Source organism: Giraffa tippelskirchi, chromosome X (assembly GCF_054371585.1).
Source record: "Giraffa tippelskirchi isolate mGirTip1 chromosome X, T2T-mGirTip1v1.2.pri, whole genome shotgun sequence".
NCBI lineage: Eukaryota > Metazoa > Chordata > Mammalia > Artiodactyla > Giraffidae > Giraffa > Giraffa tippelskirchi.
The window spans coordinates 98,654,607-98,796,173 of NC_137289.1; the positions used below are offsets into that span (position 1 = coordinate 98,654,607).

Genomic DNA, 141,567 nt, shown 5'->3' on the forward strand with positions numbered 1-141,567 from the left:
GAACCAGACTCTCTCCTGCATTGGCAGGCAGGTTCTTCACCTCTAGGGCCACCTGGGAAGTCCCAAGGAAGTTAATTCCTTTGTCTCATATTATGAGGCTGTTGCTACCAGATAACATACAGCCTTGTCATACTCTTTCCCAATTTTAAAGCAGTCACCTCTTCCAACTTTGGTTCTAACTTGCTTCTAGACCTGCATACAGGTTTCTCAGGAGACAGGTCAGGTAGTCTGGTGTTCCGCTCTGGTTAAGAATTTTCTACAGTTTGTTGTGATCCACACAGTCAGAGGTCTTAGTGTAGTCAATGACACAGAAGCAGATATTTTGTGGTATTTCCCTTGCTTTCCCCATGATTTACCAAATGTTGGCAATTTGATCTTTGGTTCCTCTGCCTCCTCAAAACCTACATTGTTTATCTGGAAGTTCTGGGTTCTTGTACTGTTGAAGCCTAGCTTGAAGGAGTTTACTAACCAGGAGGCTTCAGAAATTGGGGACAATCTAAGTGAAGAAGCTTAGGAAATTGGATGGTGTGAAGGAAGCCTGATAAGAGAGAAAAGAAAAGGAAGCTCTCCTTTCGATGTTGCTAGCAAAGTGGGCAGAGGCTAGACCATGCCTTCAAGTCCTTGTATAGGGGAGTAGCCTTTATCTAGAAAGTCATAGACAGTTTTGCAACTGTAAGAGAGGGAGGGAGAAGGCGGGAAGAGAGAGACAGACACCCTGAGTGGATGTGAGAGACCCGTTAGAAGGGGGTTGACAATTAAGTGGAGGGAGGCTTTGGACTATAGCAGATGTGTATGTGGGTAAAAGGAGACACATTAGATGTTTACGAAGTTAAATGCGCACAACTCAGCAAGAATTTGGACTTGAGGAGAAGGAGAGGGACTTGTAAACATGGTTAAGAATACGTTTGTGTGTCCTGTCATAAGAGTATGAAACTGCGATGGGGAATCCGAGAAGTTGGCCAGTCCTGGGAAGAATTCCGAAAGAAGATTTTTATGTTTTTGAGCTCATGGTCTAGATGGATACAATAACCAATATTTAAATACTTAAATGTTCTTTTTCCTTTTAAAAAAAAGTATTGAGGTATAATTTGTATACAATAAAAGCCAACACTTTAAAGCATTATAGTTTGTATAGTTTTGACAAATATATACCATGGTGTAAATGCTACCACAATAAAAATGTAGAAAATGGCCCATCATTCAAAAACACTCCCTTAGGGTGTTTGCCATCAGACTCCTTCCTCCACTCCTATACCCTGGCAAACACAGATACATTTCTGTGTCAATAGTTGTGCCTTTTCCAGAAATCCATTGACATGAAATCATATAATATGTAGGCTTCTGTGTCTGGTTTCTCTCATTTGCACAGTTGAGACACATCCTTGCTCTTACATGCATTAGTAGTTCCTTTTTTTTTTTAATTACTGTGTAGTATTCCTTTGAACAGGTATACTCTTTCATTTTTCTTTCATCTGTATACCAGTTGTTGAATAACTGGGTTGTTTCTATGTTTGGCTATTAGGAATACATGTGTGGGACATTTGAGTGCAGGCCACTGTGTCAGCATGTTTTCATTTCTCTTGGGTAAAATTGTCTAGCAATAGAATTGCTGGGTCATATAAGGCTTCCCAGGTGGCACTAGTGGTAAAGAACCCATCTGCCAATGCAGGAGACTCAGGTAGGATCCCTGGGTCTCAATTATTCCCTGCAGTTGGAAATGGCAACCTGCTCCAGTATTCTCATCTGGAATATTCCAAGGACAGGGGTCCTGACAGGTACAGTCCATGGGGCCCCAAAGAGTTGGATATGACTGAGAGATTCAACAGACACACACACATACACACACACACACACACACACACACACACACGGTAATTTATGTATCTTAAAGTCTAAACTGTGTCCTCTGTAGAGAACATACAGTTGGATCTTGTTTTTATTTGTAAACTGGTCTTTCAATGTCTGCCTTTTGTTTATATTGTTTTATCTATTCACATTTAATGTTGATACAGACTTACATCTGCCAATATAGTTTTCTCTTCCATGCCGTTGTATTCTATGGTCCTCACGTTACTGCTTTCTTTTGCATTAAATGGGTATTTTCTAGTGTAGCATTTTAAATTCTTTACTGATTTTTCCACTATTTTTATTTCCTTAGCTATAGGCTACCATAAACAACTCCAGTTCAGTTCAGTCACTAAGACGTGTCCCACTCTTTGTGAGCCCAGGGAATGCAGCACGCCAGGGCTCCCTGCCCATCACCAACTCCCAGGGCTCACTCAAACTCATGTCTATCAGTCAATGAAAAAGCTACTCCACTAGCTTTGTTCATAGTGATGCTTCCTAAAGGCCCACTTGACTTCACATTCCAGGATGTCTGACTCTAGGTGAGTGATCACACCATAGTGTGTATCTGGGTCATTAAGATCTTTTTATGTATAGTTCTTCTGTGTATTCTAGCCACCTCTTCTTAATATCTTCTGCTTCTGTTAGGTCCATACCATTTCTGTCCCTTATTGTGCCCATCTTTGCATGAAATGTTCCCTTGGAATCTCCAATTTTCTTGAAGAGACCTTTCTAGTCTTTCCCATTCTATTGTTTTCCTCTATTTCTCTGCAGTGATCACTGAGGAAGGCTTTCTTATCTCTCCTTGATATTCTTTGGAACTCTGCATTCAGATGGGTACATCTGTGCTTTTCTAACATAAGAGGTTTATTACTAATGCCACTAGTAAACATCTTACTGTATCACAACCAGCTTGAAATTTATACTAATCATAATGAGATATAGAAACATTACTCCTGTATTCCTCTATTCCAATTTCCCTCTTTCCCTCATATTGTCACAAATAGTAGATCTCTAAAGGGTACATACCATTAATTCATGCATATCATTATTATATTACTATAATGTTATGTCTATGAAAAGCTGATATAAGGCAGGATATCAGGTATGTATTTACAACCTCTGTTCTATTAACCTTCTTTGTCATGATTTATGATGCTTTGCATATGTTCCTGTGGATCTGATACCATCCTGACTTGTTTCCTTACCTAATACAGCTTTGCTCCCAACAACCTCCTTTGTGCTGTTACAGTGAATATATTACATTCCATATGTTATTAGCCCAACAATAATTGGGCTTCTGTGGTGGCTCAGACAGTAAAGAATCTGCCTGCAATGCAAGAGACCCGAGTTCAATCCCTCGGTCAGGAAGATCCTCTGGAGCAGGGAATGGCTAACCTCTCCAGTATTCTCACCTGGAGAATCCCACGGACAGAGGACCCTACAGAGGTGGGCTACAGTAAAGGGCTTGCCAAGAGTGAGACACGACTGAGCAACTACCACATTCACAACATTAATTTATGTCAAACTGTTTTAGACAGTTGCTTTTTAAATACAGCAAGAAAGGAATGAAATGTGAACTGATAAAGTATTTTTGTTCACATAATTACCTTTACCTGTGCTCTTTGCTTTTTCACATGCATTCTGAGGAACATCTGAACACACTTATTGCAGTCTGAAGAACTTCGTTTAGATTGTCTTGTCAGCCAGTTCTACCAACAAATTCCCTGAGGTTTTTTTTTTTTTTTTAATTTGGGAATGCCTTTATTTTTCTTTCATTTCTGTTTTTTTAAACCACTTTATTGTGGTATGTTTGACGTGTAAACAGCTGTGTACACACTGGTGAAATCATCACCAGCTTTAATATACAAAACTCAACTGTATTTCTATACTAGTAGTGAAAACACTTATTAAATAAGAAAATTCCAGTTATAATAGAACAAAAAGAACAAGATACTTAGGAATTAATTTAACCAAGGAGGTATAAGATTTGTACACTGAAAATGACAAACCCAGTTGAAAGAAATCAATGACAATTTAAACAAATGGTCACTGACTATCAATGGGCACTAGAGTTTCCCCTAGAAATTGGCTGTCATTGTACACACATCTCTGAGCATGTGGGAATATTTCCTTAAGGCACATTCATAGCAGTGAGACTGCTGGATCAAAGACTTCCTTGGCCAAACACACATCTCTGGAGTACCTACTATGTGCATGTGCCTGACACTGTTCTAAACGCCAAGGAGGCACCACAGAATAGGGCTGACACATGTCCTTCTTTCATGAAGGCAAATGCTGCTGAGGGTGAGGGCAGGATGGAATGTAAATTCTAATGGGTGCTGCCACAGAGCCCTGCAAAGGTGTTTCACCGGTTTACACTGGCCTCAGTGGGGCAGGGGAGTGAATGTGCCTTTACTGGCATATTGGCACCATTTGTAAGGTGGGATGTCTAGGCATGAGGCTGGACTCCTTATGTCCAGTTCCCTAGAAGAGCTTCAAGTCCACAACTAGGAATGATCCACGTAGGGATTTCAGGGGACGTGAATACCCTAGGTGTCCATACCCTTGATTGTAACATCACAGAGTGTATTTAACAAAGCCTGGGAGGTATCTGACCCTTTGGTGGCTCTGCACCCTGAGTGTGCCATCTCTGACCTGGAGATAAGTCTGTGAGCCAGGGATTGAGGGTGCTGAAACCTTGACAGGTTTACTATGTCGTGGGCTGTGAACTTTGGGGTTTCTAGGAGGCGGGATACCATGGTCTGAGGTCTCTTTGTGGTGGCTGCATGAAGCATTGTGAAAGAGCTGTATGCGTTCACCATACCAGTGCTCTGTGCAGTTGGTGTGATTGTGTCCTATGGTGTGAGCTGTGTGATTGTAACTTCTGTGTCCAGGGTGTGAACTCTCTGAGCTGTTGGGTTTCTCCCTGGCAGCTTATGAAGTTGCTAAAATGCATGTCGGCCTGTATTCGAATTTCATCTCAGCTGATTTCGTGTGTCTTGCCTCATTTACTGACTCTCTACAAGTTTCAGTTTGGTGGATTGTTTGGTGTTGGGTATCCAGTGCAGTGAGGCCTGCTAGCTGCTGTTTCCTTGGTCCGTATCTGCTCGAGTGTATCACTGAAATTTGGTTTTTTTTACCCGTAGTGCCTGGGGTATTTATGAGTCTGGACCCAGGCTCTGATGCTGCACAGCTGGGGGGAGACCAGGTCCCAGAGGGAGGTTGCTCTGTCTTTGGTCCTGTGCTGCAGGGATTGAAAAGTCTGAGCCAATTGGGCATTTATTTCTTGTTTGAGACACTTTGTCACTTGCCAGGCTTTAGACATGAGGTGTTTGTGACCTCCTGATGTCTCCATCTGATAGCTGTATTGTATTGAATTGAATTGAAAATAGCTGTAGCCAGAAAACAACTGAAGGCCAGCTCAACAGCTGAGAAGATTGACTCAAACATCAGCAGTGTTTCTGATGTGACATGAGCAGTGGCAGAAAGAGAAACAAAAAGACACATTACATACACAGGAACAAAATTAAGAAAGGCAGAAAAATTCTCACCGGAATTTATGCCACCCAGAATTGTCTAATTTGTAGAAATGCTTTTTTCTTTATTTTTTTCTGGAGTTCTTTTTTTTTAATTTTAAAAAATTAAAATTTTTTAATTTTTAAAATTTTTAGTATTTTAATTTTTCCTGTGACGGGCATGAAATGGTACCTCATTGTGGTTTTGATTTGCATATCTCTGATAATGAGTGATGTTGAGCATCTTTTCGTGTGTTTGTTAGCCATCTGTATGTCTTCTTTGGAGAAGTGTCTGTTTAGTTCTTTGGCCCACTTTTTGATTGGGTCGTTTATTTTTCTGGAATTCAGCTGCAGGAGTTGCTTGTATATTTTTGAGATTAATTGTTTGTCTGTTGCTTAGTTTATTTACATATTTTTTTAACTTGACAATATTGTATTTGTTTTGCCATACACTGACATGAATCCACCATGGGTGTACATGTTTTCCCCTTCCAGAACCCCCCCACACCTCCCTCCCCATCCTATCTCTCTGGGTCATCCCGGTGCACAGGCCCCGAGCACCCTGTATCATGCATTGAACCTGTACTGGCAATTCATTTCACGTATGATAATTTACATGCTTCCATGCCAAACTCCCGTATCATCCTGACCTCGCCGTCTAGCATAGAGTCAGTAATACTCTTCTATATATCTGTGTCTCTTTTGGTGTCTCGCATACAGGGTTATCTTTACCGATTAACTAAATACCATATATATGTGTTAGTATACTGTATGGGTGTTTTTCTTTCTGGCTTACTTCACTCTGTATAATAGGCTCCAGTTTCATCCACCTCATTAGAACTGATTTGAATGAATTCTTTTTAATGGCTGAGTAATATTCCATTGTATATATGTACCACTGCTTCCTTATCCATTCGTCTGCTGATGGGCATCTAGGCTGCTTCCATGTCCTGGCTATTATCAACAGTGCCGCGATAAACATTGGGGTACACGTGTCTCTTTCCATTCTGGTTTCCTCAGTGTGTATGCCCAGCAGTGGGTTTGCTGGGTCATATGGCAGTTCTATGTCCAGTTTTTTGAGGAATCGCCACATTGTTCTCCATAGTGGCTGTACTAGTTTGCATTCCCACCAACAGTGTAAGAGGGTTCCCTTTTCTCCACACCCTCTCCAGCATTTGTTGCTTGTAGACTTTTGGATAGCGGCCATTCTGACGGGTGTGAAATGGTACCTCATGGTGGTTTTGCTTTGCGTTTCTCTGATAATGAGTGATGTTGAGCATCTTTTCATGTGTTTGTTAGCCATCTGTATGTCTTCTTTGGAGAAATGTCTCCTTACTTCTTTGGCTCACTTTTTGATTGGATCGTTTATTTTTCTGGAATTCAGCTGCAGGAGTTGCTTGTATATTTTTGAGATTAATTGTTTGTCCGTTGCTTCGTTTGCTATTATTTTCTCCCATTCTGAAGGCTGTCTTTTAACCTTGCTTATAGTTTCCTTTGTTGTGCAAAAGCTTTTGATTTTAATTAGGTCCCATTTGTTTATTTTTGCTTTTATTTCCAATATTCTGGGAGGTGGGTCCTAGAGGATCCTGCTGTGGTTTATGTCGGAGAGTGTTTTGCCTATGTTTTCCTCTAGGAGTTTTATAGTTTCTGGTCTTACGTTTAGATCTTTAATCTATTTGGAGTTTATTTTTGTGTATGGTGTTAGAAAGTGTTCTAGTTTCATTCTTTTACATTCTTTTACAAGTGGTTGACCAGTTTTCCCAGCACCACTTGTTAAAGAGGTTGTCTTTTCTCCATTGTATATTCTTGCCTCCTTTGTCAAAGATAAGGTGTCCATAGGTGGGCGGATTTATCTCTGGGCTTTCTACTTTGTTCCACTGATCTATATTTCTGTCCTCGTGCCAGTACCATACTGTCTGGATGACTGTGGCTTTGTAGTAGAGCCTGAAGTCACGCAGCTTGATTCCTCCAGTTCCATTCTTCTCTCTCAAGATTGCTTTGGCTATTCGAAGTTTTTTGTATTTCCATACAAATTGTGAAATTATTTGTTCTAGTTCTGTGAAAAATACCGTTGGTAGCTTGATAGGGGTTGCATTGAATCTATCGATTGCTTTGGGTAGTATACTCATTTTCACTATATTGATTCTTCCGATCCATGAATACGGTATATTTCTGCATCTATTTGTGTCCTCTTTGATTTCTTTCACCAGTGTTTTATAGTTTTCTATATATAGGTCTTTTGTTTCTTTAGGTAGATATATTCCTAAATATTTTATTCTTTTCATTGCGATGGTGAATGGAACTGTTTCCTTAATTTCTCTTTCTGTTTTCTTGTTGTTAGTGTATAGGAAAAATATGGAACGCTTCATGAATTTGCGTGTCTTCCTTGCGCAGAGGCCATGCTAATCTTCTCTGTATCGTTCCAATTTTAGTATATGTGATGCCCAAGCGAGCACCCTCTTCATTCCTTCTCACACCTCCCTTGTCTGAGCTCTCTCACCTCTGCCTGCCACTGCCTCTCTGGGCCACTCCCTCGCTGTGACTGGGACACTCTTTTCTTTGGCTTGTCTTTCATGTGACCCAAGACTTCCCATACAATATCCAGGTCAAAGGGGGCATAGTGTAGAATGTGTACCTTGTCGAGTACATGTAGGAGATGCTGTTGTCACATAAGCCCCCACGGCCCTGAAATATAAAAAACAGAGGGATAAAGAACAGGAGAGTCAAATATGCCAAAGGTGCCTGAGATGAAGACTGTCTGTGGGATCAGGAAGTATGGCTATTAATGATGGCCTTGACGAGCCCAGTTACAGTGGAGTGACTGGGACAAAAGCTCCATGGAAGGGGCTGAGGAGAGAATATCTCAGCAGAATTTGAAGCAGTTGTGGTTTGAAGGGCAACCGGTAATGTGCCAGTAGCTGCAGAATAGGGTGGGGGAAGACGGTGGGTTTCCCCCTTTGCTGTGGAATGCTCCGATGTAGAGCGAGCAGGTGCTGGTTCAGGAGAGGAGTGATAACTGCAGGTGCAAAGTCCCTGAGAAGGTGCAAGGCATGGGATCCGGGGGCAGAGGTGAGGGGCCGGGTGCAGTCAGGAGCATGCGTGGAGAGGGGCAGCAGAGTGCCAGGGCAGAAACATGCAGATTGGGACTGGGAAACGAGAACTCCCACGGGATTGCTTCTGTATTCTCCAGGAATTCTTGGCGGGTGGGGCTGGTGGTCGTTAGCATGGGGGAAGGTTATTAGTGTGTAGTGTAGGAGTGTGGGTAGGTGACCATGAAATGGATTTAAGATAAAACACTTCTGTAAAGTTGTAAAGTTTTCTCCTCGGTGCTCAGACACAGGCAGGGAGTGGGTAGGCAGGAGGGTGCAAGGAGCACAAGAGGTGTGTTTGCAGGGGACAGCGTCCAGCCCTGGCTCAGCCGATGGAGGAGGGGCCTGGCGCAAGGTGGGAGAGGACGCGTGGTCGGTGAGCTGGGGTGTCCAGGAGGTTGTGGTATCAGCGCACTGGCACTAGAGCGAGGGGGCTGGAGGACAGGACGTCATGCTGAGGGCGCTGAGAGGGAGGCAGGCTAGAAACAGGACACCACGAGGGGCGAGGTCTTTCCTGATGCCCGGGGCGGGACCGTGGGCAGAGGGATGCTCGGGTGGGGTGGAGGGGAGCATCGCCAAGGACGGAGAGTGTCCGGAATGACCGGGTGAGCCTCGTGGGCACGGAGGACGGATCAGAAGAGTGAGGGCTGACAGGAGAACAGTGAGTGAACCACGCGAGAAACGCGTTCACAGGTCGAGGTTGGCGGGAGGAGAATGGACAGGGGACTTGTAACGTTCCCGCTCATGGGGGGCTTCGTCAGTGGGCAACGGGACCGGGATGTCACCGGCCAGGTACTTCAGTGGAGAGTTCGAAACTGGGTCCCGGAGAAAACTCCCAGCCGACCAGGGCCAGGAGACTGGCACGGGCCTCACTGGGTTGCTGTGCGCAGGCCCAGAGCCAGCCAATCGGAGTGCAGCACCGCCCACCAAGCCCCGGATATTCCCGGACTCCCTGACTTCTTTCCCCTGTTGCTATGCTTCCGCGGACGGCTCGCGGGGCGGCTCGCTGTCCAGGGCTGGTTTGGCCGGACCCCTTCTAGAGATTCCCTTCCTTTCTCTGGTCCTTACGGGCACCCCCTTAACTTTCGCATCCACGCTGTCGAGTCCTCTGCGCGAAAACCCAGCAGAAACGATGAATTTTCTCCCGGGCTTGCGGCGTTTTGGTTTCTGTGGCCTGCAGGTGGCGGTGTTGCCCCACAGTGTTGTCGGGCAGGTTTTTTTTTTTTTTTTTTTCTTCCCCCTCCGCCCTTCGCGCTTTAAAAAAATGACAGGAAGCCTTTTGCCACAAGAAGCGGCTGATTTTTTTTTTTTTGCTTCGCTTCTGCCGGTTGGCTGATTCAAACTGCTTCTGAGCCCTTCAGAGAGCCGGTTGTGAGAACTTTCACCGGACCCATTGACACTTAACATTACAATAAAATAACATAAGCTGATACATTGAATAATAGTGGACGGAGTGGTCACCCTTGTCTTGCTTCCGCTCGTTGAGGAATTCCTGTATGTTTAAAGAGAACTTTATTATGACAGTGAGTTTTGACGTGAAAATCGTTACGTGAAGTAGAAGTGAAAGTGGCTCAGTCGTGTCAGATCCTTTAAGACCCCTTGAACTATAGCCTGCCAGGCCCCTCTGCCCTTGGGATTCTCCAGGCAAAAATAATGGAGTCGGTTGCCATTTCCTTCTCCAGAGGATCTTCCCAACCCAGCGATTGAATCTGGCTATCCTGCACTGCAGGCTGACTCCTTACCATCTGAGCCACCTACAATAATAACACGACAGGGACAAGTGCCAAGCTAAGAGCCTGCTGGGTAATTGATGCTGGACACCACCCAAGAAGCAGATGCTATTACTGCCCTCATTTTATGCCTTTGGGACCTGTGGCACACAGAGGAAGAGTCAGCTGTCCAGGTTCTCAGGGTTCCTCAGAGAGTGTCCCTATGTTCAGGTCTCAAGTCTGTCAGATTGTAGTTTGCACACTGGTTTGCAGGATACATTCCCCTCCCCAGTAGAAGAGAGAAATAAAACGCTCACTGGGATCGAGGGTAAAACAGCCTGCAATGCGGCGAAAGATGGACGGCAGGAGGAGAAGGGGATGACAGAGGACAAGATGGTTGGATGGCATCACTGACTCAATGGACATGAGTTTGAGAAGCTCCGGGAGATGGTGAAGGCCAGGGAAACCTCCTGACGTGCTGCATGCAGTCCACGGAGTCGCAAAGAGTCGGACACGACCGACGGACTGAAAAACAACAGTAACATTTATTACAGTGAGATACTAAATGAAAGGGGGCGGGGAGGGAAACTACAGAGAAAAGGACTCATCCACTCTATCAAGATTATGACATGATAACACATTTATAATGCAAAGCACCTGGAAGTAATCAGCTGTTACGGAGTACAAGTCGCTCAGCTCACTGCAAGGTGAGTCAGGAAGGGACTTGAATCCAGAGTCGACTGACAGAGAAGAGGGCAGGGTAGTGACTCAAAATAGCCATCTTGTTGGGGCCAGGTTGGACAGGACGCGGACATCACGGATCAGGTCCCTCAGTGGAGAGTTCCAAACAGTTTCGGGGAGAAATCTCCCAGCGGACGCAGGCTGGGAGGCTGGCACTGACCTCACTGCTCCCCAGGGCAGGCCCAGAACCAGCCCTCAGCAACTCCGGATCTTCCTGGATGCCCTGACTTCTTGCCTGCCTCGCTGTGGTTCTGTGGGCGGGCCGAGCGGAACTCGCGCCGTCCAGGGGTGGTTTGCCCGGGCCCCTTCGAGAGGTTCTTGTCTTTCTCTGGTCCTCAGGGGCATCCCGCATAATTTCCCATCTGCGTTGTCCAGTCCTCTGCCCGAAAACTGAGCAGGAAGGATCGATGTACTTCCGGGCTTGCTGGCATTTTGGTTTCTGTGGTCTGCAGGGGGCAGTGTTGCTCCGCGCAGCCGCTTGCCCGTTTCTCCCCCGCCCGTCTGGGTTGAAAGAAGGCCTCACAGCCTTTTGCGGTAATAAGCGACGAACTTTTTTCTGCGCTTGCGCTGGTTGGCTGCTTCGAAGTGCTGAGGAAAATGCTGAGACACACATTAAGCAAACTGAAAAATTAACAACAAAGAGAAAATATTAAGCAGGTCAAGGGAAAAGTAGCAAATAACATAAGAGGGAATCCCCGTAAGATTATCAGCTGATTTCTCAGCAGAAACTCTGCAGGCCAGAAGGGAATGAATGGCATGACATATTTAAAGTGGTGAAAGGGAAAAACCTACAACCAAAATTACTCTACCAAGCAAGGCTCTGCTTTCAGATTCAACAGAGAAATCAAAAGACAAGCAAAGGTTCAGAGAATTCAACAGTACCACACCAGCTCTACAACAAAGACTAATGTAATATCTCGAGGCAGAAACAAAAAGGCCACGACTAGAAAGAAGAAAATTATGAATGGGAAAGCTCACCAGTAAAGACACACAGTAAACATAGGAAATCATCCACACACAAATATGATGTCAAAACCAGCAGTTGTGAGAGGATGGGATGATATGGAAAATGTATTTGAAATTAAGACACCAGTAAACAAGTATATGTATGTAACACACACATGTATATATATATACTCTTTTACTCAGGCATGTCTGCCTCTTTGCAACTCCGTGGACTATAGCTCTCCAGGCTCCTCTGTCCATGGAATGTTTCCAAACAAGAATACTGGAGTGGTTTCCATTTCCTCCTCCAGGGGATCTTCCCAACCCAGGAATCAAACCAAAAGCTTCTGCATCTCCTGCATTGGTAGGGGGATTCTTTAGCACTGAACCACCTTGGAAGATATATATATTTATGTATATACGTGTGTATGTGGTGTGTGTATAGACAGCTATAACAAAAAACTCATGATAACCAAACATCTACAATAGACACAAATAGAAAAAGGGATCCAAACACAACACTAAAGATAGTCATCAAATCACCTTGAAAAACAACCCCAAAGCAATTTTTAAAATGGCAATAAGAACATACCTGTCAGTAATTAACTTAAATGTGAATGGATGAAATGGAGGAAACATCGTCATGTTCTATGTGCACATGAGAAGAAAGTGTATTCTGCTGCTTTTGGATGGAATGGCCTAGAAATAGCAATTAAGTACATCTGGTGTAATGTGTCATTTAGGGGCTGTGCTTCCTTCTTGATTTTCTGTCTGGATGAGCTCTTCATGGATGAAAGTGGAGTGCTAAGGTCCCCCACTATTATTGTGTTGCTGATGCTTCCTCCTTTTATGGCTGTTTCTATATTGAGGTGCTCCTATGTTGGGTGCATATTTATTTACAATTGTTCTGTCTTCTTCTTGGGATAATCCGTTGATCATTATGTGGTGTCCTTGAATCTTGCAACAGTCTTTAAAGTCTATTTTGTCTGATGTGAGTATTGCTAATCCAGGTTTCTTTAGATTTCCATTTGCATTGAATATCTTTTTCCATCCCTTCACTTTCAGTCTGTATGTGTACCTAGATTTGAAATGGGTCTCTCGTAGACAGTATTATGTGTGCTGGGCTGTGCTTTGTCGCTCAGTCGTGTCTGCCTCTTTGCGACCCCATGGATTGCACCCCGCCAGGCTCTCCTCTGTCTATGGGGATTCTCCAGGTAAGAATACTGAAGTGGCTTGCCATGCCCTCCTCCAGGTGACCTTCCCAACCCAGGGATCAAATCCAAGTCTCCTGCATTGCAGGCAGATTCTTCACCGACTGAGCCACCAGGGAAGCCCAAGAATACTGTAATGGGTAGCCTATCCCTTCTCCAGGGGATCTTCCCAATGCAGAAATCAAACTGGGGTCTCATGCATTGTAGGCAGATGCCGGAGTCCAGCTCCAGCAGCCAGGGAAATGCCCTGAAGGGATGAACGGGATGGGCAAATGAAAATGATACAGTCTCTCGCTCAAAGCACTGGACTGCATGTTTATTTTAAGCATCAGGTTTTCTTTTATACTTTTACAAAAGCATTAGGTCAGAGGTATGACATCTTCAGTTTCCCCTCACCCATATTTACTGTCTCCATAAATCATTGTTGTCCTTCAGAGTTCCCTCTTAAGTGTCTTTGTGATAACATTGTAACTGAAGTTTTTCTCAGGGCTGTATATTACATTCCTCAGTTTATTTCTTATCTCTTTAAATCCTGTTATCCCCTAGTAACTTAAGCTCATCATCTCCTAAAAAGGCTTTTAGCTATTAGTATCTCTAAAATTCCTAGTTTCTATAAGCTATAGTAAAATATGCCAACACTGCAACATACCTTAAACTTTTAGCTTCTAACTATTCTTAATTATTCCTAACCCCTAAACTCAGCAAACTTCTTTTGCCATAAACATTCCCCTTACAGGCGGGTTTCAGATAACAATGTTTCCCATGGTCTCAGGCTGCAGCCAATGTGCTCATTCTGGAGCATTCTTTGTAAAGATCTTTGAACAAATGTCAATAGTTAACTTTATGGATTCTAACATTGTTTCCAGCCAACTCAACCGGAGGAAGGAAAGGACAAGTCAGAATCACAAGACCTAACTCCTTCATCCCGGGACCGTGCCTGCGGGATGAGGAGAGGGGGTTGGGGTCGTGCCTCCATTTTGTCAGTAATGCCTATCGCAGCTCCCGACATCCAGATCCTTTACCAGCTGAGCTACCAGGGAAGCCCAGACAGTATTACACATGGGTCTTAATTTTTTTTTTAATCCCTTATCTTTTTCTTTTTCTTTCAGTTCAGTTCAGCCGCTCAGTCGTGTCTGACTCTTTGCGACCCCATGAACCGCAGCACACCAGACCTCCCAGTCTATCAACAACTCCCGGAGTTGCAGCATTTCATTCATTTATATTTAAGTTAATTACCTCCAGATATACAACTTAGGTTTCAAGGAGGCAGAGGAACCAAAGATCAAATTGCCAACATTTGTTAAATCATGGGGAAAGCAAAGGAAATCATGCAAAACATCTGCTTCTGTGTCATTGACTACACTAAGACCTCTGACTGTGTGGATCACAACAAACTGTAGAAAATTCTTAACCAGAGCGGAACACCAGACTACCTGACCTGTCTCCTGAGAAACCTGTATGCAGGTCTAGAAGCAAGTTAGAACCAAAGTTGGAAGAGGTGACTGCTTTAAAATTGGGAAAGAGTATGACAAGGCTGTATGTTATCTGGTAGCAACAGCCTCATAATATGAGACAAAGGAATTAACTTCCTTGGGACTTCCCAGGTGGCCCTAGAGGTGAAGAACCTGCCTGCCAATGCAGGAGAGAGTCTGGTTCAATCCCTGGGTCAGGAAGATCCCCTGGAGGAGGCACTGGCAACCCACTCCAGTATTCTTACCTGGAGAATCCCAGGGACAGAAGAGCCTTGCAGGCCATGGTCCATAGGATCATAAAGAGTCAGACACGGTGGAAGTGACTTAGCATGCACACACATGAACTTAATAGATAGAAAGGTATTATTCATCTTCATTACTTTTAGAGTGAACTTTGCTCCTGAATATTTTTCAAGAAATGTTCTCATTTTATGTAAGTAGCAATGTTTTGGAGAACATTTTTCTGCTCTCCTTTTTTAAACACATTTATTGAAATAGAATTGATATACAGCAAATTGTATATATTTAATGTGTACAATTTGATGAGTTTCGACATATGCAAACAATGATACTATCACCACCACAATCAACGTAATAGACATATCCAACACCTCCTAAAATTTCCTTGTGTCCCTTTAGATTTGTTCTATGTTAGACTCTGTGTGTGTGTGTGTGTGTGTGAGTGTGTGTGTGTGTAGTGAAAACATAATATTAGATTAACTCTCAACAAATGTGGCTACCCAGGTGGCTCAGTGGGAAAGTATTCACCTGCCAATGCAGGAGATGCAGGAAATGGGGGTTTCATCGCTGGATCGGGAATATCCCCTGGAGGAGGGAATGCAACCCATTCCAGTATTCTTGCCTGGAGAATCCCATCGACAGAGGAGCCTGGCTGACATGATTCACGAGAATTGGCAAACACTTGGCATGTATGCATAAGCACTTCAGTTTAGTCGCTCAGTCGTGTCCGACGCTTTGCGACCCCATGAACCTCAGCACACCAGGCCTCCCTGTCGATCACCAACTCCCAGAGTCCACCCAAACCCACGTACATTGAATCGTTCAGGCCATCCAGCCATCTCACCCTCTGTCGTCCCCTTCTCCTCCTGCCCTCAACCTTTCCCAGCATCAGGGACTTTTCCAATGAGTCAGATCTTCGCATCAGGTGGCCAAAGTATTGGAGTTTCAGCTTCAACATCACTCCTTCCAGTGAACACTCAGGGCTGATCTCCTTTAGGATGGACTGGTTGGATCTCCTTGCAGTCCAAGGGACTCTCAAGAGTCTTCTCCAACACCACATTTCAAAAGCATCCATTCTTCGTTGCTCAGCTTTCTTTATAGTCCAACTCTCACATCCATACATGACCACTGGAAAAACCATAGCCTTGACTAGACGGACCTTTGTTGGCAAAGTAATGTCTCTGCTTTTTAATATGCTATCTAGGGTGGTCATAACTTTCCTTCCAAGGAGTAAGCGTCTTTTAATTTCATGGCTGCAGTCACCATCTGCAGTGATTTTGGAGACCAGAAAAATGCAGTCAGCCACTGTTGCCACTCTTTCCCCATCTATTTGCCATGAAGTGATGGCACCGGATGCCATGATCTCAGTTTTCTGAATGTTGAGTTTTAAGCCAACTTTTTCACTCTCCTCTTTCACTTTCCTCAGGAGGCTCTTTAGTTCTTCTTCACTTTCTGCTATAAGGGTGGTGTCACCTGCATATCTGAGGTAAGCGTGTGACTAAATAAGGGCCAGTTTGTCCACAGCACAGTGTGCCTCTTCCTGTTTTATACCCAGAATTCCTTCACGACGCAGTGTCATTCAGGGATGGCAGAGGTTGCAACTTAACCCTGTACAACTGGCTGTTTCTGTTAGGGATCCTAATTCATCTGAAGCCAGAGATGGAATTTCTGAGCTGGAGTGCACCTGTGTCTTCAGGTGTGACCTATTAGAGCTGTCTTCGGTTGGTGTCCAGGATGAGCAGTCTGAACTGTTTGCAGATCTCTGTCCCAGGGCATCAAATCTTAGAACTGTGTGGAGGGTCTGTGTCCAGAGGCTTGGGCCTCTCAGCTGTTCATGTATATGCACATGAGAACAGTCTTAAGAGGAAGGCTGCATCGACCCCACTCTCACGGGCTTTAGAAGCACGCCTGTGATGTCACAGTTGCTAGGATTTCTACCATGCCTCCCTACAGAGAGAAAAGCATGGGGCCCCATCCAAAGAGAGGGCAATAATGCGAAGTTCACAGAAGCCCAGGCAATAATCCTGTTAAGAAAAATACTTGCTGATATGACTGCCACCCTTGATAGGGGCCCTGTGACAAAAACTGTGTACACACACTCTCTCAGTCCATCTGCCCAACCCACAACAGGGAGGGCACCGTATGAAGATGGGCGCCCAAAGCCCAGGACAGAAGAAAGGTCTCAGCTCATGAGGAGGGGAGGAGCTGGATGTAAGCTTGGGCTCCTTGGAGGAGGCAGGAAAGAGTCAGCACAACCCTGGCCAGGGAGTTGGGGAAGGGGGCGTTGGCAAACGGCCACAAGGACCCTATGCCGGACTCACTGTCAAGATATGTTTCTCTGTCTACCCATCACACAGCCAGCTTCTTACCTGATGGATGGAATGGAATCTTCACATTCCCTGGGGACATGATCATGTCTCACGTACAGAGGTGAGCCTCCAAGCAGCTGGGTAGAAATCTGACATTCACCAATTTGCATGAGGCTCCACCACAAATGCAGAGATCCCTGCCTCTCTTTCCCCCATTAGAGCAGTCATTGGCAGGGAGATCAGCAAGAGGGCAGTCTGGGCAGGATAGGTTGTGAGGGACCCTGTGTGCAGCATGAGCCTCCCCAGGAATGGAGAATGTCCTTTTCTTGATGGGCAGAGGCCCCTGATGTGTGTGAAGGGAGCGTGATTAAGGCGCAGGCCATGGGCAACTGAGTCATTCTCTAGAGAAAGAGAGGATTTTACTCCCCAGGAGTAAAATGGAGACATCAGGATTTTACTCCCCAGTTTTTCCACTAGGATCTAGGATACTTTTCTCCCAGATAGGTATCTCCTCTAGGCTGTTGCTCAAATGTCACAATCTTAGAACTTCCCTGACCACTCTTTCTAGATATCATCCCCTCTCTCTATTTCATTATCCCAATTTAATGTTAATCATGGCAGTTACAAACACCTGATAAATTACTTGTATTTGGGGACCACATGATCCCAAGAGAAGGTAAGCTCCATGAGGAAAAGGTCGATTTTCTCTTTCCAAACACACAAATTTGTGCTTGACACATACTTTGGAGAGAATGCATGAACAACGGAATGAACAAACAAAGTTAAACCTGTTGAGAGAAGCATAGCTAGACAGGCTGAGGATTCTGCTAGAGAACATATTCAGGGATGATAAGATGATGACAAAGCTGTGATCTTTATCTCACCTACGAGGTGGTGTCCTTGGGTCCCCTCGAAATTGACCCCTTTCCTAACAGAATGGAAGGTCCTGTTGTCTTTTTCACATATTACTCGCAGTCAACGTCAGAGGCCTTCCCCACGCCAGGACCTCAGATTCCAGTCGGAAGCTTTACTTATCCTGCCCACTGGGGGACTGTGGCTGGATATTTCTGCATTAAACAGGAAAGCTCAAACAACTGCGATGCGCAGCATAGATAAAATGCTTTCAATCCTCTTTGTTACGACAGTGGTCACTATAGACAAGTAATCTTCAGTTTATGAAGACTTCTTTTTGAGTCCAAGATGGCAGCAATCTGTGGGGTTTTCACCCTAACCTTGCCCTTCCGCCCTTTGCGGATCATCCTGGAATGGTCCCCGGGCATCTATATCTGCTGTTCCCCAATCCCACCAGCAAGGGGCGCGCGAGATGAAACAGTTCTGTCCCGGGATATACCACTGAGGGGAAGCGGTAAGACCCCCCCCACTCTGGAAGGTACCATTGGGAGAGGGCGTTCCACAGCAGGGAGGGCCCCCTTACACCGCGTCAGGCATGGACCACAGTTCCCAGGCGCGGCGCTCAGGGCGCCTCTGGGTCTATCCCGATTCGCTCCTCTTCGTCTTCCCGCTGCTTTCGAATCCGAGTGGACACTGGTATTCAGCGGAAACTTTCTTCGTCTCTTTTCCAACTCCACCCCTTCGTTGGTGGGACGACTACGGAGCGAGAGACCTGCTGTCGGTTTGGGTATGGCGTCAGAGAAGCTTTCTGGGTAGTGACTGGTCACCGCGTGATTGCGGGCGCTGTGGGCACAGAACTGGAACTGAGGGCGAGAGGCGCGTGTATACGCGTGCGCCTGCGTTAGCGTGCGCAACGATGCAGAGCATGCAATTTTCCTCCGAGTTTTATTGCTTTTCCCAAAGGGGTCGAATAGCTGCTCTGGATAGTGGCGAGGTTTGGCGCGGTCACTGGCCGTGCATGGTGACTGCGTTTCAGTCTTGTTTAGCTCTCGCTCAGTCTGGATCCTGTGGCAGCGCACGGTCTTCACACAAATGCACGCAATTCATGTCCAGGGAGAGGTCTCTGAGTTTGGTGTCTCTCCCTGGAGAGTATACTGTATCTGGCACCTTGGGATTGTGTGTTGCTAGGTGTGACAACACGGGTGCTGTTTGGCTACATTTGATCTTGAGCCTTTGGGCGGAATTGTGAGTGATGGGACATTTGATCTGAGTGGATTTTGTGAGCCATAATACAAAGCCTCTAGGATGTGTGCCTGTATACCGGGATGTGCATCTTTGGAGGTTTCTTGCCTCTCAGTCCCTGTGTGTGAGATCTCTGTGTTAGGGGTCTGCACCCCAGAATGTGAGATCACTGAGCTTTTTGATTCTGGGTTCCAAGTTGTGATGCCTCTGTGCTGCTTTAAGGATGGGTTAGTCTAAAGGTGTAAAGGATCAGCTGCCTGGGGCTCTATGCAGAGGTTGCAAATTTTTCCTTTGTCTGGGAACTTTGTCTTAAGATTATATGATATTCTTGAGTTATTAAAACTTCTGCCTTTCCGTTTAGGAGGGTTTGTATTAGGTCGGTAAGTGTCCGCGTGGTTTGGGAGTCAGTCTCCATGATGTGAAGCATCTGTGCAGTTCTCATTTGTTTCTGTCTGGAAGACTTTGGACTGTTTGCAGGGTCTCTGTCACAGCGTGTATGGTTATGGTCTCTGTTGTGTTTGAGCGTCTGAGACTCGAGTTGTGTGCTCTCTGTGCAGAGATTCAGTGAGCTCTTTTTGGTGTCTCTGGCTGTCTATGAGCTGTTGGAAGTCTTCGTGTTAGAAATAAAACCTCTTACGTTCTTGGCTGTGAGGTCTCTGTCCAGGAAGTGAGGATTTGGTAGCTGGCAGATATGATTCTGAAGCCGGGAACCTGACATGCTGACTGTGTGTTGTTGAGTGTATCACTTGTCTCGTGAAATCTCAGTATGTATCATAATTAATACAGTGGGGCCAGTGCCCATCTTGGAGGGTACCTGTGCATGTTAGCAATGTGTTTAAAGGGCCTGCCTCCAGACTGTCCTTCAGCAAATGTTTTCTGAGCACCTGCCATAGACCTGAGCACTATTGGAGGAGTTTGGGACAGGGCAAAACTAACCAAGTCTCTCATTGCATAGACTTGGTGGTCAGTAAGTAAATCAAGGGTGGCAGGCACTATGAAGAAAGATATTGCTAGATCAGGGGAAAAGGTGTATGTGGGTATGATATTATGATTTTCTTCAAGATAATGAGGGAAAGTCTCCCTGAAAGATGCCAAGTAAGCAGAGATCTGGAGGAAGTGAGGGAGCAGGTCGTGGGGTTACCTAAGGGAAGAGCATTCCAGGCAGAAGGAACAACAAATGCAACAGTCCTGGCATGGAAATCTACTTGGCGTGCTCCTGAATGTCAAGGAGTCCTGTGATGCACTGGGTTTGGCACGTAGCTCTCATTGAAAGGGGCCTGGTGCTGCTGTGTCAGTTTCTCCCCCAGTTTGTGGTCATCTGCATTTCACAGATGAAGGACTCAAGGCTCCAACATGTGCCCTGCACCTTCTCTCCTACCTATACCTGAAATTAGGAGTGAAACCTTCTGGTCCGTCAGGAGAGACAGAGAACTTGAGTGTACCAGCTGCAGGGATGATAGCATCCACGTTGAATGTCAGCCGAGCAGCGTACCTCAGTTTTAATGTGGGAATCATGCCTCATATCGTTGCCTGCCCTTGATGGAGGGCAGGACTTAAGAAGGAGAAAGGGAACTGGGGCAAAGGAGAGAGGCAGGAAGGGGAAGCTGGAGGACAATGAGAAAAAAAAATGAATGGTCTCATCACATTGCTTGGATTTGGCCCAAATCACCTTGATTAAATGATTGGAGTGATATATAGATATATAGATATATAGATATATATTTTTTACTTTGTCCCTGTCCCTACTCTTTCTTTCCCTCCCCTTCTCTTTTGTGCCTGGGATACCACCTGGGGCTGGAGATTTCTTTTCTGTGAATTTTTCAACTACAAGCTTGCTTTTAAAATAGGTTATCTGTTCCTTTTTCACTGAAATTTGATAGTTTGTTCCGCTTCACCTAAATTGCCAGATGTAGTTATTCTATGACTATAAACTTATTCATAGAATCCTTTTAATTTCTGTGGAATCTGTAACCTATTTCTTTCCTGATATTGGTAAGTTTTGTCTATAGTTATCTTGCTTTTGTTTTATTCTTCTGGGTGGAAATTTATGAATTCGTAGTGACCTTTTGAAAGAGCCAGCTTTGGGTTTTGTCGATTATCTGTATATTTTTTCTAATATCTGTTCCGATCTCTATTTCCCTTATTTTGCTGAGTCTCGCTACCAAAGGGGTTTAATAAAGTCCCTGAAAGTTTCCCAAGTATAGTGTAATCTCACAGATTCTAGGGCACTGTTGTAGCCGCACTGAGTGAGATCCACTGAATGTAGATCATGGCATCTGCACTTTTTGCAAGAATTCCTCAGTTCTGATTGACATGGACAACGTGTCTAGGCACTACTGGAGCAGAGGCATGGTCTTATTTTCCCTACTGCCAGGCTGTCTTCACTGAGAGCATGTGACAGGGTTGTCTGTTTTCTCTGATGCACAAACCCAAGGGGTATGACACAAACTCAAGGGCGTTGACAATTAAATGGAGGGAGGCTTTGGACTAGAGCAGATGCGGTGGACTTTGGAAAAAGTAGATGCATTAGAGATTTTCGAAGTAAAAGTGACAGAACTCAGCAAGAATATGGACTTTAAGTGAAGGAGAGGGAATTGTAAACATGGTTAAGACCAAGTTTCTGTGTCCTGTCATAAGGGTACAAAGGTGTCATGGGAAATCCTGGAAGTTGGCCAGGTCTGGAAAGAATTCCAAATAAGATTTTTATGTTTATGAGCTCATGGTCTAGATGGATACAATAACCAGTATTTACATACTTAAAAGTTCCTTTTCCTTTTAAAAAAAAGTGAGAGGTATTGAGATATAATTTATATACAATAGAAGTCAATGCTTTAAAGCATTACCGTTTGTCGAGTTTTCACATATGCATACCATTGCGTAAATGCTACCACAGCAAAAATGTAGAAAACGCCCCATTCGTTTGAAAACGCTCCTTTGGGCTATTTGCATTGAGACTCCTTCCTCCATTCCTATACCCTGGCCACCGCAGATATATTTCTGTGCCTATAGTTGTGCCTTTTCCAGGAATCCATTGACATGGAATCATATAACACATAGCCTTCTGTGTCTGACATCTCTCAGTGGCACAGCTGAGATGCATCCTTGCTGTTACATGCATTAGGAGTTCCTTTTGAAATGACTGTGTAGTATTCTCCTGCACGAGTATACACTTTTGTTTCTCTTTCATCTCTATGCCAGTTGTTGAATAGTTGGGCTGTTTCTGGTTTTGGCTATTAGGAGTACATGAGTAGGATATTTTAGTAATGGTCCTTGTGTGAATATGTTTTCCTTTGTCTTTGGTAAAATTAAAACTCCTAGTAAGTACGAAAATTCCTGAGAATAAGAAGAATGTGCTACTGGAGAAGAGTGAAGAAATAGCTACAGAAGGAATGAAAAGGCTAAGCCAAAGTGGAAACAACCCCCGGCTGTGGTTGTGTCTGGTGGTGAAAGTCAAGTCCGATGCTAAAAGAACAATATTGTACAGGAACCAGAGGTATATTCTGAGAAATCAGTTACCAGTTCAGAGATATAAAGGTGCAGTGCTGCAAGCAACAGATGGAAACAGAGGTATGTATTTCTGTGTCTATTCCATGGAAGTGAGTAAAGCCATCGCAAGCGTGATGGAAAACCCAGAAGCAGAGAAGGAAATGGTTCATCAAAGCATGTATAAAAATAGGTATTAAAAACCGTAATGTCTGTTTCTGTCACGAATGTCTTTCTGAGACACATTCTCCACTAAGGGTAACCTGGGACTACCTATCACCAGTTTGTGGATGCATAAGAAAGACTGCCCTGGAAGGAAAAATATATAGTCTTCAAGCCCCTTTCTCATCCTCCAGAGACCCTGCCGTTCCAGGACTCCACCTCAGTGGCGAGAAAACCTCAACGTGCACGGCACACGCCGAACTCCGGGAGCATGCGCAGTGTGTGCACGTGCACCCGTTGCTGCGCATGCGCCTTGGTGCACATACATCCTGAGCGTTCTGTGAGGAGCGTTGGGCCTGAGGCGGTTGGGTTTACTCAGTCCCGGTTCCTTCTCACTGCTTGCGAGTCACCAGGTAGGTCCACAGATCTGTCCTGTCTGGAGTTGAAGTGCGCGAGTGTGTGAGGGGGAGCCAGCGAGTTTCGGGCGGGTCGGGCAGTGCGATCTGGGGCCTTTGAGGAGGAAAGCCCTCGAGGTGGTCATCTTTCTCCTCAGAGGTGTCGCGACGCCATAGTTCTTGCCCTGGTGGCTGGAGAGGAAGGGCGGTGGGCAGAAGAGGGCAGGGGTCGGGTGATGGTGGGGGGGAGACTTGGGAGTGCTATTTGAAATATCTGGTTCACTGGGGCCCTGGAACTGACGACAGAGCACAGAATCTGGGGCCGGCAGTGGGACCTGGGCAGGGGGCGGGGTGGGCGATTAAGGAAAGGCCTAGAAACCGGACCGCGGGGGGGTTGTGACTGTATTGTTATAGCCACGCGTTTTGGGGAACAAACTCACTCAGAAGGACAATGCAGGTAATGGAGGGCAGTTTATTACACCGGCGGGCCCAAGGCAGAGTCTCCTCTTAGCCAAGGACCCCGACCAGCATTTGTGAAAATCTTTTATACCCCATGTGTACGTGTCCGAACTCACCACCCCAAATTCCTGGAGACTTACATAAACAAAGGAAGGGTAAATACAATCACAGTAATCTCATCATTTAGGTGTTATGTGTTCAAACAGTTAAACAGTTGGCCAATAATCAATAAGCCGGAGGTTACACTCCGATAGGTACAGAAACATTTACGGCCTGTCCAGAGACAGGGGTGATTAGTGTATGTTTTCTCTTAGGCGATGAGTAACCTGGATAGGATCTTCAAGGTTCCCCTGTCCGGAGGGGGTCTTATCCTTCTATTGTCGTTTTCACAGGCACTAGGCACAGAGTTCAGAGTCCATTAGAGAGGTGGCCGAGCATGATCAGCACCAACAGGCCTAAGATGGAGTCCAGGCCCCAGGAATTCCTTCTTCATTATCCCGGGTTTTGTGATAAGGTGTCAAGGGAGACGTGGACCAGTTGCTCTGCATGCACTCACCTCAGCCCCAGACCCTGAGAAAATCAGGCTGTAAAGACGGAGCCTTTCTTCTTGTTCCAGCTGAATTCCAAGGGAGTTGGGGGAGATATGCCTGGTGAAAAGGAGTGTGACAAAAGGAATAGTCCTGGATTTTTAATTCCTAGCAGCGTTTCACTAAATATCTTCATGATGGAGAATTCTGTTGTGAAATCACACTTCCTCACAAAAATTCAGCCTTCCTGTGTACCTTAAGGTGATTTCTCTGCCAGCTTAGCAAAGACAAATATGGCTTTTCTAGCAACTGTATTTGGTGTACTTGGAATGCATGTACACTCGTACTTAACCAGAGTTTTCTTTTGAAAGTATTTTCACATTTTTAAAAAAATAATAAGTCAACGTATGGTCATAAAAGTGATCAAATATAGCTGTACTCTTAAATACATTTTCTAAATCACAATATTCTACTTTCAGGGAGAAATATGAGTTTGCAAGTGGCATCAACATTGGGACCTATAGATCAAGAGTCCTCCCAGCCGGGTGAACCTGTGGTTGTGAGTACCTTACCATTTGATGTTTTCTATTAGCACAAGTTTATTTTGGAGAAAATATTGTTAAGTAGTGAGGTCGTTGCTGAGCCGCAGAAAGACGGCCGGGATTCTTGGCCTCTGGAGGAGAAGAATTCAATCCGGGGCCAGAGACGAGGCTGGATCGCCCAGAGCTTTGGTGTGATAAAGTTTTATTAAAGTGTAAACGAGATAGAGAAAGCTTCTGACATAGGCATCGGAAGGGGGTAGAAAGAGTACCCCCCTGCTAGTCTTCAGCTGGATGATATATAGTCACTAGCAGTTTGTTAATGAAAGAAAGGAATGTCTTAAACTCAGAAGGGCACCAGGCCCCTCATCCATAAGATGTATTTTGGAATAATCTGGGCACCAGACATCCCGGGTCATAAAACGATTGACTTGAATTTTGCAGAAAGGCAGATCATGCAAATAGTTTCATCTACATAGATTAGGGGAACAGTGTCTGAGTATAACATACTGGTTTGTCAAGTAGGTTCTGAGCCATTAGGCGGAAGACAGCGCTTGGGGTAAATGCAGAGTACAGTAACATAGCTTAAGACAAACATTTCCATAAGAAAAATGCATTGGTTAACTCAAAGTTTGAGAATAGTTAACTTCAGGTGAAACCAGGTGTCATGGCCACACAGTATTTTAAGAGAAACCTCTTTTAAATTTGTATAGAGAAGGGAAAAAATATCCCTAGTTTGTTTCATCCTGCCGCTTAAGAGAGAGAGAAAATGTCTGACACTTGCAGCCTATTTCCTCCGTTTGGAGACTCCTGGCCTTCCTGCCGGTTGCCCTCTCAGTAGTACAGATGCAGCGATAAAGGTCTTTCATGCTGATAAAGGGTGACAGTTTGTCTTAGGAAGGAACATTGATCCAGATATATTACAGTCTGGTGTTGCCTGGATGAGTATACCGTTAAATTCCCTGGAAATGTGCCCAGTGACTCCCTCCTCCTGCTTATTAACAACAGATTGCATACTTCCATCCCAACATAGATTTAAATAGCTTCCAAAGTCTTCCTGGGTAACTCTTAGGGGAGCTAACTTTTCTCTGTGGGAAGAGTAACTTTATTAAAAGTAAGTACATAGAATTGTGTTGGGAAAATGTTGTTAGGTTAACTTATGATCAGATATATCTGTGTCTTATGTATATTTATGCTATTAGATGTATTAACAACAAAAGGTTTTTATTTGCATGCCCACTCTACTAGGACCAGTAGCCCAGTGTTGAGCAACCTCAACAAGGGGAACCACCAGCTGAAATGCAGGATATCACACCGGCAAAGGAGGAAATAAATGAAGAGGATCCAGTGGATCGTGGTGAAGAGAAGCTTGAGACATAATTTATATACAAGAGAAGTCAATGCTTTAAAGCATTCCTGTTTGTCGAGTTTTGACATATGCATACCATTGCGTAAATGCTACCACAACAAAAAGGTAGAAAACGTCCCGTTGGTTTGAAAATGCTCCCTCGGGTGAGAATGCAAACTAGTACAGCCACTATGGAGAACAGTGTGGAGATTCCTTAAAAAACTGGGAATAGAACTGCCATACGACACAGCAATCCCTCTGCTGGGCATACACACCAAGGAAACCAGAATTGAAAGAGACACGTGTAGCCCAGTGTTCATCACAGCACTGTTTACAATAGGCAGGACATGGAAGCAACCTAGATGTCCATCAGCAGACGAATGAATAAGGAAGCATTGGTACATATACCCAATGGAATATTACTCAGCCATTAGAAAGAATACATTTGAATCATTTCTATTGAGATGGATGAAACCGGAGCCCATTATTCAGAGTGAAGTAAGCCAGAAAGAAAAACACCAATAGAGTATACTAATGCATATATATGGAATATGAAAGACGGTAACCATAACCCTATTGCGAGACAGAATAAGAGACACAGATGCATAGAACAGTCTTATGGACTCTGAGGGAGAAGGTGAGGGTGGGACGTTCTGAGAGAATAGCACTGAAACATGTATATTATCATATGTGAAACAGAACACCATTCCAGGTTCGATGCATGAGACAAATGCTCAGGGCTGGGGCAATGGGATGACCCAGAGGGATGGGATGGGGAGTGGGTGGGAGGGGGGTTCAGGATGGGGAACACATGTAAACCCATAGCTGATTCATGTCAATGTATGGCAAAAGCCACTACAATATTGTAAAGTAATTAGCCCCCAACTAAAATAAATAAATTTATTAAAAAAAAAAAAAAAGCAAATGCTCCCTCCGGCTATTTGCATTCAGATTCCTTCCTCCATTCCTATACCCTGGCAACCACAGATATATTTCTGTGCCTATAGTTGTGCGTTTTCCAGAAACCCATTGACATGAAATCATATAACACATAGCTTTCTGTGTCTGACATCTCTCAGTGGCACAGCTGAGATGCCTCCTTGCTGTTACATGCATTAGTAGTTCCTTTTGAAATGACTGTGTAGTATTCTTATGCATGAGTATACTCTTTTTTCTTTCATCTACATACCAGTTGTTGAATAGTTTGGTTGTTTCTAGTTTTGGCTATTAGGAGTACATGAGTAGGATATTTTAGTAATGGTCCTTGTGTGAATATGTTTTCCTTTCTCTTGGGTAAAATTGGCTAAAATTAAAACTCCTAGGAAGTACCGAAATTCTTGAGAATAAGAAGAATATGCTACCGGAGAAGAGTGAAGAAATAGCTACAAAAGGAATGAAAAGGCTAAGCTAAAGTGGAAACAGCCCCCAGCTGTGGATGTGTCTGGTGGTGAAAGTCAAGTCCGATGCTAAAAGAACAATATTGTACAGGAACCAGAGGTATATTCTGAGAAATCAGTTACCAGTTCAGAGATATAAATGTGCAATGCTCCAAGCAACAGATGGAAACGGAGGTACATATTTCTGTGTCTATTCTATGGAAGTGAGTAAAGCCATTGCAAGCATGATGGAAAACCCAGAAGCAGAGAAGGAAATGGTTCATCAAAGCATGTATAAAAATAGGTATTCAAACCAGTAATGTCTATTCCTGTCATAAATGTCTTCCTGAGACACATTCTCCACTAAGGGTAACCTGGGACTACCTATCACCACAGTTTGTGGATGCGTAAGAAAGACTGCACTGGAAGGAAAAAAAGATAGTCTTCAACCCCCTTTCTCATCCTCCAGAGACCCTGCGGTTCCAGGACTCTACCTCAGTAGCGAGAAAAGCTCAACGTGCTCGGCACACGCCGAACTCAGGGAGCATGCGCAGTGTGTGCAGGTACACCCGCTACTGCGCATGCGCCTTGGTGCGCATAAGTAGCGCGCATTCTGTGAGGAGCGTTGGGCCTGAGGCGGTTGTGTTTACTCAGTCCCGGTTCCTTCTCACTGCTTGCGAGTCACCAGGTAGGTCCACAGATCTGTCCTGTCTGGAGTTGATGTGTGCGAGCGTGTGAGGGGGAGCCAGCGAGTTTCGGGCGGGTCGGGCAGCGCGTTTTCGGGCCTTTGAGGAGGAAGGCCCTCGAGGTCGTCATCTTGCTCTTCAGAGGTGTCGTGACGCCATAGTTCTTGCCCTGGTGGCTGGAGAGGAAGCTCGGTGGGCAGAAGAGGGAGGGGTCGGGTGATGGTGGGCGGGGGGGAGACTTGGGAGTGCTATTTGAAATATCTGGTTCACTGGGGCCCTGGAACTGACGACAGAGCACAGAATCTGGGGCCGGCAGTGGGACCTGGGCAGGGGGCGGGGTGGGCGATTAAGGAAAGGCCTAGAAACCGGACCGCGGGGGTGGGGGTGGGTGGGTTGTGACTGTCTCCCGGGTTTTGTGATAAGGTGTCAAGGGAGACGTGGACCGGTTGCTCTGCATGCAGACTCACTTCAGCCCCAGACACTGAGAAAATCGCCATAGTCAGGCTGTAAAGACTGAGCCTTCTTGTTCCAACTGAATTCCAAGGGAGCTGGGGAGATACGTCTGGTGAATAGGGGTGTGACAAAAGGAATAGTCCTGAATTTTTAACTCTTAGCAGTATTTCACTAAATATCTTCATAATGGAGAATTCTGTTGTGAAATCAAACTTCCTCACAAAAATTGAGCCTTCCTGTGTACCTTAAGGTAATTTCTCTGCCAGCTTAGCAAAGACAAAAATGGCTTTTCTAGTAACTGTATTTAGTGTGATTGGAATGCATGTACACTCATACTTAACCATCGTTTTCTTTTGAAAGTATTTTCACATTTTTTAAAAAAGTAATAAGTCAACATATGGCCATAAAAGTGATCAAATATAGCTCTAGTCATAAATACATTTTCTAAATCACAACATTCTACTTTCAGGGAGAAATATGAGTGGGCAAGTGGCATCAACACTGGGACCTATAGATCAAGAGTCCTCCCAGCTGGATGCACCTGTGGTTGTGAGTACCTTACCATTTGGTGTTTTCTATTAGCAGAAGTTTATTTTTGAGAAAATGATGTTAAGTAGTACAGATGCAGTGATAAAGGTCTTTCATGCTGATAAAGGGTGACAGTGTGTCTTAGGAAGGAACATTGATCCAGATATATTACAGTCTGGCGTTGCCTGGATGAGTATACTGTTAAATTCCCTGGAAATGTGCCCAGTGACTCCCTCCTCCTGCTTATTAACAACAGATTGCATACTTCCATCCCAACATAGAGTTAAATAGCTTCCAAAGTCTTTCTGAGTAACTCTTATGGGAGTTAACTTTTCTCTGTGGGAAGAGAAACTTTATTAAAAGTAAGTACATAGAATTGTGTTGGGAAAATGTTGTTAGGTTTACTTATGATCAGATACATCTGTGTCTTGTGTATAGTTATGCTATTAGATGTATTAACAACAAAAAGTTTTTATTTGCATGCCCACTCTACTAGGACCAGCAGCCCAGTGTTGAGCAACCTCAACAAGGGGAACCACCAGCTGAAATTCATGATATCACACCTGCAAAGGAGGAAGTACATGAAGAGCATCCAGTGGATCGTGGTGAAGAGAAGCTGCCGCGTGCCTGTCAAGGTAAAGTGTATCAGTGCATCCTGCCTTAAGACATACCCAGTGAGTGGAGGAAAGGAAACATTAGAAAAGGACTTCAGACAGTTCCTGAAAAACTGAGGAGAGTATAGTTTGCAGGTTCGTGTGGTTGGTGAAATTTTCCCTTGTTTTCAAGACAAAGAAGTCGGGGGAGCATCTAAGTTGTCTGAGGACAACCCTGGAAAAGGAAAATGGTAATGACTTTCGGGAAATTCTGCTTTCCTTTTTCTCCAGCAACACATTCCTGGAATAATGCTCCTGAGTTTCTTACTCATCACATTTTTACCATACTAACCTAAGGCTTTTAATTCATAACACTGAGGGAATGAATATCATCATTCCCTTGTTTATATTGTAGGTTTTACAGCTAAATTGATGCGTTTTTTTAATGATCCTTACCTGGAAATTGATCTCCCGGAATTGGCTGTGGCAAAGACTGGGGGTCAAGGTGGAGATGGTCCTGATGTCTAGGAGGAGATTGCGTCAAATATAGAGCCTGTTGAAATGCCAGAAGCAGGTATGTCATCCATTCAGAAAGTAATTTATGTGGTTTCTGTTTTTCAGAATATTATATCTTTAATAATATAGAGGGAACATTACTATTATTTTAATAATAGAATTCACATATTCTTTGAAAGATAGTTCACATCCCAGATGCCTGAGTGCCTGACTTACAGACTTTCCAATAAAGAGACAGGATCAAAGCCATATCGAACTGAAAATAGGAAACCGTTTTCCTTTTTTTTTTTATTTTTAAATAAATTTATTTATTTTAGTTGGAGGCTAATTACTTTACAATATTGTAGTGGTTTTTGCCATACATTGACATGAATCAGCCATGGGTTTACATGTGTTCCCCATCCTGAACCCCCCCACACCTCCCTCCCCCTCCCATCCCTCCGGGTCATCCCACTGCCCCAGCCCTGAGCATTTGTCTCATGCATCGAACCTGGAATGATGTTCTGTTTCACTTATGATAATATACATGTTTCAATGCTATTCTCTCAGAACGTCCCACCCTCACCTTCTCCCTCAGAGTCCATAAGACTGTTCTATGCATCTGTGTCTCTTATTCTGTCTCGCATATAGGGTTATGGTTACCGTCTTTCAAATTCCATATATATGCATTAGTATACTGTATTGGTGTTTTTCCGTCTGGCTTACTTCACTCTGTATAATGGGCTCCAGTTTCATCCTTCTCAATAGAACTGATTCAAAAGGAAACCGTTTTCTTTCCTTGAGTATAAGTACTTTAAGCAACAGCTAATAATTTTCAGGTTCTTTTCTAATTTCTGCTTGTAACAAATACGGAATGCATTTGTAATAAATATCAGTTTACATGAAATATGCTCAGTAGGTTCTAGTACCAGCTTTAACATAATGTGTGTGATTCAGGTAAATCCCTTAACTTCTAAACTGAACTTTATTTATTTAAGTTGTGAATTCAGAACAGATACACTAAAATGCCAATTTTTCCATGCTGATTTTTGCACTCTCTGATTCCCTTCGATGGAATGCATACAAGAATACTCTGTTTTTCTTGATTGATTTATCATAAAATATCATCTAGAGTCAAATTATAACAGGGGAATTGAGATTTCATTTTCTGATGGGGGACCCATGTACACCCGTGGCTGATTCATATCAATGTATTGCAAAAAACACCACACTATTGTAAAGTAATTAGCCTCCAATTAAAATTAAAAAATTAATTTTTTTAAAAAAGAAAATGAGCCAACATTCCGCTTGATGTTTGTTAAATTCTCTCAAATTCTGAATTCTCTAGCTCTTAGGAAAATTAGTTGCATTTTAAATCCTTTCCCCATTGAAGCATGATGTGACTGAATAATAAAATGGCAAAAGGTAGTCTAGTTTCCTGTTTCTGTGGCTGATCAAGTTGAGAGAGTGCATTTAGTCAGTGATATCCCAGGCAGGTGTGAGTGAGATACATATGCTAAGCACACTACCTGCCCCCATGTTTGGTCTGTTTTGGGGGGCGTTTTTTTGCTTATTTTAAGTGGAGGATCATTACTTTACACTACTCTGATGGTTTTTGCCATACACCCAACTCTCACTCTTAAGGAACTAGTAAAAATCTGAGCCTCACGATATAATCATCTCTCACTATATCAAATATGTTATTTTTCCTCTTTGATACGTGAGTTTAAAAAGTTTTGAAGGTTAAAGTCTGTAACTCTAGTTCTTCCCACGTAATCAGCGTAGTATCTTTCACATAGGTGTTCTCCAGATTGCTGACAATTAATTGCATGGTTCTAATTTTACAGGAAGAACTTCATGGTTAGGGAAGATTTTACTGTGTATTAGCCTTCTAAATATTTTCACTTTACCTTTTTGTTCCATTCCATTAGAACATGTAGATGAAAAGACAACTTTCAGACTACTTTCAAGTAACTACAGAACATGATTAAAATGTTCTCTTAGAAACATCTTAGCCCTAAATATGTGTGGTATTTAAAAAGAAAAATACATTAATTATAAAGTACATAAATATAAAATCCTACCCCCAACAAACAGGTAAGAAAAAGAGCGACAGAATAAACCTAACGGAAAAAGCAAAAGATACTTAATAAAAGACAGGTATGAATCGTCAGGAAGAGGAAAATAAACTCAACTAATAGATAAACACAATGTGGTAATTTACATAATTTTGTAACACACATATATATACACACACATTTTTTAATATTCTTTTCTGTTGTGATTTATCACAGGAGGTTGGACATAGTTCCCTGTGCTGTATAGTAGGACCTTGTTGTTTATCCATTCTGAATGTGATAGTTTGTATCTGCCAACCCCAAATTGCCAGTCCATTCCTCTCAGTTTACATGATTGTGAAGAAAATGGACAAAGCCCAAGTATACCTAATAAGAAATATGAACAAGACACTAACAGTAGATTACAGAATTAAAACAGAGTATAATCTGGAACTCACATATTTTTAGAATATTGATGGGATGTGTCTAATAGGGTAGAAAAAGAAATATTATTTAACATAGCCCAGAGTAACTAAATAAGTAAACATCACAAGATACCGTGGATGAACTTTTGAAATTGGTCAGAGTTGTCTCTCAAAAGCCATTGTCATTCAGAAACAAACCAAAAAATCTCCTTTTCCAGATTTTCTTCTCTCTTCCTACTTGCTTTTCTCTCTCACTCATACTCCCTCTAGCTCTCCCGTTTCTTTTCTTCTCTCCTTTTTCTCTTTCTTCTTTTGGTGTGGCTGTGAGAAAGTCCTATTTCTGCTTCACATGTTGATGTCGCCAGTGATAGTAATGACTGAAAATTAGTGTCCCCATATAATTTATTATACCAACTGGAATGCTTTCCAAGGTGACAAGAAACATTTAGAATTACAAGAGGGCCACAAGTAAAAAGGGGGATAAATGTTTAACTGACTTAAAACAACCACATCAGGGATGAATTAGAACAAATGAAAATTTCTACACTCTTCCACAGTAGAGAAGAAACAAATGTACTACTGGCCTTTTTCTTTACTTCACTTAAGCAGTAACAGAGATAACAACTGTTGAGCTGTCCTATATTCGGAATATTATTTCAAACCAACACAGTTCAATGATACTTTTGGGGGATTTTTTGGTTTTAGTTTTTGTGTATTTTGTTTGTCTTAGGGTGTTTTTTGTTGTTAGATATTTTACTGAATGTGTACACAGTTTTGCCCTCTACTGAAAACGACCTTCTGATAGGTTCAATTGATTTCATTTGTTCTGAACTCAGTGTCCTTATTTTCTTGTATAACTAGGAAGGGTAGTGTGTTTTTAAAAATACTGGTAATAGGCTTGAAAAGTCGATAAAATCTCTAGAGAGGATTAACTGAAGGTAAGCCAGAGGGTCGCCCGTAGTGTTCTTGTTTTAGTCCACTTTATAAAACTACAACTGCGATGAACTTTGTACACCTCTCCTATCAACGAAATTTCTGCTAAGTAACTTTTTTAATGTATATATTATAGGTGAAGGGCGACGATTTGCTTGAAAGAAGATAGACTGAAGCCATCTGTGCTGTTCTTATGTTGTATATTTGACTGTTAAAGTTCTGTCAATAAAGTTTCATTTTCTCCTTGCACATTTTTTGTTACATTTATCCCCGAGGATTTAATGGTATTGAAAATTCATGGTTTGTGATTTTTATGGCCTAGTTGAGGATGTATGTAGAGATAGAATGTTTGTATATAGATTTTCTGTTCCACAGTTCCTCTCAATATGCATATTAATTCCACAAATTTAGATCTAGATTATTTTTGCTTTTCAAAATATACTATAATATTTGAATATCAACAGTTTCTACTGGCTTAAACCTTAAACCTTTCCTCATTTTGCAGGATTGAACAAACCAGCCAGAATACTCTTGACTAAAGCAGGTGATAATCGGCATTTTTCCCGATAGGAAATGAGTAATCTTCTGCATTTCGACCTGTTTACGTTGCTTTTTTGTAGATATACTTTATCAGAGTAAGTTCCATTCTATTCCTAGCTTGCTGTCTTGAATATAGATTCAGTTCAGTTCCGTTCAGTCGCTCAGTCGTGTCCGACTCTCTGCGACCCCATGAATTGCAGCACGCCAGGCCTCTCTGTCCATCACCAACTCCTGGAGTCCACCCAAACCCATGTCCATCGAGTCGGTTATGCCATCCAACCATCTCAGCCTGTCGTCCCCTTCTCCTTCCGCCCCCAATCCTACCCAGCATTAGGGTCTTTTCCAATGAGTCAGCCCTTCGCATGAGGTGGCCCAAGTATTGGAGTTTCAGCTTCAACATCAGACCTTCCAGTGAACACCCAGGATTGATCTCTTTTAGGATGGATTGGTTGGATCTCCTTGCAGTCCAAGGGACTCTCAAGAGTCTTCTCCAACACCACAGTCCAAAAGCATCAATTCTTCGGTGCTCAGCTTTCTTCACCGTCCAACTCTCACATCCATACATGACCACTGGAAAAACCATAGCCTTGACTAGACGGACTTTTGTTGGCAAAGTAATGTCTCTGCTTTTAAATATGCTATCTAGGTTGGCCATAACCTTCCTTCCAAGGAGTAAGCGTCTTTTAAGTTCATGGCTGCAATCACCATCAGCAGTGATTTTGGAGCCCAAAAAAATAAAGTCTGACACTGTTTCCAGTGTTTCCCCATCTATTCGCCATGAAGTGATGGGACCGGATGCCATGATCTTAGTTTTCTGAATGTTGAGTTTTAAGCCACCTTTTTCACTCTCCTCTTTCTCTTTCATCAGGAGGCTCTTTAGTTCTTCACTTTCTGCCATAAGGGTGGTGTCACCTGCATATCTGAGGATATGGCGTGTGACTAAATAAGGGCCAGTTTGTCCAAAGCACTGTGTGCCTCTTCCTGTTTTTCACCCAGAATTCCTTCATGACGCAGTGACATTCAGGGATCGCAGAGGTTACAACTTACCCCTGTAGAACTGGCTGTGAGCAACGCTGTTTCTGTTAGGGATCCTAATTCATCTGAAGCCAGAGATGGAATTTCTGAGCTGGAGTGCATCTGTGTCCTCAGGTGTGACCTATTAGAGCTGTTTTGGGTTGGCATCCAGGATGAGCACTCTAAACTGTTTGCAGATCTCTGTCCCAGGGCATGAAATCTCAGAACTGTTTGGGGGGGGGGGTCTGTGTCCAGAGGGTTGGGCCTCTCAGCTGTTCATATATCTGCACACGAGAACAGTCTGAAGAGAGAGGCTGGATGGACCCCACTCTCACGGGCCTTAGAAGCAGGCCTGTGATGTCACATTTGCTACGATTTCTACCATGCCTCCCTACAGAGAGAAAAGCTTGGGGCCCCATCCTCAGAGAGGGTAATAATGCACAGTTCACAGAAGCCCAGGTAATAATCCTGTTAAGAAAAATACTTGCTGATATGACTGCCACCCTTGATAGGGGCCCTGTGACAAAAACTGTGTACACACACTCTCTCAGTCCATCTGCCCAACCCACAACAAGGAGGGCACCGTTAGCAGATGGGCGCCCAAGGCCCAGTGCAGAGGGAAGGTCTCAGCTCATGAGGAGGGGAGGAACTGGATGGAAGCTTGGGCTCCTTGGAGGAGGCGGGAAAGACTCAGCACAACCCTGGCCAGGGAGTGTGGGAGGGGGGCGTTGGCACAGGGCCACAGGGACCCTATGGCTGACTCACTGTCAGGGTATGTCTCTGTGTCTCCCCATCACACACCCAGCTTCTTATCTGATGGATGGAATGGACTGGTCACATTCCCTGGGGACGTGATCATGGAAGGTACAGAGTTGAGCCTCCAAGCAGCTGGGGGGAAATCTCACATTCACCAGTTTGCATGAGGCTCCACCACAAATGCAGAGATCCCTGCCTCTCTTTCCCCCATTAGAGCAGTCATTGGCAGGGAGATCAGCAAGAGGGCAGTCTGGGCAGGATAGGTTGTGAGGGACCCTGTGTGCAGCATGAGCCTCCCCAGGAATGGAGAATGTCCTTTTCCTGATGGGCAGAGGCCCCTGATGTGTGTGAAGGGAGCGTGATTAAGGCCCAGGCCATGGGCAACTGAGTCATTCTCTAGAGAAAGAGAGGATTTTACTCCCCAGGAGTAAAATGGAGACATCAGGATTTCACTCCCCAGTTTTTCCACTAGGATCTAGGATACTTTTCTCCCAGATAGGTATCTCCTCTAGGCTGTTGCTCAAATGTCACAATCTTAGAACTTCCCTGACCACTCTTTCTAGATATCATCCCCTCTCTCTATTTCACTATCCCAATTTAATGTTAATTATGGCAGTTACAAACACCTGATAAATTACTTGTATTTGGGGACCACATGATCCCAAGAGAAGGTAAGCTCCATGAGGAAAAGGTCGATTTTCTCTTTCCAAACACACAAATTTGTGCTTGACACATACTTTGGAGAGAATGCATGAACAACGGAATGAATAAACAAAGTTAAACCTGTTGAGAGAAGCATAGCTAGACAGGCTGAGGATTCTGCTAGAGAACATATTCAGGGATGATAAGATGATGACAAAGCTGTGACCTTTATCTCACCTACGAGGTGGTGTCCTTGGGTCCCCTCGAAATTGACCCCTTTCCTAACAGAATGGAAGGTCCTGTTGTCTTTTTCACATATTACTCGCGGTCAACGTCAGAGGCCTTCCCCACGCCAGGACCTCAGATTCCAGTCGGAAGCTTTACTTACCCTGCCCACTGGGGGACTGTGGCTGGATATTTCTGCCTTAAACAGGAAAGCTCAAACAACTACGATGCGCAGCATAGATAAAATGCTTTCAATGCTCTTTGTTACGACAGTGGTCACTATAGACAAGTAATCTTCAGTTTATGAAGACTTCTTTTTGAGTCCAAGATGGCAGCAATCTGTGGGGTTTTCACCCTAACCTTGCCCTTCCGCCCTTGGCGGATCATCCTGGAATGGTCCCCGGGCATCTATATCTGCTGTTCCCCAATCCCACCAGCAAGGGGCGCGCGAGATGAAACAGTTCTGTCCTGGGATATACCACTGAGGGGAAGCGGTAAGACCCCCCCCACTCTGGAAGGTACCATTGGGAGAGGGCGTTCCACAGCAGGGAGGGCCCCCTTACACCGCGTCAGGCATGGACCACAGTTCCCAGGCGCGGCGCTCAGGGCGCCTCTGGGTCTATCCCGATTCGCTCCTCTTCGTCTTCCCGCTGCTTTCGAATCCGAGTGGACACTGGTATTCAGCGGAAACTTTCTTCGTCTCTTTTCCAACTCCACCCCTTCGTTGGTGGGACGACTACGGAGCGAGAGACCTGCTGTCGGTTTGGGTATGGCGTCAGAGAAGCTTTCTGGGTAGTGACTGGTCACCGCGTGATTGCGGGCACTGTGGGCACAGAACTGGAACTGAGGGCGAGAGGCGCGTGTATACGCGTGCGCCTGCGTTAGCGTGCGCAACGATGCAGAGCATGCAATTTTCCTCCGAGTTTTATTGCTTTTCCCAAAGGGGTCGAATAGCTGCTCTGGTTAGTGGCGAGGTTTGGCGCGGTCACTGGCCGTGCATGGTGACTGCGTTTCAGTCTTGTTTAGCTCTCGCTCAGTCTGGATCCTGTGGCAGCGCACGGTCTTCACACAAATGCACGCAATTCATGTCCAGGGAGAGGTCTCTGAGTTTGGTGTCTCTCCCTGGAGAGTATACTGTATCTGGCACCTTGGGATTGTGTGTTGCTACGTGTGACAACACGGGTGCTGTTTGGCTACATTTGATCTCCTTGAGCCTTTGGGCGGAATTGTGAGTGATGGGACATTTGATGTGAGTGGATTTTGTGAGCCATAATACAAAGCCTCTAGGATGTGTGCCTGTATACCGGGATGTGCATCTTTGGAGGTTTCTTGCCTCTCAGTCCCTGTGTGTGAGATCTCTGTGTTAGGAGTCTGCACCCCAGAATGTGAGATCACTGAGCTTTTTGATTCTGGGTTCCAAGTTGTGATGCCTCTGTGCTGCTTTAAGGATGGGTTAGTCTAAAGGTGTAAAGGATCAGCTGCCTGGGGCTCTATGCAGAGGTTGCAAATTTTTCCTTTGTCTGGGAACTTTGTCTTAAGATTATATGATATTCTTGAGTTATTAAAACTTCTGCCTTTCCGTTTAGGAGGGTTTGTATTAGGTCGGTAAGTGTCCGCATGGTTTGGGAGTCAGTCTCCATGATGTGAAGCATCTGTGCAGTTCTCATTTGTTTCTGTCTGGAAGACTTTGGACTGTTTGCAGGGTCTCTGTCACAGCGTGTATGGTTATGGTCTCTGTTGTGTTTGAGCGTCTGAGACTCGAGTTGTGTGCTCTCTGTGCAGAGATTCAGTGAGCTCTTTTTGGTGTCTCTGGCTGTCTATGAGCTGTTGGAAGTCTTCGTGTTAGAAATAAAACCTCTTACGTTCTTGGCTGTGAGGTCTCTGTCCAGGAAGTGAGGATTTGGTAGCTGGCAGATATGATTCTGAAGCCGGGAACCTGACATGCTGACTGTGTGTTGTTGAGTGTATCACTTGTCTCGTGAAATCTCAGTATGTATCATAATTAATACAGTGGGGCCAGTGCCCATCTTGGAGGGTACCTGTGCATGTTAGCAATGTGTTTAAAGGGCCTGCCTCCAGACTGTCCTTCAGCAAATGTTTTCTGAGCACCTGCCATAGACCTGAGCACTATTGGAGGAGTTTGGGACAGGGCAAAACTAACCAAGTCTCTCATTGCATAGACTTGGTGGTCAGTAAGTAAATCAAGGGTGGCAGGCACTATGAAGAAAGATATTGCTAGATCAGGGGAAAAGGTGTATGTGGGTATGATATTATGATTTTCTTCAAGATAATGAGGGAAAGTCTCCCTGAAAGATGCCAAGTAAGCAGAGATCTGGAGGAAGTGAGGGAGCAGGTCGTGGGGTTACCTAAGGGAAGAGCATTCCAGGCAGAAGGAACAACAAATGCAACAGTCCTCGCATGGAAATCTACTTGGCGTGCTCCTGAACGTCAAGGAGTCCTGTGATGCACTGGGTTTGGCACGTAGCTCTCATTGAAAGGGGCCTGGTGCTGCTATTTCTGTTTGTCCCCCAGTTTGTGGTCATCTGCATTTCACAGATGAAGGACTCAAGGCTCCAACATGTGCCCTGCACCTTCTCTCCTACCTATACCTGAAATTAGGAGTGAAACCTTCTGGTCCGTCAGGAGAGACAGAGAACTTGAGTGTACCAGCTGCAGGGATGATAGTATCCACGTTGAATGTCAGCCGAGCAGCGTACCTCAGTTTTAATGTGGGAATCATGCCTCATATCGTTGCCTGCCCTTGATGGAGGGCAGGACTTAAGAAGGAGAAAGGGAACTGGGGCAAAGGAGAGAGGCAGGAAGGGGAAGCTGGAGGACAATGAGAAAAAAAAATGAATGGTCTCATCACATTGCTTGGATTTGGCCCAAATCACCTTGATTAAATGATTGGAGTGATATATAGATATATAGATATATAGATATATATTTTTTACTTTGTCCCTGTCCCTACCCTTTCTTTCCCTCCCCTTCTCTTTTGTGCCTGGGATACCACCTGGGGCTGGAGATTTCTTTTCTGTGAATTTTTCAACTACAAGCTTGCTTTTAAAATAGGTTATCTGTTCCTTTTTCACTGAAATTTGATAGTTTGTTCCGCTTCACCTAAATTGCCAGATGTAGTTATTCTATGACTATAAACTTATTCATAGAATCCTTTTAATTTCTGTGGAATCTGTAACCTATTTCTTTCCTGATATTGGTAAGTTTTGTCTATAGTTATCTTGCTTTTGTTTTATTCTTCTGGGTGGAAATTTATGAATTCGTAGTGACCTTTTGAAAGAGCCAGCTTTGGGTTTTGTCGATTATCTATATATTTTTTCTAATATCTGTTCCGATCTCTTTTTCCCTTATTTTGCTGAGTCTCGCTACCAAAGGGGTTTAATAAAGTCCCTGAAAGTTTCCCAAGTATAGTGTAATCTCACAGATTCTAGGGCACTGTTGTAGCCGCACTGAGTGAGATCCACTGAATGTAGATCATGGCATCTGCACTTTTTACAAGAATTCCTCAGTTCTGATTGACATGGACAACGTGTCTAGGCACTACTGGACCAGAGACATGGTCTTATTTTCCCTACTGCCAGGCTGTCTTCACTGACAGCATGTGACAGGGTTGTCTGTTTTCTCTGATGCACAAACCCAAGGGGTATGACACAAACTCAAGGGGGTTGACAATTAAATGGAGGGAGGCTTTGGACTAGAGCAGATGCGGTGGACTTTGGAAAAAGTAGATGCATTAGAGATTTTCGAAGTAAAAGTGACAGAACTCAGCAAGAATATGGACTTGAAGTGAAGGAGAGGGAATTGTAAACATGGTTAAGACCAAGTTTCTGTGTCCTGTCATAAGGGTACAAAGGTGTCATGGGAAATCCTGGAAGTTGGCCAGGTCTGGAAAGAATTCCAAATAAGATTTTTATGTTTATGAGCTCATGGTCTAGATGGATACAATAACCAGTATTTACATACTTAAAAGTTCCTTTTCCTTTTAAAAAAAAGTGAGAGGTATTGAGATATAATTTATATACAATAGAAGTCAATGCTTTAAAGCATTACCGTTTGTCAAGTTTTCACATATGCATACCATTGCGTAAATGCTACCACAGCAAAAATGTAGAAAACGCCCCATTCGTTTGAAAACGCTCCTTTGGGCTATTTGCATTGAGACTCCTTCCTCCATTCCTATACCCTGGCCACCGCAGATATATTTCTGTGCCTATAGTTGTGCCTTTTCCAGGAATCCATTGACATGGAATCATATAACACATAGCCTTCTGTGTCTGACATCTCTCAGTGGCACAGCTGAGATGCATCCTTGCTGTTACATGCATTAGGAGTTCCTTTTGAAATGACTGTGTAGTATTCTTATGCATGAGTATATTCTTTTTTCTTTCATCTACATACCAGTTGTTGAATAGTTTGGTTGTTTCTGGTTTTGGCTATTAGGAGTACATGAGTAGGATATTTTAGTAATGGTCCTTGTGTGAATATGTTTTCCTTTCTCTTGGGTAAAATTGGCTAAAATTAAAACTCCTAGGAAGTACCGAAATTCTTGAGAATAAGAAGAATATGCTACCGGAGAAGAGTGAAGAAATAGCTACAAAAGGAATGAAAAGGCTAAGCTAAAGTGGAAACAGCCCCCAGCTGTGGATGTGTCTGGTGGTGAAAGTCAAGTCCGATGCTAAAAGAACAATATTGTACAGGAACCAGAGGTATATTCTGAGAAATCAGTTACCAGTTCAGAGATATAAATGTGCAATGCTCCAAGCAACAGATGGAAACGGAGGTACATATTTCTGTGTCTATTCTATGGAAGTGAGTAAAGCCATTGCAAGCATGATGGAAAACCCAGAAGCAGAGAAGGAAATGGTTCATCAAAGCATGTATAAAAATAGGTATTCAAACCAGTAATGTCTATTCCTGTCATAAATGTCTTCCTGAGACACATTCTCCACTAAGGGTAACCTGGGACTACCTATCACCACAGTTTGTGGATGCGTAAGAAAGACTGCACTGGAAGGAAAAAAAGATAGTCTTCAACCCCCTTTCTCATCCTCCAGAGACCCTGCGGTTCCAGGACTCTACCTCAGTAGCGAGAAAAGCTCAACGTGCTCGGCACACGCCGAACTCAGGGAGCATGCGCAGTGTGTGCAGGTACACCCGCTACTGCGCATGCGCCTTGGTGCGCATAAGTAGCGCGCATTCTGTGAGGAGCGTTGGGCCTGAGGCGGTTGTGTTTACTCAGTCCCGGTTCCTTCTCACTGCTTGCGAGTCACCAGGTAGGTCCACAGATCTGTCCTGTCTGGAGTTGATGTGTGCGAGCGTGTGAGGGGGAGCCAGCGAGTTTCGGGCGGGTCGGGCAGCGCGTTTTCGGGCCTTTGAGGAGGAAGGCCCTCGAGGTCGTCATCTTGCTCTTCAGAGGTGTCGTGACGCCATAGTTCTTGCCCTGGTGGCTGGAGAGGAAGCTCGGTGGGCAGAAGAGGGAGGGATCGGGTGATGGTGGGCGGGGGGGAGACTTGGGAGTGCTATTTGAAATATCTGGTTCACTGGGGCCCTGGAACTGACGACAGAGCACAGAATCTGGGGCCGGCAGTGGGACCTGGGCAGGGGGCGGGGTGGGCGATTAAGGAAAGGCCTAGAAACCGGACCGCGGGGGTGGGGGGGGTGGGTTGTGACTGTCTCCCGGGTTTTGTGATAAGGTGTCAAGGGAGACGTGGACCGGTTGCTCTGCATGCAGACTCACTTCAGCCCCAGACACTGAGAAAATCGCCATAGTCAGGCTGTAAAGACTGAGCCTTCTTGTTCCAACTGAATTCCAAGGGAGCTGGGGAGATACGTCTGGTGAATAGGGGTGTGACAAAAGGAATAGTCCTGAATTTTTAACTCTTAGCAGTATTTCACTAAATATCTTCATAATGGAGAATTCTGTTGTGAAATCAAACTTCCTCACAAAAATTGAGCCTTCCTGTGTACCTTAAGGTAATTTCTCTGCCAGCTTAGCAAAGACAAAAATGGCTTTTCTAGTAACTGTATTTAGTGTGATTGGAATGCATGTACACTCATACTTAACCATCGTTTTCTTTTGAAAGTATTTTCACATTTTTTAAAAAAGTAATAAGTCAACATATGGCCATAAAAGTGATCAAATATAGCTCTAGTCATAAATACATTTTCTAAATCACAACATTCTACTTTCAGGGAGAAATATGAGTGGGCAAGTGGCATCAACACTGGGACCTATAGATCAAGAGTCCTCCCAGCTGGATGCACCTGTGGTTGTGAGTACCTTACCATTTGGTGTTTTCTATTAGCAGAAGTTTATTTTTGAGAAAATGATGTTAAGTAGTACAGATGCAGTGATAAAGGTCTTTCATGCTGATAAAGGGTGACAGTGTGTCTTAGGAAGGAACATTGATCCAGATATATTACAGTCTGGCGTTGCCTGGATGAGTATACTGTTAAATTCCCTGGAAATGTGCCCAGTGACTCCCTCCTCCTGCTTATTAACAACAGATTGCATACTTCCATCCCAACATAGAGTTAAATAGCTTCCAAAGTCTTTCTGAGTAACTCTTATGGGAGTTAACTTTTCTCTGTGGGAAGAGAAACTTTATTAAAAGTAAGTACATAGAATTGTGTTGGGAAAATGTTGTTAGGTTTACTTATGATCAGATACATCTGTGTCTTATGTATAGTTATGCTATTAGATGTATTAACAACAAAAAGTTTTTATTTGCATGCCCACTCTACTAGGACCAGCAGCCCAGTGTTGAGCAACCTCAACAAGGGGAACCACCAGCTGAAATTCATGATATCACACCTGCAAAGGAGGAAGTACATGAAGAGCATCCAGTGGATCGTGGTGAAGAGAAGCTGCCGCGTGCCTGTCAAGGTAAAGTGTATCAGTGCATCCTGCCTTAAGACATACCCAGTGAGTGGAGGAAAGGAAACATTAGAAAAGGACTTCAGACAGTTCCTGAAAAACTGAGGAGAGTATAGTTTGCAGGTTCGTGTGGTTGGTGAAATTTTCCCTTGTTTTCAAGACAAAGAAGTCGGGGGAGCATCTAAGTTGTCTGAGGACAACCCTGGAAAAGGAAAATGGTAATGACTTTCGGGAAATTCTGCTTTCCTTTTTCTCCAGCAAAACATTCCTGGAATAATGCTCCTGAGTTTCTTACTCATCACATTTTTACCATACTAACCTAAGGCTTTTAATTCATAACACTGAGGGAATGAATATCATCATTCCCTTGTTTATATTGTAGGTTTTACACCTAAATTGATGCGTTTTTTTAATGATCCTTACCTGGAAATTGATCTCCCGGAATTGGCTGTGGCAAAGACTGGGGGTCAAGGTGGAGATGGTCCTGATGTCTAGGAGGAGATTGCGTCAAATATACAGCCTGTTGAAATGCCAGAAGCAGGTATGTCATCCATTCAGAAAGTAATTTATGTGGTTTCTGTTTTTCAGAATATTATATCTTTAATAATATAGAGGGAACATTACTATTATTTTAATAATAGAATTCACATATTCTTTGAAAGATAGTTCACATCCCAGATGCCTGAGTGCCTGACTTACAGACTTTCCAATAAAGAGACAGGATCAAAGCCATATCGAACTGAAAATAGGAAACCGTTTTCCTTTTTTTTTTTTTTTTTAAATAAATTTATTTATTTTAGTTGGAGGCTAATTACTTTACAATATTGTAGTGGTTTTTGCCATACATTGACATGAATCAGCCATGGGTTTACATGTGTTCCCCATCCTGAACCCCCCCACACCTCCCTCCCCCTCCCATCCCTCCGGGTCATCCCACTGCCCCAGCCCTGAGCATTTGTCTCATGCATCGAACCTGGAATGATGTTCTGTTTCACATATGATAATATACATGTTTCAATGCTATTCTCTCAGAACGTCCCACCCTCACCTTCTCCCTCAGAGTCCATAAGACTGTTCTATGCATCTGTGTCTCTTATTCTGTCTCGCATATAGGGTTATCGTTACCATCTTTCAAATTCCATATATATGCATTAGTATACTGTATTGGTGTTTTTCTGTCTGGCTTACTTCACTCTGTATAATGGGCTCCAGTTTCATCCTTCTCAATAGAACTGATTCAAAAGGAAACCGTTTTCTTTCCTTGAGTATAAGTACTTTAAGCAACAGCTAATAATTTTCAGGTTCTTTTCTAATTTCTGCTTGTAACAAATACGGAATGCATTTGTAATAAATATCAGTTTACATGAAATATGCTCAGTAGGTTCTAGTACCAGCTTTAACATAATGTGTGTGATTCAGGTAAATCCCTTAACTTCTAAACTGAACTTTATTCATTTAAGTTGTGAATTCAGAACAGATACACTAAAATGCCAATTTTTCCATGCTGATTTTTGCACTCTCTGATTCCCTTCGATGGAATGCATACAAGAATACTCTGTTTTTCTTGATTGATTTATCATAAAATATCATCTAGAGTCAAATTATAACAGGGGAATTGAGATTTCATTTTCTGATGGGGGACCCATGTACACCCGTGGCTGATTCATATCAATGTATTGCAAAAAACACCACACTATTGTAAAGTAATTAGCCTCCAATTAAAATTAAAAAATTAATTTTTTAAAAAAGAAAATGAGCCAACATTCTGCTTGATGTTTGTTAAATTCTCTCAAATTCTGAATTCTCTAGCTCTTAGGAAACTTAGTTGCATTTTAAATCCTTTCCCCATTGAAGCATGATATGACTGAATAATAAAATGGCAAAAGGTAGTCTAGTTTCCTGTTTCTGTGGCTGATCAAGTTGAGAGAGTGCATTTAGTCAGTGATATTCCAGGCAGGTGTGAGTGAGATACATATGCTAAGCACACTACCTGCCCCCATGTTTGGTCTGTTTTGGGGGGCGTTTTTTTGCTTATTTTAAGTGGAGGATCATTACTTTACACTACTCTGATGGTTTTTGCCATACACCCAACTCTCACTCTTAAGGAACTAGTAAAAATCTGAGCCTCACGATATAATCGTCTCTCACTATATCAAATATGTTATTTTTCCTCTTTGATACGTGAGTTTAAAAAGTTTTGAAGGTTAAAGTCTGTAACTCTAGTTCTTCCCACGTAATCAGCGTAGTATCTTTCACATAGGTGTTCTCCAGATTGCTGACAATTAATTGCATGGTTCTAATTTTACAGGAAGAACTTCATGGTTAGGGAAGATTTTACTGTGTATTAGCCTTCTAAATATTTTCACTTTACCTTTTTGTTCCATTCCATTAGAACATGTAGATGAAAGGACAACTTTCAGACTACTTTCAAGTAACTACAGAACATGATTAAAATGTTCTCTTAGAAACATCTTAGCCCTAAATATGTGTGGTATTTAAAAAGAAAAATACATTAATTATAAAGTACATAAATATAAAATCCTACCCCCAACAAACAGGTAAGAAAAAGAGCGACAGAATAAACCTAACGGAAAAAGCAAAAGATACTTAATAAAAGACAGGTATGAATCGTCAGGAAGAGGAAAATAAACTCAACTAATAGATAAACACAATGTGGTAATTTACATAATTTTGTAACACACATATATATACACACACATTTTTTAATATTCTTTTCTGTTGTGATTTATCACAGGAGGTTGGACATAGTTCCCTGTGCTGTATAGTAGGACCTTGTTGTTTATCCATTCTGAATGTGATAGTTTGTATCTGCCAACCCCAAATTGCCAGTCCATTCCTCTCAGTTTACATGATTGTGAAGAAAATGGACAAAGCCCAAGTATACCTAATAAGAAATATGAACAAGACACTAACAGTAGATTACAGAATTAAAACAGAGTATAATCTGGAACTCACATATTTTTAGAATATTGATGGGATGTGTCTAATAGGGTAGAAAAAGAAATATTATTTAACATAGCCCAGAGTAACTAAATAAGTAAACATCACAAGATACCGTGGATGAACTTTTGAAATTGGTCAGAGTTGTCTCTCAAAAGCCATTGTCATTCAGAAACAAACCAAAAAATCTCCTTTTCCAGATTTTCTTCTCTCTTCCTACTTGCTTTTCTCTCTCACTCATACTCCCTCTAGCTCTCCCGTTTCTTTTCTTCTCTCCTTTTTCTCTTTCTTCTTTTGGTGTGGCTGTGAGAAAGTCCTATTTCTGCTTCACATGTTGATGTCGCCAGTGATAGTAATGACTGAAAATTAGTGTCCCCGTATAATTTATTATACCAACTGGAATGCTTTCCAAGGTGACAAGAAACATTTAGAATTACAAGAGGGCCACAAGTAAAAAGGGGGATAAATGTTTAACTGACTTAAAACAACCACATCAGGGATAAATTAGAACAAATGAAAATTTCTACACTCTTCCACAGTAGAGAAGAAACAAATGTACTACTGGCCTTTTTCTTTACTTCACTTAAGCAGTAACAGAGATAACAACTGTTGAGCTGTCCTATATTCGGAATATTATTTCAAACCAACACAGTTCAATGATACTTTTGGGGGATTTTTTGGTTTTAGTTTTTGTGTATTTTGTTTTTCTTAGGGTGTTTTTTGTTGTTAGATATTTTACTGAATGTGTACACAGTTTTGCCCTCTACTGAAAACGACCTTCTGATAGGTTCAATTGATTTCATTTGTTCTGAACTCAGTGTCCTTATTTTCTTGTATAACTAGGAAGGGTAGTGTGTTTTTAAAAATACTGGTAATACGCTTGAAAAGCCTATAAAATCTCTAGAGAGGATTAACTGAAGGTAAGCCAAAGGGTCGCCCGTAGTGTTCTTGTTTTAGTCCACTTTATAAAACTACAACTGCGATGAACTCTGTACACCTCTCCTGTCATCGAAATTTCTGCTAAGTAACTTTTTAAATGTATATATTATAGGTGAAGGGCGACGATTTGCTTGAAAGAAGATAGACTGAAGCCATCTGTGCTGTTCTTATGTTGTATATTTGACTGTTAAAGTTCTGTCAATAAAGTTTCATTTTCTCCTTGCACATTTTTTGTTACATTTATCCCCGAGGATTTAATGGTATTGAAAATCCATGGTTTGTGATTTTTATGGCCTAGTTGAGGATGTATGTAGAGATAGAATGTTTGTATATAGATTTTCTGTTCCACAGTTCCTCTAAATATGCATATTAATTCCACAAATTTAGATCTAGATTATTTTTGCTTTTCAAAATATACTATAATATTTGAATATCAACAGTTTCTACTGGCTTAAACCTTAAACCTTTCCTCATTTTGCAGGATTGAACAAACCAGCCAGAATACTCTTGACTAAAGCAGGTGATAATCGGCATTTTTCCCGATAGGAAATGAGTAATCTTCTCCATTTCGACCTGTTTACGTTGCTTTTTTGTAGATACACTTTATCAGAGTAAGTTCCATTCTATTCCTAGCTTGCTGTCTTGAATATAGATTCAGTTCAGTTCCGTTCAGTCGCTCAGTCGTGTCCGACTCTCTGCGACCCCATGAATTGCAGCACGCCAGGCCTCTCTGTCCATCACCAACTCCTGGAGTCCACCCAAACCCATGTCCATCGAGTCGGTTATGCCATCCAACCATCTCAGCCTCTGTCGTCCCCTTCTCCTTCCGCCCCCAATCCTACCCAGCGTTAGGGTCTTTTCCAATGAGTCAGCCCTTCGCATGAGGTGGCCCAAGTATTGGAGTTTCAGCTTCAACATCAGACCTTCCGGTGAACACCCAGGATTGATCTCTTTTAGGATGGATTGGTTGGATCTCCTTGCAGTCCAAGTGACTCTCAAGAGTCTTCTCCAACACCACAGTCCAAAAGCATCAATTCTTCGGTGCTCAGCTTTCTTCACCGTCCAACTCTCACATCCATACATGACCACTGGAAAAACCATAGCCTTGACTAGACGGACTTTTGTTGGCAAAGTAATGTCTCTGCTTTTAAATATGCTATCTAGGTTGGCCATAACCTTCCTTCCAAGGAGTAAGCGTCTTTTAAGTTCATGGCTGCAATCACCATCAGCAGTGGTTTTGGAGCCCCCAAAAATAAAGTCTGACACTGTTTCCAGTGTTTCCCCATCTATTCGCCATGAAGTGATGGAACCGGATGCCGTGATCTTAGTTTTCTGAATGTTGAGTTTTAAGCCACCTTTTTCACTCTCCTCTTTCTCTTTCATCAGGAGGCTCTTTAGTTCTTCACTTTCTGCCATAAGGGTGGTGTCACCTGCATATCTGAGGATATGGCGTGTGACTAAATAAGGGCCAGTTTGTCCAAAGCACTGTGTGCCTCTTCCTGTTTTTCACCCAGAATTCCTTCATGACGCAGTGACATTCAGGGATCGCAGAGGTTACAACTTACCCCTGTAGAACTGGCTGTGAGCAACGCTGTTTCTGTTAGGGATCCTAATTCATCTGAAGCCAGAGATGGAATTTCTGAGCTGGAGTGCATCTGTGTCCTCAGGTGTGACCTATTAGAGCTGTTTTGGGTTGGCATCCAGGATGAGCACTCTAAACTGTTTGCAGATCTCTGTCCCAGGGCATGAAATCTCAGAACTGTTTGGGGGGGGGGGGTCTGTGTCCAGAGGGTTGGGCCTCTCAGCTGTTCATATATCTGCACACGAGAACAGTCTGAAGAGAGAGGCTGGATGGACCCCACTCTCACGGGCCTTAGAAGCAGGCCTGTGATGTCACATTTGCTACGATTTCTACCATGCCTCCCTACAGAGAGAAAAGCTTGGGGCCCCATCCTCAGAGAGGGTAATAATGCACAGTTCACAGAAGCCCAGGTAATAATCCTGTTAAGAAAAATACTTGCTGATATGACTGCCACCCTTGATAGGGGCCCTGTGACAAAAACTGTGTACACACACTCTCTCAGTCCATCTGCCCAACCCACAACAAGGAGGGCACCGTTAGCAGATGGGCGCCCAAGGCCCAGTGCAGAGGGAAGGTCTCAGCTCATGAGGAGGGGAGGAACTGGATGGAAGCTTGGGCTCCTTGGAGGAGGCGGGATAGACTCAGCACAACCCTGGCCAGGGAGTGTGGGAGGGGGGCGTTGGCACAGGGCCACAGGGACCCTATGGCTGACTCACTGTCAGGGTATGTCTCTGTGTCTCCCCATCACACACCCAGCTTCTTATCTGATGGATGGAATGGACTGGTCACATTCCCTGGGGACGTGATCATGGAAGGTACAGAGTTGAGCCTCCAAGCAGCTGGGGGGAAATCTCACATTCACCAGTTTGCATGAGGCTCCACCACAAATGCAGAGATCCCTGCCTCTCTTTCCCCCATTAGAGCAGTCATTGGCAGGGAGATCAGCAAGAGGGCAGTCTGGGCAGGATAGGTTGTGAGGGACCCTGTGTGCAGCATGAGCCTCCCCAGGAATGGAGAATGTCCTTTTCCTGATGGGCAGAGGCCCCTGATGTGTGTGAAGGGAGCGTGATTAAGGCCCAGGCCATGGGCAACTGAGTCATTCTCTAGAGAAAGAGAGGATTTTACTCCCCAGGAGTAAAATGGAGACATCAGGATTTCACTCCCCAGTTTTTCCACTAGGATCTAGGATACTTTTCTCCCAGATAGGTATCTCCTCTAGGCTGTTGCTCAAATGTCACAATCTTAGAACTTCCCTGACCACTCTTTCTAGATATCATCCCCTCTCTCTATTTCACTATCCCAATTTAATGTTAATTATGGCAGTTACAAACACCTGATAAATTACTTGTATTTGGGGACCACATGATCCCAAGAGAAGGTAAGCTCCATGAGGAAAAGGTCGATTTTCTCTTTCCAAACACACAAATTTGTGCTTGACACATACTTTGGAGAGAATGCATGAACAACGGAATGAATAAACAAAGTTAAACCTGTTGAGAGAAGCATAGCTAGACAGGCTGAGGATTCTGCTAGAGAACATATTCAGGGATGATAAGATGATGACAAAGCTGTGACCTTTATCTCACCTACGAGGTGGTGTCCTTGGGTCCCCTCGAAATTGACCCCTTTCCTAACAGAATGGAAGGTCCTGTTGTCTTTTTCACATATTACTCGCGGTCAACGTCAGAGGCCTTCCCCACGCCAGGACCTCAGATTCCAGTCGGAAGCTTTACTTACCCTGCCCACTGGGGGACTGTGGCTGGATATTTCTGCCTTAAACAGGAAAGCTCAAACAACTACGATGCGCAGCATAGATAAAATGCTTTCAATGCTCTTTGTTACGACAGTGGTCACTATAGACAAGTAATCTTCAGTTTATGAAGACTTCTTTTTGAGTCCAAGATGGCAGCAATCTGTGGGGTTTTCACCCTAACCTTGCCCTTCCGCCCTTGGCGGATCATCCTGGAATGGTCCCCGGGCATCTATATCTGCTGTTCCCCAATCCCACCAGCAAGGGGCGCGCGAGATGAAACAGTTCTGTCCTGGGATATACCACTGAGGGGAAGCGGTAAGACCCCCCCCACTCTGGAAGGTACCATTGGGAGAGGGCGTTCCACAGCAGGGAGGGCCCCCTTACACCGCGTCAGGCATGGACCACAGTTCCCAGGCGCGGCGCTCAGGGCGCCTCTGGGTCTATCCCGATTCGCTCCTCTTCGTCTTCCCGCTGCTTTCGAATCCGAGTGGACACTGGTATTCAGCGGAAACTTTCTTCGTCTCTTTTCCAACTCCACCCCTTCGTTGGTGGGACGACTACGGAGCGAGAGACCTGCTGTCGGTTTGGGTATGGCGTCAGAGAAGCTTTCTGGGTAGTGACTGGTCACCGCGTGATTGCGGGCACTGTGGGCACAGAACTGGAACTGAGGGCGAGAGGCGCGTGTATACGCGTGCGCCTGCGTTAGCGTGCGCAACGATGCAGAGCATGCAATTTTCCTCCGAGTTTTATTGCTTTTCCCAAAGGGGTCGAATAGCTGCTCTGGTTAGTGGCGAGGTTTGGCGCGGTCACTGGCCGTGCATGGTGACTGCGTTTCAGTCTTGTTTAGCTCTCGCTCAGTCTGGATCCTGTGGCAGCGCACGGTCTTCACACAAATGCACGCAATTCATGTCCAGGGAGAGGTCTCTGAGTTTGGTGTCTCTCCCTGGAGAGTATACTGTATCTGGCACCTTGGGATTGTGTGTTGCTACGTGTGACAACACGGGTGCTGTTTGGCTACATTTGATCTCCTTGAGCCTTTGGGCGGAATTGTGAGTGATGGGACATTTGATGTGAGTGGATTTTGTGAGCCATAATACAAAGCCTCTAGGATGTGTGCCTGTATACCGGGATGTGCATCTTTGGAGGTTTCTTGCCTCTCAGTCCCTGTGTGTGAGATCTCTGTGTTAGGAGTCTGCACCCCAGAATGTGAGATCACTGAGCTTTTTGATTCTGGGTTCCAAGTTGTGATGCCTCTGTGCTGCTTTAAGGATGGGTTAGTCTAAAGGTGTAAAGGATCAGCTGCCTGGGGCTCTATGCAGAGGTTGCAAATTTTTCCTTTGTCTGGGAACTTTGTCTTAAGATTATATGATATTCTTGAGTTATTAAAACTTCTGCCTTTCCGTTTAGGAGGGTTTGTATTAGGTCGGTAAGTGTCCGCATGGTTTGGGAGTCAGTCTCCATGATGTGAAGCATCTGTGCAGTTCTCATTTGTTTCTGTCTGGAAGACTTTGGACTGTTTGCAGGGTCTCTGTCACAGCGTGTATGGTTATGGTCTCTGTTGTGTTTGAGCGTCTGAGACTCGAGTTGTGTGCTCTCTGTGCAGAGATTCAGTGAGCTCTTTTTGGTGTCTCTGGCTGTCTATGAGCTGTTGGAAGTCTTCGTGTTAGAAATAAAACCTCTTACGTTCTTGGCTGTGAGGTCTCTGTCCAGGAAGTGAGGATTTGGTAGCTGGCAGATATGATTCTGAAGCCGGGAACCTGACATGCTGACTGTGTGTTGTTGAGTGTATCACTTGTCTCGTGAAATCTCAGTATGTATCATAATTAATACAGTGGGGCCAGTGCCCATCTTGGAGGGTACCTGTGCATGTTAGCAATGTGTTTAAAGGGCCTGCCTCCAGACTGTCCTTCAGCAAATGTTTTCTGAGCACCTGCCATAGACCTGAGCACTATTGGAGGAGTTTGGGACAGGGCAAAACTAACCAAGTCTCTCATTGCATAGACTTGGTGGTCAGTAAGTAAATCAAGGGTGGCAGGCACTATGAAGAAAGATATTGCTAGATCAGGGGAAAAGGTGTATGTGGGTATGATATTATGATTTTCTTCAAGATAATGAGGGAAAGTCTCCCTGAAAGATGCCAAGTAAGCAGAGATCTGGAGGAAGTGAGGGAGCAGGTCGTGGGGTTACCTAAGGGAAGAGCATTCCAGGCAGAAGGAACAACAAATGCAACAGTCCTCGCATGGAAATCTACTTGGCGTGCTCCTGAACGTCAAGGAGTCCTGTGATGCACTGGGTTTGGCACGTAGCTCTCATTGAAAGGGGCCTGGTGCTGCTATTTCTGTTTGTCCCCCAGTTTGTGGTCATCTGCATTTCACAGATGAAGGACTCAAGGCTCCAACATGTGCCCTGCACCTTCTCTCCTACCTATACCTGAAATTAGGAGTGAAACCTTCTGGTCCGTCAGGAGAGACAGAGAACTTGAGTGTACCAGCTGCAGGGATGATAGCATCCACGTTGAATGTCAGCCGAGCAGCGTACCTCAGTTTTAATGTGGGAATCATGCCTCATATCGTTGCCTGCCCTTGATGGAGGGCAGGACTTAAGAAGGAGAAAGGGAACTGGGGCAAAGGAGAGAGGCAGGAAGGGGAAGCTGGAGGACAATGAGAAAAAAAAATGAATGGTCTCATCACATTGCTTGGATTTGGCCCAAATCACCTTGATTAAATGATTGGAGTGATATATAGATATATAGATATATAGATATATATTTTTTACTTTGTCCCTGTCCCTACCCTTTCTTTCCCTCCCCTTCTCTTTTGTGCCTGGGATACCACCTGGGGCTGGAGATTTCTTTTCTGTGAATTTTTCAACTACAAGCTTGCTTTTAAAATAGGTTATCTGTTCCTTTTTCACTGAAATTTGATAGTTTGTTCCGCTTCACCTAAATTGCCAGATGTAGTTATTCTATGACTATAAACTTATTCATAGAATCCTTTTAATTTCTGTGGAATCTGTAACCTATTTCTTTCCTGATATTGGTAAGTTTTGTCTATAGTTATCTTGCTTTTGTTTTATTCTTCTGGGTGGAAATTTATGAATTCGTAGTGACCTTTTGAAAGAGCCAGCTTTGGGTTTTGTCGATTATCTATATATTTTTTCTAATATCTGTTCCGATCTCTTTTTCCCTTATTTTGCTGAGTCTCGCTACCAAAGGGGTTTAATAAAGTCCCTGAAAGTTTCCCAAGTATAGTGTAATCTCACAGATTCTAGGGCACTGTTGTAGCCGCACTGAGTGAGATCCACTGAATGTAGATCATGGCATCTGCACTTTTTACAAGAATTCCTCAGTTCTGATTGACATGGACAACGTGTCTAGGCACTACTGGACCAGAGACATGGTCTTATTTTCCCTACTGCCAGGCTGTCTTCACTGACAGCATGTGACAGGGTTGTCTGTTTTCTCTGATGCACAAACCCAAGGGGTATGACACAAACTCAAGGGGGTTGACAATTAAATGGAGGGAGGCTTTGGACTAGAGCAGATGCGGTGGACTTTGGAAAAAGTAGATGCATTAGAGATTTTCGAAGTAAAAGTGACAGAACTCAGCAAGAATATGGACTTGAAGTGAAGGAGAGGGAATTGTAAACATGGTTAAGACCAAGTTTCTGTGTCCTGTCATAAGGGTACAAAGGTGTCATGGGAAATCCTGGAAGTTGGCCAGGTCTGGAAAGAATTCCAAATAAGATTTTTATGTTTATGAGCTCATGGTCTAGATGGATACAATAACCAGTATTTACATACTTAAAAGTTCCTTTTCCTTTTAAAAAAAAGTGAGAGGTATTGAGATATAATTTATATACAATAGAAGTCAATGCTTTAAAGCATTACCGTTTGTCAAGTTTTCACATATGCATACCATTGCGTAAATGCTACCACAGCAAAAATGTAGAAAACGCCCCATTCGTTTGAAAACGCTCCTTTGGGCTATTTGCATTGAGACTCCTTCCTCCATTCCTATACCCTGGCCACCGCAGATATATTTCTGTGCCTATAGTTGTGCCTTTTCCAGGAATCCATTGACATGGAATCATATAACACATAGCCTTCTGTGTCTGACATCTCTCAGTGGCACAGCTGAGATGCATCCTTGCTGTTACATGCATTAGGAGTTCCTTTTGAAATGACTGTGTAGTATTCTTATGCATGAGTATATTCTTTTTTCTTTCATCTACATACCAGTTGTTGAATAGTTTGGTTGTTTCTGGTTTTGGCTATTAGGAGTACATGAGTAGGATATTTTAGTAATGGTCCTTGTGTGAATATGTTTTCCTTTCTCTTGGGTAAAATTGGCTAAAATTAAAACTCCTAGGAAGTACCGAAATTCTTGAGAATAAGAAGAATATGCTACCGGAGAAGAGTGAAGAAATAGCTACAAAAGGAATGAAAAGGCTAAGCTAAAGTGGAAACAGCCCCCAGCTGTGGATGTGTCTGGTGGTGAAAGTCAAGTCCGATGCTAAAAGAACAATATTGTACAGGAACCAGAGGTATATTCTGAGAAATCAGTTACCAGTTCAGAGATATAAATGTGCAATGCTCCAAGCAACAGATGGAAACGGAGGTACATATTTCTGTGTCTATTCTATGGAAGTGAGTAAAGCCATTGCAAGCATGATGGAAAACCCAGAAGCAGAGAAGGAAATGGTTCATCAAAGCATGTATAAAAATAGGTATTCAAACCAGTAATGTCTATTCCTGTCATAAATGTCTTCCTGAGACACATTCTCCACTAAGGGTAACCTGGGACTACCTATCACCACAGTTTGTGGATGCGTAAGAAAGACTGCACTGGAAGGAAAAAAAGATAGTCTTCAACCCCCTTTCTCATCCTCCAGAGACCCTGCGGTTCCAGGACTCTACCTCAGTAGCGAGAAAAGCTCAACGTGCTCGGCACACGCCGAACTCAGGGAGCATGCGCAGTGTGTGCAGGTACACCCGCTACTGCGCATGCGCCTTGGTGCGCATAAGTAGCGCGCATTCTGTGAGGAGCGTTGGGCCTGAGGCGGTTGTGTTTACTCAGTCCCGGTTCCTTCTCACTGCTTGCGAGTCACCAGGTAGGTCCACAGATCTGTCCTGTCTGGAGTTGATGTGTGCGAGCGTGTGAGGGGGAGCCAGCGAGTTTCGGGCGGGTCGGGCAGCGCGTTTTCGGGCCTTTGAGGAGGAAGGCCCTCGAGGTCGTCATCTTGCTCTTCAGAGGTGTCGTGACGCCATAGTTCTTGCCCTGGTGGCTGGAGAGGAAGCTCGGTGGGCAGAAGAGGGAGGGATCGGGTGATGGTGGGCGGGGGGGAGACTTGGGAGTGCTATTTGAAATATCTGGTTCACTGGGGCCCTGGAACTGACGACAGAGCACAGAATCTGGGGCCGGCAGTGGGACCTGGGCAGGGGGCGGGGTGGGCGATTAAGGAAAGGCCTAGAAACCGGACCGCGGGGGTGGGGGGGGGTGGGTTGTGACTGTCTCCCGGGTTTTGTGATAAGGTGTCAAGGGAGACGTGGACCGGTTGCTCTGCATGCAGACTCACTTCAGCCCCAGACACTGAGAAAATCGCCATAGTCAGGCTGTAAAGACTGAGCCTTCTTGTTCCAACTGAATTCCAAGGGAGCTGGGGAGATACGTCTGGTGAATAGGGGTGTGACAAAAGGAATAGTCCTGAATTTTTAACTCTTAGCAGTATTTCACTAAATATCTTCATAATGGAGAATTCTGTTGTGAAATCAAACTTCCTCACAAAAATTGAGCCTTCCTGTGTACCTTAAGGTAATTTCTCTGCCAGCTTAGCAAAGACAAAAATGGCTTTTCTAGTAACTGTATTTAGTGTGATTGGAATGCATGTACACTCATACTTAACCATCGTTTTCTTTTGAAAGTATTTTCACATTTTTTAAAAAAGTAATAAGTCAACATATGGCCATAAAAGTGATCAAATATAGCTCTAGTCATAAATACATTTTCTAAATCACAACATTCTACTTTCAGGGAGAAATATGAGTGGGCAAGTGGCATCAACACTGGGACCTATAGATCAAGAGTCCTCCCAGCTGGATGCACCTGTGGTTGTGAGTACCTTACCATTTGGTGTTTTCTATTAGCAGAAGTTTATTTTTGAGAAAATGATGTTAAGTAGTACAGATGCAGTGATAAAGGTCTTTCATGCTGATAAAGGGTGACAGTGTGTCTTAGGAAGGAACATTGATCCAGATATATTACAGTCTGGCGTTGCCTGGATGAGTATACTGTTAAATTCCCTGGAAATGTGCCCAGTGACTCCCTCCTCCTGCTTATTAACAACAGATTGCATACTTCCATCCCAACATAGAGTTAAATAGCTTCCAAAGTCTTTCTGAGTAACTCTTATGGGAGTTAACTTTTCTCTGTGGGAAGAGAAACTTTATTAAAAGTAAGTACATAGAATTGTGTTGGGAAAATGTTGTTAGGTTTACTTATGATCAGATACATCTGTGTCTTATGTATAGTTATGCTATTAGATGTATTAACAACAAAAAGTTTTTATTTGCATGCCCACTCTACTAGGACCAGCAGCCCAGTGTTGAGCAACCTCAACAAGGGGAACCACCAGCTGAAATTCATGATATCACACCTGCAAAGGAGGAAGTACATGAAGAGCATCCAGTGGATCGTGGTGAAGAGAAGCTGCCGCGTGCCTGTCAAGGTAAAGTGTATCAGTGCATCCTGCCTTAAGACATACCCAGTGAGTGGAGGAAAGGAAACATTAGAAAAGGACTTCAGACAGTTCCTGAAAAACTGAGGAGAGTATAGTTTGCAGGTTCGTGTGGTTGGTGAAATTTTCCCTTGTTTTCAAGACAAAGAAGTCGGGGGAGCATCTAAGTTGTCTGAGGACAACCCTGGAAAAGGAAAATGGTAATGACTTTCGGGAAATTCTGCTTTCCTTTTTCTCCAGCAAAACATTCCTGGAATAATGCTCCTGAGTTTCTTACTCATCACATTTTTACCATACTAACCTAAGGCTTTTAATTCATAACACTGAGGGAATGAATATCATCATTCCCTTGTTTATATTGTAGGTTTTACACCTAAATTGATGCGTTTTTTTAATGATCCTTACCTGGAAATTGATCTCCCGGAATTGGCTGTGGCAAAGACTGGGGGTCAAGGTGGAGATGGTCCTGATGTCTAGGAGGAGATTGCGTCAAATATACAGCCTGTTGAAATGCCAGAAGCAGGTATGTCATCCATTCAGAAAGTAATTTATGTGGTTTCTGTTTTTCAGAATATTATATCTTTAATAATATAGAGGGAACATTACTATTATTTTAATAATAGAATTCACATATTCTTTGAAAGATAGTTCACATCCCAGATGCCTGAGTGCCTGACTTACAGACTTTCCAATAAAGAGACAGGATCAAAGCCATATCGAACTGAAAATAGGAAACCGTTTTCCTTTTTTTTTTTTTTTTTAAATAAATTTATTTATTTTAGTTGGAGGCTAATTACTTTACAATATTGTAGTGGTTTTTGCCATACATTGACATGAATCAGCCATGGGTTTACATGTGTTCCCCATCCTGAACCCCCCCACACCTCCCTCCCCCTCCCATCCCTCCGGGTCATCCCACTGCCCCAGCCCTGAGCATTTGTCTCATGCATCGAACCTGGAATGATGTTCTGTTTCACATATGATAATATACATGTTTCAATGCTATTCTCTCAGAACGTCCCACCCTCACCTTCTCCCTCAGAGTCCATAAGACTGTTCTATGCATCTGTGTCTCTTATTCTGTCTCGCATATAGGGTTATCGTTACCATCTTTCAAATTCCATATATATGCATTAGTATACTGTATTGGTGTTTTTCTGTCTGGCTTACTTCACTCTGTATAATGGGCTCCAGTTTCATCCTTCTCAATAGAACTGATTCAAAAGGAAACCGTTTTCTTTCCTTGAGTATAAGTACTTTAAGCAACAGCTAATAATTTTCAGGTTCTTTTCTAATTTCTGCTTGTAACAAATACGGAATGCATTTGTAATAAATATCAGTTTACATGAAATATGCTCAGTAGGTTCTAGTACCAGCTTTAACATAATGTGTGTGATTCAGGTAAATCCCTTAACTTCTAAACTGAACTTTATTCATTTAAGTTGTGAATTCAGAACAGATACACTAAAATGCCAATTTTTCCATGCTGATTTTTGCACTCTCTGATTCCCTTCGATGGAATGCATACAAGAATACTCTGTTTTTCTTGATTGATTTATCATAAAATATCATCTAGAGTCAAATTATAACAGGGGAATTGAGATTTCATTTTCTGATGGGGGACCCATGTACACCCGTGGCTGATTCATATCAATGTATTGCAAAAAACACCACACTATTGTAAAGTAATTAGCCTCCAATTAAAATTAAAAAATTAATTTTTTAAAAAAGAAAATGAGCCAACATTCTGCTTGATGTTTGTTAAATTCTCTCAAATTCTGAATTCTCTAGCTCTTAGGAAACTTAGTTGCATTTTAAATCCTTTCCCCATTGAAGCATGATATGACTGAATAATAAAATGGCAAAAGGTAGTCTAGTTTCCTGTTTCTGTGGCTGATCAAGTTGAGAGAGTGCATTTAGTCAGTGATATTCCAGGCAGGTGTGAGTGAGATACATATGCTAAGCACACTACCTGCCCCCATGTTTGGTCTGTTTTGGGGGGCGTTTTTTTGCTTATTTTAAGTGGAGGATCATTACTTTACACTACTCTGATGGTTTTTGCCATACACCCAACTCTCACTCTTAAGGAACTAGTAAAAATCTGAGCCTCACGATATAATCGTCTCTCACTATATCAAATATGTTATTTTTCCTCTTTGATACGTGAGTTTAAAAAGTTTTGAAGGTTAAAGTCTGTAACTCTAGTTCTTCCCACGTAATCAGCGTAGTATCTTTCACATAGGTGTTCTCCAGATTGCTGACAATTAATTGCATGGTTCTAATTTTACAGGAAGAACTTCATGGTTAGGGAAGATTTTACTGTGTATTAGCCTTCTAAATATTTTCACTTTACCTTTTTGTTCCATTCCATTAGAACATGTAGATGAAAGGACAACTTTCAGACTACTTGCAAGTAACTACAGAACATGATTAAAATGTTCTCTTAGAAACATCTTAGCCCTAAATATGTGTGGTATTTAAAAAGAAAAATACATTAATTATAAAGTACATAAATATAAAATCCTACCCCCAACAAACAGGTAAGAAAAAGAGCGACAGAATAAACCTAACGGAAAAAGAAAAAGATACTTAATAAAAGACAGGTATGAATCGTCAGGAAGAGGAAAATAAACTCAACTAATAGATAAACACAATGTGGTAATTTACATAATTTTGTAACACACATATATATACACACACATTTTTTAATATTCTTTTCTGTTGTGATTTATCACAGGAGGTTGGACATAGTTCCCTGTGCTGTATAGTAGGACCTTGTTGTTTATCCATTCTGAATGTGATAGTTTGTATCTGCCAACCCCAAATTGCCAGTCCATTCCTCTCAGTTTACATGATTGTGAAGAAAATGGACAAAGCCCAAGTATACCTAATAAGAAATATGAACAAGACACTAACAGTAGATTACAGAATTAAAACAGAGTATAATCTGGAACTCACATATTTTTAGAATATTGATGGGATGTGTCTAATAGGGTAGAAAAAGAAATATTATTTAACATAGCCCAGAGTAACTAAATAAGTAAACATCACAAGATACCGTGGATGAACTTTTGAAATTGGTCAGAGTTGTCTCTCAAAAGCCATTGTCATTCAGAAACAAACCAAAAAATCTCCTTTTCCAGATTTTCTTCTCTCTTCCTACTTGCTTTTCTCTCTCACTCATACTCCCTCTAGCTCTCCCGTTTCTTTTCTTCTCTCCTTTTTCTCTTTCTTCTTTTGGTGTGGCTGTGAGAAAGTCCTATTTCTGCTTCACATGTTGATGTCGCCAGTGATAGTAATGACTGAAAATTAGTGTCCCCATATAATTTATTATACCAACTGGAATGCTTTCCAAGGTGACAAGAAACATTTAGAATTACAAGAGGGCCACAAGTAAAAAGGGGGATAAATGTTTAACTGACTTAAAACAACCACATCAGGGATGAATTAGAACAAATGAAAATTTCTACACTCTTCCACAGTAGAGAAGAAACAAATGTACTACTGGCCTTTTTCTTTACTTCACTTAAGCAGTAACAGAGATAACAACTGTTGAGCTGTCCTATATTCGGAATATTATTTCAAACCAACACAGTTCAATGATACTTTTGGGGGATTTTTTGGTTTTAGTTTTTGTGTATTTTGTTTTTCTTAGGGTGTTTTTTGTTGTTAGATATTTTACTGAATGTGTACACAGTTTTGCCCTCTACTGAAAACGACCTTCTGATAGGTTCAATTGATTTCATTTGTTCTGAACTCAGTGTCCTTATTTTCTTGTATAACTAGGAAGGGTAGTGTGTTTTTAAAAATACTGGTAATACGCTTGAAAAGCCTATAAAATCTCTAGAGAGGATTAACTGAAGGTAAGCCAAAGGGTCGCCCGTAGTGTTCTTGTTTTAGTCCACTTTATAAAACTACAACTGCGATGAACTCTGTACACCTCTCCTGTCATCGAAATTTCTGCTAAGTAACTTTTTTAATGTATATATTATAGGTGAAGGGCGACGATTTGCTTGAAAGAAGATAGACTGAAGCCATCTGTGCTGTTCTTATGTTGTATATTTGACTGTTAAAGTTCTGTCAATAAAGTTTCATTTTCTCCTTGCACATTTTTTGTTACATTTATCCCCGAGGATTTAATGGTATTGAAAATCCATGGTTTGTGATTTTTATGGCCTAGTTGAGGATGTATGTAGAGATAGAATGTTTGTATATAGATTTTCTGTTCCACAGTTCCTCTAAATATGCATATTAATTCCACAAATTTAGATCTAGATTATTTTTGCTTTTCAAAATATACTATAATATTTGAATATCAACAGTTTCTACTGGCTTAAACCTTAAACCTTTCCTCATTTTGCAGGATTGAACAAACCAGCCAGAATACTCTTGACTAAAGCAGGTGATAATCGGCATTTTTCCCGATAGGAAATGAGTAATCTTCTGCATTTCGACCTGTTTACGTTGCTTTTTTGTAGATACACTTTATCAGAGTAAGTTCCATTCTATTCCTAGCTTGCTGTCTTGAATATAGATTCAGTTCAGTTCCGTTCAGTCGCTCAGTCGTGTCCGACTCTCTGCGACCCCATGAATTGCAGCACGCCAGGCCTCTCTGTCCATCACCAACTCCTGGAGTCCACCCAAACCCATGTCCATCGAGTCGGTTATGCCATCCAACCATCTCAGCCTCTGTCGTCCCCTTCTCCTTCCGCCCCCAATCCTACCCAGCGTTAGGGTCTTTTCCAATGAGTCAGCCCTTCGCATGAGGTGGCCCAAGTATTGGAGTTTCAGCTTCAACATCAGACCTTCCGGTGAACACCCAGGATTGATCTCTTTTAGGATGGATTGGTTGGATCTCCTTGCAGTCCAAGTGACTCTCAAGAGTCTTCTCCAACACCACAGTCCAAAAGCATCAATTCTTCGGTGCTCAGCTTTCTTCACCGTCCAACTCTCACATCCATACATGACCACTGGAAAAACCATAGCCTTGACTAGACGGACTTTTGTTGGCAAAGTAATGTCTCTGCTTTTAAATATGCTATCTAGGTTGGCCATAACCTTCCTTCCAAGGAGTAAGCGTCTTTTAAGTTCATGGCTGCAATCACCATCAGCAGTGGTTTTGGAGCCCCCAAAAATAAAGTCTGACACTGTTTCCAGTGTTTCCCCATCTATTCGCCATGAAGTGATGGAACCGGATGCCGTGATCTTAGTTTTCTGAATGTTGAGTTTTAAGCCACCTTTTTCACTCTCCTCTTTCTCTTTCATCAGGAGGCTCTTTAGTTCTTCACTTTCTGCCATAAGGGTGGTGTCACCTGCATATCTGAGGATATGGCGTGTGACTAAATAAGGGCCAGTTTGTCCAAAGCACTGTGTGCCTCTTCCTGTTTTTCACCCAGAATTCCTTCATGACGCAGTGTCATTCAGGGATCGCAGAGGTTACAACTTACCCCTGTAGAACTGGCTGTGAGCAACGCTGTTTCTGTTAGGGATCCTAATTCATCTGAAGCCAGAGATGGAATTTCTGAGCTGGAGTGCATCTGTGTCCTCAGGTGTGACCTATTAGAGCTGTTTTGGGTTGGCATCCAGGATGAGCACTCTAAACTGTTTGCAGATCTCTGTCCCAGGGCATGAAATCTCAGAACTGTTTGGGGGGGGGGGTCTGTGTCCAGAGGGTTGGGCCTCTCAGCTGTTCATATATCTGCACACGAGAACAGTCTGAAGAGAGAGGCTGGATGGACCCCACTCTCACGGGCCTTAGAAGCAGGCCTGTGATGTCACATTTGCTACGATTTCTACCATGCCTCCCTACAGAGAGAAAAGCTTGGGGCCCCATCCTCAGAGAGGGTAATAATGCACAGTTCACAGAAGCCCAGGTAATAATCCTGTTAAGAAAAATACTTGCTGATATGACTGCCACCCTTGATAGGGGCCCTGTGACAAAAACTGTGTACACACACTCTCTCAGTCCATCTGCCCAACCCACAACAAGGAGGGCACCGTTAGCAGATGGGCGCCCAAGGCCCAGTGCAGAGGGAAGGTCTCAGCTCATGAGGAGGGGAGGAACTGGATGGAAGCTTGGGCTCCTTGGAGGAGGCGGGAAAGACTCAGCACAACCCTGGCCAGGGAGTGTGGGAGGGGGGCGTTGGCACAGGGCCACAGGGACCCTATGGCTGACTCACTGTCAGGGTATGTCTCTGTGTCTCCCCATCACACACCCAGCTTCTTATCTGATGGATGGAATGGACTGGTCACATTCCCTGGGGACGTGATCATGGAAGGTACAGAGTTGAGCCTCCAAGCAGCTGGGGGGAAATCTCACATTCACCAGTTTGCATGAGGCTCCACCACAAATGCAGAGATCCCTGCCTCTCTTTCCCCCATTAGAGCAGTCATTGGCAGGGAGATCAGCAAGAGGGCAGTCTGGGCAGGATAGGTTGTGAGGGACCCTGTGTGCAGCATGAGCCTCCCCAGGAATGGAGAATGTCCTTTTCCTGATGGGCAGAGGCCCCTGATGTGTGTGAAGGGAGCGTGATTAAGGCCCAGGCCATGGGCAACTGAGTCATTCTCTAGAGAAAGAGAGGATTTTACTCCCCAGGAGTAAAATGGAGACATCAGGATTTCACTCCCCAGTTTTTCCACTAGGATCTAGGATACTTTTCTCCCAGATAGGTATCTCCTCTAGGCTGTTGCTCAAATGTCACAATCTTAGAACTTCCCTGACCACTCTTTCTAGATATCATCCCCTCTCTCTATTTCACTATCCCAATTTAATGTTAATTATGGCAGTTACAAACACCTGATAAATTACTTGTATTTGGGGACCACATGATCCCAAGAGAAGGTAAGCTCCATGAGGAAAAGGTCGATTTTCTCTTTCCAAACACACAAATTTGTGCTTGACACATACTTTGGAGAGAATGCATGAACAACGGAATGAATAAACAAAGTTAAACCTGTTGAGAGAAGCATAGCTAGACAGGCTGAGGATTCTGCTAGAGAACATATTCAGGGATGATAAGATGATGACAAAGCTGTGACCTTTATCTCACCTACGAGGTGGTGTCCTTGGGTCCCCTCGAAATTGACCCCTTTCCTAACAGAATGGAAGGTCCTGTTGTCTTTTTCACATATTACTCGCGGTCAACGTCAGAGGCCTTCCCCACGCCAGGACCTCAGATTCCAGTCGGAAGCTTTACTTACCCTGCCCACTGGGGGACTGTGGCTGGATATTTCTGCCTTAAACAGGAAAGCTCAAACAACTACGATGCGCAGCATAGATAAAATGCTTTCAATGCTCTTTGTTACGACAGTGGTCACTATAGACAAGTAATCTTCAGTTTATGAAGACTTCTTTTTGAGTCCAAGATGGCAGCAATCTGTGGGGTTTTCACCCTAACCTTGCCCTTCCGCCCTTTGCGGATCATCCTGGAATGGTCCCCAGGCATCTATATCTGCTGTTCCCCAATCCCACCAGCAAGGGGCGCGCGAGATGAAACAGTTCTGTCCTGGGATATACCACTGAGGGGAAGCGGTAAGACCCCCCCCACTCTGGAAGGTACCATTGGGAGAGGGCGTTCCACAGCAGGGAGGGCCCCCTTACACCGCGTCAGGCATGGACCACAGTTCCCAGGCGCGGCGCTCAGGGCGCCTCTGGGTCTATCCCGATTCGCTCCTCTTCGTCTTCCCGCTGCTTTCGAATCCGAGTGGACACTGGTATTCAGCGGAAACTTTCTTCGTCTCTTTTCCAACTCCACCCCTTCGTTGGTGGGACGACTACGGAGCGAGAGACCTGCTGTCGGTTTGGGTATGGCGTCAGAGAAGCTTTCTGGGTAGTGACTGGTCACCGCGTGATTGCGGGCACTGTGGGCACAGAACTGGAACTGAGGGCGAGAGGCGCGTGTATACGCGTGCGCCTGCGTTAGCGTGCGCAACGATGCAGAGCATGCAATTTTCCTCCGAGTTTTATTGCTTTTCCCAAAGGGGTCGAATAGCTGCTCTGGTTAGTGGCGAGGTTTGGCGCGGTCACTGGCCGTGCATGGTGACTGCGTTTCAGTCTTGTTTAGCTCTCGCTCAGTCTGGATCCTGTGGCAGCGCACGGTCTTCACACAAATGCACGCAATTCATGTCCAGGGAGAGGTCTCTGAGTTTGGTGTCTCTCCCTGGAGAGTATACTGTATCTGGCACCTTGGGATTGTGTGTTGCTACGTGTGACAACACAGGTGGTGTTTGGCTACATTTGATCTCCTTGAGCCTTTGGGCGGAATTGTGAGTGATGGGACATTTGATCTGAGTGGATTTTGTGAGCCATAATACAAAGCCTCTAGGATGTGTGCCTGTATACCGGGATGTGCATCTTTGGAGGTTTCTTGCCTCTCAGTCCCTGTGTGTGAGATCTCTGTGTTAGGAGTCTGCACCCCAGAATGTGAGATCACTGAGCTTTTTGATTCTGGGTTCCAAGTTGTGATGCCTCTGTGCTGCTTTAAGGATGGGTTAGTCTAAAGGTGTAAAGGATCAGCTGCCTGGGGCTCTATGCAGAGGTTGCAAATTTTTCCTTTGTCTGGGAACTTTGTCTTAAGATTATATGATATTCTTGAGTTATTAAAACTTCTGCCTTTCCGTTTAGGAGGGTTTGTATTAGGTCGGTAAGTGTCCGCGTGGTTTGGGAGTCAGTCTCCATGATGTGAAGCATCTGTGCAGTTCTCATTTGTTTCTGTCTGGAAGACTTTGGACTGTTTGCAGGGTCTCTGTCACAGCGTGTATGGTTATGGTCTCTGTTGTGTTTGAGCGTCTGAGACTCGAGTTGTGTGCTCTCTGTGCAGAGATTCAGTGAGCTCTTTTTGGTGTCTCTGGCTGTCTATGAGCTGTTGGAAGTCTTCGTGTTAGAAATAAAACCTCTTACGTTCTTGGCTGTGAGGTCTCTGTCCAGGAAGTGAGGATTTGGTAGCTGGCAGATATGATTCTGAAGCCGGGAACCTGACATGCTGACTGTGTGTTGTTGAGTGTATCACTTGTCTCGTGAAATCTCAGTATGTATCATAATTAATACAGTGGGGCCAGTGCCCATCTTGGAGGGTACCTGTGCATGTTAGCAATGTGTTTAAAGGGCCTGCCTCCAGACTGTCCTTCAGCAAATGTTTTCTGAGCACCTGCCATAGACCTGAGCACTATTGGAGGAGTTTGGGACAGGGCAAAACTAACCAAGTCTCTCATTGCATAGACTTGGTGGTCAGTAAGTAAATCAAGGGTGGCAGGCACTATGAAGAAAGATATTGCTAGATCAGGGGAAAAGGTGTATGTGGGTATGATATTATGATTTTCTTCAAGATAATGAGGGAAAGTCTCCCTGAAAGATGCCAAGTAAGCAGAGATCTGGAGGAAGTGAGGGAGCAGGTCGTGGGGTTACCTAAGGGAAGAGCATTCCAGGCAGAAGGAACAACAAATGCAACAGTCCTGGCATGGAAATCTACTTGGCGTGCTCCTGAACATCAAGGAGTCCTGTGATGCACTGGGTTTGGCACGTAGCTCTCATTGAAAGGGGCCTGGTGCTGCTATTTCTGTTTGTCCCCCAGTTTGTGGTCATCTGCATTTCACAGATGAAGGACTCAAGGCTCCAACATGTGCCCTGCACCTTCTCTCCTACCTATACCTGAAATTAGGAGTGAAACCTTCTGGTCCGTCAGGAGAGACAGAGAACTTGAGTGTACCAGCTGCAGGGATGATAGCATCCACGTTGAATGTCAGCCGAGCAGCGTACCTCAGTTTTAATGTGGGAATCATGCCTCATATCGTTGCCTGCCCTTGATGGAGGGCAGGACTTAAGAAGGAGAAAGGGAACTGGGGCAAAGGAGAGAGGCAGGAAGGGGAAGCTGGAGGACAATGAGAAAAAAAAATGCATGGTCTCATCACATTGCTTGGATTTGGCCCAAATCACCTTGATTAAATGATTGGAGTGATATATATATATATATATATATATATATATATATATATATAAAAATATATTTTTTTTTTTTACTTTGTCCCTGTCCCTACCCTTTCTTTCCCTCCCCTTCTCTTTTGTGCCTGGGATACCACCTGGGGCTGGAGATTTCTTTTCTGTGAATTTTTCAACTACAAGCTTGCTTTTAAAATAGGTTATCTGTTCCTTTTTCACTGAAATTTGATAGTTTGTTCCGCTTCACCTAAATTGCCAGATGTAGTTATTCTATGACTATAAACTTATTCATAGAATCCTTTTAATTTCTGTGGAATCTGTAACCTATTTCTTTCCTGATATTGGTAAGTTTTGTCTATAGTTATCTTGCTTTTGTTTTATTCTTCTGGGTGGAAATTTATGAATTCGTAGTGACCTTTTGAAAGAGCCAGCTTTGGGTTTTGTCGATTATCTATATATTTTTTCTAATATCTGTTCCGATCTCTTTTTCCCTTATTTTGCTGAGTCTCGCTACCAAAGGGGTTTAATAAAGTCCCTGAAAGTTTCCCAAGTATAGTGTAATCTCACAGATTCTAGGGCACTGTTGTAGCCGCACTGAGTGAGATCCACTGAATGTAGATCATGGCATCTGCACTTTTTACAAGAATTCCTCAGTTCTGATTGACATGGACAACGTGTCTAGGCACTACTGGACCAGAGGCATGGTCTTATTTTCCCTACTGCCAGGCTGTCTTCACTGAGAGCATGTGACAGGGTTGTCTGTTTTCTCTGATGCACAAACCCAAGGGGTATGACACAAACTCAAGGGCGTTGACAATTAAATGGAGGGAGGCTTTGGACTAGAGCAGATGCGGTGGACTTTGGAAAAAGTAGATGCATTAGAGATTTTCGAAGTAAAAGTGACAGAACTCAGCAAGAATATGGACTTGAAGTGAAGGAGAGGGAATTGTAAACATGGTTAAGACCAAGTTTCTGTGTCCTGTCATAAGGGTACAAAGGTGTCATGGGAAATCCTGGAAGTTGGCCAGGTCTGGAAAGAATTCCAAATAAGATTTTTATGTTTATGAGCTCATGGTCTAGATGGATACAATAACCAGTATTTACATACTTAAAAGTTCCTTTTCCTTTTAAAAAAAAGTGAGAGGTATTGAGATATAATTTATATACAATAGAAGTCAATGCTTTAAAGCATTACCGTTTGTCGAGTTTTCACATATGCATACCATTGCGTAAATGCTACCACAACAAAAATGTAGAAAACGCCCCATTCGTTTGAAAACGCTCCTTTGGGCTATTTGCATTGAGACTCCTTCCTCCATTCCTATACCCTGGCCACCGCAGATATATTTCTGTGCCTATAGTTGTGCCTTTTCCAGGAATCCATTGACATGGAATCATATAACACATAGCCTTCTGTGTCTGACATCTCTCAGTGGCACAGCTGAGATGCATCCTTGCTGTTACATGCATTAGGAGTTCCTTTTGAAATGACTGTGTAGTATTCTTATGCATGAGTATATTCTTTTTTCTTTCATCTACATACCAGTTGTTGAATAGTTTGGTTGTTTCTGGTTTTGGCTATTAGGAGTACATGAGTAGGATATTTTAGTAATGGTCCTTGTGTGAATATGTTTTCCTTTCTCTTGGGTAAAATTGGCTAAAATTAAAACTCCTAGGAAGTACCGAAATTCTTGAGAATAAGAAGAATATGCTACCGGAGAAGAGTGAAGAAATAGCTACAAAAGGAATGAAAAGGCTAAGCTAAAGTGGAAACAGCCCCCAGCTGTGGATGTGTCTGGTGGTGAAAGTCAAGTCCGATGCTAAAAGAACAATATTGTACAGGAACCAGAGGTATATTCTGAGAAATCAGTTACCAGTTCAGAGATATAAATGTGCAATGCTCCAAGCAACAGATGGAAACGGAGGTACATATTTCTGTGTCTATTCTATGGAAGTGAGTAAAGCCATTGCAAGCATGATGGAAAACCCAGAAGCAGAGAAGGAAATGGTTCATCAAAGCATGTATAAAAATAGGTATTCAAACCAGTAATGTCTATTCCTGTCATAAATGTCTTCCTGAGACACATTCTCCACTAAGGGTAACCTGGGACTACCTATCACCACAGTTTGTGGATGCGTAAGAAAGACTGCACTGGAAGGAAAAAAAGATAGTCTTCAACCCCCTTTCTCATCCTCCAGAGACCCTGCGGTTCCAGGACTCTACCTCAGTAGCGAGAAAAGCTCAACGTGCTCGGCACACGCCGAACTCAGGGAGCATGCGCAGTGTGTGCAGGTACACCCGCTACTGCGCATGCGCCTTGGTGCGCATAAGTAGCGCGCATTCTGTGAGGAGCGTTGGGCCTGAGGCGGTTGTGTTTACTCAGTCCCGGTTCCTTCTCACTGCTTGCGAGTCACCGGGTAGGTCCACAGATCTGTCCTGTCTGGAGTTGATGTGTGCGAGCGTGTGAGGGGGAGCCAGCGAGTTTCGGGCGGGTCGGGCAGCGCGTTTTCGGGCCTTTGAGGAGGAAGGCCCTCGAGGTCGTCATCTTGCTCTTCAGAGGTGTCGTGACGCCATAGTTCTTGCCCTGGTGGCTGGAGAGGAAGCTCGGTGGGCAGAAGAGGGAGGGGTCGGGTGATGGTGGGCGGGGGGGAGACTTGGGAGTGCTATTTGAAATATCTGGTTCACTGGGGCCCTGGAACTGACGACAGAGCACAGAATCTGGGGCCGGCAGTGGGACCTGGGCAGGGGGCGGGGTGGGCGATTAAGGAAAGGCCTAGAAACCGGACCGCGGGGGTGGGGGGGGTGGGTTGTGACTGTCTCCCGGGTTTTGTGATAAGGTGTCAAGGGAGACGTGGACCGGTTGCTCTGCATGCAGACTCACTTCAGCCCCAGACACTGAGAAAATCGCCATAGTCAGGCTGTAAAGACTGAGCCTTCTTGTTCCAACTGAATTCCAAGGGAGCTGGGGAGATACGTCTGGTGAATAGGGGTGTGACAAAAGGAATAGTCCTGAATTTTTAACTCTTAGCAGTATTTCACTAAATATCTTCATAATGGAGAATTCTGTTGTGAAATCAAACTTCCTCACAAAAATTGAGCCTTCCTGTGTACCTTAAGGTAATTTCTCTGCCAGCTTAGCAAAGACAAAAATGGCTTTTCTAGTAACTGTATTTAGTGTGATTGGAATGCATGTACACTCATACTTAACCATCGTTTTCTTTTGAAAGTATTTTCACATTTTTTAAAAAAGTAATAAGTCAACATATGGCCATAAAAGTGATCAAATATAGCTCTAGTCATAAATACATTTTCTAAATCACAACATTCTACTTTCAGGGAGAAATATGAGTGGGCAAGTGGCATCAACACTGGGACCTATAGATCAAGAGTCCTCCCAGCTGGATGCACCTGTGGTTGTGAGTACCTTACCATTTGGTGTTTTCTATTAGCAGAAGTTTATTTTTGAGAAAATGATGTTAAGTAGTACAGATGCAGTGATAAAGGTCTTTCATGCTGATAAAGGGTGACAGTGTGTCTTAGGAAGGAACATTGATCCAGATATATTACAGTCTGGCGTTGCCTGGATGAGTATACTGTTAAATTCCCTGGAAATGTGCCCAGTGACTCCCTCCTCCTGCTTATTAACAACAGATTGCATACTTCCATCCCAACATAGAGTTAAATAGCTTCCAAAGTCTTTCTGAGTAACTCTTATGGGAGTTAACTTTTCTCTGTGGGAAGAGAAACTTTATTAAAAGTAAGTACATAGAATTGTGTTGGGAAAATGTTGTTAGGTTTACTTATGATCAGATACATCTGTGTCTTGTGTATAGTTATGCTATTAGATGTATTAACAACAAAAAGTTTTTATTTGCATGCCCACTCTACTAGGACCAGCAGCCCAGTGTTGAGCAACCTCAACAAGGGGAACCACCAGCTGAAATTCATGATATCACACCTGCAAAGGAGGAAGTACATGAAGAGCATCCAGTGGATCGTGGTGAAGAGAAGCTGCCGCGTGCCTGTCAAGGTAAAGTGTATCAGTGCATCCTGCCTTAAGACATACCCAGTGAGTGGAGGAAAGGAAACATTAGAAAAGGACTTCAGACAGTTCCTGAAAAACTGAGGAGAGTATAGTTTGCAGGTTCGTGTGGTTGGTGAAATTTTCCCTTGTTTTCAAGACAAAGAAGTCGGGGGAGCATCTAAGTTGTCTGAGGACAACCCTGGAAAAGGAAAATGGTAATGACTTTCGGGAAATTCTGCTTTCCTTTTTCTCCAGCAAAACATTCCTGGAATAATGCTCCTGAGTTTCTTACTCATCACATTTTTACCATACTAACCTAAGGCTTTTAATTCATAACACTGAGGGAATGAATATCATCATTCCCTTGTTTATATTGTAGGTTTTACACCTAAATTGATGCGTTTTTTTAATGATCCTTACCTGGAAATTGATCTCCCGGAATTGGCTGTGGCAAAGACTGGGGGTCAAGGTGGAGATGGTCCTGATGTCTAGGAGGAGATTGCGTCAAATATAGAGCCTGTTGAAATGCCAGAAGCAGGTATGTCATCCATTCAGAAAGTAATTTATGTGGTTTCTGTTTTTCAGAATATTATATCTTTAATAATATAGAGGGAACATTACTATTATTTTAATAATAGAATTCACATATTCTTTGAAAGATAGTTCACATCCCAGATGCCTGAGTGCCTGACTTACAGACTTTCCAATAAAGAGACAGGATCAAAGCCATATCGAACTGAAAATAGGAAACCGTTTTCCTTTTTTTTTTTTATTTTTAAATAAATTTATTTATTTTAGTTGGAGGCTAATTACTTTACAATATTGTAGTGGTTTTTGCCATACATTGACATGAATCAGCCATGGGTTTACATGTGTTCCCCATCCTGAACCCCCCCACACCTCCCTCCCCCTCCCATCCCTCCGGGTCATCCCACTGCCCCAGCCCTGAGCATTTGTCTCATGCATCGAACCTGGAATGATGTTCTGTTTCACATATGATAATATACATGTTTCAATGCTATTCTCTCAGAACGTCCCACCCTCACCTTCTCCCTCAGAGTCCATAAGACTGTTCTATGCATCTGTGTCTCTTATTCTGTCTCGCATATAGGGTTATCGTTACCATCTTTCAAATTCCATATATATATGCATTAGTATACTGTATTGGTGTTTTTCTGTCTGGCTTACTTCACTCTGTATAATGGGCTCCAGTTTCATCCTTCTCAATAGAACTGATTCAAAAGGAAACCGTTTTCTTTCCTTGAGTATAAGTACTTTAAGCAACAGCTAATAATTTTCAGGTTCTTTTCTAATTTCTGCTTGTAACAAATACGGAATGCATTTGTAATAAATATCAGTTTACATGAAATATGCTCAGAAGGTTCTAGTACCAGCTTTAACATAATGTGTGTGATTCAGGTAAATCCCTTAACTTCTAAACTGAACTTTATTCATTTAAGTTGTGAATTCAGAACAGATACACTAAAATGCCAATTTTTCCATGCTGATTTTTGCACTCTCTGATTCCCTTCGATGGAATGCATACAAGAATACTCTGTTTTTCTTGATTGATTTATCATAAAATATCATCTAGAGTCAAATTATAACAGGGGAATTGAGATTTCATTTTCTGATGGGGGACCCATGTACACCCGTGGCTGATTCATATCAATGTATTGCAAAAAACACCACACTATTGTAAAGTAATTAGCCTCCAATTAAAATTAAAAAATTAATTTTTTTAAAAAAGAAAATGAGCCAACATTCCGCTTGATGTTTGTTAAATTCTCTCAAATTCTGAATTCTCTAGCTCTTAGGAAACTTAGTTGCATTTTAAATCCTTTCCCCATTGAAGCATGATATGACTGAATAATAAAATGGCAAAAGGTAGTCTAGTTTCCTGTTTCTGTGGCTGATCAAGTTGAGAGAGTGCATTTAGTCAGTGATATTCCAGGCAGGTGTGAGTGAGATACATATGCTAAGCACACTACCTGCCCCCATGTTTGGTCTGTTTTGGGGGGCGTTTTTTTGCTTATTTTAAGTGGAGGATCATTACTTTACACTACTCTGATGGTTTTTGCCATACACCCAACTCTCACTCTTAAGGAACTAGTAAAAATCTGAGCCTCACGATATAATCGTCTCTCACTATATCAAATATGTTATTTTTCCTCTTTGATACGTGAGTTTAAAAAGTTTTGAAGGTTAAAGTCTGTAACTCTAGTTCTTCCCACGTAATCAGCGTAGTATCTTTCACATAGGTGTTCTCCAGATTGCTGACAATTAATTGCATGGTTCTAATTTTACAGGAAGAACTTCATGGTTAGGGAAGATTTTACTGTGTATTAGCCTTCTAAATATTTTCACTTTACCTTTTTGTTCCATTCCATTAGAACATGTAGATGAAAAGACAACTTTCAGACTACTTTCAAGTAACTACAGAACATGATTAAAATGTTCTCTTAGAAACATCTTAGCCCTAAATATGTGTGGTATTTAAAAAGAAAAATACATTAATTATAAAGTACATAAATATAAAATCCTACCCCCAACAAACAGGTAAGAAAAAGAGCGACAGAATAAACCTAACGGAAAAAGAAAAAGATACTTAATAAAAGACAGGTATGAATCGTCAGGAAGAGGAAAATAAACTCAACGAATAGATAAACACAATGTGGTAATTTACATAATTTTGTAACACACATATATATACACACACATTTTTTAATATTCTTTTCTGTTGTGATTTATCACAGGAGGTTGGACATAGTTCCCTGTGCTGTATAGTAGGACCTTGTTGTTTATCCATTCTGAATGTGATAGTTTGTATCTGCCAACCCCAAATTGCCAGTCCATTCCTCTCAGTTTACATGATTGTGAAGAAAATGGACAAAGCCCAAGTATACCTAATAAGAAATATGAACAAGACACTAACAGTAGATTACAGAATTAAAACAGAGTGTAATCTGGAACTCACATATTTTTAGAATATTGATGGGATGTGTCTAATAGGGTAGAAAAAGAAATATTATTTAACATAGCCCAGAGTAACTAAATAAGTAAACATCACAAGATACCGTGGATGAACTTTTGAAATTGGTCAGAGTTGTCTCTCAAAAGCCATTGTCATTCAGAAACAAACCAAAAAATCTCCTTTTCCAGATTTTCTTCTCTCTTCCTACTTGCTTTTCTCTCTCACTCATACTCCCTCTAGCTCTCCCGTTTCTTTTCTTCTCTCCTTTTTCTCTTTCTTCTTTTGGTGTGGCTGTGAGAAAGTCCTATTTCTGCTTCACATGTTGATGTCGCCAGTGATAGTAATGACTGAAAATTAGTGTCCCCATATAATTTATTATACCAACTGGAATGCTTTCCAAGGTGACAAGAAACATTTAGAATTACAAGAGGGCCACAAGTAAAAAGGGGGATAAATGTTTAACTGACTTAAAACAACCACATCAGGGATGAATTAGAACAAATGAAAATTTCTACACTCTTCCACAGTAGAGAAGAAACAAATGTACTACTGGCCTTTTTCTTTACTTCACTTAAGCAGTAACAGAGATAACAACTGTTGAGCTGTCCTATATTCGGAATATTATTTCAAACCAACACAGTTCAATGATACTTTTGGGGGATTTTTTGGTTTTAGTTTTTGTGTATTTTGTTTTTCTTAGGGTGTTTTTTGTTGTTAGATATTTTACTGAATGTGTACACAGTTTTGCCCTCTACTGAAAACGACCTTCTGATAGGTCCAATTGATTTCATTTGTTCTGAACTCAGTGTCCTTATTTTCTTGTATAACTAGGAAGGGTAGTGTGTTTTTAAAAATACTGGTAATACGCTTGAAAAGCCTATAAAATCTCTAGAGAGGATTAACTGAAGGTAAGCCAAAGGGTCGCCCGTAGTGTTCTTGTTTTAGTCCACTTTATAAAACTACAACTGCGATGAACTCTGTACACCTCTCCTGTCATCGAAATTTCTGCTAAGTAACTTTTTTAATGTATATATTATAGGTGAAGGGCGACGATTTGCTTGAAAGAAGATAGACTGAAGCCATCTGTGCTGTTCTTATGTTGTATATTTGACTGTTAAAGTTCTGTCAATAAAGTTTCATTTTCTCCTTGCACATTTTTTGTTACATTTATCCCCGAGGATTTAATGGTATTGAAAATCCATGGTTTGTGATTTTTATGGCCTAGTTGAGGATGTATGTAGAGATAGAATGTTTGTATATAGATTTTCTGTTCCACAGTTCCTCTAAATATGCATATTAATTCCACAAATTTAGATCTAGATTATTTTTGCTTTTCAAAATATACTATAATATTTGAATATCAACAGTTTCTACTGGCTTAAACCTTAAACCTTTCCTCATTTTGCAGGATTGAACAAACCAGCCAGAATACTCTTGACTAAAGCAGGTGATAATCGGCATTTTTCCCGATAGGAAATGAGTAATCTTCTCCATTTCGACCTGTTTACGTTGCTTTTTTGTAGATACACTTTATCAGAGTAAGTTCCATTCTATTCCTAGCTTGCTGTCTTGAATATAGATTCAGTTCAGTTCCGTTCAGTCGCTCAGTCGTGTCCGACTCTCTGCGACCCCATGAATTGCAGCACGCCAGGCCTCTCTGTCCATCACCAACTCCTGGAGTCCACCCAAACCCATGTCCATCGAGTCGGTTATGCCATCCAACCATCTCAGCCTCTGTCGTCCCCTTCTCCTTCCGCCCCCAATCCTACCCAGCGTTAGGGTCTTTTCCAATGAGTCAGCCCTTCGCATGAGGTGGCCCAAGTATTGGAGTTTCAGCTTCAACATCAGACCTTCTGGTGAACACCCAGGATTGATCTCTTTTAGGATGGATTGGTTGGATCTCCTTGCAGTCCAAGTGACTCTCAAGAGTCTTCTCCAACACCACAGTCCAAAAGCATCAATTCTTCGGTGCTCAGCTTTCTTCACCGTCCAACTCTCACATCCATACATGACCACTGGAAAAACCATAGCCTTGACTAGACGGACTTTTGTTGGCAAAGTAATGTCTCTGCTTTTAAATATGCTATCTAGGTTGGCCATAACCTTCCTTCCAAGGAGTAAGCGTCTTTTAAGTTCATGGCTGCAATCACCATCAGCAGTGGTTTTGGAGCCCCCAAAAATAAAGTCTGACACTGTTTCCAGTGTTTCCCCATCTATTCGCCATGAAGTGATGGAACCGGATGCCGTGATCTTAGTTTTCTGAATGTTGAGTTTTAAGCCACCTTTTTCACTCTCCTCTTTCTCTTTCATCAGGAGGCTCTTTAGTTCTTCACTTTCTGCCATAAGGGTGGTGTCACCTGCATATCTGAGGATATGGCGTGTGACTAAATAAGGGCCAGTTTGTCCAAAGCACTGTGTGCCTCTTCCTGTTTTTCACCCAGAATTCCTTCATGACGCAGTGACATTCAGGGATCGCAGAGGTTACAACTTACCCCTGTAGAACTGGCTGTGAGCAACGCTGTTTCTGTTAGGGATCCTAATTCATCTGAAGCCAGAGATGGAATTTCTGAGCTGGAGTGCATCTGTGTCCTCAGGTGTGACCTATTAGAGCTGTTTTGGGTTGGCATCCAGGATGAGCACTCTAAACTGTTTGCAGATCTCTGTCCCAGGGCATGAAATCTCAGAACTGTTTGGGGGGGGGGGGTCTGTGTCCAGAGGGTTGGGCCTCTCAGCTGTTCATATATCTGCACACGAGAACAGTCTGAAGAGAGAGGCTGGATGGACCCCACTCTCACGGGCCTTAGAAGCAGGCCTGTGATGTCACATTTGCTACGATTTCTACCATGCCTCCCTACAGAGAGAAAAGCTTGGGGCCCCATCCTCAGAGAGGGTAATAATGCACAGTTCACAGAAGCCCAGGTAATAATCCTGTTAAGAAAAATACTTGCTGATATGACTGCCACCCTTGATAGGGGCCCTGTGACAAAAACTGTGTACACACACTCTCTCAGTCCATCTGCCCAACCCACAACAAGGAGGGCACCGTTAGCAGATGGGCGCCCAAGGCCCAGTGCAGAGGGAAGGTCTCAGCTCATGAGGAGGGGAGGAACTGGATGGAAGCTTGGGCTCCTTGGAGGAGGCGGGAAAGACTCAGCACAACCCTGGCCAGGGAGTGGGGGAGGGGGGCGTTGGCACAGGGCCACAGGGACCCTATGGCTGACTCACTGTCAGGGTATGTCTCTGTGTCTCCCCATCACACACCCAGCTTTTTATCTGATGGATGGAATGGACTCGTCACATTCCCTGGGGATGTGATCATGGAAGGTACAGAGTTGAGCCTCCAAGCAGCTGGGGGGAAATCTCACATTCACCAGTTTGCATGAGGCTCCACCACAAATGCAGAGATCCCTGCCTCTCTTTCCCCCATTAGAGCAGTCATTGGCAGGGAGATCAGCAAGAGGGCAGTCTGGGCAGGATAGGTTGTGAGGGACCCTGTGTGCAGCATGAGCCTCCCCAGGAATGGAGAATGTCCTTTTCCTGATGGGCAGAGGCCCCTGATGTGTGTGAAGGGAGCGTGATTAAGGCCCAGGCCATGGGCAACTGAGTCATTCTCTAGAGAAAGAGAGGATTTTACTCCCCAGGAGTAAAATGGAGACATCAGGATTTCACTCCCCAGTTTTTCCACTAGGATCTAGGATACTTTTCTCCCAGATAGGTATCTCCTCTAGGCTGTTGCTCAAATGTCACAATCTTAGAACTTCCCTGACCACTCTTTCTAGATATCATCCCCTCTCTCTATTTCACTATCCCAATTTAATGTTAATTATGGCAGTTACAAACACCTGATAAATTACTTGTATTTGGGGACCACATGATCCCAAGAGAAGGTAAGCTCCATGAGGAAAAGGTCGATTTTCTCTTTCCAAACACACAAATTTGTGCTTGACACATACTTTGGAGAGAATGCATGAACAACGGAATGAATAAACAAAGTTAAACCTGTTGAGAGAAGCATAGCTAGACAGGCTGAGGATTCTGCTAGAGAACATATTCAGGGATGATAAGATGATGACAAAGCTGTGACCTTTATCTCACCTACGAGGTGGTGTCCTTGGGTCCCCTCGAAATTGACCCCTTTCCTAACAGAATGGAAGGTCCTGTTGTCTTTTTCACATATTACTCGCGGTCAACGTCAGAGGCCTTCCCCACGCCAGGACCTCAGATTCCAGTCGGAAGCTTTACTTACCCTGCCCACTGGGGGACTGTGGCTGGATATTTCTGCCTTAAACAGGAAAGCTCAAACAACTACGATGCGCAGCATAGATAAAATGCTTTCAATGCTCTTTGTTACGACAGTGGTCACTATAGACAAGTAATCTTCAGTTTATGAAGACTTCTTTTTGAGTCCAAGATGGCAGCAATCTGTGGGGTTTTCACCCTAACCTTGCCCTTCCGCCCTTGGCGGATCATCCTGGAATGGTCCCCGGGCATCTATATCTGCTGTTCCCCAATCCCACCAGCAAGGGGCGCGCGAGATGAAACAGTTCTGTCCTGGGATATACCACTGAGGGGAAGCGGTAAGACCCCCCCCACTCTGGAAGGTACCATTGGGAGAGGGCGTTCCACAGCAGGGAGGGCCCCCTTACACCGCGTCAGGCATGGACCACAGTTCCCAGGCGCGGCGCTCAGGGCGCCTCTGGGTCTATCCCGATTCGCTCCTCTTCGTCTTCCCGCTGCTTTCGAATCCGAGTGGACACTGGTATTCAGCGGAAACTTTCTTCGTCTCTTTTCCAACTCCACCCCTTCGTTGGTGGGACGACTACGGAGCGAGAGACCTGCTGTCGGTTTGGGTATGGCGTCAGAGAAGCTTTCTGGGTAGTGACTGGTCACCGCGTGATTGCGGGCACTGTGGGCACAGAACTGGAACTGAGGGCGAGAGGCGCGAGTATACGCGTGCGCCTGCGTTAGCGTGCGCAACGATGCAGAGCATGCAATTTTCCTCCGAGGTTTATTGCTTTTCCCAAAGGGGTCGAATAGCTGCTCTGGTTAGTGGCGAGGTTTGGCGCGGTCACTGGCCGTGCATGGTGACTGCGTTTCAGTCTTGTTTAGCTCTCGCTCAGTCTGGATCCTGTGGCAGCGCACGGTCTTCACACAAATGCACGCAATTCATGTCCAGGGAGAGGTCTCTGAGTTTGGTGTCTCTCCCTGGAGAGTATACTGTATCTGGCACCTTGGGATTGTGTGTTGCTACGTGTGACAACACGGGTGCTGTTTGGCTACATTTGATCTCCTTGAGCCTTTGGGCGGAATTGTGAGTGATGGGACATTTGATGTGAGTGGATTTTGTGAGCCATAATACAAAGCCTCTAGGATGTGTGCCTGTATACCGGGATGTGCATCTTTGGAGGTTTCTTGCCTCTCAGTCCCTGTGTGTGAGATCTCTGTGTTAGGAGTCTGCACCCCAGAATGTGAGATCACTGAGCTTTTTGATTCTGGGTTCCAAGTTGTGATGCCTCTGTGCTGCTTTAAGGATGGGTTAGTCTAAAGGTGTAAAGGATCAGCTGCCTGGGGCTCTATGCAGAGGTTGCAAATTTTTCCTTTGTCTGGGAACTTTGTCTTAAGATTATATGATATTCTTGAGTTATTAAAACTTCTGCCTTTCCGTTTAGGAGGGTTTGTATTAGGTCGGTAAGTGTCCGCGTGGTTTGGGAGTCAGTCTCCATGATGTGAAGCATCTGTGCAGTTCTCATTTGTTTCTGTCTGGAAGACTTTGGACTGTTTGCAGGGTCTCTGTCACAGCGTGTATGGTTATGGTCTCTGTTGTGTTTGAGCGTCTGAGACTCGAGTTGTGTGCTCTCTGTGCAGAGATTCAGTGAGCTCTTTTTGGTGTCTCTGGCTGTCTATGAGCTGTTGGAAGTCTTCGTGTTAGAAATAAAACCTCTTACGTTCTTGGCTGTGAGGTCTCTGTCCAGGAAGTGAGGATTTGGTAGCTGGCAGATATGATTCTGAAGCCGGGAACCTGACATGCTGACTGTGTGTTGTTGAGTGTATCACTTGTCTCGTGAAATCTCAGTATGTATCATAATTAATACAGTGGGGCCAGTGCCCATCTTGGAGGGTACCTGTGCATGTTAGCAATGTGTTTAAAGGGCCTGCCTCCAGACTGTCCTTCAGCAAATGTTTTCTGAGCACCTGCCATAGACCTGAGCACTATTGGAGGAGTTTGGGACAGGGCAAAACTAACCAAGTCTCTCATTGCATAGACTTGGTGGTCAGTAAGTAAATCAAGGGTGGCAGGCACTATGAAGAAAGATATTGCTAGATCAGGGGAAAAGGTGTATGTGGGTATGATATTATGATTTTCTTCAAGATAATGAGGGAAAGTCTCCCTGAAAGATGCCAAGTAAGCAGAGATCTGGAGGAAGTGAGGGAGCAGGTCGTGGGGTTACCTAAGGGAAGAGCATTCCAGGCAGAAGGAACAACAAATGCAACAGTCCTCGCATGGAAATCTACTTGGCGTGCTCCTGAACGTCAAGGAGTCCTGTGATGCACTGGGTTTGGCACGTAGCTCTCATTGAAAGGGGCCTGGTGCTGCTATTTCTGTTTGTCCCCCAGTTTGTGGTCATCTGCATTTCACAGATGAAGGACTCAAGGCTCCAACATGTGCCCTGCACCTTCTCTCCTACCTATACCTGAAATTAGGAGTGAAACCTTCTGGTCCGTCAGGAGAGACAGAGAACTTGAGTGTACCAGCTGCAGGGATGATAGCATCCACGTTGAATGTCAGCCGAGCAGCGTACCTCAGTTTTAATGTGGGAATCATGCCTCATATCGTTGCCTGCCCTTGATGGAGGGCAGGACTTAAGAAGGAGAAAGGGAACTGGGGCAAAGGAGAGAGGCAGGAAGGGGAAGCTGGAGGACAATGAGAAAAAAAAATGAATGGTCTCATCACATTGCTTGGATTTGGCCCAAATCACCTTGATTAAATGATTGGAGTGATATATATATATATATATATATTTTTTTTTTTTACTTTGTCCCTGTCCCTACCCTTTCTTTCCCTCCCCTTCTCTTTTGTGCCTGGGATACCACCTGGGGCTGGAGATTTCTTTTCTGTGAATTTTTCAACTACAAGCTTGCTTTTAAAATAGGTTATCTGTTCCTTTTTCACTGAAATTTGATAGTTTGTTCCGCTTCACCTAAATTGCCAGATGTAGTTATTCTATGACTATAAACTTATTCATAGAATCCTTTTAATTTCTGTGGAATCTGTAACCTATTTCTTTCCTGATATTGGTAAGTTTTGTCTATAGTTATCTTGCTTTTGTTTTATTCTTCTGGGTGGAAATTTATGAATTCGTAGTGACCTTTTGAAAGAGCCAGCTTTGGGTTTTGTCGATTATCTATATATTTTTTCTAATATCTGTTCCGATCTCTTTTTCCCTTATTTTGCTGAGTCTCGCTACCAAAGGGGTTTAATAAAGTCTCTGAAAGTTTCCCAAGTATAGTGTAATCTCACAGATTCTAGGGCACTGTTGTAGCCGCACTGAGTGAGATCCACTGAATGTAGATCATGGCATCTGCACTTTTTACAAGAATTCCTCAGTTCTGATTGACATGGACAACGTGTCTAGGCACTACTGGACCAGAGGCATGGTCTTATTTTCCCTACTGCCAGGCTGTCTTCACTGAGAGCATGTGACAGGGTTGTCTGTTTTCTCTGATGCACAAACCCAAGGGGTATGACACAAACTCAAGGGGGTTGACAATTAAATGGAGGGAGGCTTTGGACTAGAGCAGATGCGGTGGACTTTGGAAAAAGTAGATGCATTAGAGATTTTCGAAGTAAAAGTGACAGAACTCAGCAAGAATATGGACTTGAAGTGAAGGAGAGGGAATTGTAAACATGGTTAAGACCAAGTTTCTGTGTCCTGTCATAAGGGTACAAAGGTGTCATGGGAAATCCTGGAAGTTGGCCAGGTCTGGAAAGAATTCCAAATAAGATTTTTATGTTTATGAGCTCATGGTCTAGATGGATACAATAACCAGTATTTACATACTTAAAAGTTCCTTTTCCTTTTAAAAAAAAGTGAGAGGTATTGAGATATAATTTATATACAATAGAAGTCAATGCTTTAAAGCATTACCGTTTGTCAAGTTTTCACATATGCATACCATTGCGTAAATGCTACCACAGCAAAAATGTAGAAAACGCCCCATTCGTTTGAAAACGCTCCTTTGGGCTATTTGCATTGAGACTCCTTCCTCCATTCCTATACCCTGGCCACCGCAGATATATTTCTGTGCCTATAGTTGTGCCTTTTCCAGGAATCCATTGACATGGAATCATATAACACATAGCCTTCTGTGTCTGACATCTCTCAGTGGCACAGCTGAGATGCATCCTTGCTGTTACATGCATTAGGAGTTCCTTTTGAAATGACTGTGTAGTATTCTTATGCATGAGTATATTCTTTTTTCTTTCATCTACATACCAGTTGTTGAATAGTTTGGTTGTTTCTGGTTTTGGCTATTAGGAGTACATGAGTAGGATATTTTAGTAATGGTCCTTGTGTGAATATGTTTTCCTTTCTCTTGGGTAAAATTGGCTAAAATTAAAACTCCTAGGAAGTACCGAAATTCTTGAGAATAAGAAGAATATGCTACCGGAGAAGAGTGAAGAAATAGCTACAAAAGGAATGAAAAGGCTAAGCTAAAGTGGAAACAGCCCCCAGCTGTGGATGTGTCTGGTGGTGAAAGTCAAGTCCGATGCTAAAAGAACAATATTGTACAGGAACCAGAGGTATATTCTGAGAAATCAGTTACCAGTTCAGAGATATAAATGTGCAATGCTCCAAGCAACAGATGGAAACGGAGGTACATATTTCTGTGTCTATTCTATGGAAGTGAGTAAAGCCATTGCAAGCATGATGGAAAACCCAGAAGCAGAGAAGGAAATGGTTCATCAAAGCATGTATAAAAATAGGTATTCAAACCAGTAATGTCTATTCCTGTCATAAATGTCTTCCTGAGACACATTCTCCACTAAGGGTAACCTGGGACTACCTATCACCACAGTTTGTGGATGCGTAAGAAAGACTGCACTGGAAGGAAAAAAAGATAGTCTTCAACCCCCTTTCTCATCCTCCAGAGACCCTGCGGTTCCAGGACTCTACCTCAGTAGCGAGAAAAGCTCAACGTGCTCGGCACACGCCGAACTCAGGGAGCATGCGCAGTGTGTGCAGGTACACCCGCTACTGCGCATGCGCCTTGGTGCGCATAAGTAGCGCGCATTCTGTGAGGAGCGTTGGGCCTGAGGCGGTTGTGTTTACTCAGTCCCGGTTCCTTCTCACTGCTTGCGAGTCACCAGGTAGGTCCACAGATCTGTCCTGTCTGGAGTTGATGTGTGCGAGCGTGTGAGGGGGAGCCAGCGAGTTTCGGGCGGGTCGGGCAGCGCGTTTTCGGGCCTTTGAGGAGGAAGGCCCTCGAGGTCGTCATCTTGCTCTTCAGAGGTGTCGTGACGCCATAGTTCTTGCCCTGGTGGCTGGAGAGGAAGCTCGGTGGGCAGAAGAGGGAGGGGTCGGGTGATGGTGGGCGGGGGGGAGACTTGGGAGTGCTATTTGAAATATCTGGTTCACTGGGGCCCTGGAACTGACGACAGAGCACAGAATCTGGGCCCGGCAGTGGGACCTGGGCAGGGGGCGGGGTGGGCGATTAAGGAAAGGCCTAGAAACCGGACCGCGGGGGTGGGGGGGGTGGGTTGTGACTGTCTCCCGGGTTTTGTGATAAGGTGTCAAGGGAGACGTGGACCGGTTGCTCTGCATGCAGACTCACTTCAGCCCCAGACACTGAGAAAATCGCCATAGTCAGGCTGTAAAGACTGAGCCTTCTTGTTCCAACTGAATTCCAAGGGAGCTGGGGAGATACGTCTGGTGAATAGGGGTGTGACAAAAGGAATAGTCCTGAATTTTTAACTCTTAGCAGTATTTCACTAAATATCTTCATAATGGAGAATTCTGTTGTGAAATCAAACTTCCTCACAAAAATTGAGCCTTCCTGTGTACCTTAAGGTAATTTCTCTGCCAGCTTAGCAAAGACAAAAATGGCTTTTCTAGTAACTGTATTTAGTGTGATTGGAATGCATGTACACTCATACTTAACCATCGTTTTCTTTTGAAAGTATTTTCACATTTTTTAAAAAAGTAATAAGTCAACATATGGCCATAAAAGTGATCAAATATAGCTCTAGTCATAAATACATTTTCTAAATCACAACATTCTACTTTCAGGGAGAAATATGAGTGGGCAAGTGGCATCAACACTGGGACCTATAGATCAAGAGTCCTCCCAGCTGGATGCACCTGTGGTTGTGAGTACCTTACCATTTGGTGTTTTCTATTAGCAGAAGTTTATTTTTGAGAAAATGATGTTAAGTAGTACAGATGCAGTGATAAAGGTCTTTCATGCTGATAAAGGGTGACAGTGTGTCTTAGGAAGGAACATTGATCCAGATATATTACAGTCTGGCGTTGCCTGGATGAGTATACTGTTAAATTCCCTGGAAATGTGCCCAGTGACTCCCTCCTCCTGCTTATTAACAACAGATTGCATACTTCCATCCCAACATAGAGTTAAATAGCTTCCAAAGTCTTTCTGAGTAACTCTTATGGGAGTTAACTTTTCTCTGTGGGAAGAGAAACTTTATTAAAAGTAAGTACATAGAATTGTGTTGGGAAAATGTTGTTAGGTTTACTTATGATCAGATACATCTGTGTCTTGTGTATAGTTATGCTATTAGATGTATTAACAACAAAAAGTTTTTATTTGCATGCCCACTCTACTAGGACCAGCAGCCCAGTGTTGAGCAACCTCAACAAGGGGAACCACCAGCTGAAATTCATGATATCACACCTGCAAAGGAGGAAGTACATGAAGAGCATCCAGTGGATCGTGGTGAAGAGAAGCTGCCGCGTGCCTGTCAAGGTAAAGTGTATCAGTGCATCCTGCCTTAAGACATACCCAGTGAGTGGAGGAAAGGAAACATTAGAAAAGGACTTCAGACAGTTCCTGAAAAACTGAGGAGAGTATAGTTTGCAGGTTCGTGTGGTTGGTGAAATTTTCCCTTGTTTTCAAGACAAAGAAGTCGGGGGAGCATCTAAGTTGTCTGAGGACAACCCTGGAAAAGGAAAATGGTAATGACTTTCGGGAAATTCTGCTTTCCTTTTTCTCCAGCAAAACATTCCTGGAATAATGCTCCTGAGTTTCTTACTCATCACATTTTTACCATACTAACCTAAGGCTTTTAATTCATAACACTGAGGGAATGAATATCATCATTCCCTTGTTTATATTGTAGGTTTTACACCTAAATTGATGCGTTTTTTTAATGATCCTTACCTGGAAATTGATCTCCCGGAATTGGCTGTGGCAAAGACTGGGGGTCAAGGTGGAGATGGTCCTGATGTCTAGGAGGAGATTGCGTCAAATATACAGCCTGTTGAAATGCCAGAAGCAGGTATGTCATCCATTCAGAAAGTAATTTATGTGGTTTCTGTTTTTCAGAATATTATATCTTTAATAATATAGAGGGAACATTACTATTATTTTAATAATAGAATTCACATATTCTTTGAAAGATAGTTCACATCCCAGATGCCTGAGTGCCTGACTTACAGACTTTCCAATAAAGAGACAGGATCAAAGCCATATCGAACTGAAAATAGGAAACCGTTTTCCTTTTTTTTTTTTATTTTTAAATAAATTTATTTATTTTAGTTGGAGGCTAATTACTTTACAATATTGTAGTGGTTTTTGCCATACATTGACATGAATCAGCCATGGGTTTACATGTGTTCCCCATCCTGAACCCCCCCACACCTCCCTCCCCCTCCCATCCCTCCGGGTCATCCCACTGCCCCAGCCCTGAGCATTTGTCTCATGCATCGAACCTGGAATGATGTTCTGTTTCACATATGATAATATACATGTTTCAATGCTATTCTCTCAGAACGTCCCACCCTCACCTTCTCCCTCAGAGTCCATAAGACTGTTCTATGCATCTGTGTCTCTTATTCTGTCTCGCATATAGGGTTATCGTTACCATCTTTCAAATTCCATATATATATGCATTAGTATACTGTATTGGTGTTTTTCTGTCTGGCTTACTTCACTCTGTATAATGGGCTCCAGTTTCATCCTTCTCAATAGAACTGATTCAAAAGGAAACCGTTTTCTTTCCTTGAGTATAAGTACTTTAAGCAACAGCTAATAATTTTCAGGTTCTTTTCTAATTTCTGCTTGTAACAAATACGGAATGCATTTGTAATAAATATCAGTTTACATGAAATATGCTCAGAAGGTTCTAGTACCAGCTTTAACATAATGTGTGTGATTCAGGTAAATCCCTTAACTTCTAAACTGAACTTTATTCATTTAAGTTGTGAATTCAGAACAGATACACTAAAATGCCAATTTTTCCATGCTGATTTTTGCACTCTCTGATTCCCTTCGATGGAATGCATACAAGAATACTCTGTTTTTCTTGATTGATTTATCATAAAATATCATCTAGAGTCAAATTATAACAGGGGAATTGAGATTTCATTTTCTGATGGGGGACCCATGTACACCCGTGGCTGATTCATATCAATGTATTGCAAAAAACACCACACTATTGTAAAGTAATTAGCCTCCAATTAAAATTAAAAAATTAATTTTTTTAAAAAAGAAAATGAGCCAACATTCCGCTTGATGTTTGTTAAATTCTCTCAAATTCTGAATTCTCTAGCTCTTAGGAAACTTAGTTGCATTTTAAATCCTTTCCCCATTGAAGCATGATATGACTGAATAATAAAATGGCAAAAGGTAGTCTAGTTTCCTGTTTCTGTGGCTGATCAAGTTGAGAGAGTGCATTTAGTCAGTGATATTCCAGGCAGGTGTGAGTGAGATACATATGCTAAGCACACTACCTGCCCCCATGTTTGGTCTGTTTTGGGGGGCGTTTTTTTGCTTATTTTAAGTGGAGGATCATTACTTTACACTACTCTGATGGTTTTTGCCATACACCCAACTCTCACTCTTAAGGAACTAGTAAAAATCTGAGCCTCACGATATAATCGTCTCTCACTATATCAAATATGTTATTTTTCCTCTTTGATACGTGAGTTTAAAAAGTTTTGAAGGTTAAAGTCTGTAACTCTAGTTCTTCCCACGTAATCAGCGTAGTATCTTTCACATAGGTGTTCTCCAGATTGCTGACAATTAATTGCATGGTTCTAATTTTACAGGAAGAACTTCATGGTTAGGGAAGATTTTACTGTGTATTAGCCTTCTAAATATTTTCACTTTACCTTTTTGTTCCATTCCATTAGAACATGTAGATGAAAGGACAACTTTCAGACTACTTGCAAGTAACTACAGAACATGATTAAAATGTTCTCTTAGAAACATCTTAGCCCTAAATATGTGTGGTATTTAAAAAGAAAAATACATTAATTATAAAGTACATAAATATAAAATCCTACCCCCAACAAACAGGTAAGAAAAAGAGCGACAGAATAAACCTAACGGAAAAAGAAAAAGATACTTAATAAAAGACAGGTATGAATCGTCAGGAAGAGGAAAATAAACTCAACGAATAGATAAACACAATGTGGTAATTTACATAATTTTGTAACACACATATATATACACACACATTTTTTAATATTCTTTTCTGTTGTGATTTATCACAGGAGGTTGGACATAGTTCCCTGTGCTGTATAGTAGGACCTTGTTGTTTATCCATTCTGAATGTGATAGTTTGTATCTGCCAACCCCAAATTGCCAGTCCATTCCTCTCAGTTTACATGATTGTGAAGAAAATGGACAAAGCCCAAGTATACCTAATAAGAAATATGAACAAGACACTAACAGTAGATTACAGAATTAAAACAGAGTATAATCTGGAACTCACATATTTTTAGAATATTGATGGGATGTGTCTAATAGGGTAGAAAAAGAAATATTATTTAACATAGCCCAGAGTAACTAAATAAGTAAACATCACAAGATACCGTGGATGAACTTTTGAAATTGGTCAGAGTTGTCTCTCAAAAGCCATTGTCATTCAGAAACAAACCAAAAAATCTCCTTTTCCAGATTTTCTTCTCTCTTCCTACTTGCTTTTCTCTCTCACTCATACTCCCTCTAGCTCTCCCGTTTCTTTTCTTCTCTCCTTTTTCTCTTTCTTCTTTTGGTGTGGCTGTGAGAAAGTCCTATTTCTGCTTCACATGTTGATGTCGCCAGTGATAGTAATGACTGAAAATTAGTGTCCCCATATAATTTATTATACCAACTGGAATGCTTTCCAAGGTGACAAGAAACATTTAGAATTACAAGAGGGCCACAAGTAAAAAGGGGGATAAATGTTTAACTGACTTAAAACAACCACATCAGGGATGAATTAGAACAAATGAAAATTTCTACACTCTTCCACAGTAGAGAAGAAACAAATGTACTACTGGCCTTTTTCTTTACTTCACTTAAGCAGTAACAGAGATAACAACTGTTGAGCTGTCCTATATTCGGAATATTATTTCAAACCAACACAGTTCAATGATACTTTTGGGGGATTTTTTGGTTTTAGTTTTTGTGTATTTTGTTTTTCTTAGGGTGTTTTTTGTTGTTAGATATTTTACTGAATGTGTACACAGTTTTGCCCTCTACTGAAAACGACCTTCTGATAGGTTCAATTGATTTCATTTGTTCTGAACTCAGTGTCCTTATTTTCTTGTATAACTAGGAAGGGTAGTGTGTTTTTAAAAATACTGGTAATACGCTTGAAAAGCCTATAAAATCTCTAGAGAGGATTAACTGAAGGTAAGCCAAAGGGTCGCCCGTAGTGTTCTTGTTTTAGTCCACTTTATAAAACTACAACTGCGATGAACTCTGTACACCTCTCCTGTCATCGAAATTTCTGCTAAGTAACTTTTTTAATGTATATATTATAGGTGAAGGGCGACGATTTGCTTGAAAGAAGATAGACTGAAGCCATCTGTGCTGTTCTTATGTTGTATATTTGACTGTTAAAGTTCTGTCAATAAAGTTTCATTTTCTCCTTGCACATTTTTTGTTACATTTATCCCCGAGGATTTAATGGTATTGAAAATCCATGGTTTGTGATTTTTATGGCCTAGTTGAGGATGTATGTAGAGATAGAATGTTTGTATATAGATTTTCTGTTCCACAGTTCCTCTAAATATGCATATTAATTCCACAAATTTAGATCTAGATTATTTTGCTTTTCAAAATATACTATAATATTTGAATATCAACAGTTTCTACTGGCTTAAACCTTAAACCTTTCCTCATTTTGCAGGATTGAACAAACCAGCCAGAATACTCTTGACTAAAGCAGGTGATAATCGGCATTTTTCCCGATAGGAAATGAGTAATCTTCTCCATTTCGACCTGTTTACGTTGCTTTTTTGTAGATACACTTTATCAGAGTAAGTTCCATTCTATTCCTAGCTTGCTGTCTTGAATATAGATTCAGTTCAGTTCCGTTCAGTCGCTCAGTCGTGTCCGACTCTCTGCGACCCCATGAATTGCAGCACGCCAGGCCTCTCTGTCCATCACCAACTCCTGGAGTCCACCCAAACCCATGTCCATCGAGTCGGTTATGCCATCCAACCATCTCAGCCTCTGTCGTCCCCTTCTCCTTCCGCCCCCAATCCTACCCAGCGTTAGGGTCTTTTCCAATGAGTCAGCCCTTCGCATGAGGTGGCCCAAGTATTGGAGTTTCAGCTTCAACATCAGACCTTCCGGTGAACACCCAGGATTGATCTCTTTTAGGATGGATTGGTTGGATCTCCTTGCAGTCCAAGTGACTCTCAAGAGTCTTCTCCAACACCACAGTCCAAAAGCATCAATTCTTCGGTGCTCAGCTTTCTTCACCGTCCAACTCTCACATCCATACATGACCACTGGAAAAACCATAGCCTTGACTAGACGGACTTTTGTTGGCAAAGTAATGTCTCTGCTTTTAAATATGCTATCTAGGTTGGCCATAACCTTCCTTCCAAGGAGTAAGCGTCTTTTAAGTTCATGGCTGCAATCACCATCAGCAGTGGTTTTGGAGCCCCCAAAAATAAAGTCTGACACTGTTTCCAGTGTTTCCCCATCTATTCGCCATGAAGTGATGGAACCGGATGCCGTGATCTTAGTTTTCTGAATGTTGAGTTTTAAGCCACCTTTTTCACTCTCCTCTTTCTCTTTCATCAGGAGGCTCTTTAGTTCTTCACTTTCTGCCATAAGGGTGGTGTCACCTGCATATCTGAGGATATGGCGTGTGACTAAATAAGGGCCAGTTTGTCCAAAGCACTGTGTGCCTCTTCCTGTTTTTCACCCAGAATTCCTTCATGACGCAGTGTCATTCAGGGATCGCAGAGGTTACAACTTACCCCTGTAGAACTGGCTGTGAGCAACGCTGTTTCTGTTAGGGATCCTAATTCATCTGAAGCCAGAGATGGAATTTCTGAGCTGGAGTGCATCTGTGTCCTCAGGTGTGACCTATTAGAGCTGTTTTGGGTTGGCATCCAGGATGAGCACTCTAAACTGTTTGCAGATCTCTGTCCCAGGGCATGAAATCTCAGAACTGTTTGGGGGGGGGGGTCTGTGTCCAGAGGGTTGGGCCTCTCAGCTGTTCATATATCTGCACACGAGAACAGTCTGAAGAGAGAGGCTGGATGGACCCCACTCTCACGGGCCTTAGAAGCAGGCCTGTGATGTCACATTTGCTACGATTTCTACCATGCCTCCCTACAGAGAGAAAAGCTTGGGGCCCCATCCTCAGAGAGGGTAATAATGCACAGTTCACAGAAGCCCAGGTAATAATCCTGTTAAGAAAAATACTTGCTGATATGACTGCCACCCTTGATAGGGGCCCTGTGACAAAAACTGTGTACACACACTCTCTCAGTCCATCTGCCCAACCCACAACAAGGAGGGCACCGTTAGCAGATGGGCGCCCAAGGCCCAGTGCAGAGGGAAGGTCTCAGCTCATGAGGAGGGGAGGAACTGGATGGAAGCTTGGGCTCCTTGGAGGAGGCGGGAAAGACTCAGCACAACCCTGGCCAGGGAGTGGGGGAGGGGGGCGTTGGCACAGGGCCACAGGGACCCTATGGCTGACTCACTGTCAGGGTATGTCTCTGTGTCTCCCCATCACACACCCAGCTTCTTATCTGATGGATGGAATGGACTCGTCACATTCCCTGGGGACGTGATCATGGAAGGTACAGAGTTGAGCCTCCAAGCAGCTGGGGGGAAATCTCACATTCACCAGTTTGCATGAGGCTCCACCACAAATGCAGAGATCCCTGCCTCTCTTTCCCCCATTAGAGCAGTCATTGGCAGGGAGATCAGCAAGAGGGCAGTCTGGGCAGGATAGGTTGTGAGGGACCCTGTGTGCAGCATGAGCCTCCCCAGGAATGGAGAATGTCCTTTTCCTGATGGGCAGAGGCCCCTGATGTGTGTGAAGGGAGCGTGATTAAGGCCCAGGCCATGGGCAACTGAGTCATTCTCTAGAGAAAGAGAGGATTTTACTCCCCAGGAGTAAAATGGAGACATCAGGATTTCACTCCCCAGTTTTTCCACTAGGATCTAGGATACTTTTCTCCCAGATAGGTATCTCCTCTAGGCTGTTGCTCAAATGTCACAATCTTAGAACTTCCCTGACCACTCTTTCTAGATATCATCCCCTCTCTCTATTTCACTATCCCAATTTAATGTTAATTATGGCAGTTACAAACACCTGATAAATTACTTGTATTTGGGGACCACATGATCCCAAGAGAAGGTAAGCTCCATGAGGAAAAGGTCGATTTTCTCTTTCCAAACACACAAATTTGTGCTTGACACATACTTTGGAGAGAATGCATGAACAACGGAATGAATAAACAAAGTTAAACCTGTTGAGAGAAGCATAGCTAGACAGGCTGAGGATTCTGCTAGAGAACATATTCAGGGATGATAAGATGATGACAAAGCTGTGACCTTTATCTCACCTACGAGGTGGTGTCCTTGGGTCCCCTCGAAATTGACCCCTTTCCTAACAGAATGGAAGGTCCTGTTGTCTTTTTCACATATTACTCGCGGTCAACGTCAGAGGCCTTCCCCACGCCAGGACCTCAGATTCCAGTCGGAAGCTTTACTTACCCTGCCCACTGGGGGACTGTGGCTGGATATTTCTGCCTTAAACAGGAAAGCTCAAACAACTACGATGCGCAGCATAGATAAAATGCTTTCAATGCTCTTTGTTACGACAGTGGTCACTATAGACAAGTAATCTTCAGTTTACGAAGACTTCTTTTTGAGTCCAAGATGGCAGCAATCTGTGGGGTTTTCACCCTAACCTTGCCCTTCCGCCCTTTGCGGATCATCCTGGAATGGTCCCCAGGCATCTATATCTGCTGTTCCCCAATCCCACCAGCAAGGGGCGCGCGAGATGAAACAGTTCTGTCCTGGGATATACCACTGAGGGGAAGCGGTAAGACCCCCCCCCACTCTGGAAGGTACCATTGGGAGAGGGCGTTCCACAGCAGGGAGGGCCCCCTTACACCGCGTCAGGCATGGACCACAGTTCCCAGGCGCGGCGCTCAGGGCGCCTCTGGGTCTATCCCGATTCGCTCCTCTTCGTCTTCCCGCTGCTTTCGAATCCGAGTGGACACTGGTATTCAGCGGAAACTTTCTTCGTCTCTTTTCCAACTCCACCCCTTCGTTGGTGGGACGACTACGGAGCGAGAGACCTGCTGTCGGTTTGGGTATGGCGTCAGAGAAGCTTTCTGGGTAGTGACTGGTCACCGCGTGATTGCGGGCACTGTGGGCACAGAACTGGAACTGAGGGCGAGAGGCGCGTGTATACGCGTGCGCCTGCGTTAGCGTGCGCAACGATGCAGAGCATGCAATTTTCCTCCGAGTTTTATTGCTTTTCCCAAAGGGGTCGAATAGCTGCTCTGGTTAGTGGCGAGGTTTGGCGCGGTCACTGGCCGTGCATGGTGACTGCGTTTCAGTCTTGTTTAGCTCTCGCTCAGTCTGGATCCTGTGGCAGCGCACGGTCTTCACACAAATGCACGCAATTCATGTCCAGGGAGAGGTCTCTGAGTTTGGTGTCTCTCCCTGGAGAGTATACTGTATCTGGCACCTTGGGATTGTGTGTTGCTACGTGTGACAACACAGGTGCTGTTTGGCTACATTTGATCTCCTTGAGCCTTTGGGCGGAATTGTGAGTGATGGGACATTTGATGTGAGTGGATTTTGTGAGCCATAATACAAAGCCTCTAGGATGTGTGCCTGTATACCGGGATGTGCATCTTTGGAGGTTTCTTGCCTCTCAGTCCCTGTGTGTGAGATCTCTGTGTTAGGAGTCTGCACCCCAGAATGTGAGATCACTGAGCTTTTTGATTCTGGGTTCCAAGTTGTGATGCCTCTGTGCTGCTTTAAGGATGGGTTAGTCTAAAGGTGTAAAGGATCAGCTGCCTGGGGCTCTATGCAGAGGTTGCAAATTTTTCCTTTGTCTGGGAACTTTGTCTTAAGATTATATGATATTCTTGAGTTATTAAAACTTCTGCCTTTCCGTTTAGGAGGGTTTGTATTAGGTCGGTAAGTGTCCGCGTGGTTTGGGAGTCAGTCTCCATGATGTGAAGCATCTGTGCAGTTCTCATTTGTTTCTGTCTGGAAGACTTTGGACTGTTTGCAGGGTCTCTGTCACAGCGTGTATGGTTATGGTCTCTGTTGTGTTTGAGCGTCTGAGACTCGAGTTGTGTGCTCTCTGTGCAGAGATTCAGTGAGCTCTTTTTGGTGTCTCTGGCTGTCTATGAGCTGTTGGAAGTCTTCGTGTTAGAAATAAAACCTCTTACGTTCTTGGCTGTGAGGTCTCTGTCCAGGAAGTGAGGATTTGGTAGCTGGCAGATATGATTCTGAAGCCGGGAACCTGACATGCTGACTGTGTGTTGTTGAGTGTATCACTTGTCTCGTGAAATCTCAGTATGTATCATAATTAATACAGTGGGGCCAGTGCCCATCTTGGAGGGTACCTGTGCATGTTAGCAATGTGTTTAAAGGGCCTGCCTCCAGACTGTCCTTCAGCAAATGTTTTCTGAGCACCTGCCATAGACCTGAGCACTATTGGAGGAGTTTGGGACAGGGCAAAACTAACCAAGTCTCTCATTGCATAGACTTGGTGGTCAGTAAGTAAATCAAGGGTGGCAGGCACTATGAAGAAAGATATTGCTAGATCAGGGGAAAAGGTGTATGTGGGTATGATATTATGATTTTCTTCAAGATAATGAGGGAAAGTCTCCCTGAAAGATGCCAAGTAAGCAGAGATCTGGAGGAAGTGAGGGAGCAGGTCGTGGGGTTACCTAAGGGAAGAGCATTCCAGGCAGAAGGAACAACAAATGCAACAGTCCTCGCATGGAAATCTACTTGGCGTGCTCCTGAACGTCAAGGAGTCCTGTGATGCACTGGGTTTGGCACGTAGCTCTCATTGAAAGGGGCCTGGTGCTGCTATTTCTGTTTGTCCCCCAGTTTGTGGTCATCTGCATTTCACAGATGAAGGACTCAAGGCTCCAACATGTGCCCTGCACCTTCTCTCCTACCTATACCTGAAATTAGGAGTGAAACCTTCTGGTCCGTCAGGAGAGACAGAGAACTTGAGTGTACCAGCTGCAGGGATGATAGCATCCACGTTGAATGTCAGCCGAGCAGCGTACCTCAGTTTTAATGTGGGAATCATGCCTCATATCGTTGCCTGCCCTTGATGGAGGGCAGGACTTAAGAAGGAGAAAGGGAACTGGGGCAAAGGAGAGAGGCAGGAAGGGGAAGCTGGAGGACAATGAGAAAAAAAAATGAATGGTCTCATCACATTGCTTGGATTTGGCCCAAATCACCTTGATTAAATGATTGGAGTGATATATATATATATATATATTTTTTTTTTTTTTACTTTGTCCCTGTCCCTACCCTTTCTTTCCCTCCCCTTCTCTTTTGTGCCTGGGATACCACCTGGGGCTGGAGATTTCTTTTCTGTGAATTTTTCAACTACAAGCTTGCTTTTAAAATAGGTTATCTGTTCCTTTTTCACTGAAATTTGATAGTTTGTTCCGCTTCACCTAAATTGCCAGATGTAGTTATTCTATGACTATAAACTTATTCATAGAATCCTTTTAATTTCTGTGGAATCTGTAACCTATTTCTTTCCTGATATTGGTAAGTTTTGTCTATAGTTATCTTGCTTTTGTTTTATTCTTCTGGGTGGAAATTTATGAATTCGTAGTGACCTTTTGAAAGAGCCAGCTTTGGGTTTTGTCGATTATCTATATATTTTTTCTAATATCTGTTCCGATCTCTTTTTCCCTTATTTTGCTGAGTCTCGCTACCAAAGGGGTTTAATAAAGTCTCTGAAAGTTTCCCAAGTATAGTGTAATCTCACAGATTCTAGGGCACTGTTGTAGCCGCACTGAGTGAGATCCACTGAATGTAGATCATGGCATCTGCACTTTTTACAAGAATTCCTCAGTTCTGATTGACATGGACAACGTGTCTAGGCACTACTGGACCAGAGGCATGGTCTTATTTTCCCTACTGCCAGGCTGTCTTCACTGAGAGCATGTGACAGGGTTGTCTGTTTTCTCTGATGCACAAACCCAAGGGGTATGACACAAACTCAAGGGGGTTGACAATTAAATGGAGGGAGGCTTTGGACTAGAGCAGATGCGGTGGACTTTGGAAAAAGTAGATGCATTAGAGATTTTCGAAGTAAAAGTGACAGAACTCAGCAAGAATATGGACTTGAAGTGAAGGAGAGGGAATTGTAAACATGGTTAAGACCAAGTTTCTGTGTCCTGTCATAAGGGTACAAAGGTGTCATGAGAAATCCTGGAAGTTGGCCAGGTCTGGAAAGAATTCCAAATAAGATTTTTATGTTTATGAGCTCATGGTCTAGATGGATACAATAACCAGTATTTACATACTTAAAAGTTCCTTTTCCTTTTAAAAAAAAGTGAGAGGTATTGAGATATAATTTATATACAATAGAAGTCGATGCTTTAAAGCATTACCGTTTGTCAAGTTTTCACATATGCATACCATTGCGTAAATGCTACCACAGCAAAAATGTAGAAAACGCCCCATTCGTTTGAAAACGCTCCTTTGGGCTATTTGCATTGAGACTCCTTCCTCCATTCCTATACCCTGGCCACCGCAGATATATTTCTGTGCCTATAGTTGTGCCTTTTCCAGGAATCCATTGACATGGAATCATATAACACATAGCCTTCTGTGTCTGACATCTCTCAGTGGCACAGCTGAGATGCATCCTTGCTGTTACATGCATTAGGAGTTCCTTTTGAAATGACTGTGTAGTATTCTTATGCATGAGTATATTCTTTTTTCTTTCATCTACATACCAGTTGTTGAATAGTTTGGTTGTTTCTGGTTTTGGCTATTAGGAGTACATGAGTAGGATATTTTAGTAATGGTCCTTGTGTGAATATGTTTTCCTTTCTCTTGGGTAAAATTGGCTAAAATTAAAACTCCTAGGAAGTACCGAAATTCTTGAGAATAAGAAGAATATGCTACCGGAGAAGAGTGAAGAAATAGCTACAAAAGGAATGAAAAGGCTAAGCTAAAGTGGAAACAGCCCCCAGCTGTGGATGTGTCTGGTGGTGAAAGTCAAGTCCGATGCTAAAAGAACAATATTGTACAGGAACCAGAGGTATATTCTGAGAAATCAGTTACCAGTTCAGAGATATAAATGTGCAATGCTCCAAGCAACAGATGGAAACGGAGGTACATATTTCTGTGTCTATTCTATGGAAGTGAGTAAAGCCATTGCAAGCATGATGGAAAACCCAGAAGCAGAGAAGGAAATGGTTCATCAAAGCATGTATAAAAATAGGTATTCAAACCAGTAATGTCTATTCCTGTCATAAATGTCTTCCTGAGACACATTCTCCACTAAGGGTAACCTGGGACTACCTATCACCACAGTTTGTGGATGCGTAAGAAAGACTGCACTGGAAGGAAAAAAAGATAGTCTTCAACCCCCTTTCTCATCCTCCAGAGACCCTGCGGTTCCAGGACTCTACCTCAGTAGCGAGAAAAGCTCAACGTGCTCGGCACACGCCGAACTCAGGGAGCATGCGCAGTGTGTGCAGGTACACCCGCTACTGCGCATGCGCCTTGGTGCGCATAAGTAGCGCGCATTCTGTGAGGAGCGTTGGGCCTGAGGCGGTTGTGTTTACTCAGTCCCGGTTCCTTCTCACTGCTTGCGAGTCACCAGGTAGGTCCACAGATCTGTCCTGTCTGGAGTTGATGTGTGCGAGCGTGTGAGGGGGAGCCAGCGAGTTTCGGGCGGGTCGGGCAGCGCGTTTTCGGGCCTTTGAGGAGGAAGGCCCTCGAGGTCGTCATCTTGCTCTTCAGAGGTGTCGTGACGCCATAGTTCTTGCCCTGGTGGCTGGAGAGGAAGCTCGGTGGGCAGAAGAGGGAGGGGTCGGGTGATGGTGGGCGGGGGGGAGACTTGGGAGTGCTATTTGAAATATCTGGTTCACTGGGGCCCTGGAACTGACGACAGAGCACAGAATCTGGGGCCGGCAGTGGGACCTGGGCAGGGGGCGGGGTGGGCGATTAAGGAAAGGCCTAGAAACCGGACCGCGGGGGTGGGGGGGGTGGGTTGTGACTGTCTCCCGGGTTTTGTGATAAGGTGTCAAGGGAGACGTGGACCGGTTGCTCTGCATGCAGACTCACTTCAGCCCCAGACACTGAGAAAATCGCCATAGTCAGGCTGTAAAGACTGAGCCTTCTTGTTCCAACTGAATTCCAAGGGAGCTGGGGAGATACGTCTGGTGAATAGGGGTGTGACAAAAGGAATAGTCCTGAATTTTTAACTCTTAGCAGTATTTCACTAAATATCTTCATAATGGAGAATTCTGTTGTGAAATCAAACTTCCTCACAAAAATTGAGCCTTCCTGTGTACCTTAAGGTAATTTCTCTGCCAGCTTAGCAAAGACAAAAATGGCTTTTCTAGTAACTGTATTTAGTGTGATTGGAATGCATGTACACTCATACTTAACCATCGTTTTCTTTTGAAAGTATTTTCACATTTTTTAAAAAAGTAATAAGTCAACATATGGCCATAAAAGTGATCAAATATAGCTCTAGTCATAAATACATTTTCTAAATCACAACATTCTACTTTCAGGGAGAAATATGAGTGGGCAAGTGGCATCAACACTGGGACCTATAGATCAAGAGTCCTCCCAGCTGGATGCACCTGTGGTTGTGAGTACCTTACCATTTGGTGTTTTCTATTAGCAGAAGTTTATTTTTGAGAAAATGATGTTAAGTAGTACAGATGCAGTGATAAAGGTCTTTCATGCTGATAAAGGGTGACAGTGTGTCTTAGGAAGGAACATTGATCCAGATATATTACAGTCTGGCGTTGCCTGGATGAGTATACTGTTAAATTCCCTGGAAATGTGCCCAGTGACTCCCTCCTCCTGCTTATTAACAACAGATTGCATACTTCCATCCCAACATAGAGTTAAATAGCTTCCAAAGTCTTTCTGAGTAACTCTTATGGGAGTTAACTTTTCTCTGTGGGAAGAGAAACTTTATTAAAAGTAAGTACATAGAATTGTGTTGGGAAAATGTTGTTAGGTTTACTTATGATCAGATACATCTGTGTCTTGTGTATAGTTATGCTATTAGATGTATTAACAACAAAAAGTTTTTATTTGCATGCCCACTCTACTAGGACCAGCAGCCCAGTGTTGAGCAACCTCAACAAGGGGAACCACCAGCTGAAATTCATGATATCACACCTGCAAAGGAGGAAGTACATGAAGAGCATCCAGTGGATCGTGGTGAAGAGAAGCTGCCGCGTGCCTGTCAAGGTAAAGTGTATCAGTGCATCCTGCCTTAAGACATACCCAGTGAGTGGAGGAAAGGAAACATTAGAAAAGGACTTCAGACAGTTCCTGAAAAACTGAGGAGAGTATAGTTTGCAGGTTCGTGTGGTTGGTGAAATTTTCCCTTGTTTTCAAGACAAAGAAGTCGGGGGAGCATCTAAGTTGTCTGAGGACAACCCTGGAAAAGGAAAATGGTAATGACTTTCGGGAAATTCTGCTTTCCTTTTTCTCCAGCAAAACATTCCTGGAATAATGCTCCTGAGTTTCTTACTCATCACATTTTTACCATACTAACCTAAGGCTTTTAATTCATAACACTGAGGGAATGAATATCATCATTCCCTTGTTTATATTGTAGGTTTTACACCTAAATTGATGCGTTTTTTTAATGATCCTTACCTGGAAATTGATCTCCCGGAATTGGCTGTGGCAAAGACTGGGGGTCAAGGTGGAGATGGTCCTGATGTCTAGGAGGAGATTGCGTCAAATATACAGCCTGTTGAAATGCCAGAAGCAGGTATGTCATCCATTCAGAAAGTAATTTATGTGGTTTCTGTTTTTCAGAATATTATATCTTTAATAATATAGAGGGAACATTACTATTATTTTAATAATAGAATTCACATATTCTTTGAAAGATAGTTCACATCCCAGATGCCTGAGTGCCTGACTTACAGACTTTCCAATAAAGAGACAGGATCAAAGCCATATCGAACTGAAAATAGGAAACCGTTTTCCTTTTTTTTTTTATTTTTAAATAAATTTATTTATTTTAGTTGGAGGCTAATTACTTTACAATATTGTAGTGGTTTTTGCCATACATTGACATGAATCAGCCATGGGGTTACATGTGTTCCCCATCCTGAACCCCCCCACACCTCCCTCCCCCTCCCATCCCTCCGGGTCATCCCACTGCCCCAGCCCTGAGCATTTGTCTCATGCATCGAACCTGGAATGATGTTCTGTTTCACATATGATAATATACATGTTTCAATGCTATTCTCTCAGAACGTCCCACCCTCACCTTCTCCCTCAGAGTCCATAAGACTGTTCTATGCATCTGTGTCTCTTATTCTGTCTCGCATATAGGGTTATCGTTACCATCTTTCAAATTCCATATATATATGCATTAGTATACTGTATTGGTGTTTTTCTGTCTGGCTTACTTCACTCTGTATAATGGGCTCCAGTTTCATCCTTCTCAATAGAACTGATTCAAAAGGAAACCGTTTTCTTTCCTTGAGTATAAGTACTTTAAGCAACAGCTAATAATTTTCAGGTTCTTTTCTAATTTCTGCTTGTAACAAATACGGAATGCATTTGTAATAAATATCAGTTTACATGAAATATGCTCAGAAGGTTCTAGTACCAGCTTTAACATAATGTGTGTGATTCAGGTAAATCCCTTAACTTCTAAACTGAACTTTATTCATTTAAGTTGTGAATTCAGAACAGATACACTAAAATGCCAATTTTTCCATGCTGATTTTTGCACTCTCTGATTCCCTTCGATGGAATGCATACAAGAATACTCTGTTTTTCTTGATTGATTTATCATAAAATATCATCTAGAGTCAAATTATAACAGGGGAATTGAGATTTCATTTTCTGATGGGGGACCCATGTACACCCGTGGCTGATTCATATCAATGTATTGCAAAAAACACCACACTATTGTAAAGTAATTAGCCTCCAATTAAAATTAAAAAATTAATTTTTTTAAAAAAGAAAATGAGCCAACATTCCGCTTGATGTTTGTTAAATTCTCTCAAATTCTGAATTCTCTAGCTCTTAGGAAACTTAGTTGCATTTTAAATCCTTTCCCCATTGAAGCATGATATGACTGAATAATAAAATGGCAAAAGGTAGTCTAGTTTCCTGTTTCTGTGGCTGATCAAGTTGAGAGAGTGCATTTAGTCAGTGATATTCCAGGCAGGTGTGAGTGAGATACATATGCTAAGCACACTACCTGCCCCCATGTTTGGTCTGTTTTGGGGGGCGTTTTTTTGCTTATTTTAAGTGGAGGATCATTACTTTACACTACTCTGATGGTTTTTTCCATACACCCAACTCTCACTCTTAAGGAACTAGTAAAAATCTGAGCCTCACGATATAATCGTCTCTCACTATATCAAATATGTTATTTTTCCTCTTTGATACGTGAGTTTAAAAAGTTTTGAAGGTTAAAGTCTGTAACTCTAGTTCTTCCCACGTAATCAGCGTAGTATCTTTCACATAGGTGTTCTCCAGATTGCTGACAATTAATTGCATGGTTCTAATTTTACAGGAAGAACTTCATGGTTAGGGAAGATTTTACTGTGTATTAGCCTTCTAAATATTTTCACTTTACCTTTTTGTTCCATTCCATTAGAACATGTAGATGAAAAGACAACTTTCAGACTACTTTCAAGTAACTACAGAACATGATTAAAATGTTCTCTTAGAAACATCTTAGCCCTAAATATGTGTGGTATTTAAAAAGAAAAATACATTAATTATAAAGTACATAAATATAAAATCCTACCCCCAACAAACAGGTAAGAAAAAGAGCGACAGAATAAAGCTAACGGAAAAAGAAAAAGATACTTAATAAAAGACAGGTATGAATCGTCAGGAAGAGGAAAATAAACTCAATGAATAGATAAACACAATGTGGTAATTTACATAATTTTGTAACACACATATATATACACACACATTTTTTAATATTCTTTTCTGTTGTGATTTATCACAGGAGGTTGGACATAGTTCCCTGTGCTGTATAGTAGGACCTTGTTGTTTATCCATTCTGAATGTGATAGTTTGTATCTGCCAACCCCAAATTGCCAGTCCATTCCTCTCAGTTTACATGATTGTGAAGAAAATGGACAAAGCCCAAGTATACCTAATAAGAAATATGAACAAGACACTAACAGTAGATTACAGAATTAAAACAGAGTATAATCTGGAACTCACATATTTTTAGAATATTGATGGGATGTGTCTAATAGGGTAGAAAAAGAAATATTATTTAACATAGCCCAGAGTAACTAAATAAGTAAACATCACAAGATACCGTGGATGAACTTTTGAAATTGGTCAGAGTTGTCTCTCAAAAGCCATTGTCATTCAGAAACAAACCAAAAAATCTCCTTTTCCAGATTTTCTTCTCTCTTCCTACTTGCTTTTCTCTCTCACTCATACTCCCTCTAGCTCTCCCGTTTCTTTTCTTCTCTCCTTTTTCTCTTTCTTCTTTTGGTGTGGCTGTGAGAAAGTCCTATTTCTGCTTCACATGTTGATGTCGCCAGTGATAGTAATGACTGAAAATTAGTGTCCCCATATAATTTATTATACCAACTGGAATGCTTTCCAAGGTGACAAGAAACATTTAGAATTACAAGAGGGCCACAAGTAAAAAGGGGGATAAATGTTTAACTGACTTAAAACAACCACATCAGGGATGAATTAGAACAAATGAAAATTTCTACACTCTTCCACAGTAGAGAAGAAACAAATGTACTACTGGCCTTTTTCTTTACTTCACTTAAGCAGTAACAGAGATAACAACTGTTGAGCTGTCCTATATTCGGAATATTATTTCAAACCAACACAGTTCAATGATACTTTTGGGGGATTTTTTGGTTTTAGTTTTTGTGTATTTTGTTTTTCTTAGGGTGTTTTTTGTTGTTAGATATTTTACTGAATGTGTACACAGTTTTGCCCTCTACTGAAAACGACCTTCTGATAGGTTCAATTGATTTCATTTGTTCTGAACTCAGTGTCCTTATTTTCTTGTATAACTAGGAAGGGTAGTGTGTTTTTAAAAATACTGGTAATACGCTTGAAAAGCCTATAAAATCTCTAGAGAGGATTAACTGAAGGTAAGCCAAAGGGTCGCCCGTAGTGTTCTTGTTTTAGTCCACTTTATAAAACTACAACTGCGATGAACTCTGTACACCTCTCCTGTCATCGAAATTTCTGCTAAGTAACTTTTTTAATGTATATATTATAGGTGAAGGGCGACGATTTGCTTGAAAGAAGATAGACTGAAGCCATCTGTGCTGTTCTTATGTTGTATATTTGACTGTTAAAGTTCTGTCAATAAAGTTTCATTTTCTCCTTGCACATTTTTTGTTACATTTATCCCCGAGGATTTAATGGTATTGAAAATCCATGGTTTGTGATTTTTATGGCCTAGTTGAGGATGTATGTAGAGATAGAATGTTTGTATATAGATTTTCTGTTCCACAGTTCCTCTAAATATGCATATTAATTCCACAAATTTAGATCTAGATTATTTTGCTTTTCAAAATATACTATAATATTTGAATATCAACAGTTTCTACTGGCTTAAACCTTAAAACTTTCCTCATTTTGCAGGATTGAACAAACCAGCCAGAATACTCTTGACTAAAGCAGGTGATAATCGGCATTTTTCCCGATAGGAAATGAGTAATCTTCTCCATTTCGACCTGTTTACGTTGCTTTTTTGTAGATACACTTTATCAGAGTAAGTTCCATTCTATTCCTAGCTTGCTGTCTTGAATATAGATTCAGTTCAGTTCCGTTCAGTCGCTCAGTCGTGTCCGACTCTCTGCGACCCCATGAATTGCAGCACGCCAGGCCTCTCTGTCCATCACCAACTCCTGGAGTCCACCCAAACCCATGTCCATCGAGTCGGTTATGCCATCCAACCATCTCAGCCTCTGTCGTCCCCTTCTCCTTCCGCCCCCAATCCTACCCAGCGTTAGGGTCTTTTCCAATGAGTCAGCCCTTCGCATGAGGTGGCCCAAGTATTGGAGTTTCAGCTTCAACATCAGACCTTCCGGTGAACACCCAGGATTGATCTCTTTTAGGATGGATTGGTTGGATCTCCTTGCAGTCCAAGTGACTCTCAAGAGTCTTCTCCAACACCACAGTCCAAAAGCATCAATTCTTCGGTGCTCAGCTTTCTTCACCGTCCAACTCTCACATCCATACATGACCACTGGAAAAACCATAGCCTTGACTAGACGGACTTTTGTTGGCAAAGTAATGTCTCTGCTTTTAAATATGCTATCTAGGTTGGCCATAACCTTCCTTCCAAGGAGTAAGCGTCTTTTAAGTTCATGGCTGCAATCACCATCAGCAGTGGTTTTGGAGCCCCCAAAAATAAAGTCTGACACTGTTTCCAGTGTTTCCCCATCTATTCGCCATGAAGTGATGGAACCGGATGCCATGATCTTAGTTTTCTGAATGTTGAGTTTTAAGCCACCTTTTTCACTCTCCTCTTTCTCTTTCATCAGGAGGCTCTTTAGTTCTTCACTTTCTGCCATAAGGGTGGTGTCACCTGCATATCTGAGGATATGGCGTGTGACTAAATAAGGGCCAGTTTGTCCAAAGCACTGTGTGCCTCTTCCTGTTTTTCACCCAGAATTCCTTCATGACGCAGTGACATTCAGGGATCGCAGAGGTTACAACTTACCCCTGTAGAACTGGCTGTGAGCAACGCTGTTTCTGTTAGGGATCCTAATTCATCTGAAGCCAGAGATGGAATTTCTGAGCTGGAGTGCATCTGTGTCCTCAGGTGTGACCTATTAGAGCTGTTTTGGGTTGGCATCCAGGATGAGCACTCTAAACTGTTTGCAGATCTCTGTCCCAGGGCATGAAATCTCAGAACTGTTTGGGGGGGGGGGTCTGTGTCCAGAGGGTTGGGCCTCTCAGCTGTTCATATATCTGCACACGAGAACAGTCTGAAGAGAGAGGCTGGATGGACCCCACTCTCACGGGCCTTAGAAGCAGGCCTGTGATGTCACATTTGCTACGATTTCTACCATGCCTCCCTACAGAGAGAAAAGCTTGGGGCCCCATCCTCAGAGAGGGTAATAATGCACAGTTCACAGAAGCCCAGGTAATAATCCTGTTAAGAAAAATACTTGCTGATATGACTGCCACCCTTGATAGGGGCCCTGTGACAAAAACTGTGTACACACACTCTCTCAGTCCATCTGCCCAACCCACAACAAGGAGGGCACCGTTAGCAGATGGGCGCCCAAGGCCCAGTGCAGAGGGAAGGTCTCAGCTCATGAGGAGGGGAGGAACTGGATGGAAGCTTGGGCTCCTTGGAGGAGGCGGGAAAGACTCAGCACAACCCTGGCCAGGGAGTGGGGGAGGGGGGCGTTGGCACAGGGCCACAGGGACCCTATGGCTGACTCACTGTCAGGGTATGTCTCTGTGTCTCCCCATCACACACCCAGCTTCTTATCTGATGGATGGAATGGACTCGTCACATTCCCTGGGGACGTGATCATGGAAGGTACAGAGTTGAGCCTCCAAGCAGCTGGGGGGAAATCTCACATTCACCAGTTTGCATGAGGCTCCACCACAAATGCAGAGATCCCTGCCTCTCTTTCCCCCATTAGAGCAGTCATTGGCAGGGAGATCAGCAAGAGGGCAGTCTGGGCAGGATAGGTTGTGAGGGACCCTGTGTGCAGCATGAGCCTCCCCAGGAATGGAGAATGTCCTTTTCCTGATGGGCAGAGGCCCCTGATGTGTGTGAAGGGAGCGTGATTAAGGCCCAGGCCATGGGCAACTGAGTCATTCTCTAGAGAAAGAGAGGATTTTACTCCCCAGGAGTAAAATGGAGACATCAGGATTTCACTCCCCAGTTTTTCCACTAGGATCTAGGATACTTTTCTCCCAGATAGGTATCTCCTCTAGGCTGTTGCTCAAATGTCACAATCTTAGAACTTCCCTGACCACTCTTTCTAGATATCATCCCCTCTCTCTATTTCACTATCCCAATTTAATGTTAATTATGGCAGTTACAAACACCTGATAAATTACTTGTATTTGGGGACCACATGATCCCAAGAGAAGGTAAGCTCCATGAGGAAAAGGTCGATTTTCTCTTTCCAAACACACAAATTTGTGCTTGACACATACTTTGGAGAGAATGCATGAACAACGGAATGAATAAACAAAGTTAAACCTGTTGAGAGAAGCATAGCTAGACAGGCTGAGGATTCTGCTAGAGAACATATTCAGGGATGATAAGATGATGACAAAGCTGTGACCTTTATCTCACCTACGAGGTGGTGTCCTTGGGTCCCCTCGAAATTGACCCCTTTCCTAACAGAATGGAAGGTCCTGTTGTCTTTTTCACATATTACTCGCGGTCAACGTCAGAGGCCTTCCCCACGCCAGGACCTCAGATTCCAGTCGGAAGCTTTACTTACCCTGCCCACTGGGGGACTGTGGCTGGATATTTCTGCCTTAAACAGGAAAGCTCAAACAACTACGATGCGCAGCATAGATAAAATGCTTTCAATGCTCTTTGTTACGACAGTGGTCACTATAGACAAGTAATCTTCAGTTTACGAAGACTTCTTTTTGAGTCCAAGATGGCAGCAATCTGTGGGGTTTTCACCCTAACCTTGCCCTTCCGCCCTTTGCGGATCATCCTGGAATGGTCCCCAGGCATCTATATCTGCTGTTCCCCAATCCCACCAGCAAGGGGCGCGCGAGATGAAACAGTTCTGTCCTGGGATATACCACTGAGGGGAAGCGGTAAGACCCCCCCCCACTCTGGAAGGTACCATTGGGAGAGGGCGTTCCACAGCAGGGAGGGCCCCCTTACACCGCGTCAGGCATGGACCACAGTTCCCAGGCGCGGCGCTCAGGGCGCCTCTGGGTCTATCCCGATTCGCTCCTCTTCGTCTTCCCGCTGCTTTCGAATCCGAGTGGACACTGGTATTCAGCGGAAACTTTCTTCGTCTCTTTTCCAACTCCACCCCTTCGTTGGTGGGACGACTACGGAGCGAGAGACCTGCTGTCGGTTTGGGTATGGCGTCAGAGAAGCTTTCTGGGTAGTGACTGGTCACCGCGTGATTGCGGGCACTGTGGGCACAGAACTGGAACTGAGGGCGAGAGGCGCGTGTATACGCGTGCGCCTGCGTTAGCGTGCGCAACGATGCAGAGCATGCAATTTTCCTCCGAGTTTTATTGCTTTTCCCAAAGGGGTCGAATAGCTGCTCTGGTTAGTGGCGAGGTTTGGCGCGGTCACTGGCCGTGCATGGTGACTGCGTTTCAGTCTTGTTTAGCTCTCGCTCAGTCTGGATCCTGTGGCAGCGCACGGTCTTCACACAAATGCACGCAATTCATGTCCAGGGAGAGGTCTCTGAGTTTGGTGTCTCTCCCTGGAGAGTATACTGTATCTGGCACCTTGGGATTGTGTGTTGCTACGTGTGACAACACAGGTGCTGTTTGGCTACATTTGATCTCCTTGAGCCTTTGGGCGGAATTGTGAGTGATGGGACATTTGATGTGAGTGGATTTTGTGAGCCATAATACAAAGCCTCTAGGATGTGTGCCTGTATACCGGGATGTGCATCTTTGGAGGTTTCTTGCCTCTCAGTCCCTGTGTGTGAGATCTCTGTGTTAGGAGTCTGCACCCCAGAATGTGAGATCACTGAGCTTTTTGATTCTGGGTTCCAAGTTGTGATGCCTCTGTGCTGCTTTAAGGATGGGTTAGTCTAAAGGTGTAAAGGATCAGCTGCCTGGGGCTCTATGCAGAGGTTGCAAATTTTTCCTTTGTCTGGGAACTTTGTCTTAAGATTATATGATATTCTTGAGTTATTAAAACTTCTGCCTTTCCGTTTAGGAGGGTTTGTATTAGGTCGGTAAGTGTCCGCGTGGTTTGGGAGTCAGTCTCCATGATGTGAAGCATCTGTGCAGTTCTCATTTGTTTCTGTCTGGAAGACTTTGGACTGTTTGCAGGGTCTCTGTCACAGCGTGTATGGTTATGGTCTCTGTTGTGTTTGAGCGTCTGAGACTCGAGTTGTGTGCTCTCTGTGCAGAGATTCAGTGAGCTCTTTTTGGTGTCTCTGGCTGTCTATGAGCTGTTGGAAGTCTTCGTGTTAGAAATAAAACCTCTTACGTTCTTGGCTGTGAGGTCTCTGTCCAGGAAGTGAGGATTTGGTAGCTGGCAGATATGATTCTGAAGCCGGGAACCTGACATGCTGACTGTGTGTTGTTGAGTGTATCACTTGTCTCGTGAAATCTCAGTATGTATCATAATTAATACAGTGGGGCCAGTGCCCATCTTGGAGGGTACCTGTGCATGTTAGCAATGTGTTTAAAGGGCCTGCCTCCAGACTGTCCTTCAGCAAATGTTTTCTGAGCACCTGCCATAGACCTGAGCACTATTGGAGGAGTTTGGGACAGGGCAAAACTAACCAAGTCTCTCATTGCATAGACTTGGTGGTCAGTAAGTAAATCAAGGGTGGCAGGCACTATGAAGAAAGATATTGCTAGATCAGGGGAAAAGGTGTATGTGGGTATGATATTATGATTTTCTTCAAGATAATGAGGGAAAGTCTCCCTGAAAGATGCCAAGTAAGCAGAGATCTGGAGGAAGTGAGGGAGCAGGTCGTGGGGTTACCTAAGGGAAGAGCATTCCAGGCAGAAGGAACAACAAATGCAACAGTCCTCGCATGGAAATCTACTTGGCGTGCTCCTGAACGTCAAGGAGTCCTGTGATGCACTGGGTTTGGCACGTAGCTCTCATTGAAAGGGGCCTGGTGCTGCTATTTCTGTTTGTCCCCCAGTTTGTGGTCATCTGCATTTCACAGATGAAGGACTCAAGGCTCCAACATGTGCCCTGCACCTTCTCTCCTACCTATACCTGAAATTAGGAGTGAAACCTTCTGGTCCGTCAGGAGAGACAGAGAACTTGAGTGTACCAGCTGCAGGGATGATAGCATCCACGTTGAATGTCAGCCGAGCAGCGTACCTCAGTTTTAATGTGGGAATCATGCCTCATATCGTTGCCTGCCCTTGATGGAGGGCAGGACTTAAGAAGGAGAAAGGGAACTGGGGCAAAGGAGAGAGGCAGGAAGGGGAAGCTGGAGGACAATGAGAAAAAAAAATGAATGGTCTCATCACATTGCTTGGATTTGGCCCAAATCACCTTGATTAAATGATTGGAGTGATATATATATATATATATATATTTTTTTTTTTACTTTGTCCCTGTCCCTACCCTTTCTTTCCCTCCCCTTCTCTTTTGTGCCTGGGATACCACCTGGGGCTGGAGATTTCTTTTCTGTGAATTTTTCAACTACAAGCTTGCTTTTAAAATAGGTTATCTGTTCCTTTTTCACTGAAATTTGATAGTTTGTTCCGCTTCACCTAAATTGCCAGATGTAGTTATTCTATGACTATAAACTTATTCATAGAATCCTTTTAATTTCTGTGGAATCTGTAACCTATTTCTTTCCTGATATTGGTAAGTTTTGTCTATAGTTATCTTGCTTTTGTTTTATTCTTCTGGGTGGAAATTTATGAATTCGTAGTGACCTTTTGAAAGAGCCAGCTTTGGGTTTTGTCGATTATCTATATATTTTTTCTAATATCTGTTCCGATCTCTTTTTCCCTTATTTTGCTGAGTCTCGCTACCAAAGGGGTTTAATAAAGTCTCTGAAAGTTTCCCAAGTATAGTGTAATCTCACAGATTCTAGGGCACTGTTGTAGCCGCACTGAGTGAGATCCACTGAATGTAGATCATGGCATCTGCACTTTTTACAAGAATTCCTCAGTTCTGATTGACATGGACAACGTGTCTAGGCACTACTGGACCAGAGGCATGGTCTTATTTTCCCTACTGCCAGGCTGTCTTCACTGACAGCATGTGACAGGGTTGTCTGTTTTCTCTGATGCACAAACCCAAGGGGTATGACACAAACTCAAGGGGGTTGACAATTAAATGGAGGGAGGCTTTGGACTAGAGCAGATGCGGTGGACTTTGGAAAAAGTAGATGCATTAGAGATTTTCGAAGTAAAAGTGACAGAACTCAGCAAGAATATGGACTTGAAGTGAAGGAGAGGGAATTGTAAACATGGTTAAGACCAAGTTTCTGTGTCCTGTCATAAGGGTACAAAGGTGTCATGAGAAATCCTGGAAGTTGGCCAGGTCTGGAAAGAATTCCAAATAAGATTTTTATGTTTATGAGCTCATGGTCTAGATGGATACAATAACCAGTATTTACATACTTAAAAGTTCCTTTTCCTTTTAAAAAAAAGTGAGAGGTATTGAGATATAATTTATATACAATAGAAGTCGATGCTTTAAAGCATTACCGTTTGTCAAGTTTTCACATATGCATACCATTGCGTAAATGCTACCACAGCAAAAATGTAGAAAACGCCCCATTCGTTTGAAAACGCTCCTTTGGGCTATTTGCATTGAGACTCCTTCCTCCATTCCTATACCCTGGCCACCGCAGATATATTTCTGTGCCTATAGTTGTGCCTTTTCCAGGAATCCATTGACATGGAATCATATAACACATAGCCTTCTGTGTCTGACATCTCTCAGTGGCACAGCTGAGATGCATCCTTGCTGTTACATGCATTAGGAGTTCCTTTTGAAATGACTGTGTAGTATTCTTATGCATGAGTATATTCTTTTTTCTTTCATCTACATACCAGTTGTTGAATAGTTTGGTTGTTTCTGGTTTTGGCTATTAGGAGTACATGAGTAGGATATTTTAGTAATGGTCCTTGTGTGAATATGTTTTCCTTTCTCTTGGGTAAAATTGGCTAAAATTAAAACTCCTAGGAAGTACCGAAATTCTTGAGAATAAGAAGAATATGCTACCGGAGAAGAGTGAAGAAATAGCTACAAAAGGAATGAAAAGGCTAAGCTAAAGTGGAAACAGCCCCCAGCTGTGGATGTGTCTGGTGGTGAAAGTCAAGTCCGATGCTAAAAGAACAATATTGTACAGGAACCAGAGGTATATTCTGAGAAATCAGTTACCAGTTCAGAGATATAAATGTGCAATGCTCCAAGCAACAGATGGAAACGGAGGTACATATTTCTGTGTCTATTCTATGGAAGTGAGTAAAGCCATTGCAAGCATGATGGAAAACCCAGAAGCAGAGAAGGAAATGGTTCATCAAAGCATGTATAAAAATAGGTATTCAAACCAGTAATGTCTATTCCTGTCATAAATGTCTTCCTGAGACACATTCTCCACTAAGGGTAACCTGGGACTACCTATCACCACAGTTTGTGGATGCGTAAGAAAGACTGCACTGGAAGGAAAAAAAGATAGTCTTCAACCCCCTTTCTCATCCTCCAGAGACCCTGCGGTTCCAGGACTCTACCTCAGTAGCGAGAAAAGCTCAACGTGCTCGGCACACGCCGAACTCAGGGAGCATGCGCAGTGTGTGCAGGTACACCCGCTACTGCGCATGCGCCTTGGTGCGCATAAGTAGCGCGCATTCTGTGAGGAGCGTTGGGCCTGAGGCGGTTGTGTTTACTCAGTCCCGGTTCCTTCTCACTGCTTGCGAGTCACCAGGTAGGTCCACAGATCTGTCCTGTCTGGAGTTGATGTGTGCGAGCGTGTGAGGGGGAGCCAGCGAGTTTCGGGCGGGTCGGGCAGCGCGTTTTCGGGCCTTTGAGGAGGAAGGCCCTCGAGGTCGTCATCTTGCTCTTCAGAGGTGTCGTGACGCCATAGTTCTTGCCCTGGTGGCTGGAGAGGAAGCTCGGTGGGCAGAAGAGGGAGGGGTCGGGTGATGGTGGGCGGGGGGGAGACTTGGGAGTGCTATTTGAAATATCTGGTTCACTGGGGCCCTGGAACTGACGACAGAGCACAGAATCTGGGGCCGGCAGTGGGACCTGGGCAGGGGGCGGGGTGGGCGATTAAGGAAAGGCCTAGAAACCGGACCGCGGGGGTGGGGGGGGTGGGTTGTGACTGTCTCCCGGGTTTTGTGATAAGGTGTCAAGGGAGACGTGGACCGGTTGCTCTGCATGCAGACTCACTTCAGCCCCAGACACTGAGAAAATCGCCATAGTCAGGCTGTAAAGACTGAGCCTTCTTGTTCCAACTGAATTCCAAGGGAGCTGGGGAGATACGTCTGGTGAATAGGGGTGTGACAAAAGGAATAGTCCTGAATTTTTAACTCTTAGCAGTATTTCACTAAATATCTTCATAATGGAGAATTCTGTTGTGAAATCAAACTTCCTCACAAAAATTGAGCCTTCCTGTGTACCTTAAGGTAATTTCTCTGCCAGCTTAGCAAAGACAAAAATGGCTTTTCTAGTAACTGTATTTAGTGTGATTGGAATGCATGTACACTCATACTTAACCATCGTTTTCTTTTGAAAGTATTTTCACATTTTTTAAAAAAGTAATAAGTCAACATATGGCCATAAAAGTGATCAAATATAGCTCTAGTCATAAATACATTTTCTAAATCACAACATTCTACTTTCAGGGAGAAATATGAGTGGGCAAGTGGCATCAACACTGGGACCTATAGATCAAGAGTCCTCCCAGCTGGATGCACCTGTGGTTGTGAGTACCTTACCATTTGGTGTTTTCTATTAGCAGAAGTTTATTTTTGAGAAAATGATGTTAAGTAGTACAGATGCAGTGATAAAGGTCTTTCATGCTGATAAAGGGTGACAGTGTGTCTTAGGAAGGAACATTGATCCAGATATATTACAGTCTGGCGTTGCCTGGATGAGTATACTGTTAAATTCCCTGGAAATGTGCCCAGTGACTCCCTCCTCCTGCTTATTAACAACAGATTGCATACTTCCATCCCAACATAGAGTTAAATAGCTTCCAAAGTCTTTCTGAGTAACTCTTATGGGAGTTAACTTTTCTCTGTGGGAAGAGAAACTTTATTAAAAGTAAGTACATAGAATTGTGTTGGGAAAATGTTGTTAGGTTTACTTATGATCAGATACATCTGTGTCTTGTGTATAGTTATGCTATTAGATGTATTAACAACAAAAAGTTTTTATTTGCATGCCCACTCTACTAGGACCAGCAGCCCAGTGTTGAGCAACCTCAACAAGGGGAACCACCAGCTGAAATTCATGATATCACACCTGCAAAGGAGGAAGTACATGAAGAGCATCCAGTGGATCGTGGTGAAGAGAAGCTGCCGCGTGCCTGTCAAGGTAAAGTGTATCAGTGCATCCTGCCTTAAGACATACCCAGTGAGTGGAGGAAAGGAAACATTAGAAAAGGACTTCAGACAGTTCCTGAAAAACTGAGGAGAGTATAGTTTGCAGGTTCGTGTGGTTGGTGAAATTTTCCCTTGTTTTCAAGACAAAGAAGTCGGGGGAGCATCTAAGTTGTCTGAGGACAACCCTGGAAAAGGAAAATGGTAATGACTTTCGGGAAATTCTGCTTTCCTTTTTCTCCAGCAAAACATTCCTGGAATAATGCTCCTGAGTTTCTTACTCATCACATTTTTACCATACTAACCTAAGGCTTTTAATTCATAACACTGAGGGAATGAATATCATCATTCCCTTGTTTATATTGTAGGTTTTACACCTAAATTGATGCGTTTTTTTAATGATCCTTACCTGGAAATTGATCTCCCGGAATTGGCTGTGGCAAAGACTGGGGGTCAAGGTGGAGATGGTCCTGATGTCTAGGAGGAGATTGCGTCAAATATACAGCCTGTTGAAATGCCAGAAGCAGGTATGTCATCCATTCAGAAAGTAATTTATGTGGTTTCTGTTTTTCAGAATATTATATCTTTAATAATATAGAGGGAACATTACTATTATTTTAATAATAGAATTCACATATTCTTTGAAAGATAGTTCACATCCCAGATGCCTGAGTGCCTGACTTACAGACTTTCCAATAAAGAGACAGGATCAAAGCCATATCGAACTGAAAATAGGAAACCGTTTTCCTTTTTTTTTTTATTTTTAAATAAATTTATTTATTTTAGTTGGAGGCTAATTACTTTACAATATTGTAGTGGTTTTTGCCATACATTGACATGAATCAGCCATGGGGTTACATGTGTTCCCCATCCTGAACCCCCCCACACCTCCCTCCCCCTCCCATCCCTCCGGGTCATCCCACTGCCCCAGCCCTGAGCATTTGTCTCATGCATCGAACCTGGAATGATGTTCTGTTTCACATATGATAATATACATGTTTCAATGCTATTCTCTCAGAACGTCCCACCCTCACCTTCTCCCTCAGAGTCCATAAGACTGTTCTATGCATCTGTGTCTCTTATTCTGTCTCGCATATAGGGTTATCGTTACCATCTTTCAAATTCCATATATATATGCATTAGTATACTGTATTGGTGTTTTTCTGTCTGGCTTACTTCACTCTGTATAATGGGCTCCAGTTTCATCCTTCTCAATAGAACTGATTCAAAAGGAAACCGTTTTCTTTCCTTGAGTATAAGTACTTTAAGCAACAGCTAATAATTTTCAGGTTCTTTTCTAATTTCTGCTTGTAACAAATACGGAATGCATTTGTAATAAATATCAGTTTACATGAAATATGCTCAGAAGGTTCTAGTACCAGCTTTAACATAATGTGTGTGATTCAGGTAAATCCCTTAACTTCTAAACTGAACTTTATTCATTTAAGTTGTGAATTCAGAACAGATACACTAAAATGCCAATTTTTCCATGCTGATTTTTGCACTCTCTGATTCCCTTCGATGGAATGCATACAAGAATACTCTGTTTTTCTTGATTGATTTATCATAAAATATCATCTAGAGTCAAATTATAACAGGGGAATTGAGATTTCATTTTCTGATGGGGGACCCATGTACACCCGTGGCTGATTCATATCAATGTATTGCAAAAAACACCACACTATTGTAAAGTAATTAGCCTCCAATTAAAATTAAAAAATTAATTTTTTTAAAAAAGAAAATGAGCCAACATTCCGCTTGATGTTTGTTAAATTCTCTCAAATTCTGAATTCTCTAGCTCTTAGGAAACTTAGTTGCATTTTAAATCCTTTCCCCATTGAAGCATGATATGACTGAATAATAAAATGGCAAAAGGTAGTCTAGTTTCCTGTTTCTGTGGCTGATCAAGTTGAGAGAGTGCATTTAGTCAGTGATATTCCAGGCAGGTGTGAGTGAGATACATATGCTAAGCACACTACCTGCCCCCATGTTTGGTCTGTTTTGGGGGGCGTTTTTTTGCTTATTTTAAGTGGAGGATCATTACTTTACACTACTCTGATGGTTTTTGCCATACACCCAACTCTCACTCTTAAGGAACTAGTAAAAATCTGAGCCTCACGATATAATCGTCTCTCACTATATCAAATATGTTATTTTTCCTCTTTGATACGTGAGTTTAAAAAGTTTTGAAGGTTAAAGTCTGTAACTCTAGTTCTTCCCACGTAATCAGCGTAGTATCTTTCACATAGGTGTTCTCCAGATTGCTGACAATTAATTGCATGGTTCTAATTTTACAGGAAGAACTTCATGGTTAGGGAAGATTTTACTGTGTATTAGCCTTCTAAATATTTTCACTTTACCTTTTTGTTCCATTCCATTAGAACATGTAGATGAAAAGACAACTTTCAGACTACTTTCAAGTAACTACAGAACATGATTAAAATGTTCTCTTAGAAACATCTTAGCCCTAAATATGTGTGGTATTTAAAAAGAAAAATACATTAATTATAAAGTACATAAATATAAAATCCTACCCCCAACAAACAGGTAAGAAAAAGAGCGACAGAATAAAGCTAACGGAAAAAGAAAAAGATACTTAATAAAAGACAGGTATGAATCGTCAGGAAGAGGAAAATAAACTCAATGAATAGATAAACACAATGTGGTAATTTACATAATTTTGTAACACACATATATATACACACACATTTTTTAATATTCTTTTCTGTTGTGATTTATCACAGGAGGTTGGACATAGTTCCCTGTGCTGTATAGTAGGACCTTGTTGTTTATCCATTCTGAATGTGATAGTTTGTATCTGCCAACCCCAAATTGCCAGTCCATTCCTCTCAGTTTACATGATTGTGAAGAAAATGGACAAAGCCCAAGTATACCTAATAAGAAATATGAACAAGACACTAACAGTAGATTACAGAATTAAAACAGAGTATAATCTGGAACTCACATATTTTTAGAATATTGATGGGATGTGTCTAATAGGGTAGAAAAAGAAATATTATTTAACATAGCCCAGAGTAACTAAATAAGTAAACATCACAAGATACCGTGGATGAACTTTTGAAATTGGTCAGAGTTGTCTCTCAAAAGCCATTGTCATTCAGAAACAAACCAAAAAATCTCCTTTTCCAGATTTTCTTCTCTCTTCCTACTTGCTTTTCTCTCTCACTCATACTCCCTCTAGCTCTCCCGTTTCTTTTCTTCTCTCCTTTTTCTCTTTCTTCTTTTGGTGTGGCTGTGAGAAAGTCCTATTTCTGCTTCACATGTTGATGTCGCCAGTGATAGTAATGACTGAAAATTAGTGTCCCCATATAATTTATTATACCAACTGGAATGCTTTCCAAGGTGACAAGAAACATTTAGAATTACAAGAGGGCCACAAGTAAAAAGGGGGATAAATGTTTAACTGACTTAAAACAACCACATCAGGGATGAATTAGAACAAATGAAAATTTCTACACTCTTCCACAGTAGAGAAGAAACAAATGTACTACTGGCCTTTTTCTTTACTTCACTTAAGCAGTAACAGAGATAACAACTGTTGAGCTGTCCTATATTCGGAATATTATTTCAAACCAACACAGTTCAATGATACTTTTGGGGGATTTTTTGGTTTTAGTTTTTGTGTATTTTGTTTTTCTTAGGGTGTTTTTTGTTGTTAGATATTTTACTGAATGTGTACACAGTTTTGCCCTCTACTGAAAACGACCTTCTGATAGGTTCAATTGATTTCATTTGTTCTGAACTCAGTGTCCTTATTTTCTTGTATAACTAGGAAGGGTAGTGTGTTTTTAAAAATACTGGTAATACGCTTGAAAAGCCTATAAAATCTCTAGAGAGGATTAACTGAAGGTAAGCCAAAGGGTCGCCCGTAGTGTTCTTGTTTTAGTCCACTTTATAAAACTACAACTGCGATGAACTCTGTACACCTCTCCTGTCATCGAAATTTCTGCTAAGTAACTTTTTTAATGTATATATTATAGGTGAAGGGCGACGATTTGCTTGAAAGAAGATAGACTGAAGCCATCTGTGCTGTTCTTATGTTGTATATTTGACTGTTAAAGTTCTGTCAATAAAGTTTCATTTTCTCCTTGCACATTTTTTGTTACATTTATCCCCGAGGATTTAATGGTATTGAAAATCCATGGTTTGTGATTTTTATGGCCTAGTTGAGGATGTATGTAGAGATAGAATGTTTGTATATAGATTTTCTGTTCCACAGTTCCTCTAAATATGCATATTAATTCCACAAATTTAGATCTAGATTATTTTGCTTTTCAAAATATACTATAATATTTGAATATCAACAGTTTCTACTGGCTTAAACCTTAAACCTTTCCTCATTTTGCAGGATTGAACAAACCAGCCAGAATACTCTTGACTAAAGCAGGTGATAATCGGCATTTTTCCCGATAGGAAATGAGTAATCTTCTCCATTTCGACCTGTTTACGTTGCTTTTTTGTAGATACACTTTATCAGAGTAAGTTCCATTCTATTCCTAGCTTGCTGTCTTGAATATAGATTCAGTTCAGTTCCGTTCAGTCGCTCAGTCGTGTCCGACTCTCTGCGACCCCATGAATTGCAGCACGCCAGGCCTCTCTGTCCATCACCAACTCCTGGAGTCCACCCAAACCCATGTCCATCGAGTCGGTTATGCCATCCAACCATCTCAGCCTCTGTCGTCCCCTTCTCCTTCCGCCCCCAATCCTACCCAGCGTTAGGGTCTTTTCCAATGAGTCAGCCCTTCGCATGAGGTGGCCCAAGTATTGGAGTTTCAGCTTCAACATCAGACCTTCCGGTGAACACCCAGGATTGATCTCTTTTAGGATGGATTGGTTGGATCTCCTTGCAGTCCAAGTGACTCTCAAGAGTCTTCTCCAACACCACAGTCCAAAAGCATCAATTCTTCGGTGCTCAGCTTTCTTCACCGTCCAACTCTCACATCCATACATGACCACTGGAAAAACCATAGCCTTGACTAGACGGACTTTTGTTGGCAAAGTAATGTCTCTGCTTTTAAATATGCTATCTAGGTTGGCCATAACCTTCCTTCCAAGGAGTAAGCGTCTTTTAAGTTCATGGCTGCAATCACCATCAGCAGTGGTTTTGGAGCCCCCAAAAATAAAGTCTGACACTGTTTCCAGTGTTTCCCCATCTATTCGCCATGAAGTGATGGAACCGGATGCCATGATCTTAGTTTTCTGAATGTTGAGTTTTAAGCCACCTTTTTCACTCTCCTCTTTCTCTTTCATCAGGAGGCTCTTTAGTTCTTCACTTTCTGCCATAAGGGTGGTGTCACCTGCATATCTGAGGATATGGCGTGTGACTAAATAAGGGCCAGTTTGTCCAAAGCACTGTGTGCCTCTTCCTGTTTTTCACCCAGAATTCCTTCATGACGCAGTGACATTCAGGGATCGCAGAGGTTACAACTTACCCCTGTAGAACTGGCTGTGAGCAACGCTGTTTCTGTTAGGGATCCTAATTCATCTGAAGCCAGAGATGGAATTTCTGAGCTGGAGTGCATCTGTGTCCTCAGGTGTGACCTATTAGAGCTGTTTTGGGTTGGCATCCAGGATGAGCACTCTAAACTGTTTGCAGATCTCTGTCCCAGGGCATGAAATCTCAGAACTGTTTGGGGGGGGGGTCTGTGTCCAGAGGGTTGGGCCTCTCAGCTGTTCATATATCTGCACACGAGAACAGTCTGAAGAGAGAGGCTGGATGGACCCCACTCTCACGGGCCTTAGAAGCAGGCCTGTGATGTCACATTTGCTACGATTTCTACCATGCCTCCCTACAGAGAGAAAAGCTTGGGGCCCCATCCTCAGAGAGGGTAATAATGCACAGTTCACAGAAGCCCAGGTAATAATCCTGTTAAGAAAAATACTTGCTGATATGACTGCCACCCTTGATAGGGGCCCTGTGACAAAAACTGTGTACACACACTCTCTCAGTCCATCTGCCCAACCCACAACAAGGAGGGCACCGTTAGCAGATGGGCGCCCAAGGCCCAGTGCAGAGGGAAGGTCTCAGCTCATGAGGAGGGGAGGAACTGGATGGAAGCTTGGGCTCCTTGGAGGAGGCGGGAAAGACTCAGCACAACCCTGGCCAGGGAGTGGGGGAGGGGGGCGTTGGCACAGGGCCACAGGGACCCTATGGCTGACTCACTGTCAGGGTATGTCTCTGTGTCTCCCCATCACACACCCAGCTTCTTATCTGATGGATGGAATGGACTCGTCACATTCCCTGGGGACGTGATCATGGAAGGTACAGAGTTGAGCCTCCAAGCAGCTGGGGGGAAATCTCACATTCACCAGTTTGCATGAGGCTCCACCACAAATGCAGAGATCCCTGCCTCTCTTTCCCCCATTAGAGCAGTCATTGGCAGGGAGATCAGCAAGAGGGCAGTCTGGGCAGGATAGGTTGTGAGGGACCCTGTGTGCAGCATGAGCCTCCCCAGGAATGGAGAATGTCCTTTTCCTGATGGGCAGAGGCCCCTGATGTGTGTGAAGGGAGCGTGATTAAGGCCCAGGCCATGGGCAACTGAGTCATTCTCTAGAGAAAGAGAGGATTTTACTCCCCAGGAGTAAAATGGAGACATCAGGATTTCACTCCCCAGTTTTTCCACTAGGATCTAGGATACTTTTCTCCCAGATAGGTATCTCCTCTAGGCTGTTGCTCAAATGTCACAATCTTAGAACTTCCCTGACCACTCTTTCTAGATATCATCCCCTCTCTCTATTTCACTATCCCAATTTAATGTTAATTATGGCAGTTACAAACACCTGATAAATTACTTGTATTTGGGGACCACATGATCCCAAGAGAAGGTAAGCTCCATGAGGAAAAGGTCGATTTTCTCTTTCCAAACACACAAATTTGTGCTTGACACATACTTTGGAGAGAATGCATGAACAACGGAATGAATAAACAAAGTTAAACCTGTTGAGAGAAGCATAGCTAGACAGGCTGAGGATTCTGCTAGAGAACATATTCAGGGATGATAAGATGATGACAAAGCTGTGACCTTTATCTCACCTACGAGGTGGTGTCCTTGGGTCCCCTCGAAATTGACCCCTTTCCTAACAGAATGGAAGGTCCTGTTGTCTTTTTCACATATTACTCGCGGTCAACGTCAGAGGCCTTCCCCACGCCAGGACCTCAGATTCCAGTCGGAAGCTTTACTTACCCTGCCCACTGGGGGACTGTGGCTGGATATTTCTGCCTTAAACAGGAAAGCTCAAACAACTACGATGCGCAGCATAGATAAAATGCTTTCAATGCTCTTTGTTACGACAGTGGTCACTATAGACAAGTAATCTTCAGTTTACGAAGACTTCTTTTTGAGTCCAAGATGGCAGCAATCTGTGGGGTTTTCACCCTAACCTTGCCCTTCCGCCCTTTGCGGATCATCCTGGAATGGTCCCCAGGCATCTATATCTGCTGTTCCCCAATCCCACCAGCAAGGGGCGCGCGAGATGAAACAGTTCTGTCCTGGGATATACCACTGAGGGGAAGCGGTAAGACCCCCCCCCACTCTGGAAGGTACCATTGGGAGAGGGCGTTCCACAGCAGGGAGGGCCCCCTTACACCGCGTCAGGCATGGACCACAGTTCCCAGGCGCGGCGCTCAGGGCGCCTCTGGGTCTATCCCGATTCGCTCCTCTTCGTCTTCCCGCTGCTTTCGAATCCGAGTGGACACTGGTATTCAGCGGAAACTTTCTTCGTCTCTTTTCCAACTCCACCCCTTCGTTGGTGGGACGACTACGGAGCGAGAGACCTGCTGTCGGTTTGGGTATGGCGTCAGAGAAGCTTTCTGGGTAGTGACTGGTCACCGCGTGATTGCGGGCACTGTGGGCACAGAACTGGAACTGAGGGCGAGAGGCGCGTGTATACGCGTGCGCCTGCGTTAGCGTGCGCAACGATGCAGAGCATGCAATTTTCCTCCGAGTTTTATTGCTTTTCCCAAAGGGGTCGAATAGCTGCTCTGGTTAGTGGCGAGGTTTGGCGCGGTCACTGGCCGTGCATGGTGACTGCGTTTCAGTCTTGTTTAGCTCTCGCTCAGTCTGGATCCTGTGGCAGCGCACGGTCTTCACACAAATGCACGCAATTCATGTCCAGGGAGAGGTCTCTGAGTTTGGTGTCTCTCCCTGGAGAGTATACTGTATCTGGCACCTTGGGATTGTGTGTTGCTACGTGTGACAACACAGGTGCTGTTTGGCTACATTTGATCTCCTTGAGCCTTTGGGCGGAATTGTGAGTGATGGGACATTTGATGTGAGTGGATTTTGTGAGCCATAATACAAAGCCTCTAGGATGTGTGCCTGTATACCGGGATGTGCATCTTTGGAGGTTTCTTGCCTCTCAGTCCCTGTGTGTGAGATCTCTGTGTTAGGAGTCTGCACCCCAGAATGTGAGATCACTGAGCTTTTTGATTCTGGGTTCCAAGTTGTGATGCCTCTGTGCTGCTTTAAGGATGGGTTAGTCTAAAGGTGTAAAGGATCAGCTGCCTGGGGCTCTATGCAGAGGTTGCAAATTTTTCCTTTGTCTGGGAACTTTGTCTTAAGATTATATGATATTCTTGAGTTATTAAAACTTCTGCCTTTCCGTTTAGGAGGGTTTGTATTAGGTCGGTAAGTGTCCGCGTGGTTTGGGAGTCAGTCTCCATGATGTGAAGCATCTGTGCAGTTCTCATTTGTTTCTGTCTGGAAGACTTTGGACTGTTTGCAGGGTCTCTGTCACAGCGTGTATGGTTATGGTCTCTGTTGTGTTTGAGCGTCTGAGACTCGAGTTGTGTGCTCTCTGTGCAGAGATTCAGTGAGCTCTTTTTGGTGTCTCTGGCTGTCTATGAGCTGTTGGAAGTCTTCGTGTTAGAAATAAAACCTCTTACGTTCTTGGCTGTGAGGTCTCTGTCCAGGAAGTGAGGATTTGGTAGCTGGCAGATATGATTCTGAAGCCGGGAACCTGACATGCTGACTGTGTGTTGTTGAGTGTATCACTTGTCTCGTGAAATCTCAGTATGTATCATAATTAATACAGTGGGGCCAGTGCCCATCTTGGAGGGTACCTGTGCATGTTAGCAATGTGTTTAAAGGGCCTGCCTCCAGACTGTCCTTCAGCAAATGTTTTCTGAGCACCTGCCATAGACCTGAGCACTATTGGAGGAGTTTGGGACAGGGCAAAACTAACCAAGTCTCTCATTGCATAGACTTGGTGGTCAGTAAGTAAATCAAGGGTGGCAGGCACTATGAAGAAAGATATTGCTAGATCAGGGGAAAAGGTGTATGTGGGTATGATATTATGATTTTCTTCAAGATAATGAGGGAAAGTCTCCCTGAAAGATGCCAAGTAAGCAGAGATCTGGAGGAAGTGAGGGAGCAGGTCGTGGGGTTACCTAAGGGAAGAGCATTCCAGGCAGAAGGAACAACAAATGCAACAGTCCTCGCATGGAAATCTACTTGGCGTGCTCCTGAACGTCAAGGAGTCCTGTGATGCACTGGGTTTGGCACGTAGCTCTCATTGAAAGGGGCCTGGTGCTGCTATTTCTGTTTGTCCCCCAGTTTGTGGTCATCTGCATTTCACAGATGAAGGACTCAAGGCTCCAACATGTGCCCTGCACCTTCTCTCCTACCTATACCTGAAATTAGGAGTGAAACCTTCTGGTCCGTCAGGAGAGACAGAGAACTTGAGTGTACCAGCTGCAGGGATGATAGCATCCACGTTGAATGTCAGCCGAGCAGCGTACCTCAGTTTTAATGTGGGAATCATGCCTCATATCGTTGCCTGCCCTTGATGGAGGGCAGGACTTAAGAAGGAGAAAGGGAACTGGGGCAAAGGAGAGAGGCAGGAAGGGGAAGCTGGAGGACAATGAGAAAAAAAAATGAATGGTCTCATCACATTGCTTGGATTTGGCCCAAATCACCTTGATTAAATGATTGGAGTGATATATATATATATATATATTTTTTTTTTTTTTACTTTGTCCCTGTCCCTACCCTTTCTTTCCCTCCCCTTCTCTTTTGTGCCTGGGATACCACCTGGGGCTGGAGATTTCTTTTCTGTGAATTTTTCAACTACAAGCTTGCTTTTAAAATAGGTTATCTGTTCCTTTTTCACTGAAATTTGATAGTTTGTTCCGCTTCACCTAAATTGCCAGATGTAGTTATTCTATGACTATAAACTTATTCATAGAATCCTTTTAATTTCTGTGGAATCTGTAACCTATTTCTTTCCTGATATTGGTAAGTTTTGTCTATAGTTATCTTGCTTTTGTTTTATTCTTCTGGGTGGAAATTTATGAATTCGTAGTGACCTTTTGAAAGAGCCAGCTTTGGGTTTTGTCGATTATCTATATATTTTTTCTAATATCTGTTCCGATCTCTTTTTCCCTTATTTTGCTGAGTCTCGCTACCAAAGGGGTTTAATAAAGTCTCTGAAAGTTTCCCAAGTATAGTGTAATCTCACAGATTCTAGGGCACTGTTGTAGCCGCACTGAGTGAGATCCACTGAATGTAGATCATGGCATCTGCACTTTTTACAAGAATTCCTCAGTTCTGATTGACATGGACAACGTGTCTAGGCACTACTGGACCAGAGGCATGGTCTTATTTTCCCTACTGCCAGGCTGTCTTCACTGACAGCATGTGACAGGGTTGTCTGTTTTCTCTGATGCACAAACCCAAGGGGTATGACACAAACTCAAGGGGGTTGACAATTAAATGGAGGGAGGCTTTGGACTAGAGCAGATGCGGTGGACTTTGGAAAAAGTAGATGCATTAGAGATTTTCGAAGTAAAAGTGACAGAACTCAGCAAGAATATGGACTTGAAGTGAAGGAGAGGGAATTGTAAACATGGTTAAGACCAAGTTTCTGTGTCCTGTCATAAGGGTACAAAGGTGTCATGAGAAATCCTGGAAGTTGGCCAGGTCTGGAAAGAATTCCAAATAAGATTTTTATGTTTATGAGCTCATGGTCTAGATGGATACAATAACCAGTATTTACATACTTAAAAGTTCCTTTTCCTTTTAAAAAAAAGTGAGAGGTATTGAGATATAATTTATATACAATAGAAGTCGATGCTTTAAAGCATTACCGTTTGTCAAGTTTTCACATATGCATACCATTGCGTAAATGCTACCACAGCAAAAATGTAGAAAACGCCCCATTCGTTTGAAAACGCTCCTTTGGGCTATTTGCATTGAGACTCCTTCCTCCATTCCTATACCCTGGCCACCGCAGATATATTTCTGTGCCTATAGTTGTGCCTTTTCCAGGAATCCATTGACATGGAATCATATAACACATAGCCTTCTGTGTCTGACATCTCTCAGTGGCACAGCTGAGATGCATCCTTGCTGTTACATGCATTAGGAGTTCCTTTTGAAATGACTGTGTAGTATTCTTATGCATGAGTATATTCTTTTTTCTTTCATCTACATACCAGTTGTTGAATAGTTTGGTTGTTTCTGGTTTTGGCTATTAGGAGTACATGAGTAGGATATTTTAGTAATGGTCCTTGTGTGAATATGTTTTCCTTTCTCTTGGGTAAAATTGGCTAAAATTAAAACTCCTAGGAAGTACCGAAATTCTTGAGAATAAGAAGAATATGCTACCGGAGAAGAGTGAAGAAATAGCTACAAAAGGAATGAAAAGGCTAAGCTAAAGTGGAAACAGCCCCCAGCTGTGGATGTGTCTGGTGGTGAAAGTCAAGTCCGATGCTAAAAGAACAATATTGTACAGGAACCAGAGGTATATTCTGAGAAATCAGTTACCAGTTCAGAGATATAAATGTGCAATGCTCCAAGCAACAGATGGAAACGGAGGTACATATTTCTGTGTCTATTCTATGGAAGTGAGTAAAGCCATTGCAAGCATGATGGAAAACCCAGAAGCAGAGAAGGAAATGGTTCATCAAAGCATGTATAAAAATAGGTATTCAAACCAGTAATGTCTATTCCTGTCATAAATGTCTTCCTGAGACACATTCTCCACTAAGGGTAACCTGGGACTACCTATCACCACAGTTTGTGGATGCGTAAGAAAGACTGCACTGGAAGGAAAAAAAGATAGTCTTCAACCCCCTTTCTCATCCTCCAGAGACCCTGCGGTTCCAGGACTCTACCTCAGTAGCGAGAAAAGCTCAACGTGCTCGGCACACGCCGAACTCAGGGAGCATGCGCAGTGTGTGCAGGTACACCCGCTACTGCGCATGCGCCTTGGTGCGCATAAGTAGCGCGCATTCTGTGAGGAGCGTTGGGCCTGAGGCGGTTGTGTTTACTCAGTCCCGGTTCCTTCTCACTGCTTGCGAGTCACCGGGTAGGTCCACAGATCTGTCCTGTCTGGAGTTGATGTGTGCGAGCGTGTGAGGGGGAGCCAGCGAGTTTCGGGCGGGTCGGGCAGCGCGTTTTCGGGCCTTTGAGGAGGAAGGCCCTCGAGGTCGTCATCTTGCTCTTCAGAGGTGTCGTGACGCCATAGTTCTTGCCCTGGTGGCTGGAGAGGAAGCTCGGTGGGCAGAAGAGGGAGGGGTCGGGTGATGGTGGGCGGGGGGGAGACTTGGGAGTGCTATTTGAAATATCTGGTTCACTGGGGCCCTGGAACTGACGACAGAGCACAGAATCTGGGGCCGGCAGTGGGACCTGGGCAGGGGGCGGGGTGGGCGATTAAGGAAAGGCCTAGAAACCGGACCGCGGGGGTGGGGGGGGTGGGTTGTGACTGTCTCCCGGGTTTTGTGATAAGGTGTCAAGGGAGACGTGGACCGGTTGCTCTGCATGCAGACTCACTTCAGCCCCAGACACTGAGAAAATCGCCATAGTCAGGCTGTAAAGACTGAGCCTTCTTGTTCCAACTGAATTCCAAGGGAGCTGGGGAGATACGTCTGGTGAATAGGGGTGTGACAAAAGGAATAGTCCTGAATTTTTAACTCTTAGCAGTATTTCACTAAATATCTTCATAATGGAGAATTCTGTTGTGAAATCAAACTTCCTCACAAAAATTGAGCCTTCCTGTGTACCTTAAGGTAATTTCTCTGCCAGCTTAGCAAAGACAAAAATGGCTTTTCTAGTAACTGTATTTAGTGTGATTGGAATGCATGTACACTCATACTTAACCATCGTTTTCTTTTGAAAGTATTTTCACATTTTTAAAAAAAGTAATAAGTCAACATATGGCCATAAAAGTGATCAAATATAGCTCTAGTCATAAATACATTTTCTAAATCACAACATTCTACTTTCAGGGAGAAATATGAGTGGGCAAGTGGCATCAACACTGGGACCTATAGATCAAGAGTCCTCCCAGCTGGATGCACCTGTGGTTGTGAGTACCTTACCATTTGGTGTTTTCTATTAGCAGAAGTTTATTTTTGAGAAAATGATGTTAAGTAGTACAGATGCAGTGATAAAGGTCTTTCATGCTGATAAAGGGTGACAGTGTGTCTTAGGAAGGAACATTGATCCAGATATATTACAGTCTGGCGTTGCCTGGATGAGTATACTGTTAAATTCCCTGGAAATGTGCCCAGTGACTCCCTCCTCCTGCTTATAACAACAGATTGCATACTTCCATCCCAACATAGAGTTAAATAGCTTCCAAAGTCTTTCTGAGTAACTCTTATGGGAGTTAACTTTTCTCTGTGGGAAGAGAAACTTTATTAAAAGTAAGTACATAGAATTGTGTTGGGAAAATGTTGTTAGGTTTACTTATGATCAGATACATCTGTGTCTTGTGTATAGTTATGCTATTAGATGTATTAACAACAAAAAGTTTTTATTTGCATGCCCACTCTACTAGGACCAGCAGCCCAGTGTTGAGCAACCTCAACAAGGGGAACCACCAGCTGAAATTCATGATATCACACCTGCAAAGGAGGAAGTACATGAAGAGCATCCAGTGGATCGTGGTGAAGAGAAGCTGCCGCGTGCCTGTCAAGGTAAAGTGTATCAGTGCATCCTGCCTTAAGACATACCCAGTGAGTGGAGGAAAGGAAACATTAGAAAAGGACTTCAGACAGTTCCTGAAAAACTGAGGAGAGTATAGTTTGCAGGTTCGTGTGGTTGGTGAAATTTTCCCTTGTTTTCAAGACAGAGAAGTCGGGGGAGCATCTAAGTTGTCTGAGGACAACCCTGGAAAAGGAAAATGGTAATGACTTTCGGGAAATTCTGCTTTCCTTTTTCTCCAGCAACACATTCCTGGAATAATGCTCCTGAGTTTCTTACTCATCACATTTTTACCATACTAACCTAAGGCTTTTAATTCATAACACTGAGGGAATGAATATCATCATTCCCTTGTTTATATTGTAGGTTTTACAGCTAAATTGATGCGTTTTTTTAATGATCCTTACCTGGAAATTGATCTCCCGGAATTGGCTGTGGCAAAGACTGGGGGTCAAGGTGGAGATGGTCCTGATGTCTAGGAGGAGATTGCGTCAAATATAGAGCCTGTTGAAATGCCAGAAGCAGGTATGTCATCCATTCAGAAAGTAATTTATGTGGTTTCTGTTTTTCAGAATATTATATCTTTAATAATATAGAGGGAACATTACTATTATTTTAATAATAGAATTCACATATTCTTTGAAAGATAGTTCACATCCCAGATGCCTGAGTGCCTGACTTACAGACTTTCCAATAAAGAGACAGGATCAAAGCCATATCGAACTGAAAATAGGAAACCGTTTTCCTTTTTTTTTTTTATTTTTAAATAAATTTATTTATTTTAGTTGGAGGCTAATTACTTTACAATATTGTAGTGGTTTTTGCCATACATTGACATGAATCAGCCATGGGGTTACATGTGTTCCCCATCCTGAACCCCCCACACCTCCCTCCCCCTCCCATCCCTCCGGGTCATCCCACTGCCCCAGCCCTGAGCATTTGTCTCATGCATCGAACCTGGAATGATGTTCTGTTTCACATATGATAATATACATGTTTCAATGCTATTCTCTCAGAACGTCCCACCCTCACCTTCTCCCTCAGAGTCCATAAGACTGTTCTATGCATCTGTGTCTCTTATTCTGTCTCGCATATAGGGTTATCGTTACCATCTTTCAAATTCCATATATATGCATTAGTATACTGTATTGGTGTTTTTCCGTCTGGCTTACTTCACTCTGTATAATGGGCTCCAGTTTCATCCTTCTCAATAGAACTGATTCAAAAGGAAACCGTTTTCTTTCCTTGAGTATAAGTACTTTAAGCAACAGCTAATAATTTTCAGGTTCTTTTCTAATTTCTGCTTGTAACAAATACGGAATGCATTTGTAATAAATATCAGTTTACATGAAATATGCTCAGTAGGTTCTAGTACCAGCTTTAACATAATGTGTGTGATTCAGGTAAATCCCTTAACTTCTAAACTGAACTTTATTCATTTAAGTTGTGAATTCAGAACAGATACACTAAAATGCCAATTTTTCCATGCTGATTTTTGCACTCTCTGATTCCCTTCGATGGAATGCATACAAGAATACTCTGTTTTTCTTGATTGATTTATCATAAAATATCATCTAGAGTCAAATTATAACAGGGGAATTGAGATTTCATTTTCTGATGGGGGCCCATGTACACCCGTGGCTGATTCATATCAATGTATTGCAAAAAACACCACACTATTGTAAAGTAATTAGCCTCCAATTAAGATTAAAAAATTAATTTTTTTAAAAAAGAAAATGAGCCAACATTCTGCTTGACGTTTGTTAAATTCTCTCAAATTCTGAATTCTCTAGCTCTTAAGAAAATTAGTTGCATTTTAAATCCTTTCTCCATTGAAGCATGATGTGACTAAATAATAAAATGGCAAAAGGTAGTCTAGTTTCCTGTTTCTGTGGCTGATCAAGTTGAGAGAGTGCATTTAGTCAGTGATATTCCAGGCAGGTGTGAGTGAGATACATATGCTAAGCACACTACCTGCCCCCATGTTTGGTCTGTTTTGGGGGGCGTTTTTTTGCTTATTTTAAGTGGAGGATCATTACTTTACACTATTCTGATGGTTTTTGCCATAAACCCAGCTCTCACTCTTAAGGAACTAGTAAAAATCTGAGCCTCACGATATAATCGTCTCTCACTATATCAAATATGTTATTTTTCCTCTTTGATACGTGAGTTTAAAAAGTTTTGAAGGTTAAAGTCTGTAACTCTAGTTCTTCCCACGTAATCAGCGTAGTATCTTTCACACAGGTGTTCTCCAGATTGCTGACAATTAATTGCATGGTTCTAATTTTACAGGAAGAACTTCATGGTTAGGGAAGATTTTACTGTGTATTAGCCTTCTAAATATTTTCACTTTACCTTTTTGTTCCATCCCATTAGAACATGTAGATGAAAAGACAACTTTCAGAGTACTTTCAAGTAACTACAGAACATGATTAAAATGTGCTCTTAGAAACATCTTAGCCCTAAATATGTGTGGTATTTAAAAAGAAAAATACATTAATTATAAAGTACATAAATATAAAATCCTACCCCCAACAAACAGGTATGAAAAAGAGCGACAGAATAAACCTAACGGAAAACGAAAAAGATACTTAATAAAAGACAGGTATGAATCGTCAGGAAGAGGAAAATAAACTCAACTAAGAAATAAACACAATGTGGTAATTTACATAATTTTGTAACACACATATATATACACACACATTTTTTAATATTCTTTTCTGTTGTGATTTATCACAGGAGGTTGGACATAGTTCCCTGTGCTGTATAGTAGGACTTTGTTGTTTATCCATTCTGAATGTGATAGTTTGTATCTGCCAACCCCAAATTGCCAGTCCATTCCTCTCAGTTTACATGATTGTGAAGAAAATGGACAAAGCCCAAGTATACCTAATAAGAAATATGAACAAGACACTAACAGTAGATTACAGAATTAAAACAGAGTATAATCTGGAACTCACATATTTTTAGAATATTGATGGGATGTGTCTAATAGGGTAGAAAAAGAAATATTATTTAACATAGCCCAGAGTAACTAAATAAGTAAACATCACAAGATACCGTGGATGAACTTTTGAAATTGGTCAGAGTTGTCTCTCAAAAGCCATTGTCATTCAGAAACAAACCAAAAAATCTCCTTTTCCAGATTTTCTTCTCTCTTCCTACTTGCTTTTCTCTCTCACTCATACTCCCTCTAGCTCTCCCGTTTCTTTTCTTCTCTCCTTTTTCTCTTTCTTCTTTTGGTGTGGCTGTGAGAAAGTCCTATTTCTGCTTCACATGTTGATGTCGCCAGTGATAGTAATGACTGAAAATTAGTGTCCCCACATAATTTATTATACCAACTGGAATGCTTTCCAAGGTGACAAGAAACATTTAGAATTACAAGAGGGCCACAAGTAAAAAGGGGGATAAATGTTTAACTGACTTAAAAACAACCACATCAGGGATGAATTAGAACAAATGAAAATTTCTACACTTTTCCACAGTAGAGAAGAAACAAATGTACTACTGGCCTTTTCCTTTACTTCACTTAAGCAGTAACAGAGATAACAACTGTTGAGCTGTCCTATATTCGGAATATTATTTCAAACCAACACAGTTCAATGATACTTTTGGGGGATTTTTTGGTTTTAGTGTTTGTGTGTTTTGTTTGTCTTAGGGTGTTTTTTGTTGTTAGATATTTTACTGAATGTGTACACAGTTTTGCCCTCTACTGAAAACGACCTTCTGATAGGTTCAATTGATTTCATTTGTTCTGAACTCAGTGTCCTTATTTTCTTGTATAACTAGGAAGGGTAGTGTGTTTTTAAAAATACTGGTAATACGCTTGAAAAGTCGATAAAATCTCTAGAGAGGATTAACTGAAGGTAATCCAAAGGGTCGCCCGTAGTGTTCTTGTTTTAGTCCACTTTATAAAACTACAACTGCGATGAACTCTGTACACCTCTCCTGTCATCGAAATTTCTGCTAAGTAACCTTTTTAATGTATATATTATAGGTGAAGGGCGACGGTTTGCTTGAAAGAAGATAGACTGAAACCATCTGTGCTGTTCTTATGTTGTATATTTGACTGTTAAAGTTCTGTCAATAAAGTTTCATTTTCTCCTTGCACATTTTTTGTTACATTTATCCCCGAGGATTTAATGGTATTGAAAATTCATGGTTTGTGATTTTTTTGGTCTAGTTGAGGATGTATGTAGAGATAGAATGTTTGTATATAGATTTTCTGTTCCACAGTTCCTCTAAATATGCATATTAATTCCACAAATTTAGATCTAGATTATTTTTGCTTTTCAAAATATACTATAATATTTGAATATCAGCAGTTTCTACTGGCTTAAACCTTAAACCTTTCCTCATTTGGCAGGATTGAACAAACCAGCCAGAATACTCTTGACTAAAGCAGGTGATAAGCGGCACTTTTCCCGATAGGAAATGAGTAATCTTCTCCATTTCGACCTGTTTACGTTGCTTTTTTGTAGATATACTTTATCAGAGTAAGTTCTATTCTATTCCTAGCTTGCTGTCTTGAATATAGATTCAGTTCAGTTCAGTTCAGTTCACTCGCTCAGTCGTGTCCGACTCTCTGCGACCCCATGAATTGCAGCACGCCAGGCCTCTCTGTCCATCACCAACTCCTGGAGTCCACCCAAACTCATGTCCATCGAGTCGGTTATGCCATCCACCCATCTCAGCCTCTGTCGTCCCCTTCTCCTTCCGCCCCCAATCCTACCCAGCATTAGGGTCTTTTCCAATGAGTCAGCCCTTCGCATGAGGTGGCCAAAGTATTGGAGTTTTAGCTTCAGCATCAGACCTTCCAATGTACACCCAGGATTGATCTCTTTTAGGATGGATTGATTGGATCTTCTTGCAGTCCAAGTGACTCTCAAGAGTCTTCTCCAACACCACAGTCCAAAAGCATCAATTCTTCGGTGCTCAGCTTTCTTCACCGTCCAACTCTCACATCCATACATCACCACTGGAGAAACCATAGCCTTGACTAGACGGACTTTTGTTGGCAAAGTAATGTCTCTCCTTTTAAATATGCTATCTAGGTTGGCCATAACCTTCCTTCCAAGGAGTAAGTGTCTTTTAATTTCATGGCTACAATCACCATCAGCAGTGATTTTGGAGCTCAAAAAAATAAAGTCTGACACTGTTTCCACTGTTTCCCCATCTATTTCCCATGAAGTGATGGGACCAGATGCCTTGATCTTAGTTTTCTGAACGTGGAGCTTTAAGCCAACTTTTTCACTCTCCTCTTTCACCTTCATCAAGAGGCTCTTTAGTTCTTCTTCACTTTCTGCCACAAGGGTGGTGTCATCCGCATATCTGAGGTTATTGATATTTCTCCCGGCAATCTTGATTCCAGCTTGTGTTTCTTCCAGCCCAGCGTTTCTCATGATGTACTCTGCATATAAGTTAAATAAGCAGGGTGACAATATACAGCCTTGATGTACTCCTTTTCCTATTTGGAACCAGTCTGTTGTTCCATGTCCGGTTCTAACTGTTGCTTCCTGACCTGAATACAGGTTTCTCAAGAGACAGGTCAGATGGTCTGGTATTCCCATCTCTTTCAGAATTTTCCACAGTTTATTGTGATCCACACAGTCAAAGGCTTTGGCATAGTCAATAAAGCAGAAATAGATGTTTTTGTGGAACTCTCTTGCTTTTTCAATGATCCAGCGGATATTGGCAATTTGATCTCTGGTTCCTCTGCCTTTTCTAAAACCAGCTTGAACATCTGGAAGTTCACGGTTTACGTATTGCTGAAGCCTGGCTTGCAGAATTTTGAGCATTACTTTACTAGCATGTGAGATGAGTGCAATTGTGCGGTAGTTTGAGCATTCTTTGGCATTGCCTTTCTTTGGGATTGGAACGAAGACTGACCTCTTCCAGTCCTGTGGCCACTGCTGAGTTTTCCATATTTGCTGGCATATCGAGTGCAGCACTTTCACAGCATCACCTTTGAGGATTTGAAATAGCTCAACTGGAATTCCATCACCTCCACTAGCTTTGCTCGTAGTGATGCTTTCTAAGGCCCACTTGACTTCACATTCCAGGATGTCTGGCTCTAGGTGAGTGATCTCACCATCGTGATTATCTGGGTCATGAAGATCTTTTTTGTACAGTTCTTCTGTGTATTCTTGCCACCTCTTGTTAATATCTTCTGCTTCTTTTAGGTCCATACCATTTCTGTCCTTTACCGAGCCTATCTTTGCATGAAATGTTCCTTTGGTATCTCTAATTTTCTTGAAGAGATCTCTAGTCTTTCCCATTTTGTTGTTTTCCTCTATTTCTTTGCACTGATCCCTGAGGAAGGCTTTCTTATCTCTCCTTGCTATTCTTTGGAACTCTGCATTCAGATGGGAATATCTTTCCTTTTCTCCTTTGCTTTTCGCTTCTCTTCTCTTCCCAGCTATCTGTAAGGCCTCCTCAGACAGCCATTTTGCTTTTTTGCATTTCTTTTCCATATAGATTAATATAGATTAATTTTCATCAAACACTTATAATGCATCAATCGCGATTATCATAGCATTGTTTTCCCTCCATTTTTCCATTAATGTGGTGAATATAATTGGTAACCTTACACATTTCAACCACCCTTGCACTTCTAGGGTTAAAAAAATTTTTTGGTCATAACACATTCTTTAGGTGTAATCTACATGTTGATACATATACACACATATATATACCCACACATGAAAAATGCATAAAAGCCTTTGGTCTTCTCTTGAATAAATGGGTTTACAAAATGTGTCACCCAAATCTCATATGGTGTCTCTGATGAAATCAATGACAGAGAAACATTTTTTAAAGCTTAATATATTTGTATTGTCCTATAGAGAAATGGAATGCCAAAGCCATTGTTAAAGGTTGTAGGGAGACAGGAAAAAAACTGATGTCAAGTTCCACGGCAAATGCCACAACGTATCTTTCACACATTTCTGACTTGCCTTCCAAGTTTTTTTGGGTGCAGGGAGACAGGCCTCCCTGTTCATCACCAACTCCTGGAGTCCACCCAAACCCACGTCCATCGAATCGATGATGCCATCCAGCCATCTCGTCCTGGGTCATCCCCTTCTCCTCCTGCCCTCAACCTTTCCCAGCATCAGGGTCTTTTCAAATGAGTCAGCTCTTCGCATCTGGTGGCCAAAGTATTGGAGTTTCAGCTTCAACATCAGCCCTTCCAATGAACACCCAGGACTGATCTCCTTTAGGATGGACTGCTTCCACTCCCCCCGCCCCCCTCTATTTGCCATGAAGTGATAGGACCAGATGCCATGGTCTTAGTTTTTGCATAGTTGAGTTTTAAGCCAGTTTTTTCACTCTCCTCTTTCACCCTTATCAAAAGGTTCTTTAGTTGCTCTTCATTTTCTGCCATAAGCCTGGTATCATCTGTGTATCTGATTTTGTCGATATTTCTGGCAGCAATCTTGATTCCAGCTTGTGAGTCGGGCATTTCGCATGATGTACTCTGTGTATAAGTTAAATAAGCAGCATGGCAATATACAGTCTTGTCGTACTCCTTTCCCAATTATACAGCAGTCATTTGTTCCAACTCTGGTTCTAACGGTTGCTTCTTGCCCCGCATACAGGTTTCTCAGGAGACAGGTCGAGTAGTCTGGTACTGCCCTCTGTTTAAGAATTTTCTGTAGTTGGTTGTGATCCACGCAGTCAGAGGTCTTAGTGTAGTCAATGACAAAGAATTAGATGTTTTTCTGGAATTCCCTTGCTTTCCCCATGATCTAACGGATGTTGGCAATTTGATCTTTGGTTGTTCTGCCTTCTCCAAACCTAAGTTGTATATCTGGAAGTTCTTGGTTCTTGTACTGTTGAAGCCTAGCTTGAAGGAGTTTACTAACCAGGAGGCTTCAGAAATTGGGGACAATCTAAGTGAAGAAGCTTAGGAAATTGGATGGTGTGAAGGAAGCCTGATAAGAGAGAAAAGAAAAGGAAGCTCTCCTTTCGATGTTGCTAGCAAAGTGGGCAGAGGCTAGACCATGCCTTCAAGTCCTTGTATAGGGGAGTAGCCTTTATCTAGAAACTCATAGACAGTTTTGCAACTGTAAGAGAGGGAGGGAGAAGGCGGGAAGAGAGAGACAGACACCCTGAGTGGATGTGAGAGACCCGTTAGAAGGGGGTTGACAATTAAATGGAGGGAGGCTTTGGACTAGAGCAGATGTGTATGTGGGTAAAAGGAGACACATTAGACGTTTACGAAATAAAATGCGCAGAACTCAGCAAGAATTTGAACTTGAGGAGAAGGAGAGGGACTTGTAAACGTGGTTAAGAACACGTTTGTGTGTCCTGTCATAAGAGTACGAAACTGCCATGGGGAATCCTAGAAGTTGGCCAGGTCTCGGAAGAATTCCAAAAGAAGATTTTTATATTTTTGAGCTCATGGTCTAGATGGATACAATAACCAATATTTAAATACTTAAATGTTCTTTCTCCTTTTAAAAAAAGTATTGAGGTATAATTTGTATACAATAAAAGCCAACACTTTGAAGCATTATAGTTTGCAGAGTTTTGAAAAATGTATGCCGTGGTGTAAATGCTACCACAATAAAAATGTAGAAAATGTCTCATTTTTCTTGCTCCCTTGGGCTATTTGCCATCAGACTCCTTCCTCCACCTCTATACCCTGGCAACCACAGATACATTTCTGTGCCAAGAGTTGTGCCTTTTCCAGAAATCCATTGACATGAAATCATATGATATGTAGCCTTGTGGGTCTAGTTTCTCTCATTTGCACAGTTGAGATGCATCCTTGCTGTTACATGCATTAGTAGTTCCTTTTTTTTTTTTTTTATTACCGTGTAGTGTTCCTTTGTATACGGGTATACGCTTTGGGTTTTCTCTCATGTGTATATCAGTTGTTGAATAGTTGGATTGTTTCTGGCTTTGGCTGTTAGGAATACATGCGTGGAATATTTGAGTACAGGTGTTTGAGTGAGCATGTTTTCATTTCTCTTGGGTAAAATTGTCTAGGAGTAGAATTTCTGGGTCATATAAGGCTTTGCAGGTGGTGCTAGTGGTACAGAATCCATCTGCCAATGCAGGAGACTCAGGTTCGATCCCTCGCTCTGGAAGATCCCCTGGAGTAGGAAACAACAAGCCGCTCCAGTATTCTTGCCTGGAAAATTCCATGAACAGGAGTCCTGGCGGGTTACAGTCCATGGGGCCCAAAAGAGTTGAACATGACTGAGCGACTGAACACACACACACACACACGGTAATTTATGTATCTTAGAATCTAAACTGTGTCCTCTTTAGTCAACACACAGTTGGATTTATTTTTTAAACTGGTCTCTCAATGTCTGCCTTCTGGTTGGATTCTTTTATGTATTCACATTTAATGTTGATACAGACTTATATCTGCCAGTATATATTTCTGTCTCATGTCATTTTGTTCTTTGGTCCTGATTTTACTGCTTTCTTTTGCATTCAATGGATATTTTCTAATGCAGCAGTTTAAACTCTTTCCTGATTTTTCCACTACTTTTATTTTTTTTTATTTTTTATTTTTTTTATTTATTTTATTTTATTTTATAAATTTATTTATTTTAGTTGGGGGCTAATTACTTTACAATATTGTAATAGTTTTTGCCATACATTGACATGAATCAGCCATGGGTTTACATGTGTTCCCCTTCCTGGACCCCCCACCCACCTCCCTCCCCATCCCATCCCTCTGGGTCATCCCATTGCCCCGGCCCTGAGCCCTTGTCTCATGCATCGAACATGGAATGGTGTTCTGTTTCACATACGATAATATACATGTTTCAATGCTATTCTCCCAGAACGTCCCACCCTCACCTTCTCCCTCAGGGTGCATAAAATTGTTCCATGCATCTGTGTCTCTTATTCTGTCTCGCATATAGGGTTATCGTTACCATCTTTCAAATTCCATATATATGCATTAGTATACTGTATTGTTGTTTTTCTTTCTGGCTTACTTCACTCTGTATAATGGGCTCCAGTTTCATCCATCTCAGTAGAACCGATTCAAATGTATTTTTTTTAATGGCTGAGTAATATTCCATTGTGTATATGTACCACAGCTTCCTTATCCATTCGTCTGCTGATGGACATCTAGGTTGCTTCCATGTCCTGGCTATTGTAAACAGTGCTGCGATGAACATTGGGGTACACGTGTCTCTTTCAATTCTGGTTTCCTCGGTGTATATGCCCAGCAGTGGGATTGCTGGGTCATATGGCAGTTCTATTCCCAGTTTTTTAAGGAATCTCCACACTGTTCTCCATAGTGGCTGTACTAGTTTGCATTCCCACCAGCAGTGTAAGAGGGTTCCCTTTTCTCCACACCCTCTCCAGCATTTATTGCTTGTAGACTTTTGGATAGCAGCCATTCTGACTGGTGTGAAATGATACCTCATTGTGGGTTTGATTTGCATTTCTCTAATAATGAGTGATGTTGAGCATCTTTTCATGTGTTTGTTAGCCATCTGTATGTCTTCTTTGGAGAAATGTCTGTTTAGTTCTTTGGCCCATTTTTTGATTGGGTCGTTTATTTTTCTGGAATTCAGCTGCAGAAGTTGCTTGTATATTTTTGAGATTAATTGTTTGTCTGTTGCTTCATTTGCTATTATTTTCTCCCATTCTGAAGGCTGTCTTTTCACCTTGCTTATAGTTTCCTTTGTTGTGCAAAAGCTTTTAATTTTAATTAGGTCCCAATTGTTTATTTTTGCTTTTATTTCCAATATTCTGGGAGGTGGGTCATGGAGGATCCTGCTGTGATTTATGTCGGAGAGTGTTTTGCCTATGTTTTCCTCTAGGAGTTTTATAGTTTCTGGTCTTACGTTTAGATCTTTAATCCATTTTGAGTTTATTTTTGTGTACGGTGTTAGGAAGTGTTCTAGTTTCATTCTTTTACAAGTGGTTGACCAGTTTTCCCAGCACCACTTGTTAAAGAGATTGTCTTTTCTCCATTGTATATTCTTGCCTCCTTTGTCGAAGATAAGGTGTCCATATGTGCGTGGGTTTATCTCTGGGCTTTCTATTTTGTTCCATTGATCTATATTTCTATCTTTGTGCCAGTACCATACTGTCTTGATGACTGTGGCTTTGTAGTAGAGCCTGAAGTCAGGCAGGTTGATTCCTCCAGTTCCATTCTTCTTCCTCAAGATTGCTTTGGCTATTCGAGGTTTCTTATATTTCCATACAAATTGTGAGATGATTTGTTCTAGTTCTGTGAAAAATACCATTGGTAGCTTGATAGGGATTGCATTGAATCTATAGATTGCTTTGGGTAGTATACTCATTTTCACTATATTAATTCTTCCAATCCATGAACACGGTATATTTCTCCATCTGTTTGTGTCCTCTTTGATTTCTTTCATCAGTGTTTTATACTTTTCTATATATAAGTCTTTTGTTTCTTTAGGTAGATATATTCCTAAGTATTTTATTCTTTTTGTTGCAATGGTGAATGGTATTGTTTCCTTAATTTCTCTTTCTGTTTTCTCATTCTTGGAGTATAGGAATGCAAGGGATTTCTGTGTGTTAATTTTATATCCTGCAACTTTACTATATTCATTGATCAACTCTAGTAATTTTCTAGTAGAGTCATTAGGGTTTTCTATGTAGAGGATCATGTCATCTGCAAACAGTGAGAGTTTTACTTCTTCTTTTCCTATCTGTATTCCTTTTATTTCTTTTTCAGCTCTGATTGCTGTGGCCAAAACTTCCAAAACTATGTTGAATAGTAGTGGTGAGAGTGGGCATCCTTGCCTTGTTCCTGACTTTAGGGGAAATGCTTTCAATTTTTCACCATTGAGGATAATGTTTGCTGTGGGTTTGTCATATATAGCTTTTATTATGTTGAGATATGTTCCTTCTATTCCTGCTTTCTGGAGGGTTTTTATCATAAATGGATGCTGAATTTTGTCAAAGGCTTTTTCTGCATCTATTGAGATAACCATATGGTTTTTTTCTTTCAATTTGTTAATGTGGTGTATTACATTGATTGATTTGCGGATGTTAAAAAAACCTTGCATTCCTGGGGTAAAACCCACTTGGTCATGATGTATGATCTTTTTAATATGATGTTGGATTCTGTTTGCTAGAATTTTATTAAGGATTTTTGCATCTATGTTCATCAGTGATATTGGCCTGTAGTTTTCCTTTTTTGTGACATCTTTGTCTGGTTTTGGAATTAGGGTGATGGTGGCCTCATAGAATGAGTTTGGGAGTTTACCATCTTCTGCAATTTTCTGGAAGAGTTTGAGTAGGATAGGTGTTAGCTCTTCTCTAAATTTTTGGTAGAATTCCGCTGTGAAGCCGTCTGGTCCTGGGCTTTTGTTTGCTGGAAGATTTCTGATTACAGTTTCGATTTCCGTGCTTGTGATGGGTCTGTTAAGATCTTCTATTTCTTCCTGGTTCAGTTTTGGAAAGTTATACTTTTCTAAGAATTTGTCCATTTCTTCCAAGTTGTCCATTTTATTGGCATATAGTTGTTGGTAGTAGTCTCTTATGATCCTTTGTATTTCTGTGGAGTCTGTTGTGATCTCTCCATTTTCATTTCTAATTTTGTTGATCTGATTCTTCTCCCGTTGTTTCTTGATGAGTCTGGCTAATGGCTTGTCAATTTTGTTTATCTTCTCGAAAAACCAGCTTTTAGTTTTGTTGATTTTTGCTATGGTCTCTTTTGTTTCTTTTGCATTTATTTCTGCCCTAATTTTTAAGATTTCTTTCCTTCTACTGACCCTGGGGTTTTTCATTTCTTCCTTCTCTAGTTGCTTTAGGTGTAGAGTTAGTTGATTTATTTGATTTTTTTCTTGTTTCTTGAGGTACGCCTGTATTGCTATGAACCTTCCCCTTAGTATTGCTTTTACAGTGTCCCATAGGTTTTGGGTTGTTGTGTTTTCATTTTCATTCGTTTCTATGCATAATTTGATTTCTTTTTTGATTTCTTCTGTGATTTGTTGGTTATTCAGAAGCGTGTTGTTTAGCCTCCATATGTTGGAATTTTTAATAGTTTTTTTCCTGTAATTGAGGTCTAATCTTACTGCATTGTGGTCAGAGAAGATGGCTGGGATGATTTCAACTTTTTTGAATTTACCAAGGCTAGATTTATGGCCCAGGATGTGATCTATCCTGGAGAAAGTTCCATGTGCACTTGAGAAAAAGGTAAAATTGATTGTTTTGGGGTGGAAAGTCCTGTAAATATCAATTAAATCTAATTTGTCTATTGTATCATTTAAAGTTTGTGTTTCCTTATTAATTTTCTGTTTAGTTGATCTATCCATATGCGTGAGTGGAGTATTAAAGTCTCCCACTATTATTGTGTTATTGTTAATTTCCCCTTTCATACTTGTTAGTATTTGCCTTATATATTGTGGTGCTCCTATGTTGGGTGCATATATATTTACGATTGTTACGTCTTCTTCTTGGATTGAACCTTTGATCTTTATGTAGTGTCCTTCTTTGTCCCTTTTCACATCCTTTATTTTAAAGTCTATTTTATCTGAAATGAGTATTGCGACTCCTGCTTTCTTTTGGTCTCCGTTTGCATGAAATATGTTTTTCCATCCCTTCACTTTCAGCCTGTGTGTGTCCCTAGTTTTGAGGTGGGTCTCTTGTTGACAGCATATATAGGGGTCTTGTTTTTGTATCCATTCAGCAAGCCTTTGTCTTTTGGTTGGGGCATTCAACCCATTTACATTTAAGGTAATTATTGATAAGTATGATCCCGTTGCCATTTACTTTGTTGTTTTGAGTTCGTGTTGAAACATCCTTTCTGTGTTTCCTGTTTAGAGAAGATCCTTTAGCATTTGTTGGAGAGCTGGTTTGGTGGTGCTGAATTCCCTCAGCTCTTGCTTGTCTGTAAAGCTTTTGAATTCTCCTTCATATCTGAATGAGATCCTTGCTGGGTACAGTAATCTGGGTTGTAGATTATTCTCTTTCATTACTTTAAGTATGTCCTGCCATTCCCTTCTAGCCTGAAGGGTTTCTATTGAAAGATCAGCTGTTATCCTTATGGGGATCCCCTTGTGTGTTATTTGTTGTTTTTCCCTTGCTGCTTTTAATATTTGTTCTTTGTGTTTGATCTTTGTTAATTTGATTAATATGTGTCTTGGGGTGTTTCGCCTTGGGTTTATCC

General features: G+C 42.7%; 4 protein-coding genes, 5 long non-coding RNA genes and 1 other non-coding gene across 22 annotated transcripts; 8 read left to right on the forward strand and 2 right to left on the reverse strand.

Annotated features, from left to right (window-relative positions):
• Nucleotides 1-7,712: 7,712 nt before the first annotated feature.
• LOC145537347 (U6 spliceosomal RNA) lies at nt 7,713-7,819 on the reverse strand. The gene has a single exon (XR_014076366.1). It is a non-coding gene; the product is annotated as a U6 spliceosomal RNA (small nuclear RNA).
• Nucleotides 7,820-9,729: 1,910 nt separating this feature from the next.
• On the reverse strand, nt 9,730-11,298 carry LOC145536316 (uncharacterized). The gene is made up of 2 exons (XR_014075766.1): nt 10,819-11,298; nt 9,730-10,686 (listed from the first exon to the last, which is right to left on the reverse strand). It is a non-coding gene; the product is annotated as an uncharacterized LOC145536316 (long non-coding RNA).
• Nucleotides 11,299-18,492: 7,194 nt separating this feature from the next.
• LOC145536314 (uncharacterized) lies at nt 18,493-33,881 on the forward strand. Of its 2 annotated transcripts, XR_014075764.1 has the most exons (12): nt 18,493-18,718; nt 22,492-22,740; nt 23,013-23,231; nt 24,289-24,460; nt 24,679-24,758; nt 25,987-26,584; nt 27,409-27,766; nt 27,932-28,025; nt 29,071-29,150; nt 29,626-29,764; nt 30,138-30,296; nt 33,769-33,881. It is a non-coding gene; the product is annotated as an uncharacterized LOC145536314 (long non-coding RNA). The 2 variants fall into 2 exon arrangements; XR_014075765.1 differs by lacking the exons at nt 27,409-27,766; nt 27,932-28,025; nt 29,071-29,150; ... (1 more) ...; nt 30,138-30,296; nt 33,769-33,881 and having other exon boundaries at nt 18,493-18,627; nt 25,987-27,006.
• Nucleotides 33,882-37,341: 3,460 nt separating this feature from the next.
• LOC145536313 (uncharacterized) lies at nt 37,342-47,829 on the forward strand. Of its 3 annotated transcripts, XR_014075762.1 has the most exons (7): nt 37,342-37,576; nt 41,359-41,716; nt 41,882-42,100; nt 43,020-43,099; nt 43,575-43,713; nt 44,087-44,245; nt 47,717-47,829. It is a non-coding gene; the product is annotated as an uncharacterized LOC145536313 (long non-coding RNA). The 3 variants fall into 3 exon arrangements; XR_014075761.1 differs by lacking the exon at nt 37,342-37,576 and having other exon boundaries at nt 41,044-41,716; XR_014075763.1 differs by lacking the exons at nt 41,359-41,716; nt 41,882-42,100 and having other exon boundaries at nt 37,373-37,576.
• Nucleotides 47,830-51,292: 3,463 nt separating this feature from the next.
• Nucleotides 51,293-61,781, forward strand: LOC145536317 (uncharacterized). 3 transcript variants are annotated; one of them, XM_081565416.1, is made up of 7 exons: nt 51,293-51,527; nt 55,310-55,558; nt 55,833-56,051; nt 56,972-57,051; nt 57,527-57,665; nt 58,039-58,197; nt 61,669-61,781. In XM_081565416.1, the coding sequence occupies exons 2-6, from the start codon at nt 55,423-55,425 to the stop codon at nt 58,149-58,151; spliced, it is 687 nt and encodes a 228-aa protein (XP_081421542.1). In that variant the 5' UTR covers nt 51,293-51,527; nt 55,310-55,422; the 3' UTR covers nt 58,152-58,197; nt 61,669-61,781. The 3 variants fall into 3 exon arrangements, with proteins under 3 accessions (XP_081421542.1, XP_081421543.1, XP_081421544.1); XM_081565417.1 differs by having other exon boundaries at nt 51,322-51,527; nt 55,310-55,667; XM_081565418.1 differs by having other exon boundaries at nt 51,322-51,646; nt 55,314-56,051.
• Nucleotides 61,782-65,257: 3,476 nt separating this feature from the next.
• On the forward strand, nt 65,258-75,759 carry LOC145536318 (uncharacterized). 2 transcript variants are annotated; one of them, XR_014075768.1, is made up of 6 exons: nt 65,258-65,478; nt 69,285-70,026; nt 70,946-71,025; nt 71,501-71,639; nt 72,013-72,171; nt 75,647-75,759. It is a non-coding gene; the product is annotated as an uncharacterized LOC145536318 (long non-coding RNA). The 2 variants fall into 2 exon arrangements; XR_014075767.1 differs by lacking the exon at nt 65,258-65,478 and having other exon boundaries at nt 68,970-70,026.
• Nucleotides 75,760-79,222: 3,463 nt separating this feature from the next.
• On the forward strand, nt 79,223-89,710 carry LOC145536319 (uncharacterized). 2 transcript variants are annotated; one of them, XR_014075770.1, is made up of 7 exons: nt 79,223-79,457; nt 83,236-83,484; nt 83,759-83,977; nt 84,897-84,976; nt 85,452-85,590; nt 85,964-86,122; nt 89,598-89,710. It is a non-coding gene; the product is annotated as an uncharacterized LOC145536319 (long non-coding RNA). The 2 variants fall into 2 exon arrangements; XR_014075769.1 differs by having other exon boundaries at nt 79,252-79,457; nt 83,236-83,593.
• A 3,462-nt stretch (nt 89,711-93,172) lies between these two features.
• LOC145536320 (uncharacterized) lies at nt 93,173-103,659 on the forward strand. Of its 4 annotated transcripts, none has more exons than XM_081565420.1 (7): nt 93,173-93,407; nt 97,186-97,434; nt 97,709-97,927; nt 98,847-98,926; nt 99,402-99,540; nt 99,914-100,072; nt 103,547-103,659. In XM_081565420.1, the coding sequence occupies exons 2-6, from the start codon at nt 97,299-97,301 to the stop codon at nt 100,024-100,026; spliced, it is 687 nt and encodes a 228-aa protein (XP_081421546.1). In that variant the 5' UTR covers nt 93,173-93,407; nt 97,186-97,298; the 3' UTR covers nt 100,027-100,072; nt 103,547-103,659. The 4 variants fall into 4 exon arrangements, with proteins under 4 accessions (XP_081421546.1, XP_081421547.1, XP_081421549.1 ...); XM_081565423.1 differs by having other exon boundaries at nt 93,202-93,407; nt 97,186-97,543; XM_081565421.1 differs by having other exon boundaries at nt 93,182-97,434.
• A 3,462-nt stretch (nt 103,660-107,121) lies between these two features.
• On the forward strand, nt 107,122-117,607 carry LOC145536321 (uncharacterized). Of its 3 annotated transcripts, none has more exons than XM_081565424.1 (7): nt 107,122-107,356; nt 111,134-111,382; nt 111,657-111,875; nt 112,795-112,874; nt 113,350-113,488; nt 113,862-114,020; nt 117,495-117,607. In XM_081565424.1, the coding sequence occupies exons 2-6, from the start codon at nt 111,247-111,249 to the stop codon at nt 113,972-113,974; spliced, it is 687 nt and encodes a 228-aa protein (XP_081421550.1). In that variant the 5' UTR covers nt 107,122-107,356; nt 111,134-111,246; the 3' UTR covers nt 113,975-114,020; nt 117,495-117,607. The 3 variants fall into 3 exon arrangements, with proteins under 3 accessions (XP_081421550.1, XP_081421551.1, XP_081421553.1); XM_081565427.1 differs by having other exon boundaries at nt 107,151-107,356; nt 111,134-111,491; XM_081565425.1 differs by having other exon boundaries at nt 107,131-111,382.
• A 3,492-nt stretch (nt 117,608-121,099) lies between these two features.
• LOC145536322 (uncharacterized) lies at nt 121,100-131,552 on the forward strand. Its single transcript, XM_081565428.1, has 6 exons — nt 121,100-121,303; nt 125,082-125,823; nt 126,743-126,822; nt 127,297-127,435; nt 127,809-127,967; nt 131,440-131,552. Exons 2-5 carry the CDS (start codon nt 125,682-125,684, stop codon nt 127,919-127,921), a joined length of 474 nt encoding a protein of 157 aa, XP_081421554.1. The 5' UTR covers nt 121,100-121,303; nt 125,082-125,681; the 3' UTR covers nt 127,922-127,967; nt 131,440-131,552.
• Nucleotides 131,553-141,567: the final 10,015 nt, after the last annotated feature.

Coding starts and splice junctions, on each gene's coding strand:
- LOC145536317 (XM_081565416.1), top strand. CDS start 55,423: ATGTGTCTGGTGGTGAAAGTCAAGTCCGATGCTAAAAGAACAATATTG. Junction 56,052..56,971: donor CACTGCTTGCGAGTCACCAG/GTAGGTCCACAG, acceptor TTCTACTTTCAG/GGAGAAATATGAGTGGGCAA. Junction 57,052..57,526: donor AGCTGGATGCACCTGTGGTT/GTGAGTACCTTA, acceptor CCACTCTACTAG/GACCAGCAGCCCAGTGTTGA.
- LOC145536320 (XM_081565420.1), top strand. CDS start 97,299: ATGTGTCTGGTGGTGAAAGTCAAGTCCGATGCTAAAAGAACAATATTG. Junction 97,928..98,846: donor CACTGCTTGCGAGTCACCAG/GTAGGTCCACAG, acceptor TTCTACTTTCAG/GGAGAAATATGAGTGGGCAA. Junction 98,927..99,401: donor AGCTGGATGCACCTGTGGTT/GTGAGTACCTTA, acceptor CCACTCTACTAG/GACCAGCAGCCCAGTGTTGA.
- LOC145536321 (XM_081565424.1), top strand. CDS start 111,247: ATGTGTCTGGTGGTGAAAGTCAAGTCCGATGCTAAAAGAACAATATTG. Junction 111,383..111,656: donor AGCAACAGATGGAAACGGAG/GTACATATTTCT, acceptor CTCATCCTCCAG/AGACCCTGCGGTTCCAGGAC. Junction 111,876..112,794: donor CACTGCTTGCGAGTCACCAG/GTAGGTCCACAG, acceptor TTCTACTTTCAG/GGAGAAATATGAGTGGGCAA.
- LOC145536322 (XM_081565428.1), top strand. CDS start 125,682: ATGCGCAGTGTGTGCAGGTACACCCGCTACTGCGCATGCGCCTTGGTG. Junction 125,824..126,742: donor CACTGCTTGCGAGTCACCGG/GTAGGTCCACAG, acceptor TTCTACTTTCAG/GGAGAAATATGAGTGGGCAA. Junction 127,436..127,808: donor GCTGCCGCGTGCCTGTCAAG/GTAAAGTGTATC, acceptor TTTATATTGTAG/GTTTTACAGCTAAATTGATG.